The 144,179-nt window shown below is 42.5% G+C and overlaps 1 protein-coding gene across 1 annotated transcript; it reads left to right on the forward strand.

Annotated features, from left to right (window-relative positions):
* Window positions 1-751: 751 nt before the first annotated feature.
* Window positions 752-46,376, forward strand: LOC134577392 (paired box protein Pax-6-like). Its single transcript, XM_063436107.1, has 8 exons — window positions 752-907; window positions 17,354-17,546; window positions 34,431-34,589; window positions 43,517-43,599; window positions 44,083-44,233; window positions 44,365-44,462; window positions 45,816-45,963; window positions 46,264-46,376. Exons 2-8 carry the CDS (start codon window positions 17,432-17,434, stop codon window positions 46,347-46,349), a joined length of 840 nt encoding a protein of 279 aa, XP_063292177.1. The 5' UTR covers window positions 752-907; window positions 17,354-17,431; the 3' UTR covers window positions 46,350-46,376.
* The last annotated feature ends 97,803 nt before the right edge of the window (window positions 46,377-144,179 follow it).

Below are 144,179 nucleotides of genomic sequence, written 5' to 3' on the forward strand. Positions count from 1 at the left end.
TGACTCAGTGGAGATATTGAAATCGAAACAAAAGTATGATATTTATAACTGTATATAAGAAAAAAATCAAACAATGTTTGAAATGTTGTACCACTTGTCAAATCCCATGCCACCTTCCCAGTGTAAAACATGCTGTATGTAGTAATGTATACATGGTATAGATAAGTCATGTAAGAAGACGCCTTTGCCTGGTAGATCTAATGCTTTTTCTCTTGTAATTTCCATCTTTATGGGATTTGTATTACTAGTTTAGCAGACAAAAAGTGTTAAATCTTTTCTTTCTAATGCACAACATGAAAAAGCCTTGGAGGTGTTGAGAGGTGAAGCACTGGACCTTGTGTAGGTCCAACCCAGGTCATGTTCGCTATTATAATACAGGTAATTCTTCACCTCTTGCCCGTAACACTTTGCCCAATTCTGCCGCATGTCAAAAACAAACCCACTTTCCTCATTAAGCAGTAGTAGCCCATTTTGAACCCTGACTCAAGTTGACAGGCCCTGCCAGAAACCTTTGTAGCTCTCTCTTCAGCCAACAGACCATAACTGATAATCATAGACTGCTGTTTTCTTTCCTTCCTTTTCTCCTATCCCTATGTTACTCTAAATCTCTCCCCTCCCTTTCCCTATCCATTCCCCTGCCCTCTCCCTCCCCTCTGTCTCTCTCCCTCTATCTCCCACCCTTCCCCCAACCATTCTGTAGAATTAAGTTCAAACATGACATTAATGCTTAGTACAAATGTCACCACGAAGAACCATCCAGTTGGTTTTTCATAGCTTGCAGAACTTATTTATTCATTACGGCTTCAGAGTGGCACAGTCATTTGGAGCAGCTGCCAGCTGTGGGTGAAGACGACCCATATGCATACAGATCTACCCAGGTCTACCAGGAACTCTTGCCTCTGAAAAGGTGATACAACAAACCTTCATAACCCTTACTTCCTCCAGGGCTTCTAAATTAGGGCCACAGGGTTTATGGCTTGAGGGATATATTCTCCATTGAACAAACTGCCATAAATGCCAACATTTCACAAATTGTTCAATTTTTGGATAGTTTGCTCTGATAAGAATAATGTTAATAATTATCTTCTATATTTCTTTTGGCTCTATGATAAACTCCTTAAAATGGAAAGAACCCTTCTTTATTTACTGGAAGGGAGTTATTCTGCTTCCGAATACAGTTATGTATATTTTGTACTATGTTTGTGTAGAATACACTTGGGTGTTATTTCTCCAGAATCAGTATTTTTCCATAAATAATTGTTAGGGAACTTATAGTTTAGTTGATTTTAGTCCGCTTCTGAATAACAACTGTACATGAATCTTTTTATTGTGAAACATATTTTGGTTGTGGTCTGTTGCTAGGGGTCTTTAAAGTTTTTAGAATGAAACTATCCTTTTCTCTCTTCTATGTCCCTAGATTATATTTTTCAACATTTGGTTTTAACTTGCAAAGCAAAGTTCTACTAATGACAAGAAATTTGTTGTAGCACGAATGTTGCGTCACACACAGACAAATCACTTAAATAGAAACTGGCACATCGAGTCTTTGCTCAAGAGCTTTACCAAAAACTTTTGTTGTAGATGACGAGGTGAACCCAAAGGTCACTCAAGGCAGATATTTGATTTAAGCTCTTTTCTTTTGAGAGGCGCATGAAGCAATCGGTATTACTGCTCTACATTAGGCTACGAGACATTCCCAAGGCTGTCTTTTGGACCTGTATTTTGTAAAGTGGTCATCTTGCAGGTATTTTGGATCATTCACTGTGTAGTGTAGAGAATTTAGCAGAACATTCCCTACACAGTTTAGTGTAAAGAATTTAACAGAAGATTGAAAAATGTAGGTCAAAATGAATAAATTGGAACATTTCTCCAACATAGTTATTATGATCTAAAATTCTAAATTACATTGTCAATTCCTCTCAGTTCATAGTTTATTGAAACACCTTGTATATGATAGTATACTTTTTCAGTTATTTTTTATTGTTAATTTTGCAGAAAATTACAGTTAATAATTTATTTATGTTCAAACATAAATGGATACTTACAATTTATATCATGTTCCCATGTTTTTTTTCTCCCTAAATAGTGTTTTGTACAATTGTGCAATTATAAAAATGTTACTTCTGGGATTTAATTACACTTAGACATTCTCTAACTGATATGGTGTGGTGTACTAACAACTGACCTGTGAACTTTAGGCTGTAATAGCCTACATTAAAAATATCTCTAATTTAATTTAATTTAGAGATTTGTTTCTTTTAGAACTTGTTTGTACTTTGGCCCGAATTCTAGAGGCAATTGTCAACATGCTATTTAGGAGAAAAAAAAGACAGAATTTTCATTGGAAACATATTGTATTTTTGTAATTTGAGTTTGGAATGTGTTTAAAATGGAAAAAACGCACAGACCAAATTCTATGATTCTCAGAGAATCCATGTCATCCATGCCAATTAATGTCTGGTTCATAGGTCCTATATCAGTACGAGGTACTTGAATTATGCACTTGGCGTTAGTTTAGCAACCTATTCATCAACTGAACATCTGACCAGAGGCCGGTTCTTTACGAGTGATAAAATTATTGTGCTGAGTGTATGTAAATAATATTAAAAAAAAAAAAAAATGGAATCATTGAAATAACAATGCTGCAAATAGTAACCAGGAATTCCAGTTCCAATTTCTAAATAAGTCATTTTCTTAATTTGCTTAAGTTAACCGGTTAAACTAATTACATTAGGTTACATTTTGCATCACAATTTATTTAGACTCTGTATTGGGGAAGGGCTGTACTGCTCCAGTAAATAAATGATTGCAGGCTGTTGCCTAGATAAATATGATGTGCCTGCGTCTACTCACTAAATGATATGGGAGCCCATATTTGGGGAACAACTGCTTTGCCAAAGAGCTGCTGCAATATATTCTATTAGAATCTGTCTGTGTAAAAGTTAGGCAGAAAAACTGTCAGTACTCAAATAAAACTGTTGGTTTTTTTCTTTAAGAGCGGAAGCAGATAGGGGTATATGGTTAACATGTTTCAGACTGAGATTGCTTTCAAGCTAAGCAAATTAGTTCTAAAAATGACTTATTTAGAAATGAGAATTGTAATTCTTGGTTACCATTTGCAGCATTTGAAACTGTAGAGTTAAGGTCATGTTATTTCAATGATTCCTGTTTTTTTCATTATTGATGTTATTTACATACACTCATCACAATAATTAAAATGATTTTATGTAGCGCCTAGAGGTGCTTTGTAGTAAATGCAACTACAAGCAGAGGGCGCCAGAGTTAGACTAGCTTGGCACATTATCATAAAATATATATATATTTTATATTGTTTTTTGCACGTAAGTGGTGGGCAGCATGGGGGGAAAACATACACTGGGTTATTTCACTAAGCTAGCATTGTGGAATTGCAAATACTAAACTAAAGTAGCCACACAAACACAAAAAAAGTGAAATATGAGAATTTTATTAGTTTGCCTTTTACAAAAGTTTAAGATTTCGTCATCAAATCTCAAGAATTCCTTTTTTTGTCAATAACAAGTATGTTCACTCACTGAACAGTTTTAAAATGCAAACAGAATCTTCAAAATTAAATGAATTGATTTGGTAAAATTCTCTAAACATGCTATACTTTGATACATGCAACTTGTTTTGGACTATTTTGATCCGAATTCTGGAAATCAATTTTGAAATTCATTATCAGCTATTTAGTAAAAACAGAGCTTAGCATTTACACGAGGCACATCTACAAACCATATACTGTAATTTTCTCTAAGTACAAATTGTTCTCGTACTTACTATAAGAGTCATTCATTAAAGTGTGAATTTTTGGGAGGGAATTCATATTTCAAACTTCAGACTAAAATATCGGAATCGGACACATTTCTCCAGTCACCTGTTTTTGTTTGCGTGTCTGTGTGTATGAGTAATACTTAGTTTCTGTTGCTGATAAAAATGCTTTGAGGGAACACTGATGCGAGTAAGCATCACATTGAATGATTTCCCGAAGAATTTATTATCTACATAATACTTTGTCATAAGCTAGCCAGCAGGCCGAGACATTTAACGGACCACCGTCACCTCAAAACTAATTTTTTTTAAAAATAATAATTCTTTTCATCAAAAAATATTTTTTTTAAAATGAAGTTTATGTAAAAAAATTAGAAAACTACACTTTAGTATATGACAGGAGACAGGATCCTTCAGCCACATACATATACCTTGGGTCAGAGAGTGTTTTAAAAATGACAGTTAGTCTCTATGATCTTCCATGCTTAACTCCCTGCACAGAAGCAGGGAAAACCATAGAGACTAACTGTCAGTGTTCAAACACTGTCCTACCCAAGGTGCATACATATGGCTGAAGGATCCTGTCATATACTAACGGTAAGAACAAGTTTTATTCTCAAGGTTTTGTTTTTTTTTTACATATATATCTTTTCAATAAACCCATTTCCTGTCAAAACGTGATGAAATTATTATTATACCCGAAAAAATTGTTTTGGGGTGACAGCTGTCCTTTAAGTCAAAATATCTGAGTTGAAATGAAATTCCAACTTTGTAAACCAAAATATTAAGCGGTCAGCCTTCCCCTGAACAAACTAGAGTTCCTTAAGTATTATATTTAAGTAGCTACACATTGGAAAACTGTTTGTAATGACTGGGGCTGTTATGTTAATATAGACCAGGAGTAGGCAACCTTCGGCACACCAGATGTTGTGGACTACATCCACCAATAATGCTGACAAAGCATCATGGGAGGTATAGTCCAAAACATGAGTGCCAAAGGTTGCCTATGCCTGATATAGACTATCACTAGACCTAATGGGGATAATTGTTCATTAATCTCACAGAATGAAATGGAAGACCAATATTTTCGACATTCCAAACACTATTCGTTTTTATTTGTCTTAGTTTCTTGTTTATTCTTCAAATTATTTCCCCGGAGGATGCACGAGTAGGCACTGTCAAAGTGGGTGTGAGTGGGGCAAGATGTAGTGACAAGGAATGAAAGGAATGGTATAATGCAAAACTAAAACAAACACTAGAGCGAACAGGCTAACAGCTAACAAGACAACATAAAATATAAAATAAAAAAAAAGGTCAAAGGAAATTAAAAAGAAGAAAGTGCAGATAACAGAAAAGTGTTCCCAAAAAGGCTAAAGAGTGATGAACATTTATGTAGGAAGAGGTCTACCAAGGAAAGGGAAACACACCATATCACTGAAGAAGCTGCAAATTTTGCACCCCTGGAGGAATGAGCATTTTTTATGATGTTTTTTTTTTTTTTTTACATTATCTAATTTAATGCATCCTTAACCCCTTAATGACACAACTTCTGGAATAAAAGGGAATCATGACGGAATATATCCGTCGTCTGTCCTTAAGGGGTTAAAGTAACACTCTGGCCACCATAACAACTTAATTGGTTCACTGAAATAATGTTGTTATGGTTCGAGGAGGTCCCCGGGCGCTGGCTTAACTCAACGGGTAAAACTGTTTATTAATGGTGTAACCCATTGTGCTAAGCTGGCACTAAAGTGTTGAATCTGGTACCCAATGGCTCTGCCCAGCTATTTCAGTCACAGTCTGATGCTCAAGTCAGGAAGCCTTTGACCAAGAGCTGCTGATAGGCTAAAACAGACAGTTGACACTCTCAGCCAATGAGTAGCTCCCCATTTACTAAATTGCTTGGGAAACTTACATATTTCTCTAATTTTAACCCCTTGAGGTAGCCGGTGCCCGGAGACCTTCTTGCACTATAACAACGTAATTCTGATTCTGTTGTTATGGTGCCCGGAGTGTCTCTTTAAATCAAGTGATCTTTTGAAAATTGATGCACTGGTACTGCACTCATAATTGAAGAGCCATTGCAACAGCACTAGAATGAAGATCAGCATTTACCATCTGCTATTTAGACAGTTTCATTTTATAAGGGTACTAAAAACTGCCTATTAGAGTTCCGAAACACATTCATCTCTCTCTGGCTTGTATTTACTTGAAGTGACACTATAGTCACCAGAACAACTACAACTTAATGTAGTTGTTCTGGTGAGTACAATCATTGCCTTCAGGCATTTTAATATCAAACACTGACTTTTCAGAGAACAGGCAGTGCTTACATTGCCCCTAGGGACACCTCCAAGTGGTCACTCCTCAGATGGCCACTGGAGATGCTTCCTCAGGCAGCGCTGCACAGTAGGCAGCACTGCCATTCAGCGTCTCCACGCTGAATTTTCTTATAGAGATGCATTGATTCACTGCAACTCTATGAGGAGGTGCTGATTGGCCAAAACAGTGTTTGGCCCCGTCCCCTTGCCAATTTCAGCCAATCTAAGCTTTCCCCATCGGCAATTCTGATAATGTCACCAAGGGGCCCTGAAAAAAAAGTGATATTTAATTGCTTTTAAGGAGGGTAAACAGGGGAGAGGCAGCCACCTAAATGGTGGGTTTAACATTATAGAGTCAGAAATACATGGTTGTGTTCCTGACCCTATAGTTTTCCTTTAACACTAAAATGTCAGGAATGAAAGAATGCACTGCAAAATCAGTCACAGCTTGTTCACTAAATGTCTAATTGTTGGCCATTGTCCAATTTAAAAAATGTAGGCTAAAATATTTGACTTGGAAAAACATAGTTACTTTTCCACCCACAATTTGAAAGCTCCTGGCCAATTACTGACAATTCATTGTTTAGTGCACAATATTGAAAGTGTGATAATAAATATACAGTGGAATGTATTCTCAAAACTCAAAACTGTAGAGAATTCAAATCTAAATGGGCAAATTTTGACTAGAAGAGCTGATATGGAAACATATTCCAACTCTGCTAAATTTGGCTATTTTAGCCTGAGTTTCCGAGTTTTTATTTAATAATACGATAGACTTAAGTTTCATGTTCTGAAAAGTGGTGTAAAGATAGGAAAGTGGAATAGTCACCAATGGATGTGCCTGCTGGTTCCTCTGGTTTCCAAAAAGAGTTTCAAATTTAAAGGGTTAGTCCGAGCACAGTGACCACTTTAGTGAGTTGAAGTGGTCATGGAGTCTGGAGGTCATGGGGTTTGTGTTTGCTGTGTTTCACTTTCAAAAGTGGCACATATGGAAATGAACTCCTCTTCTGCTGGAGGTATAACTCCACCTTCGACAGCGTCACTGAAGTCATTAGCCAACCTTGAACTAGAGTTCTGGGCTGGCTAATTTAAATTCTGTAAAAAAAATGTTTTGCAAAGAATTGCATTTATTGGCCGACAGGGTTTGGCTAAAGATTGTCGATTATTGGCAAGAGAGTTGGACAGGAGCCTGGTGGAGACTAATAAAAGGAGGCAAATTCTTACTAAAAAGCTTGCCCCATTATCGGGAAATCGGACCAGGTTACTCCTCGCATCAGCGGGCTCTAGTGGTAATGAAGCTCGGAATAACCCACCAAGGACACAGTAGATAAACTGGAAGCATAGCTGACATAGAGAATTGTTCTCTAAATTTGAAATTCACTTCCAATTCACTTTGAATTCTCACCTTGTGAATTACCCTGTCAGTTTTCCGCTGTGTGAATTCAGGAGGTCGGGAGAAATGATTTAATCCTCTCTTCATGCCCCAAGTTTACTGCCTGCAGGCGCATATTCTAATTTTAGAATCTTAGGCTGATGCTGTACGGAGTGACAGCAAAATACGTGTCACATGGTCGCTATGTTACTTATTGTCACGCAGGACACATACATGGCTTACTATTCACAAATAGACACCGACTAGGTAAAGTCACAGACTACTGCAAATCAAAGCACTGACATTGTAGCTTTTATACAGAACAGTTTTTGAAATATTTTTATTACGGAATTTTCACTAATGTCATTTGTACCTTGTGATGCGAACTCTTCCCATCACTAATTTTTATCAGTTCAAATTTCATCTCTCCTGTGAGGATATTTCGATACTTACCATGCACTTAATTAAGTAATGCAGGGTTTATTAGAAATAGTTTTTTTTGCAAGAAGAGTTAATTAGAAGGTCTACACCACCTATACAATAAGCTACCTGCCAGGTAGGGTGTGAACTATTATTAAACCATTAGAGACCCTTGGTGGAATAATTTTGTTGTAATGAATCAATGGAATCTCCCACTCATTTGGGAAAATTGAAAAGGCAAATGTTTCCATTTAAACAAAAAGTTTGTTATATATGTCTTCAGGCTATAGATTGCATTTATACATTATATTCTATTTACCATAACTACATCACAAGACCGCAAAATATAGAGAAGGAAGATAGGCAGAGAAGGAGAGTGTAAAGCCGTAGTTTTCTTAGGGATCCAGAATTACAAGGACAGGCCCAGTCTGTACTTTGAACACTCTTTAAAAGGCATTGCAAGAAGTGTATTATATGTTGATAGAACACCCTACAATATATGTATAGACACCATAGGGGCGCACATAGGGTGTTCCGGTGGTGCCCAGGCACATCCTAATGAAACAGTAGTGCCAGCTTCAGCACAAATTGGCAGGGAGATCAAAAGATCTCCCTGACCGGTAATGCGACGCTTTTTAAAAATTGTGTATGGTCCAATTCATTATGATTGGGCCAGCCGTGAGCCGGCAAGGAAATCAAAATATCTCTCTGCCAGATCTTTAAAACTCCTTCCCTGGTGGTCTGTTGTACAGACGCACTCCCTTGCGGTTCCGGCACTATGTAAGGGAATCAGAAAGCAGGCACTGGCACTGGGTTTCCAAATCTGCTCTCTGATGTCATCACAGAGCGCCAGACTGGGAGAATCGCGGCTGCACCAGGACCCCATTTGACCACCAGGAAATCCACCAGCAGCCCACCAAACCACCAGGGACTCACAGGTTATTTTAGGACTGGACCTCTGATATTTTCTAACATAGCTTTTCACAAACAGGCAACTGATTCCCATTAAAGGTACACTCCGAGCGCCATAACAACTTCATCAAAGTAAAGTTGTGACGGTGTCAGGAATTCACCCGGCGCAGTCATACGGGTAAGTGTTAAACTGGATTTGAACGTTTTAACACTAAAGATGTGTCCCGAGGCACCAGTCTCTCCCTCTCCTCCTAAGCTCCAGGCTAATAATGAAGCATTAGTGCGAGAAGCGAGGAGGCAGCAGTGATTGTCTGAAATGATCTGTTGACGCTCTCAGCCTTTCACTGGCCATTCGCTGTAAGTAAATATACATTTCTTTACTCTCAATGGACATCCAGTGATGACATGTCTGAAAACATTTTAACACCTAAAGGTAAGACAGCGTTGATGACTCATTGAGAAGAAGTTGTTATGGTGATTAGAGAATTCCATTACTTAATTCAATCAGCTTAACTTGACATAGACAAGGATAACTGCACCTGTAACTTTAAACCCCCCAAACCCCTCAGCTTATCCTTACCCTATTATGATACCCCAACCTTAAATGCCCTTTAGCTTTACTCTTCCTTAGCAGTGTCAATTTTTCTTATACAAGGGACGTTCGATTAGCTGTCAACTACAGCTATATTGAAATTAATCTTAACATTGTCATGGGATTTGAAAATAGCTGGGATCCATTCGGTTAAGAACGATTTCAGTTTGAGAATACAGTCATCTCACAGAAAAATTATCGGCCAAACTAAAATTAATTGAGACAAATGAAATCGGATACATTTGCTAATACTCATTTGGTGCTTAGACTGGTGAGTTTAGGTGAGAGACCAATCCATTTGCAAAATTTACACCCAAATAAATAGTGCCGAAAATCTCTAAATTGGGTGCGTTCGAGAAATTTTCATCTCTGCTTTTTTTGTCTTAATTTTACAGGTGAATTGCTAATGTTCCAAAATGTACTGTTTAGTGAATAAACACCAGGATTAGCAAATAATCTCCCGAGAATGGCCTCTGTCTAATGTGTCTTTTGCTTTCAATAGCAAACTATACAGAACAATCCTATTACGATGGCTTTGTCACATTATATCAACAGCTTGCGAGTATCCAATCAAACAGGATAAGCACATGCAATGGATTTATGGGTGGGAGGGGTTAAATAATGCAGCGGACCATTTCTCGTTTCAAAAACATTGAATGAAAACATATTTGAGTTACCCCAGCGGTGAGACCATCAGAGTTATGTATTAAAGTGAGAAATGTGAAATTCAAATTTAAAACCAAAGAAGCCAAAACTTTGATGAAATGGAGACTTTTTCTAGTTTGGCCCCTTTGGCCTTAGAGTGTAACTCCAATGAGAAAACTGTGGTTTCACAAACGTAAAAACAAAACAAAAAAACCCTAAAACTTACCTCTGTTCCAGTGCTTCTATCTCCTCTGTTGACATCACTTCCCCATGCTGGAGGAGGAGGGATGTCATGGAGTCCAAGCAGAGGGGAGGACAAGGGTGGCATGGAAGAAGGGGGGTTTGTTCCCATTGGACACCTGTTGCCAACATGCTGTGCGTGTGGACGTCAGACGTCCACTCTATATAGCAAAACTGCCTCACTGTTTCATAAAGCTAAAGTTGTTTTGGTGACTATAGTGTACATTTAAAGGAACGCTATAGGCAACAAAACAACTTTAGCTTAATGACGCTGTTTTAATGTATAGATCATGCCCCGGCAGTCTCACTGCTCAATTCTCTGCCATATAGAAGTTCCGCTTTCTTTTTCCCCCAAATGTTTTTTTATTATATATAGATATTTTTTTTTTTTTTACCAATTGTGCCTGCTATGTCAGCAAGGGTACTGATGATCATTTTTGGCAGTTAAATGAGTTTTGTCGAGTTATTTAAACTTTTGCATCAACAAACAAATTGTAGACTGAAGGCACAAAGACTACTCAAGCAAGTATAATCCAAGGAAGTAGGTGCCCTCTTTTTAAGTATATTTCAGTAAATATTTATTTAACACAGTTGAGTTACCGTTTTGCCTTCAAGCAAGCTTTAGTCTATTGCTGTTATCTAACACTCTCTTAGCCGGAGAGGAAAAGAATTTGCCCAACACCAGATTTTTTTTTTTTTTTTAGAAACTCTCCTGTTGTTTAATTGGGTGTTTCATGTAGCTGTATACACTAATCAGCTTCCAGGGATTGCCCTGATCTAATGCATTGTAAATAAACATTGTATTCTGTGTGCTGGTGGGAACTGGTCCTACATTGGAACTAACAGTTTAACAAGTGGGATATTTATTGCTACAGATCCACTATAGTTGAAAAAAAGAAGGTCAGATTCTTTATCCAGAATCCTCTGATTTACAATTCTAGCTTGTGATGTTTAAGTTTATCATTATAACTGTGTAGGAACTGATACAAATAAATAGAAAAGGGGAAAGAGGTATCATACAGTGTGAGTAAATTGAGAGATCCATCTATTCCATATGGAGAGCAAGCCATGCTTCTTTGAGTTTTTTTTTCTGCTGATGGAAAGTGCATGAAATGCTGCCTGGTTCTATGTAGCATTCATATGCTGTAGAGGAAAACTAATTAATTATTCAGTACATTTAGAGTCCCTTCTTGTTTAATTTTATCATGCATTAACAAAGCAAGAAGACGTGATAGATGTCCAGGAAAGCATTCCCAGGTGGAGAACACTCAGATGTTAATATGGTGATTATATATCCAAGGTGGAGAACACTCAGGTGTTAATATGTTGATTAGATATATAAGGTGGAGAACACTCGGGTGTTAATATGGTGATTAGATATACAAGGTGGAGAACACTCGGTTGTTAATATGGTGATTAGATATACAAGGTGGAGAACACTCGGGTGTTAATATGATGATTAGATATCCCAGGTGGAGAACACTCGGGTGTTAATATGATGATTATATATCCAAGGTGGAGAACACTCAGGTGTTACTTAATATTATGATTAGATATACAAGGTGGAGAACACTTGGGTGTTAATATGGTAATTAGATATCCAAGGTGGAGAACACTCAGATGTTAATTAATATTGTGATTAGATATACAAGGTGGAGAACACTCGGGTGTTAATATGGTGATTAGATATCCAAAGTGGAGAACATTCAGGTGTTAATATGGTGATTAGATATCCCAGGTGGAGAACACTCGGGTGTTAATATGGTGATTAGATATCCAAGGTGGAGAACACTCAGATGTTACTTAATATTATGATTAGATATACAAGGTGGAGAACACTCAGGTGCTAATATGGTGATTAGATATCATAGGTGGAGAACACTCGGGTGTTAATATGGTGATTAGATATCCAAGGTGGAGAACACTCAGATGTTACTTAATATTATGATTAGATATACAAGGTGGAGAACACTCAGGTGTTAATATGGTAATTAGATATCCAAGGTGGAGAACACTCAGATGTTACTTAATATTATGATTAGATATACAAGGTGGAGAACACTCAGGTGTTAATATGGTGATTATATATACAAGGTGAGAACACTTGGGTGTTAATATGGTGATTAGATATCCAAGGTGGAGAACATTTAGATGTTAATTAATATTGTGGTTAGCTATACAAGGTGGAGAACACTCGGGTGTTAATATGGTGATTATATATATAAGGTGGAGAACATTCAGATGTTAATATGGTGATTAGATATCCAAGGTAGAGAACATTAAGATGTTAATATGGTGATTAGATATCCTAGGTGGAGAACACTTGGTGTTAATATGGTGATTAGCTATCCAAGGTGGAGAACACTCAGGTGGTTGATTAATATGGTGATTAGCTATACAAGGTGGAGAACACTCGGGTGTTAATATGGTGAGTAGATATACAAGGTGGAGAACACTCGGGTGTTAATATGGTGATTAGAAATCCAAAGTGGAGAACATTCAGCTGTTAATATGGTGATTAGATATCCCAGGTGGAGAACACTCGGGTGCTAATATGGTGATTAGATATCCAAGGTGGAGAACACTCAGATGTTACTTAATATTATGAGTAGATATACAAGGTGGAGAACACTCGGGTGTTAATATGGTAATTATATATCCACGGTGGAGAACACTCAGATGTTACTTAATATTATGATTAGATATACAAGGTGGAGAACACTCGGGTATTAATATGGTGATTAGATATACAAGGTGGAGAACACTTGGGTGTTAATATGGTGATTAGATGTCCAAGGTGGAGAACATTCAGATGTTAATTAATATTGTGGTTAGCTATACAAGGTGGAGAACACTCGGGTGTTAATATGGTGATTATATATATAAGGTGGAGAACATTCAGATGTTAATATGGTGATTAGATATCCAAGGTAGAGAACATTAAGATGTTAATATGGTGATTAGATATCCTAGGTGGAGAACACTTGGTGTTAATATGGTGATTAGCTATCCAAGGTGGAGAACACTCAGGTGGTTAATTAATATGGTGATTAGCTATACAAGGTGGAGCACACTCGGGTGTTAATATGGTGAGTAGATATCCAAGGTGGAGAACACTCGGGTGTTAATATGGTGATTAGATATCCAAGGTGGAGAACACTCGGGTGTTAATATGGTGATTAGATATCCAAGGTGGAGAACACTCGGGTGTTAATATGGTGATTAGCTATCCAAGGTGGAGAACACTCAGGTGGTTAATTAATATGGTGATTAGATATCCAAGGTGGAGAACACTCAGATGTTACTTAATATTATGATTAGATATACAAGGTGGAGAACACTCAGGTGTTAATATGGTGATTATATATACAAGGTGGAGAACACTTGGGTGTTAATATGGTGATTAGATATGCAAGGTGGAGAACATTTAGATGTTAATTAATATTGTGGTTAGCTATACAAGGTGGAGAACACTCGGGTGTTAATATGGTGATTATATATATAAGGTGGAGAACATTCAGATGTTAATATGGTGATGGTATCCAGGGTAGAGAAAATTAAGATGTTAATATGGTGATTAGATATCCTAGGTGGAGAACACTTGGTGTTAATATGGTGATTAGCTATCCAAGGTGGAGAACACTCAGGTGGTTGATTAATATGGTGATTAGCTATACAAGGTGGAGAACACTCGGGTGTTAATATGGTGATTAGAAATCCAAAGTGGAGAACATTCAGCTGTTAATATGGCGATTAGATATCCAAGGTGGAGAACACTCAGATGTTACTTAATATTATGATTAGATATACAAGGTGGAGAACACTCAGGTGTTAATATGGTGATTAGATATCCCAGGTGGAGAACACTCGGGTGTTAATATGGTGATTAGATATCCAAGGTGGAGAACACTCAGATGTTACTTAATATTATGAGTAGATATACAAGGTGGAGAACACTCGGGTGTTAATATGGTAATTAGATATCCACGGTGGAGAACACTCAGATGTTACTTAATATTATGATTAGATATACAAGGTGGAGAAAACTCGGGTATTAATATGGTGATTAGATATACAAGGTGGAGAACACTTGGGTGTTAATATGGTGATTAGATGTCCAAGGTGGAGAACATTCAGATGTTAATTAATATTGTGGTTAGCTATACAAGGTGGAGAACACTCGGGTGTTAATATGGTGATTATATATATAAGGTGGAGAACATTCAGATGTTAATATGGTGATTAGATATCCAAGGTAGAGAACATTAAGATGTTAATATGGTGATTAGATATCCTAGGTGGAGAACACTTGGTGTTAATATGGTGATTAGCTATCCAAGGTGGAGAACACTCAGGTGGTTAATTAATATGGTGATTAGCTATACAAGGTGGAGCACACTCAGGTGTTAATATGGTGAGTAGATATCCAAGGTGGAGAACACTTGGGTGTTAATATGGTGATTAGATATCCAAGGTGGAGAACACTCGGGTGTTAATATGGTGATTAGCTATCCAAGGTGGAGAACACTCAGGTGGTTAATTAATATGGTGATTAGCTATACAAGGTGGAGAACACTCGGGTGTTAATATGGTGATTAGATATCCAAGGTGGAGAACACTCGGGTGTTAATATGGTGACTAGGTATCCAAGGTGGAGATCGCCCCTCCATGTATAGGTACATGATATGGACAGAAGTATTGGGACACACTTCTTAATTATTGATTTCAGTTGTTCCAATAAGACCCATTGCCACAAGTGTATAAAATCAAGCACCTAGCCTTGCAGCACGAAGTCTGCATTTACAAACATTTGTAAAAAAAAGATAGGTCTGAAGAGCTCAGTGAATTCAAGGTGGTAACTGTGATAGAATGCCAATAAGTCAGTTCAAGAAATGTCATCCCTCCTAGATTTTCAACGATCAACTGTAAGTAGTATTATTGGAAAGTGGAAACATTTAGAAACAGCAGCCACGAAGCGGAAGACCATGTAAAGTTGCAGAGAGGGCTCACCAAGTGCTGAGGCGCATGATGCGTAAAAGTTACAAATGCTCTTCTTATTCAATAGCTGAAGAGTTGCAAACTTCCACTGACACTAATATCAGCATAAAAACTGTATGGTGGGAGTTTCATGGAATGTGTTTCCATGGCCGAGCAGCGGCATTCAAGCCTCCTATCACCAAGTACAATGCTAAGTGTCGTATCGAGTAGCATAAAGCATGCCACCATTGGACTCTGGAACAGTGGAAATGTGTTCTGTGGAGTTACGAATCATGCTTCTCTGTTTGACAGCCTGATGGGCTAATCTGGGTTTGGTGGATGCCAGGAAAGCGCTACCTACCTACATTGTGCCAACTGCAAAGTATGGTTGAGGAGGAGGGTTAATGGTATGGGGCTGTTTTTTAGGGGTTGGGCTAAGGTGTTCCCTTACTTTCAGTGAAGGAAAATCTTAATGCTTCAGCATACTAAAACAGTTTGGACAATGCTATTAGCTGTGCCCTCGTGCACAAAGGAAGGTCCATAAAGACATGGTTGGATGAGTTTGGTGTGGAAGAATTTGACTGGCCTGCACAGAGCCCTGACCTCAACCCCATCAACACCTTTAGAATGAACCAGAATGGAGATTACGAGCCAGGCCTCCTTGTCCAACACCAGTGCCTGACCTCTACCGAATGAATGGGCAAAAATTTTCACAGAAACACTCCAAAATCTTGTGCAAAGAAGAGTTCCCAGAAGAGTGGAAGCTATCAGATCTGCAAAAGGGTGACAAACTACATATTAATGTCTATGTATTTAGAATATGATGTTATAAAAGTCCATTTGGTATAATGGTGAGGTGTCTCAATACTTTTGGACATATAGTGAGTGTAACATGAGTATTATTTTGTACTTTTAATGTTTTGGAATTCAATAAAAAGAAGATTTGTGCTACAACACCTTTGGATTTTTCACGTATGTGGAGGGCAATGACTGGGATTTTTTAAACTTCTATTTGGGCACATCAGACATTCCTAGGTGGAGAACACTCTATGGTTATCTGGCATCCTTATATGGAGATCACCCTGGCTTAATAATTAATTAATTTATTATGATGGTGTTAATTACTGTAAGGGTTTTTAGTTGTGCTGAGAAGATCTGAGAAGATCTAAGGTGCACTGAGACGTCACATAGTGCAACAGGTAGCTTAATTCATGAACAAATGTAAACAAATCCACTTGGTAAGCCCAAACATGAATTAAACTTACCTTCTGAGCTAAACATCCTGCTTAGTAGGGGGGTAGTGTTCCCTCTCATGCTTGTAAGACGTCTAATGAGCTGCTGTTTGTCTCTTAAACTCCACAATACACCCACAAAAGATTCAGCTATGCTCCCCATCTCCCTTAATCTTAAGAGCATTCCTTCCATACTTACCTCTTCAAATTTGTTCCACTGACTACAAGCTAATAGCACCCACCTAATTTCACCCTCTGTATCATTAGGTATCTGACTGTCTTGGAACCTTACCTACAGTATCAATGTTCCCTGATTTTTCAGCTGTTCATGTAGTTTTTGCGGCTTGCCAGGAGAGCCCTTCCTCAGTATTAATAAGTTAGTAATGTCATTTGTCATTTAAAGCATTGTTGTAAACCCTGTATAGATTGCAGGGGGGGATTTAAGGTGGTGTTTTGTATGTAAATAATCTATTTCCACTGTACCACTTTGTTCAGACAGTTTTTTTGTTTAGGAGTTTAAATTACAAAACCAAGGGCTCTCGTTGGCACCCATAGACTGCCCCTCTATTTGACTCTTTGGAATTTACGTATGTTGCTGCCCATTTTTATTTATTTTTTGATATTAACTACACCGTGTTCTTTGATTTGTTACTTTCCATATACTCTTTGGAATTTACACTTACAAATGATCAATATCTATTCCATCCAACTTGGTTTGCGATAATAGTCTGACAGCATGGGGAGTAGGTTAGCCTAAATTATTTACCCAATTATTAGGCCTGCTTGCTCCAGTTAAAGAAATGTTTTGATTATACAATGACACATAGCTGACCTCAATTTTCTTTAAATTTAGGTTCTCAGAAGACACTTGAGTGAGATGTCCCACTGATGTACCAAGCCATCACCTGCTCTATGCACTGCAAGTTGGTCCATGGGGGCTGATGGCACTGATCAAAAGTTCAGAATGTTGAACATACAGAACAGTGCATGGGGTGGCAGGCAGGATTGGTACCAGGATAACCTAGTGACTGGGCCACCAAATCCAGGTATGTATGCATGATGTGGCAAAAACAAATTTACTGTAATCAAGGTACGTGCAAAGAGCATGCCAGATGTGTTTAAGTTTAAGTACACTGTAATACAGGGCTCATATGTTCACACTGCCACGTTTAAGTCCATACTGACACTACTCTTGTATGTACGTAGCGGGGAATGTGGTGCATCTAAGAGAAAATAACTTACCCGAATTCTCCCCCCAATAACAACAGACACCGAATATTGTATGAAACAGGCCACAGCATTTATTAAACATACAACTGTAGGACTCATCCGAACTTTATTAACCTTCAATTCAAATATAAATAAGCGCATAAATATATATATATATAAACCATAACTTAACATATAAATTACAACCTATTGCCCTACAGCCTTTAGCTTAAATAACCGTCCTTGCCAACGAACTTAACCAGGTGCCTATGCACCAAAACCTGCCCACTGGGCTCTCGCCTCCCCCCTCGTCCAAACCAAAATTCCCTTTTTCTTTAAATGCTCACCACCAGCCAGCTTTTAGCTCGGTGGGCACGTCCAAGTCGGTAACTGAAAAGTTTACCTTACAGAGCAGGGGAGGTTGAGACCCACCTTGTCCATCTCCTGACATTCCATCTGATACTCCCCAACCCTGTTGGCAAGGACACGCTCCCTGCTAGCTGTGACAGAAATAAAAACACAAAAAGAGGGTAGGTGGGAGGGAAGTTGTTTGCTGGCTAGAATCCCAAAAGGCACTGAGGTAAGATGATCCCTGCCCCACTACAAGCCCATAACCACTCCCCTAAACACATACAGCCAATCACCAGCACCATCCCCACACTCATACATGTGCCCTTGTCCGTTTAGCTGTGCTTACCCCCTGGGCCTAAAAGCTGTTATAGTTGAAGAGGAAGATTATCATTTATTTTTAACAAATGATGTTTAACATATTTATAAATGATCTTAAAATAAGCATTGAAAGTCCTGTTTCAGTGTTTGCAGATGACACAAAACTCTGTAAAGTAATACAATGTGAGCAAGATATTACTTTGCTGCAGAGGGATTTAGATAGACTGGGGGACTGGACACTCAAATAATGGCAGATGAAATTTAATGTAGAAAAATGCAAAGTTATACACTGAGGGGTAAAGATTTATACCCTAAATGGTAGTGCATTACGGATAACAACATACGAGAAGGATGTGGGAATTGTTATAGACAACAAACCAGAGGTGGATCCAGAATCTAATCTTGGGAGGGGCACTGGTAGATAATTTAAAGGAACAATCCAGAAACAATAACCACTACAGCTCTATGTAGTGGTTGTGGTGTCAGGGGTGCTGTGGTACCCTCCCAGAATAAGTAGTCAAACCAGTTTAGAACAGTTTGACAACTGGAGTCTGCTAGGATAGGGGCTGTTATGTGTGTGTGTGTGTTTGAGGTGCAGTGTGTGTGTGTGTGTGTGTGAAGGGTGCACTGTGTGTGAGGGGTGCAGTGTGTGTGTGTGAGGGGTGCAGCACTGTGTCTGAGGAGTGCAGTTTGTGTGTGTTTGAGGGGTGTAGTGTGTGTTTGTAAGGGGTACAGTGTGTGTGTGATGGGTGCACTGTGTCTAAGGGGTGCAGTTTGATTGTGTGAGGGATACAGTGTGTCTGTGTGTGTAAGGGGTGCAGTGTGTGTGAGGGATGCAGTGTGTGTGAGGCATACAGTGTGTGAGGCTGGCAATGTGTGAAGGGTGCAGTGTGTAGGGCAGTGTTTGTGTTCGGTTGTGTTTATGTGGGGCTGGCAATGTGTGTGTGAGTGGTGCAGTGTGTGTGTGTGAGGAGTGAAGTGTGTGTGTGTGTGTGAGGGGTGAGGAGTGAAGTGGGGTGTAGGGTGCATGGTGTTTGTGTGTGAGTGGTGCAGTGTGTAGGGTGCATTGAGGGGTGCAGAGTGTGTGAGGGATACAGTGTGTGTGAATGGTGCAGTGTGTGTGTGTGGAGGGGTACAGTTTGTGTGTGTGGAGGGGTGCAGTGTGTGTGAATGTCAGTGTATGTGTGTGTGTGTGTGTGAGGGGTGCACTGTGTCTGAGGAGTGCAGTTTGTGTGTGTGAGGGGTGCAGTGTGTGTGTGAGGGGTGCAGTGTGTGTGTGAGGGGTACGGTGTGTGTGTGAGGGGTACGGTGTGTGTGAGGGATCCAGTGTGTGTGAGGCATACAGTGTGTAGGACTGGCAATGTGTGTGTGAAGAGTGCAGTGTGTGGGGCAGTGTTTGTGTTGGGCTGGCAATGTGTGTGTGAGGGGTGTAGTGTGTATATGAGGGGTGCCTTGTGTGTGTAAGGGGTACAGTGTGTGGGGCATAGTGGGTGTGTGTGTGAGTGATATGACTGTGAAAGTTATTGTGTGTGGGAGTAAGGGGGCAGATTATTAAAAATATGTCACTTTTTTAAATTAATCTTTATATCCTTCTTACCTTTGCTCAGGGAGGGGGGATCTTTCTCAAGCCCTGGTGGTCCGGTGGAGAATCCCTGGTGGTTCTAACAGTGAGAGTGAACTCTTGCCTGCTGCTCTTGGGATCCGGAGCTTTGTCGTGGTAATCGTGGCAAGGCTCTCTGATTGCGAGAGGAGAACCTGGAGGCTGAGCTCCCGGGTCCTTTCTCCCTTCTCAGCCATCTGCCAGCAAAGTGCCTATGGGCCAGTGAGGGAGATCTCTGATCTCCCCTCCGGTTCTTGAAGGCACATAGCTGTCCAAGCGCCAGCCCTGCAAGGGAGAGCATCGTCTCTTTACTATTTTCTCGGTGGTGGAGGGGGACAATTTCCCCGTTACCATCCTGGATCCGCCACTGCAACAAACTAGGCAAAAATGTGCAATGTCAATCAGCAGTGGCTAAGGCCAGTACGGTACTGTCATGCATAAAAAAGGGCATTAATTCTCTGGATGAGAATATCTTTTTGCCTCTTTATAAATCACTGGTAAGACCACATCTTGAATATGCTGTGCAATTTTGGGCACCTGTTCTATAGAAGGATATTATGGCGCTAGAAACAGTGCAGAGATGGGCTACAAAATTAATAAAAGGAATGGTACATTTTAAATATGTAGAAAGGTTAATAAATGTAAACCTTAGGTTAGAAAAACGTTGCCTCAGAGGGGATTTGATAACATTATACAGTACAAACCATTGTGTGGAAATCTATTCACAAATCGGACTTTACATAGGACACGAGGTGATGTGTTTAGACTGGAAGAAAGAAGATTTAGTCTAAGGCAAAGGAAAGGTTTTTACCATAAGGACAATAAGGATGTGGAATTCTCTACCTGAAGAAGTGGTTTTATCAGAGTCTGTATAGATGTTTAAACAGCAATTAGATGCATACTTGCAAAAACCTAATATTCAAGGATATAATTTTTCAATGTAGGTTAATAGCTTCTCGATCCAAGGATTAATCTGTCTGCTATTCTGGGGTCAAGTAGGAATTTTTTTCCTAGTTTGTTGCAAAACTGGAAGTGCTTCAATTTTTTTTTTTGCCTTCTTTTGGATCAACAGCAAAAAACAAATGTTAGAAAGACTGAACTTGGTGGACACATGTCTCTTTTCAGCCTGTGTAACTTTGTAACTATGCACTATTATGAGATTTTAAAAATACGTTTTTTCCTTGCGTGATTTAAGGAACGACCCTTGTGGTAGCTGCATTGTCAATAATTTATAGCACCTTGTATTAAAAAAAATCCTCAATCCACATCCTAATAAAATGTGCTGTGCACACCTGTGAATGCAGTCTATTCTCTAGTCAAAGCACCGGAACACTAATGCAGGTAGTTATATAGGTGACAAATGACACATCTCAGTGACTAATGATAAATCAGACACTCCATTTACCTAACCTAGTTTATAAAGTGCCAACATATTTCACAGCCCTGAACAACAAGTAAACTAAAACATTTACGTAATTGATTTTAAAAAATAGGTTTGTGAGAATGAGAGTATCAGACGATTCTGCTAAAACAGACTATAAAGGAAGTGGTAAATAAGTATGCAAGGTGAATGAGCAATGTAACTTGGAGGAAAGACAATTAGTAGAGGGACAATACACATAACGTTATGAAGCACTGTAAATAATAATAGATGTCCTCATTATTGGTTTTATTTATCAAATTAACTACAGATGTTCATGTATACTTATAATCAATAATACGGAGAGATGAAAAGTCTCATCAAGTGAAATTACTTCGTAATTGTTCCTTTATTCCTACCAATCCAAAAACAAATTAGGAAATAAAGCTTTAGGTCAACCTCTAAGGACATGTTCATTTTGTGATCCCGCCCACATTAAACATATTTTTTTTTTTATTTGTGTCCATCTATTCAAATTCAAAGCAAGTTCTAAATGTTAGGCCAAAATCACAGAACTCAAAACAAGGTGAAATTGGAGACTTTTTATAGTTCAATACTTAGAAATTCCCTGTTAATTCCCAACAGTTCACAATGGTAGTAAATAACGCTGGTGGTGTAGTTTAGTTTTTATAAGGTTACGCTACCCGTAGGAAACAGAGTCTGGCACTTTTGTTGCTGTGAGGTGAGAATGAATAGGTGAGAATGGAGTACGACACCTTTTTTCTATTATAAGGCAAAGCTTTTTTGAAATGTGTGGATAGAAAACAAAGTCCAAACTAGAACATTTCCATTCTGGCATGCTAAGATTTTGGGAGAGGAAGGTAATGTCAGGAAACTGCTTAAGACTGAAGATGTGATCAAATAGAGTAAACACAATCTTTGTAAATCTTTTGAGTTTAAAGATTACCGTATATACTCGAGTATAAGTCGAGTTTTTCGGCACATTTTTTTGTGCTGAAAAACCCCAACTCGACTTATTCTCGAGTCAATGTCTGTAGTATGGCAATTTACATTGCCATAATACAGACAGGGGGCTGTGTAGGAGGGGGGCTGGCAGAGAGTGTTTACTTACCTCTCTTGCAGCTCCTGTCAGCTCCCTTCTCCTCCGCGCCGGTCCGGTCAGCTCCCCTGAGAGCCGCGGGGTCATAGCGCGGCTGTGAGACTTACACTGGGACTTGCAGAGGGAGCTGCACGGACCGGCGCGGAGGAGGAGGGAGCTGACAGGAGCTGCAGGAGAGGTAAGTGCTCTCTGCCAGCCCCCCTCCACTGAACTGCCAATGCCACTGGACCACCAGGGAGTGAGAGCCCCCCTCCCTGCCATGTATCAAGCAGGGAAGGGGGGACAAAAAAATGTAATATATAAATAATAATAATATAAAAAAAAAATTATTAAAATAATTAAAAAAAATAATAATAATAAAAATGCCCACCCCCCACCAAGGCTCTGCAACACATACACAAACACACACTGCACTCATACACACACACTTCACTCATACACACACACACACACACACACACACACACACTGCACTCACACACACACTGCACTCATACACACTGCATTCATACACACTCACACTGCATTCATACACACTGCATTCATACACACACACTGCACTCATATACACACACTGCCCTCATACATACACACTGCATTCATACACACACTGCATTCATACACACACTGCATTCATACACACACTGCAGTCATACACACATTGCACTCATACACACACTGCATTCATACACACACTGCACTTATACACACACACTGCATTCATACACACACACTGCACTCATACACACACACACTGCATTCATACACACACTGCATTCATTATATACACACACACTGTGAATAAATATTCAATCAATATAATTTTTTTAGGATCTAATTTTATTTAGAAATTTACCAGTAGCTGCTGCATTTCCCACCCTAGTCTTATACTCGAGTCAATAAGTTTTCCCATTTTTGGGGGGTAAAATTAGGGGCCTCGGCTTATATTCGGGTCGGCTTATACTCGAGTATATACGGTACTTATTTTTTTGGCTTATCATTTGTAGTTGCTCAGTAAATTTGTGTCTATTTTGCCTTTGTTTAATTCACTCCTTCAAAAACTGTTTGGCTCTTTGGTTGCTGCTGAAATTAAGTGATTCGATTTATTTAATATGACTTTAAAGGAACAGTATAGTGTCAGGAATACAAAAATGTCTAAAAGCTCTGTTTAGGTCCACTTGCCCCCCGTCAAAATGTTGATTTACTCACCTTTTTTCCCAGCGTTTTGCAGGTCTCCCCTGCCCCGCCTCCTTGGCTAAAATCATCAAATTTGATGATTTTAGCCAATCCAATGCTTTCCTATAGGAAAGCATTGAGAGGATATTCAGCATGCACAGCAAAAAGTCACGTTGCACCTGTAACTGCACCCCCAGGCATAAAGAGGGTTAACAGCCGTTTAGTCGATCTTCCCCTTCCAGAGATACAGGCACAGCTACTGTAGAACACCAAACTCCCGAACTGAATACAAGGGAATGCTCCAAACTCCCGAACTGCATACAAAATAGCACTCCAAACTCCCGAACTGGAACCTCACGAATATCTGCTAGCAGACGAATAGGAAAAGCCCCAAGCGGCTTACACTCCTAGCAATCAGTCTCTAACAGCATACAATAAATCCCCCCAAGAACGAGACAAGGCTCCGTGTTGAGGGTTAAGCAGTGGTCTGGTTTAATGTGGGCTACCTGCCCGGTATATATGCAGGTCTTCCACCTGGTAGACACTCCCCTAGGGGACCAGATGGAAGACTGGGACACAAATGGTAAAATTACCAATCACAGGCATACAGGGTTAAAACACATGTTGGTAAAAAGACAAAAATACACAATGTTGCAAATAATTAATAAAACATATACATTCTACCTATCCCCACATAGCTTAGATCTGAACGCACATTATTACCGAATGGCGCTCAGATCACATACAAACAGTTCAATCGCCATGGAGCCAAAGTCTTTCATAGTCTTTCGTTATACGAATAGGCTCCATGGCATGGCTATCTGGGGTGATGCTGTTCATACGGTTAAACTACCGAGTGAACAGGCATTCGGTTAAATGACCGAATGCAGAAGCAAGGAGGCTGACGGCTCAGCGGTGTTCGCGCAAATAAGCGTCCGTTTCCCGTTCCATAGTTTGGGCACTGAACACCGCTGCCCGTTCGGGACTTTAAATTCTTTATTTTTCTCAGCTCACAAAAGGGTACACCATTATTACGTGAAGCATATACAGTTTGAAGGCATCACTGAAACAGCTCTTTTAGATAGTAAATGATACAGCACAAGTTGCATGGTGTTGCGTGTGAGTGCGTCGGTGAGCTGAGGTGTTTTTTGTTTTGTAGTGTGAGCCTGATGGAGTGTCGTGTGAGTGGGATAGCCACGGGGTGTACGTCGTGGAAGTGGTGCAGGTGTTAGGTGTGTCCGTGGCAGGGTTGTTTGTCCCTTCCTTCTGGAATAGAGCTTGCAACCTGTGCGCCATGTAGAGTCAGGGAGGGGGGTGGGGGGAGATATTGTCAGATGTGTTGCCCTTAGATAAGTATGTGTCTGGACGGTATTTATAAGTCGTGCCATGTGTGCGCATATGAAGAGATCAGGCCCATTATACAGATCCCGGTCTAAGCGGTTCTGTATTGTTACTGTTCCGCTCTGTATCCCCTCTAGTCAGAGGTGTATATAGTATATGGAGGCAAGAGTGGTAGACAGTGGCATCAATACAACCATAACAACGAAACAATAACAACAATAAAATCTCATTAACGGATCATAACTAAATATCAATAAGCGTAAGTCTGGCTTACAGTCCTGGTCATTCGGGACTTTAAAATGGCTGCCGCCACGTGTTTGGCAAACGAACAAAGGCCACCCAGTATTCGTCAATTAAGCTGCGGTTAACCGCAGCTTCTGGGAGGTCAATTGATGGCACACTCCAGCTCCCAGGTGGTCCAGTCATTCGTGTGTTTGATCGGTACATTGAATTTACCGAACACCCTGGCAGAAAGGCACGAACAAGCCTTTCTGCAGGGGAAAATACCAGGTTTACCATAGGGCCATAGTCCAGAGGCAACAGGCGGGCAACCAGGCTCCTCCAATGCAATGCGGCGAGATTGGTCTCGTCACAGCGCCAATCAGCATCTCCTCATAGAGATGTATTGAATCAATGCATCTCTAGAAGGGACGTTCAGCTCCTCCTTGGTGATAGTGTCCTTAGCATAGTGTACCTAATAATGTGCTTGCACTACACTTTCTGGGAACAAACCTTGAACAGGATCCTAAAACAGGGTTTGTTTCAGCTTATTTGGGACAGCTGGGAGGCCTCGTACCTGGCTTAGATCAAAACTGCAGTTACTGGGTTGGTCTTCCTACATTACAATTACCCACCAGTTCAGAATAAAATGTTTGGACTTATAAGACACAGCACGGTTTTCCCCATAACTGTTTCAGTATTTGTTGGAGAGGTGAAAAGTTCTCGTGGCTTTATTCTACTTAAATTTTTGGAAATCAGGACAGGTCTGCAAACCATACAATGCTTGCAGGTTGTATTCTATGAAAGTATATCTCTCGGTCAATCAAAAAGTTTTCAAATGAATCTCGTTTTGATTTAAGAAAAGTTCACATGTTTTGTTATAATGAAAAAAAAAAACACAACACATAGGAGTTTATTCACAAAACACCAAATTGCAGAGATTTGAAAAATGAATCGGAAAAATGTTGTCATAACATAAAGACGATTTGGAAAAATTCTCCAACTATACATAGTCACAGATCCAAAGACAAGGAATACCAGAAGACCAGAAGATTGGACAAAGGAAAACTTTGGGCCAAACAGGACAGGGTTGACACAATTTACAACATGGAGCTCCTAACACCTGTGCTTTACGATAGGCAGGGCAGGATATCCCATTAGGAAGAGTATGCTTATAGACGCCTGACCACTGGAGAGCTCCAGTTTTCAGCACTCATAAGGTGCCTTTTGAGCTTAAATAGGCCGGTGGTAGAGATTAGTACCAGAAGCCATAGTCAGTGTACTCTGTAGTCCAGTCAGCCTTGATAGCACAATTGCAGGAGCAGTTATAGAGGGTGTAAAAGAGTAAAGCTCAGTGCTGTCCCAGCTCCTCCAGTGTCCTCCAGTGTCTGTGTGTAAGGCTGGACAGGAAGTAGGAGGGATCGCTTCCCATCTCCAGTTTCTGTGTGTGAGGCTGGACAGGAAGTAGAAGGGATCACTTCCCAGCTGCCCTCACTTCCCATCTTCCCACTATCAGCCTCTCACACAGGAAATGCCTTGCAGGAGAAGCATGGACGCTCTCAGTGATGCACTCTGTATATCATAGGGCAGCACTGAGCAATGCACACTGTATATTCACTCCTACAGCTCTAATATCTTCAATCTGCCTGGTTTACAGAAATATGAGAGGGTAAATACTTTGTAAATAACCCTTCAAACTCCAGTACTCACAGCTTACACTTAAAAATAAATCCTTTATCTTAATCCTTTGTTTAACTCCTCCAAAAATGAAACACCTCATGTACCCCAATACTAAATGTAACCAATCTCTATCCCTAAACTCAATAATCCTAAACAGTCTTTATACTACAACTTTAACCTCTCCCAAAATGTTAGACATCCTATGTAAATTAATTATGACATTAACCATTCTCTAACCTTAAAGGGACACTGTAGGCACTGTATCTTCATTTTATTCAAGTTGGTATAGTTCCTGTAGTACTTCCCCCCTCTCCTCCCCACCAAAACCCTTTAGATCACTAATTAGAGGGCTTGGAAGTGCGGCTTCAAGAAACACCACCAAGTCCTCTGGGTATGAGAGCCAGGAATCCTACTTCCCGGTTCTTATGCCACAACATACCGTGACATCACCTCCAGTATGACACAACCCTAGGAGGAGGAGGTGAGAAATTCATTCTAGTTTTATTTATTTTTCTTTTATAAGGGTGGGGGGGGGGGGGGGGGGGACCTAAAGGACAAGGGGCACCAGGGCTGTAGTGTGCAACAGTGTTAACTTAGAGGTTATCCTAATCTCTTCTAATGTTCTCTTTGACCCAGCATGCATTTACACAGCTGCATCACTATAATCACGGATTCAACACACAAAACATTAGAAATATAAAAAAATATACATATGCAGTTGTTAAATAATTATTTTTTAGATGTTTTGGACCTCTAATGTCCATTTAATTCATTATACTGATGTATCTGCTTTTTTGGATTGGGGAGTATAGGAAGCCTTAAAGGATCACTATAGGGTCAGGAACACAAACATGTAGTCCTGACCCTATAGTGTTAAAACCACCATCAAGCCCCCCTGGGCCCCTCATGCTTCTATAAATATAGTAAAAATCTTACTGTATTTAAGCCAGAAGCTATAACTCTGCATGCTGTTAGACTCAGAAAAACAAACAGTCTGCTGACATCATCAGAAGTGGTAGCCTGATCCAATCACAGTGCTTCCCCATAGGATTGGCTGAGACTGACAAAGAGGCAGAGCCAGCATGATTCAAACACAGCCCTGGCCAATCAGCATCTCCTCATAGAGATTAATTGAATCAATGAATCTCTATGAGGAAAGTTCAGTGTCTGCATGCAGAGGGAGGAGACACTGAATGTTTGGATGCATTTTAGGCAGCCATGACGCAGGAAGGATCTCTAACAGCCATCTAAGGAGTGGCCAGTGAAGTTATCACTAGGCTGTAATGTAAACACTGCATTTTCTCTTAAAAGACAGTGTTTACAGCAAAAAGCCTGAAGGTAATGATTCTACTCACCAGAACAAATTCAATAAGCTGTAGTTGTTCTGGTGACTATAGTGTCCCTTTAAAATGTTGTGCTTTCAGGCGCCTGATATGTAAATCGGAACTGGTGATAGGTCTGAAGAGTATTCTTTTTTTCTGGTTGCCCTTGTCTAGGGCTCTAGTATGAATATTGGAAAGTATTTGCCCCCCTCCCCCTCCCCTCCGTATTTGCCCCTATGGATAAAGATGGTGACTGCCCTTTTGCCAAGACTAGCTCAGTTGTCTATTGCCGGATCATTAATGAAAGACGATTCATGTTTATAACTAACTCTACAAAGAAAATTTGTTTCTCAGTTGACAGCCTACAGGGGTGTATTGACTAAACACTAATTTGTAGTAAAATGAAGATCAAATTGATACATTTAGGCAATAGTACACAAACTATGACTATAGCCAAGTTGGCAATTTGTCCAAATCAACTACTGTTGCCTAACCCATACAATCTGGCTTACAATTCACTGCATTTCAGTGTTTAGTGAATAAATCCCAAATGTAAGAGTGACATAAAATAACCAAATCACCCCTCTGAAAACCTTTATAGTTGTTTTATAACACTAACCGTAATAAAATGGTTTTAACAAGAACTCCACCGAGTTGACATTTTTATTTAGCATAAAGCAGGTTCATTTTAACATCTTTCTAAACCAAGATCTCCCAGCAAAACGTTTTTTTTTGTTCTCGATCTGTGAGTAAGTTTTCCTTTATATGTTTATCTTGTGGGTTTTCAGTCGGTAAGGGAGCTATGCAGTATGTGTTTTTATATAGGCGCTGTGGCAATGAATGCTGACCATAATATTAAGCATATAGATCACTGCTACACGTATACACTACTACGATGTGCAGCTTGTGGTTCTGGGAGGAAGTTGTGGGGCTGATTACTTTACTGCAAAGATGCACCATATCTAATTCTGCACAGTCTCTGCTCAATTTCTGTCTAAGAATTTTTTTTTTGCTTTTAACATCACACATTTACTGTCATTATTTTTTTTTTTTTTTTTTTTTACATTTGCACTAGTTCTAAAACGTGCTTTTATCTCTCCTGCAAAACACACCAGATGAACCTTGTTGTGGCTCATTACAGATATTACAGCAATTGTATCTTTGCTTTGCTTCAATGTGAACATGAGAGATAATTGTTGTTTTTTTTTTTTTTTTAAAGAGCTCTTGTTTGCAATTCAGAACATAACGGACAAAATTAATATTGTCAGGATGTAGTTAAACTGCTTTTCCTATATCTGTCCCTTGTATATACCCCAGTATTTTGCAGTCCTTAAATGGTATCGTAAGAAACACAGTCAACAAAAATCTAGGGAAATGTGGTCACTAGTAATGAAAATAAACAATAACTCTGCAGAAGTTGGATAACCACAATTCCCATTCCCAACATTCAAAGCCAGCCTAGAGGTGCGGATTTCTAAGATGTGTGTGTATGTGACTGCGTGTTTTGTGAATGTGCACCTGTCTATAATGAGTGTATGAGGCTGTATATAATGAGTGTAATAGAGCCTGTATTTTATCTGTGTTTATCTGTTTTTCAGTTCTTTTTACTTTGGCTTGTTTGTCACTATTCCTCTTTCTGTACTTGCCTTATCACGTTGCTGCTCTTCAGCAATCCTGACCTTGGCTAGTTCTAAATTTGCTTTGTCTGCTTGCAGGTATCTATCAACTAGATATAGGCAATTTGCATTAATCCCAGCCACCCTAAAGACTGGTAATACGCTCTGCCCTATCCTTACCTAATACTGTCTCAGGTTTCGTGTACTGGGTTCAATAAAAAGAGTGAAGTGTGTTTTAAATAAGAAATTAGAGTTAATTCTGACTATGTGTTTGACTTTGATTTATTTCCTCCTCTTCTGTAGGTTCTAATATGAGTATGATTTTGTGCTCATTCTTATATTAACCAAATATTTATTAACATTATAATTGATTGTGCTTTTGATTGATTGTGCTTTTTATATATCCATTTGTCCATCCATCCGATGCTAGGAAATCCAGTTCATATCATTCACACATAGGGTTAATCGTGACCATTTAAGATATGTCAGATATAAAACATGGATTACAGAAGTTGTATATTATTTAATTGACTTATCCAATGGCCAAATATAATTCACAGGTGAATATGAGGTGCTAATACAGTGGCCAATTCTGTAGGCTCTGCGAGATTCCAGCAGTCTTCCGAAGAGACCATTGGGTGCAAAGCATGACAGGAGAACACTTCGTAGTTACATAGTAATCTAGATTGAAAAAAAGTCTAAAACCCAGCAAGGTCAACCTTTAAAACCTATTCTTTTATGCTGTTGATCTAAAAGAAGGCAAAAAAAATGCCAATTGTAGCAATTTCCTAAATTTCACAAAAAATAAATAAATGAAAAATCCTTCTTGACTTCATAATGGCAATGAGATTTCTAATTTGATAAATAACCTGTCAATATATTTATTAATTATATCCTTGAATATAAAACATAGCCAAAATAGAAATATATATATATGTATAGAATCTGATAAGACAACCTCTCTAGGTAGAGAATTCTCCTGCAAAGAAACGAATACCGGTTCATTATGTGAACAATGTTACCCCAGATAGTTATGCCATGGAGTGCCATTCGGCAATAATGTGCGCTCAGATCTAACCTATCTGGGGATATGTTGAATGTATCTGTTTTGTGTAATATTTGCAACATTGTATATTTTTCTGTCTTTTTGGTAACATGTGCTTAACCAGGCTAGCGGTATTCCCGAGCGTGACTCGGGGTTAATTTTCGCTGCCAGAAGCGGTAACCCCGAGTCACGCTGGCAGCGGAGTCTCCTTACCTTCTCCTTGCGATCCAGCGATGTCCCCGCGCTGTGATTGCCGGTGAGAGCCCCGGCGGATGCCTCCATCTGACTTCCTGGTTCCGTCTCTGTGAGCCGCAGAGGCTCATGGGGGCGGAACTGGGCGGGTAATTCAAATGTTTCAAGCATAAAAATGACACACACACATAAAGTTAGGTGATACAGTGAAATCCTGTCAGATTACATTGTATCACCTCAGATTTGACACAGTATCACCTCAGATTTGAAATTTGATCATCCTACACTGCCCTGCCTGCCCTTTTTGATGTAATTTCTGCCCATAAAATACATTTTTTACCATGGAATCAAAGCGTCACTTTAGCATCTCCAAAGCGGGTTTGGATCAGATGAGTGACAGCGGCAGCGACACAGAGCCCCTCGCAGAATTGAGCGACTGCGATAGCGATTCGTGGCAAGATTCGTCATCCGACTCTGACAGTGACCAGAGAAGTGGCGACAGCGACGATTCTGCACCCGAGCTCAGTGATGTGCGCACTTGGTGCCTTATTGATTGTGGTATGGATGAGGTACCACCGCCAAGATTTCCGTTTACTGGATCACCTGGGATGAAGGTAGACGTTGAGCACAATGATCCTTTGGCATACCTAAAATTATTTCTCACAGATGACGTCATTGAAAAGATTGTCACGGAGACAAATCGCTACAACGAGCAGCAATCAGCTACTCTGCATAGCAAGTTTTCCAGGAACAGAAAATGGGAACCGGTATATTATTTATTAGATTATAATTCATGATTTTATGTTTCGAACTTTATCACATCTGAGAGTACTTTTGGTCAGGTTTAAGAAAGTAATTACTGGCCTACAATACATAACACCAAATTTCCATGCAAAAAAATGGTACCGCTTTTGGTACAAAATTCCTGACATAATCATACCGCCAGGGAGGTTAATGGAGTTTGCCTCTGTCCTTGGAGATAATTGGATTACTTCCCAATTATCTCCAGGACAGAGAGGAGGGATTATAATCAGTGGTGTATCCTGGTTTTGTGCTGCCCTAGGCAGGACAAAACTCAGGCACCCCCCTCCCCCCCACCCAACCCTTCCTCCCGCCCCACCTTCTAAATACACACACACACACACACACACACAGATTCACTGACAGATACGCATACATTAGTGAACAGAAACACACACACACAGTCAGACACACACACACACACTAACAGACACACTCACACTCACTAACAGACACACACAGTAACATACACACACACACACACACACACACACTAACAGACACACACACACACACACTAACACACACACAGTCAGACACACACACAGTCAGACACACACACAGTCAGACACACACTAGCATACACTCACTCACTAACAGACACACACATACACACTAACAGACACACACACACACACACTAACAGACACACACACACACACACTAACAGACACACACTCACTCACTAGCAGACATACATACACACACACACTCACATTAACACTTTTTAATTTTATTTACCCCCCCATCCTCCTTACCTTTGGGAATGCTGGGGGGGGGGTTCTCTATTTCCCTGGGGTTTAGTGGGGCTGCCGGTCGGGCTGCTGGGCTGGTTGCTGGGCGGGCGGCCGGCGAAGGAGCACTTCCTCTGAGCACTCTGCTCAGCTCCCTCACGCGCCGCAGAGTGAGGCTGGGAGCCAGAAAATGACGTCATATTCCGGCTCCCAGCCTCACTCTGCGGCGCGCGAGGGAGCTGAGCAGACAGCTCAGAAGAAGTGCTCCCTCGCCAGCCGCCCGCCAGCCCAGCATGTCTGTTAGCCGCAAGGCTTACAAGGCATACAAGGCATTTGCCCTGGGCATCTGGGGGCGGCTTTTTTTGAATAAAAAAAAATTATAAATTAAAAATAAATTAAATTGCACCTCATATTTAGGGTGTGGTCTTATCATTGATTTATAAAGAGGCAAATTTATATTTTGATCACTTAAATCAATAACTTTTTTTTATACAAGATAGCACTTTTACAACGGCATACTGACATTGCATACTGTTTCCTAGTTTGTTGCCTATCATTGTTCTCAAGTCCTTTTCATTTGATGTTCCCTATAACTCAGCCCCGTTTAAGGTATAAGTGGCTTCATGGAATCTTTATTCCAAAATGCAAGACTTTGCAATCATCTGTATTGAAGTTCATCTGCCACTTGCCTGTCCAGTCCCCAAATCCATTTGTGTGTTATTTGATGTTCAGAAAGTCACCTGTCTGTGTTTGCAGAGGACATAAAATTAGATGACCTAGTTTTGTGTCATCTGCAAACACATACAGGTGACTTTCAATGCCCACTTCAAGATAATTTACCTGGTCAAGATTGACCACAAATTGACCTACTTACCACTTTTGTCCAATTTGAACATTTTTCATTTACAACTACTCTCTGCACTCTGTTTTGAAGCCAGTGTTCTATCCAAGAACACACTTTTTCTGCTAAACCACCTGATTTTAGTTTTAGTTTCCATTGATAAGAAGTCAATGTGATTTTTTTTTGTTGCTGTTTGGTGGATGAGCGTGTTGGACTTGGAGTCCATAGGATCAGGAGTAATGAATGCTGCAAGTTTTTCCCCTGGTCTAAGTACTGCCTGGCATTCATCGGTCACAGGTCCGAGAATATACATATTTCTGTATAATGGTTGAGATTCTAAGTATGAAAACAATGGTCGTACTATTATATTGATTGTGACAGATGGGCATCTCCATCCAAGCATGAAGCTAGACCAATTATTCTGAAAGTACAGGTCACTAGAGCTTTGTATGGTCAGCAGCATCAACCGCTGATTGATGGGTTTCAACACCAAGACTGACTGCAACTCATAGCGTCCTGCTCTGTCCCAAATAAATCTGTGTCCATCACAGTATTCTAGTTAGCGGCACTGTGTTCCCTGCAGTCTGTGATAAGTATAGCCACTGTTTAACTAGCGGCCCTGCCAGTATGCAGGATTACATGTCAAGAAGCCGTGCCTGCCCGCAGCATGTTATGGCCACCAGGACTGGATGCCTACAGCTAAAGCAAACCTGTTTTCTTCATGCAATAGAGCTTGTGTGACTGTCACTAAGCAAGAGGGATAAATAAATGATTTCGACATTACCAACCCTCTCTAATTTCACATTTTCATAGCACCTAAGCCCTTTACCATCCTTATGTCTATTTTCCTTATTCAGAACTTGGACGGCTGTAAATTCTGTATCTTTGGATTATTCTTGCATTAACGTTGAACTCGGCAAGGTCCAGTTGTGAAGATCCTCTGCCTAAAAGTTATATTGCCAATTTATCACATACTCTTTTCTTGACACATTCTCTGTTCCACAGACAGTTGCCAACAGCTGGACAGTGCTCTAGACTCAGAGCATCAAACTGGTGGTACTAGTGATGACCTGGACGAGTCCCAGATCCGTCTGCAATTAAAGCGTAAACTCCAGAGAAATCGAACATCTTTTACACAGGAGCAGATTGAAGCTTTAGAGAAAGGTAAGCAATTTAAAGGATTCCCCAATATACAAGGTGAAACATATGTCATTATTAAAAGGTATTGTCAAATATATACCATACCTGTTTTCCACTAGTCCACATTTTTTTCCTTACTAAGGATACACAAAAAGACAATCTCTGTCACTGCACAATTGGGAATGTGATGCAAACACCTGCTGATACAATGAAAAATTTGATCCAAACACAAAAACAGCCTTAAAATAGTTATCCATCACAGCACACAAAGGGCTCACAGCCTGCGCCTCGCACCTCGAATTACAGCACAAAATACTATATCGCTGGTACTTGGTGCCTGACAAACTACACAAGATGTGGCCAGAGACCAGTAACTTATGCTGGAGGTGTAGAGGGGAGGTGGGCACTATGCTTCACATATGGTGGTCTTGCAGGAAACTTAAACTATTCTGGGACTCGGTATTACACCTACTCCAGACAATTCTACCCGCACCACGACTTGACAACCCTCAGACCTGTCTTCTGTTTATGTTACCAAGGGGCAACCCAAAACACATCAGGGTAATACTGTATAACACCTTAATATCGGCCAATTTTGTAATATCCAGGTTATGGAAGAAAACCCAAACCCCGTCAGTGGACAACCTTATTAAACAGGTAGACCAAGACTGGACTTATGAGTTAATGACTACAAAACAATTTGCCACGTGCACAGGCATTCAAGAAGTGGCGAAAGCTAAACACACACATTGAATAGGCCCGTTGACCGACTTCCCAATCTCGATCTTGTCGTTTAGCAACCATGTATACTGTTATGTAATGATTCATATCAGACTGTATGCAGCTAAAGGAAGATCTAGCTCACCATACCGAAACCTCTTTGAACTGTTGCAACACCGCTACACACTGAAAAATGCTGTAACGTGATGCTACGAGAATGTTCCCTTCACCCCATGTGTACCCCATTGTCCCCTCTTTCTTCCTTCTGTACTCCAATTACACTTATGATCTTGAAAAACAAATAAAATTCAAATTATATAAAAAAAAATAGTTATCCATTAGTTTTATGATACACAGAGGGACAAATTACTAAGTACAAGAAGTGAAAATTCAGAAAACGAGAGTTCAGGACTTCAATAATATTTAGATAAATTCACATACAGAAATATTATGCAGAGAAGAAGCAACATTTATGCCAAAGATTTTTCAGCCTTTATGAAAAACAAATCATTTCAGCAAAATTGTATATTCTCCAGAAATTTAAATAAAATAAAATAATTAAAATAAAAAAACCTTAAAAATAAATTTTATATATATATATACATTTTAAATATTAAAAATTAAGCAATTTTTAGTATTCCTTGGCAGGATAAACTTTTTTTCCTACAGTGAATCGAAGTGTACACTATTTTTTAAGGTTAAAAAAAAAAAAGGTAATCAGTCACGCAGATGTGACATCAGATTTGTACTGTTTTAAAAAGCATATACAATTTTTAACTACATGAGTAATTAATGAGTAATTAACATTTCATTTGACACAGAAGAAACAAGTCTAGATTTATTCATTTTAGTTACTTTATTTTTAGACCTAAAATCCATTCTCACAGGTAACCAAAAATAAAAGTCCCTGAAATAAATGAAGTACTGTGGTTTTACCATCTGCAAACACTAGACAAGAAAATCAACAGAAGTCAAGTGTAATTAACTTTTACAGCTCTGCCAACAGCTGGAGATCCAGCAAAGTGAAGCATTTTTAATAATTAACCTGTTTAAGAAAATAAAGCTGGAGTCTGTGACTAAAAAGATGTTCTAAGGTGGATTTTGCACTGATTTCCTTAATGCATTGGATGGTGCATTTAAAAATCAGCAGATCCGTGGGCTTTCATCCTCCTCTGATGATATCTGCTGTAATTATTGCATTGGCTGGATAAAGGTACAACATCTATTGCACGAAAACTACTACATTAAGTTGTAATTATTTCGCTGTTCCGAGTGTCGCTTTAACTAAGATGTCAATTTGAAACCCTTATTTAACGTGTCAAAATATTTACTGTAGGCACTATAACCATTTAATATCAATGAATTGGTTGTAGTGCCTGGAGTCCTCTGGTGCTGTCCTTCCATTCAGTGTTAAACCACTTTCAAGCAGTTTAACACTGAATGAGGGTCCCTGGCTTCCCACAGTCCCTCCCCACTGGAGATGTGGCTAAGGCAGATATTACACACTTCCTTCTAGAGATACCAATTCATACCTGCAGTGAGCACTGGGATAGGTTGGAAATGGTCAGCTGACACTGTCTGTCAGCCACTCACAGCCACCCATTGCTGCTGATGCTAATGCTGCCTCACTAGACTGAGCAGCAGAGGGGGGATGGGCTGTGGAGCACTCTCGTATATAGCATTATAGGATGGCGCCAGGGGAACCCAGACACTATACCTACTTCAATGCGGTGACGCAGATACAGTGCCTACAATGCAAAAACAACGTTTTCTTACTGAAAGCAACAGGCAGACTGCTCTTAAACTGTCTTGATGCTACCAGTTGGTGAAAATGAAATTGATTTAACAACAGGATTATTTAGCAAAGCATGAATTCAAAGAGAACTCAATTTATTTTTTTTAATTTTAGACCCCAGTAGCTGAAATGTAAAAATTATTTGTCAGCCATGTTTCCAGGTTAACTGTTTTGCCCTACAAATGTGTATTGACTTTACTTTGACTTCACTGTGAATTTCTAATACTGAAAGAGTTTGAGAGAAAACCAAACAAGTGTACACCTTACTGGCATCCTGAAGATATATTACTCTTTTTTTTTTTTATAGAAAGAAATGTGAATATCTGAGTAAATAAGTGAAATTTACCACAGATGTATAAATGTATGCCTGTTTTAATCACACATATTGGAGGAGCCAGTTTTAATTTTTTTAGGTTTTAATGCAAATACAATGTACACACAATGCTTACATACTTTCACTTTTAGACTAGATTCTCTGGATCAGGGTCAAAATTATTCTGCAATGCTACTTTCTAACCAGTATCAGTATTATTCTGATTAATCGATTATTGTTATTTTGTTTCCTGAAACCCTGGTATGTCTACATTTATGATTCTTAACCTTTTTATTGAGATGCACCCGGTATTAGATTGGCTACTCATTCTTCAATAAAATTAGCTGAGTGACCAATGTTTCAGCTAAAATAGAATATATATTATATAATTAATTCAGTAATTCGAATTTTGAAGGCTTCTCTATTATATGGGGACAGGTAGTGTTTCTACTATAATCACTTTATTGTGTGTAGTTGCATGTTGTCTGATCAATTTCATATCACTATGTCAACTATTGTGGAACCTCTAATATGTTACTAGGTTCCATGTTTTGGTACGGAACTAGAGGTTAAGAATGAATACCTTTGAGGACTGTGGTTAGAGATATGTTCTGAAATCTGCAGACTATGTTTGTGAAAAACTATCAAGAACAATTACAAAGAATTCTTAAATTAAAGTGGCTTTGTCATGTTATGGATACCTCGGCTGAACGCTAAGGGGAATGTCCTCCATACCACCTAACGCCCCCATTCCCAACCATTTATACAAAAAATGTGTGGTTTTGTGAAACACCATCTAATCTATATACATCAGTAGCAATGGCATAGAGTTTTAAAGATCTGCAATTAAAAAGAAATAATCTCAACACTACTTTTGAAAGCAATTTGGCCATCTCAATATATATATATATTTAATGTAATGGCTTGTACAGAGTCACTTTTAGCACTAGGTATGACAGGCGCACTTTACGAAAAAATAAATAGATTGTTTTAATACATGAATTAGGTTACTGAAATAGAAGTTACTACTATGATGCTGTAGCTTTTACAAATTTCATTATTTGTTTTATACTATCTGAAGCAAGTTATTTCCTTATGGTTTCCACGTGAGATTTCAGTAGGATCTCCACTCACGTTTTGGAACGTGCTGCCAAAAAGGCTTGGTGATTTCATATTGAGAGTGGGCGATGGCTGCAAACCTCAGGACTCAGTTGAGCGCAGCGTCTTGCCTGGGTGTCTTTTTACTGACATGCTGTGCACACACACACACACTCCTGGCAAAGGAAGGAACCTGCAGTGCATTAACTTGAAGAAACCGCACAGCACTCAAGGGAAACCTAGTTCTGTGAAACCAGCACTTCCTCCGATGAGCATAGTGAATGCTGGAAGCTACACTCTTACTCAGCAGGCAGCTAGCACAAGGTTACCTACCTTTTACTTACCATAACTGCAATGCCCATCATCCTAGTTAACATAGTGCTGTCACTAGGCAGCAGAGTAGGAGAGATTACCTACCTAGTGCAGCAGTTATTGGTGTCTAAGCTTTTACATAGATAAATTGACTAATTAGTGCTACATAATTTTATAGAGCATAACATTTTATCTATACATTGTGCTAACTGAATTGCAAGCAAATGCATAGATTGAAGAGAAAGGTCACGTAAAAATAGGCCTTTCTCTCACCTGCCAATCAATTCTTCTCAGTATCAACCTCTGAGCCAAACAACTGAGTACCAAGGAGGCAGCCCTCGTGTTCTCCATGCTTAGCAACCACAGTCAGCGATGTATTTACCACGAGGCTAACAAGGCATTTGCCTTGGGCAGCACTCTCCAGCAAAAAACGCTGCCCCCAACGCCCGGGCAGATGCCTTGTTAGCCTCGTTTAAGGGGCTAAAGAGGCACCCAGTTGGCCACTTTTGGGCCCCACTTAAAGCAGACGGCCAGTCGTATTGCAGTGATGCCAGGAGCTGGAATATGACAAGAAGATCACAGCTCCCTCACCGCTTACTTTGCGCACCCGCCCCTCCCTCTGCCTGCCTGCCTGCCCTCCAAGCTGACCGGGCAACAGCCAGCCTAGAAGCCCCACTTGACCCCATGTAAATAATGCACCCAGCTCTCCCAAAGGGAGGGAGGCATGGTAGATTTAAATTAAAATAATAAAAAGATAATAATTTGTGTGTGTTGGGGGAAAATGTGTGTGTGTGTATCAGTATCAATGTGTGTGTATGTCTGTGAGTGTGTGTCTGTGAGTGAGTGTTTGTGTCTGTCAGTGAATGTGTATGTGTGCCTATCAGTTAAAGGGACACTATAGTCACCAGAACAACTACAGCTTATTGAATTTGTTCTGGTGAGCAGAATCATTACCTTCTGGCTTTTTGCTGTAAACACAGCATTTTCAGAGAAAATGGCTACATTTACAACCTGGAATGCTGGCAAATAAGCCAGTGTGCCAGAATCATGGAAGAAGTGTGTCGTGCTGTGGAAGTGTCAAGCTGGGCAAATCAAACAAAGACAGTGGGCATAGGAGGTGCTGAGCAGGGGTTTAAGGAATAAGAAAAAATGCCATAGTGACAGACTCCTGATCTGGGGTAGGTTTGTCTGCTGAAGACACCGGTCTGTGTAAGTACTGCAAATATAGGAACTTTAAAGAGGAACTGCCCTCAAAAACACTATTGATTAAAAACACTTGATTAATTTACTGGGTGAGGTGTTTGTTGGAGCCAAGAATATATTCTGTGGTTGACATCATCATTCCGTGATGCTCCAGATGTGCTCATATGTGATCTGACATCTGGATCTAAAGTGCCAAATTAGAACATGTGCACTCAGGCATTCTATCTATAGTGTTCCATGCATGCATGCACCCCCACAGTGCTCTATTAATTTACATTACACACTTTGGCTGTTCAGGATAGCCTGATATACAATGAAAATAATTGAGTGAAACATCATTTATTTTCTATAAAAACGGTTGGTTACTTTCTGGTCTGGAGTGTCCCTTTAAAGAAAAAGAAGGTTTGCTGATAATTTTGTTATTGTCATACTCAGGTTTCAGACGTTTTCAGTTCCACAGTTACAGGACAGCAATTTCAAGTAAAAAAACGTGTTAACTGTAACACCTACTGGACCATATGCAAAGTATGCAATAAGCAGGATGTGAGTAGGACTGAATGGCTACTCAGACGTTAGATTAGGAAACATGTTTCTCATATTATTGATAAAATTACAAACAGGTTTACTCACTAATGTAAAATATCAGGAAAGTAAAATTACGAAGTAAATTTGAAATAGATAAACGGTCTGAAACAATTCTCAATGTCAGTTACATTTTCACTTTGTCTATTTTGGTATTTTGGAATGAGAAAATGAAGGGTCACAATGTAAGTTTTCAAACTCTAAGTACAGTTTCTGAGATGATAGTGATAGGGTCACAGGTGGGGATTCAGGGGGTGTGGCACCAGGGCATGCTACCCCCCAAGAAGTCAGGCCAGATGCCAGCATTGGGATAGGCAATACACTATCCATCACAAAACAAGGCTTTTTTTTAATTTTTATTTTTTTAAACTAAACCAGCTTCAGCATCTTCTTCTGAAGCAGCCTCTCCCCATGTATTCCTTCTCCCTAAGCTTCTCCCCATTGTGGCCAGCAAACATTCCAGGGTTAATGCCCAGAATCCCCTGCCTTTTTGCTGCACTAAACACTGCACCCAAGCTGTAACCAGCCACCCCGGTGAGAGCCACAGGAAGAGCCGGTTCACAGAGTCTACGTCACTCCCAGGTCATAGATAATAAGTGTGTGTCAGTGATTTATACTTGAGTATATGTGTGTCTGTGAGCTTGTGTGTAGTGACCTTGTCTCTTTGCGTGTATGTGTGACAGTGAGCATGTGTGTCTCTGTGATCTTGTGAAGTTATCGTCTGTAGTAAGTTTGTGTGTGTGTGTGTGTGTGTATGTATGTGTGTGTCAGTCAGCTTGTCCATGGTCTTGGTGAACTTGTGTGAGCTTGTGTGTAATGGATTTGTCTGTAGTCAAGTCCACATTTCAGGCACTCAAGCAACAGCTTGCTCTACCAAATCTGTTAATCATTGTTACCCTTTATCACCCTTTTTCAGTTGTGCATACCCTTAGTACATGGCAATGCTTGCATATATGTCAGAGACACCCAACCTAGCGCCCCCTGCTGTTGGACATTTCCCATAATTTTCTTCCAGCAATCTTTGATTTGTGGTCCAACAAGTGACCGAGGTTGGACATATTTTGGCCTGTTTTTGAGAGCTGGTGTTTCTGCAAATTCTGATGAATTCTTTCTTACTGCAAGTGCAATGCCAAATATGGTCCCTGGTTTTGCGGTGTCTTTTGCATCTCACCTTAAAGATATTTACACTGGGGAAATGAGAGTCGACGTCGGATGCAAAGTCACAAACACACAATACATGTGAAAGAGGAAATAAAAGTGTGGCACCTGTCGCATAAATTCTAATTTAACTTCCTTTCTCACTGTAAAACATCAGACATCTAGAAATGCTGCATATATCAAATATAAAGTAAGTCCCTTATCTGTTACTATAAAGTTCTTTTTACACTGACAAAAATCTAAGAAGTTATTTACTGTTCATTTTTCAACATAAATTGTGCCTATTAAAAACATACCATATAGTAAGTAGCACTGTTCTTTTCTTAGATATAACATGGAAGAATAGACGCTCAGAAACCAAGAGAGCCTGTTTGGAATCCAAACCACTGTAGTGATTTCTTTAATGCCCACTCAAATGCAGTAAGTAGTCTTCCAAGTACAGCTACTTAGGGCAAACAGTTAGTGTTGGTATAATGGACACCGCCAGTTTTGCAGAAGTTAAGGATTATCACCTCTAAGGTTTACACCAATGTTTCATTAGTGAATAGATAAGGAGATTGTTAGGTCCCAGGACCATTTGGCCCACTTGTAGTTAGTGGGAAGAACTTACTATGGTTTTTTTGAGAGAAATAAAGGTATTTTCTAATGAGCCTATAATTATATTTGATGTAGTGGGTTTATAGACTAAGCTGCCTAGATATTGGAAAAAAAATATTTCCCCTGCAAATATTGGTCATAGTTGCCAAATCCTCCTATACATTAGGACAGTGTCTTGAAGACAAACTTTGGGAACACATCATGGAGAAGATGGCTCTTTCCCTAGATCTGTTAGCAAAAGAGAAGTACAAACTTATTAGACTTATAATTATATGAGGAGAACACAAACCCATGAAACAAGCATCCTTTTTTTGACGATTGTTTATATGAGGAGACTACATTATCCGATCGACGTGCCATTCGCATTCATGTCCATCGGGAAGAAGCGCATTACTGTCCTCTTCTGCCTCTCTGATTGGTGCTTGTATTTGGACTTCCCAAACGCACTGCTTAAAAGGCGCTCCTCTACTTATACTAATATGATGCCTAGGGTCATTTCCAGATTCAGGCAGGCCACATCATAACTGCGACATCGTTTCTGCACTTTTTGGGGTCACAGGGTGACGTACACCAGTCAGAGTACACCTCAGTGTTTAGATAACGTTTTCAGCCCATAGTCTTTGCGCTGTCGTGGTTCCCTCTTGGCTGATCATATAGTGCGTTATATATTCCCTTATCTTCTAGTTATTCAATTTTGGCTTGTTTATTGACCTTCTTCACCTTTGTAATCCTAACCACTCTAATTCTTGTATTTCCGGTATTCTGATCGTGGCTAGTATTATATTTATGCTTTTTCTCTTTTTGTACGTTAAACCCAACCATTCTAAGGTCCGGTAATACAAACTTTCTGTCTTCCTATTTCTGACCTATAATATGTATGTTGGGTAGTGCAGCCGTGACAACTACAAAATCGCACTGTCAGAAAGCATGTGGTTTATCATATGGAAATTTTTGGGAGGACACTGTGGTTGGTGTTATGTCATACATTTAGGATAAATTTATCATAAGTTCATTTGTTCCTAGGACAGGAAGTTATTCTTTGAAACAGCCTCTGTCTCTCTCCAAAATGTAAGGTTGCATTTTCACAAATCTGTATTATCTACTGATGTGCAATTCACTACATAATAATGAGTAAGTTTGGCATGCAATAACAATGTATTCTTTTATTTTTAGAATTCGAGAGGACACACTACCCGGATGTTTTTGCAAGGGAGAGGCTAGCGGCTAAAATAGATCTCCCAGAAGCCAGAATTCAGGTATGTGTAATTTTAGTAAAAGTCCCAAGGTTACAGTGGTATAAAAAAATAATAATTTGGAAATAACTCCATATAAAGACAAATAACACAATAGGCATGCACAAAACAGCCTTACGTGGTTTAAATTGATATGACAATGTAAATTACTATGGCTTCTTCAATAATAGAGACACGTTGAAAATCGGTAGGATTTGAGTAATGTCCTCACTATCACAGGTATGGGACCTGTGATTATTTAAATTGTATTGAATTATAACCTCAGAACCACATCTAGCCTAACTATTGGAAACTATAATGTAAGATATATTGAATCATGGCTAGAGAACTGGAGTACCCAGATTTGGTATAATTGTGGTTCATTTTCGTTTTGAGAGATTGCAAACGTTAGGCAAAAACATTAGAATCTGTGACATTTGTAAATTCAATAATGCATGTTAGATATGTGCCCTTCCACATCTCCACACGTTGTATCTTACATTACAGGTGTGGTTTTCTAACCGGCGAGCCAAGTGGAGACGAGAGGAAAAATTACGCAATCAACGCCGCCAAGCTAGCAACACCTCCAGCCACCTCTCTATTAACAGTTCTTTTTCTGGCAGTATGTACCAGTCCATACCGCAACCCAGCAGCTCAGGTACGAAGCTGTCCTATACGAAGGAGCACTTTGTCAGAATCTCAAATACTATGGTCAATGCATTAACGGTACCTCTGGAGCAAAATCACAAAGTGCCTACTGAAACCAATTTATTTCCATTTGGTTTACAGGTTCTATGCTGGGCAGGAATGAGGCAGCTATAACAAACAGCTATGGATCCCTACCACCTCTCCCAAGCTTCACTATGCCGAACAACCTCCCAATCCAGGTTTGTAAAAAAAAAAAATTCTCTCTGAAAAAAAAGAAAGCAGGAATGGAATAATAATAGCTGGGTTTCTATACCATTTCTAATGAAGTAAAGACATGAAAGTCTGCAGGAGTCTTGGTAAATTAAACTATACTCTTGTTTCACTGTGGAAAACCAACTAGGTGATGGGTGGTCAATGATGGGCGTTGATTTGTCCATTCTGGTAATAATGTATATTATAAAAACACAACATAATTTTTAAACTGGAATCATTTCCATAGTATGAATCTTACTTTTCTAGCTTGATTTGTAGTTTAAATATTTAAATGAAATGATTTAATAATAATAAAAAATAATTCAAATGTAATAATTGAAACCAATACAGTGCATGCCTGAAGGAGGGATCTATTGTGTAATTCGACCTCAAGCAGCATCATAGGGGTGTCATCAGCAAGGCCAGAACTAGAGTTAATGTCAATTCTGTGCAACGTCTGGGCAACAGAATGACAGTCATTGGCTGACAGCAGTCAGCTGACATTCTCAGTCAATGTATGTCAACCCCTTCGGCATCCGGCTTATGCCGAGCTTAAGAAGCTGGAAGCACGCCACTGTATCACCTTGGAGCATTGGAGCTTAGCAGGGACCCAGGTCAATGGGGCAAACTGTTCCTAACCCATTTATCAAGGGGGCAAACCATTTATCAAGGGGGCAAACCATTGCTAAACCGTTTGCCCCATTATCTTGGCATAAAAAATCCTACAGTGGGCTAGAGTACAAAAAAATAAAATCATTGTATAGTAGATATACTCCCAATGAATGTGCATACATGCATTTAGTTATGCTTTTCAAATTCAAAGTGAATTTAAAGTGAATTTCAAATTTAAGGGCAGAGTAGCTGAACTGAAAGTACAGAATATGTCCATTTGGGCTATTTATCCTTACATTTTAAATTAACTAGGGATTTACTTTGAATTCTCACTATAGTGAATAACCCTGATAAAAACAGCTTGCAAAACCTGCTTTGCAAGCCCTCCCCTTCTAACCCCGCCCAGACTTTCTGTGGCTGTCCAATCACAGGCTTCCCAATGCAGCTCAATGAGAAGTCTTTGTATGGCAAGTGCTGTGTGCAATTTTCTGTCTTTTGAGTTTAGCTCCACTGAGCTAAACTGCCAAGAAGTAACATGACCAGTTGTCTGATTGACAGTCAGAGGGGTGTAACAAGGTTAATTTAGAAAAGTGCCACATTTTTGTAAAAAGAAAAAAGAGAACACACTCTTCACACACAAAGCATTTCAGCAAGTAAAAAGTGATTGAGGGGTCTGGGCACATTTCACACAAAGGCATTTACTAATATTTATATTTCTTTGTACACAGCCGGTAGCCAGTCAGACCTCCTCTTACTCTTGCATGATTCCATCAAGCTCTTCAGTGAGTGTTCGAAGTTACGATGCCTACACCCCTGTTCAACTACAGACTCATATGAATAATCAAAACCTTGGATCAGGCACCACCGGCTCCACAGGTATGTCTTGTTTCCAGACCAATGATGGCTGACTACAACACTTCAAATATTTCATAAGTAAATTTTTAATGTGATACTCAGCCAGTATTAGAGGACAGGGGGAGAGGAAAGGATGCAGGGCAGGAGAATGCAACAAATGAAGGATGTCTCTGAGGGATGGAGGTGGGAACGAAGATTAAGAAGGTAGAAGGGCTTAACTCATCTGACGTGGACATAGTTACGAGGAATCTGTACTCATATTGAATTTAGCCAAAAGGTTGCATCTAACCATGCAATTTATTCTCCTCTCTCCGATTGCAGGACTAATTTCTCCAGGAGTTTCTGTTCCTGTGCAAGTTCCAGGTGGAGACCCAGATCTCACTCAGTACTGGTCAAGGCTCCAGTAAGGGATGGAACACACCGATGAAAGACTCGCAATATATGGGATGCTATTTTTGATTACTCACAGCTATTTCACTTTGAAAAACCAAGAGACAATGTGGAGATCAGAAAAAAATGTGGACTTCACCTACAAACTACAGAGCCAATACCACATATTTGTTGTTGTTGTTGTTGTTTTTTTTATATACTCTTCTAAGCAGTGAGTCATGTATTTCTTCAAGACTTCTTAAGACTTAAAAAAAGAAATGGTGCAAAACACCAAACAAACAATTTGTATGTACCCCTAAGTCTGAATCGTGCTTTATAAGAATAGGTTGATGTATTATCATCTTTGAGTCAATGACAATCCTCAACCACTTTGAATACTGATTCAATATTGACTAACAGAAGACGTGGAATATTGATGTATGAAACTATAATCAGCGAGATAATTAAACAGCAAATCAAAGAAACAAATATTATCTTGATATATACTGTATTCTTGATACAGGGAAAAAAACAGATTCCAAGACATTTCCTTAACAACTAGGCTGACTGGTTGATACTCGTTTCCAATGATATTATCAGCTGGCATCAACCGACTAATATTTAACTATTCCATCTCTAAAAATAGTTATTCATTAAAAGTAGGGATATAACCTGGGCAAAATATAAATACGATTATAAACGATATAAACATCTACCATTCTTTTCTTCATGGGAGTTTCGAAACGCGTCCACGTGTGCCTGTAACAGAAAGGAAAACACAGATATATCTTGAACTTGGACTTGCATTTTAACTTTATTGCATAATATCTTGGATTGTTTAATTCTTCCATTGGAAAAAATATTCATAACTTATATATGTCATATCTTGCAAATAACGGCCTTCTCATTACAATGACTTTCATCTTATAAGCTACAATGTCCCCAGTGAAAAAACGTAGACCTCCTTCCTGCAATCTCCCAGATATCTTAATTTGAAGTACCGGCGACACACATGGGACAATCCAAGATTACAGCATCTTTTTCCGATGTTCTCTCGGTATAAGGCAAAGACAATGATGGTTTTATGAACAGAGAGTATATGTATCATTACTGGACTCCGCATTGTCCACACAATAATTTTGAATACTGCCCCATGCTTGGTCGCCATGGCTGTGCTCAACGGAATATTGATTTTTGGAGGAAAACTGGATATATGTAAACTACATTTTTGCTGATGTTGTGAGTTCTCAAGAGGTTGTTGGTCCCAACGCGATTGCATTTGTTATAGATTCAAAAAAATGGATACTGGAAAAAGTATTATTATTGTCTTGCTTCAATGCATGATATTTTAGAACACAAAAATGTTTTTATCAACATATTTATTTCTATTGTTGTGTTATCTTTATTCAAGAACAAACTAGCAGCAACATATGAACACAACCTTGTTTTTAATTTCTATGTACATAAACACCACTTTAAAGTCTCTGATTTGAGCATGAATACTGGGAATGATCGAATTATGTTGAAGAAGGAAGGGATAGGGTCGTTAGTTAATGCTAAGGTTGCTCTGACATCAGAATGCTCTGCTTTAAGATAATACATCTTTTCAGTTTTTAATATACTCAATAAAATTGAAATACATAGTTATAAGGAACCTAAATTTATATGTAGGCATTATCCCATACATAGTTTTTCAGGCTGTACACAATGGAATGCTGGAACCTTATATTATCATCCATGGATTTACAAAGATTCTGATTCTGATAGGCTGCAGTTCCTGGAATGATTTTACCAGTGATTGTATACCTCCCAAGTGTCCCTTTTCAAGAGGGACAGTCCCTATTTCAGTTCCAAATCTCGCTGTCCCTCTGTTGTAGGAGCTTAGCTCAACATTCTTAGTGTGGCTGAATTTGTAGCAGAGAGCCACAACACTGACAATCACAGTAATGGGACACTTTAACATAGTCAAAATGCCAACGATAACAAACTGACTGGTGTTTAAACTGATGGTTGCAATGAAATTGTCATGTGGCAGTGGAGCAGCCTTACCCTTCTAGTACACAAAGAGTTAAGATTTCTTGCTCAAACAGGAGAAAGCAATGTAAAATGTAGCCCTAACCATTAATTCCATGGGGACATTATACATGGTCAATCAAGAACTGACATGATTACATAAATCACAACTATCTAGCAAATTAGAGCTTACAGCTAGTGCATGTGGACTTACTTAGCTGATCGGCTATTTTGGGGTTCTTTTCTATTTTGTCAAATTTTTTGTTTCTCAATTTTCTTCTGATGTAATATATACCTTACTGTATCACTTACATGTCAATGTTAAACCTTATTTTCCCCAAAACGGATATTGTGAAATAATTGCGTGTTAGAAACAAACAAACAAACAAACTCTAAAGCACATGTTAAGGAAAATGTATACACTTTTAAACTTTAAAAAAACTAAAAAAAAAAAAAATTCGCGGAAAATGACATGAAAATTAGGCTGCACAAACACACACACACACACACACACACACACATATATATATATATATATATATATATATATATATATATAGACACAAGTCAGCATTTCACCTTTACATCTTTTGAAGAAAAAAAACCTGAACCTGTACTGGCCTACAACTCCTATGAATATTAGCCTACACTGTTTGTCGAACATGCATCTAGAACAGGGGTAGCATTGGGCCAAAAGAATATCTTGCTGTCCCTTGGCGTGCCGGTCCTATTTTTTAAAACTGAGGTGTGCATGTTGCACGTATTCTCCTTGTGTTATATATGGGTGCTATGAGTTGTTTTGCAGCGTTCTATTTGCACATATATTGGCTGTTATAGTGTACGTGTTCGTGAGTAGTTTGTGGTATTGTGAATAATACCTATGAATGTGGGCTGTGTATGGGGGCTGCTTGTGGAATTGTGTTGTGGATGATATGTCACATAGTGTTTGGTAGTGTGTATGTGTGGGGCTATTTGTGGCATTGCTTATTAGGCTGCTTTTGGGTTTGTGTGCATGAATGTGAATTGTCAGTGTTGCTGTGTTTGTGGGGACTTTGTGTGTGTTTGTTTGTGGGCTGTTTGTATTATTTGAATGAGGAGGAGGCTACTTCTGCAGCTCTGTCTATATGTAGTAGTGTGGGTGGCTTCGCTGGGGTCCAGTGGGGACTGTGGTGACCAGGTACAGGTCAAGGGCAGCACTGATTTACTCCAGTGCGGATTCTCATTCACAAGTGCTGGGAGGAAGTGATCTAAGATCTAAGATCACTTCCTCTAAATGCTGCAATGAGTTAATTAAGGATTGTCCATCAACACTTGCAATCACCTCTGGGTTTGCACTAGCAAATATCTGCTATCCAGGACTCCTGTTCGGCTCTGGCAGTCTTGAGTGCAGTGCAAAGGTAGCTTGAGTGCCACGAATGGCACACGTGCCATAGGTTGCTGACCCCTGATCTAGGAATGCATAGCTTTACCACTCTCCCACTTACAACTTGGCTTTACCATGGTTCATTTATTCACCAACACTTTTTTAACATTCTTAACTTGCCCGTAAAGTTTTCTGCATTTGTTTTTTTTTCTTTTACTCTCTTTTACTGCCCCCGCAAGAAAAGGGAGGGGGACATCAAGTCACTGACCCATCAGAAGCTTTGTCATTAATAACATTTCACTTCCATTTGAATTTGGGAAGCATACCCAGTTCCGCTGTAATCCCCTAAAAGTTACCTTAAAAATACAGGTACTTGGTTCCACCATATGGACATAGAGTGTTAAAGGGTGACTGACACCCAGGCTTCAAAATAAATATTGTTTACTTATCTTTATATTTCACAAATGTGCACTAGTAGTCTACACCTTTTTATCCTGCAAAATGGGTACCTCCATCTTACATCCCTGTCAATCAGTGTGTCTGTCAATCATTGTTATCATTTCTGTTCATTGCACCTGATGGGGAGCATAAAAATAATATAAAGATAAAAAATATACAGAGCAGAAGACAATTAAACAGTGTTTCTATACCCCCTCTACATTTGCAATTCTTGCCCTGCCTGAATGGATTATGATTCAATTTGTTAAATATTAATATAGAATTGTTTTTAAAAAAGTAGGTTAACCGGTCATTCCATCTCAAGTGGTCAATAAAAAATAAATTTAGGATGGTTTTAGCTCCTTGGAGATAAACATTTTACACATTCTTGTTTCTTAGTCTTAGAACTTGAGACCTAATATAATGATCTCTGAAAGTTAACCTTTTAAGGTCAATTGATAATAGAAAAAGCTTTAAGTCTTAAAAGGACACTAAAGTCACCTGAACAACTTTAGCTTAATGAAGCAGTTTTGGTGTATAGAACATGCCCCTGCAGCCTCACTGCTCAATCCTCTGCCATTTAGGAGTTAAATCCCTTTGTTTATGAACCCTAGTCACACCTCCCTGCATGTGACTTGCACAGCCTTCCATAAACACTTCCTGTAAAGAGAGCCCTATTTAGGCTTTCTTTATTGCAAGTTCTGTTTAATTAAGATTTTCTTATCCCCTGCTATGTTAATAGCTTGCTAGAATCTGCAAGAGCCTCCTGTATGTGATTAAAGTTAAATTTAGAGATTGAGATACAATTATTTAAGGTAAATTACATCTGTTTGAAAGTGAAACCAGTTTTTTTTCATGCAGGCTCTGTCAATCATAGCCAGGGGAGGTGTGGCTAGGGCTGCATAAACAGAAACAAAGTGATTTAACTCCTAAATGACAGTGAATTGAGCAGTGAAATTGCAGGGGAATGATCTATACACTAAAACTGCTTTATTTAGCTAAAGTAATTTAGGTGACTATAGTGTTCCTTTAATTACATAATTTACTACCATACAAGACTTATATCTGTGAAAATGTCAGATTTCTACCCAGAAGTGAGAGGAAGTGTTGAAAAAAGTATAACAGAAATCTGAAATCCAAAATGTTCAGTATGCACACCACTTAGGTACCCCCTAGCAAAAAATACTACTGAAGGTCGAAGCCTTTCCATTATATATTTGCCCTAAAAGTGGAGCTTTCAGTGTTCTTCAGCATTACATTCGTACTAAGTCTACGAAACAAGAATATGCAATATACTCACATGTACATATGCAATGTACCTTGTAACGTGCTCTAGAGATTAGTTTTGGTCCAAGTAGCTAGGACCACCCTGAGCTGAGATAGAGTGTTCTGTAAACATCTGTGCCATGACCAGGGGCGTATTAGCCGCGAGGCAAACAAGGCATTTGCCTTGGGCGGCATTTTCCAGGGGGCGGCAAAAAAAGCCGCCCCCAAATGCCCAAGGCAAATGTCTTGTTAGCCTTGCGGCTAACAGACATGCCGGCGGGCTGCTGGGCGATCGGGCGGCACTGCCTGGCGGCCGGGCGGCCGGCCGGCCGGGCGGCCGGCCGGCCGGCCGGCGAGGGAGCACTTCCCCTGAGCTGTCTGCTCAGCTCCCTCGCCAGCCGCAGAGTGAGGCTGGGAGGCGGAGCCGGAATATGACATCATATTCGGGCGCGCGAGGGAGCTGAGCAGACAGCTCAGGGGAAGTGCTCCCTCGCCGGCCGGCCGGCCGCCCGCCCGATCGATCGCCCAGCAGCCACTGGACCACCAGGGAGGAAGAGACACCCCCCTCCCCAGCATTCCCAAAGGTAAGGAGGCTGGGGGGGGGGGGGTGTTAAATAAAAAAAAATGTGTTACAAATAAATTTAAAAAAAAAAATGTGTTAAAAAAATAAATAAAAAAAATGTGTTAAAAATAAATAAAATAAAAATGTGTTAAAAAAAATAAAAAAAAATGTGTTAAAAAAAAAAAAAAAAATGTGTTAATGTGGGTGGGTGAGTGTGTGTCTGTTAGTGTGTGTCTGTGTCTGTTAGTGTGTGTGTCTGTTAGTGTGTGTGTGTGTCAGTGTTTGTGTCTGTTAGTGTGTGTGTCAGTGTGTGTGTCTGTTAGTGTTTGTGTCTGTTAGTGTGTGTGTGTGTCTGTTAGTGTGTGTGTGTCTGTTAGTGTGTGTCAGTGTGTATGTCTGTTAGTGTTTGTGTCTGTGTCTGTTAGTGTGTGTGTCTGTGTCTGTTAGTGTGTGTGTCAGTGTGTGTGTCTGTTAGTGTGTGTGTGTTTCTGTTAGCGAGTGTGTGTGTGTGTGTATTTAGAATGCGGGGCGGGGGGAAAGGTTGGGTGGGGGTGGCGCGGGGGGAGAGAGGGCGCCTGAGTTTTGTCCTGCCTAGGGCAGCACAAAACCAGGATACACCACTGGCCATGACACAAAGACAGCCACCGTGGTTAAGCCAAGTAAAACAAAGATTAAAAACTGGTAGTTTTGCAATACCAATACATAGAGGTAATCATCAAAAAAAACCTATGCTGGACAACGCGAGATGGATTAACCCTAGCACAGGTTATAGGTGATTTTTAATGTTTTATTCAATGGTGCAATTTCCAGTGAAATGACTCCTAACCGAAATTTATTAAGGTAGGTAAACATGCTAGCTCTAAATTGGGCTGATCTCCCTAACCTTCTTTAAAGGTGTAAAAAGACACGTAAAGTACTTCAGCTTGCGGAAATGCTTTATGTGTCTGGAGGTCATCTTTGTGACCGCTTACAAAAGTGCTGCTCTCAATAGAAATCGGCACTTTTCTATTTGGGGTCAGAAACACCTCCCTGACTGTATACTGAGCTAATGGAAGAGGCAGGCGTGCTATGCCTTCTCTACTATGGTTCACTGACAAGAATAGGAAAACCACATTTGTGTACGCATGCATGCTTAGGGCTCAAGCACAGAGGCTTCTCAATGAGAGCCTCTGATTGGTGCATTCCCCGGCACAGACTGAAAGTCTGTCTCAGGGAAAGAGGGGACTTGTAGAGAAGGCTGCAGACTGCAGCTGTTTTTCACATTTCCACAAAGAAAATTAATCTAATAAATTGCTAAAAAAATAAAAGAAAGAAAAAATGTTAATGTTTATTTAATGTTGTGATTATATGACATATATGCTGCCTTTTTAGCCTTGCAAACAAAAACAGTGATACTTCTGTTTACATTTTTCAGACTGAGTGGAGGACAGCCTGGCATGGGAGGAGGGACTGGGGGAGGGTAGGCTGGCTTCGAGGCGTGAGAATTTGGGCAAATAATTCCTCTTCCATCAGGTCAATGATCATTATAGAATTGCCGATTAAGATACCATTTAATGCAAATTGAAAGCTCCAACAATAATACGTGCAACATTTTATAAAATTAACTCTTATTAAAGCATAGCAGTGGACCCTAAGAAAACGAAATGCAACATTTTGATTGTAATTGTGAATCACAGGTTACATGTAATATACCATGAGAAACATAGTAATTATCACCTGACCTCCTGCCAGTCATCACAAACATGACATCAACAAGCATTGTGATATCAAGTAAAAGCAGAAGACATTTCAAAAATGATAAATCAAACACAACTTGATAGGTAGACACCAAAAGCAATGATGAATAACCACTAAAGTTGGATAATGAGACCAGATGTAACTACCATAACCACTGTGTCACTGTAGAGGGGTAGGGAAAATACAAAATAGCTGAAATAGTAATCTAGTAGGGGTTCTGTAGTACACATTAATATGGATATAATAATTGAGAAAATAAGTTACTAATATCCCACTTAGGGTTAAAATCCAAAAGATGTGTCAGTTATATAGTGTAGCCGACAGAGTGCTTACTATAAAAGATTTTATTAGCACATATACACTGTCAAAATAATACACATATATATAAAAGACAAATACATAAAATGTCCCAAGTAAAAAAGCAGATAATACCAGGTTTACAGTCTGAGGGTCCAATGCTGTTGATATCTCTCTCTCACCGGCCGGATAAAAGTGAGTCTGGACCTCCTCGTGTTGTGTCAACACTGGCTGTCAGCCGCGTGCGTTCCACTGCGGTTCTGGATGCGTTCCAATCTGCTTTCTCCTGCGCTCTGGCCTAAATCCCCATGCACATTTAAACAAACTGGAGCCTCCAGTTTGTTTAAATGTACATTGGGATTTAGGCCAGAGCGCAGGAGAAAGCAGATTGGATAAGCCTTCAGTTTGTTTAAATGTACATGGGGATTTAGGCCAGAGCGCAGGAGAAAGCAGATTGGAACGCATCCAGAACCGCAGTGGAACGCAAGCGGCTGGCAGCCAGTGTTGACACAACACGAGGCGGTCAAAACTCACAAAACTCATTTTATACAAAATAACCACTGGAAAAATGATTTACCTCAGCTTTTTTCAGCTCTGGTACATTTTTAGGTCTCCACAAATTTTAGCTTAGCGAATAAATTGTGAACAGTGTGAAATTAGTGGAACGTAGGATGGTAATGGCAGGGATGAAGTGTGGTGGTGTCTCTGGACATCTACTGTTACACTGGAACTGTTACTTCTTTGGAAGAAACAGTACTTTTTTCCTCCTACCCAGTAATTGCTACTGGGAGCTAGCGTCTAGAGGTAATTTAATAAATATGCATTACCTGGAAAAAAATAAATAACAACTAGTGAGATTTTTAATAGATTGACCTTGATTTCATATTTTGTAATAAGATTTTCAAACAAATTAATATTTGGATACAATTTAAATTTTGGTTAAACTTTAATTTTAATTTTTTTAATTTTTCAAAATAATAAATATCAAAAACGATATCAAAAATATAATAAAAATATCAATAGATTAAAAAAAAAAAGTATCAAAATATTTTTCAAAATATTAAATCACTTGGAAGGTTTATCCCAAAATATTAATATATTTAAGGCCATAAGTAGAGCCAATAACAAACTTTTAGTTACCAATTTGGTAGTAAAAGAAAAAAAAAAAAATCTTACATGGAGATAGTTTTGCTCAGACGCTGTTCTAGAACTCTTGAAAACTAAATTATAATAGTAATTTCTTTTTTTTTCTAATCTTCCACAGTTAAAAGATAAGATCTGGCACCTTACATTCTAAGCTTCTCAGAGTGTAAAATGACTTTTTATCTCGTGTTTTTTGCCTCCTGTTGAACACAAGTTTCAAATACGGTTTGTTTAGCATGTTCTTCCCTTTTGGTGTTGAGTACCAGTACCTAAGATCATGACCTGCCCTAAGTGTGTTCGAATCCAATTAAACGGTGCTCTATCTATAATGCTGTTTATTTCCTGCACTCTAACCACACATAGTAGGGTGTGTCAGGAGTGTGAAAGAAGAAACGAAACGCAGGTACAGAGGTGACGGAAACACTGCTCCCCTTGGTTAATCTGGTTGAGGGGCACTGTGATCTCCGGCTAATTACAACCACTCAGAGGGTGGGGGTCATATCATGTTCATTACAGTAGCTAACGTTGTATCACCTGGGAAAACTGCAGCTAGTAAAAAAATTATAATCATACATTTGGATATTTTTTTTAAAAAGGTTCAGCCGTTTTAAAGATTTAAAGATTCCCATTTTCTGGTGACTATAAATTGGTTGAGTACACTTTAGAGGTTAATTACATCCCCAAATCCTAATTTTAGCTTCCCCCGAACCAAATCCCCTTATTTTAAAACTGAGATCAGTGTTTCTATATAATCTGGAAAGATTTTAAATCTGCATTTTATGAGGGCTGATATTTCTTAATGCACTTTGTATCATCTCAGCAGAACCATTTCTGAGCAAACTAATTTTTGCTAGTTCTTCCAATTTCTGTTTTTTTTCTTCTTAATTTTGATTTGATTATTTTTATTAAGATGAACTGCCACATTGCTACTAGCTCTGTTTTTATGTTATTTTTTCTTTGGCAAAATTCTAACGTCTTTTTTTTTTTTTTTTTTTTCCTACTATTTAAAAGTGTGTCCATGAATTCTCACAGGGGTATTCGCTGAAATGAGAATTCTAAATGAATTCAAAACATCAGGGTTATTTAATTACGGTAAGTGAATTCAAGGTTAATTCAAGGTGAATTTCTATATTTAAGGTGAAAATAGCCAAACTGGAAAAATTATCTAAGTCAGCTATGCTTTCAGTTCGACTTCTCTGGCCTTAAATTTGAAATTCTCTTTGAATGCACTTTGAATTCACACTTCAGTAAATAACCCAGTCAGAATCTCTCATGGAAAATGATGCCCGAAACTCCTATGCACACACTGATCTGATAAATACCAACCGTGGGGGCATGCAGCACCCTAGTAATTGTTTTAATGACGTTTCTAATTAATCTACCTCTTATGCGTGTTTGTGTTCTTTGTTTCTTTTTTTAATTTATTTTGTAATATATTTTATTGAAATTTCATTTTTTTTCAGAAAGATAACATGTATACCTTGATGATCAGCCACATGGTAGTTAAAACAAATGATTAAACAACGTGCATAAGTAATACCATGTGCGGACAAACAAGGAGGAACATCTCGTATAAATGAAACGTATGGCCCCCTAGCGACTGTGTTCTTTGTTTCATAGATTCACTATCTTATCCATTCGTTGTGTTTCTTATACTGTATTTATTAGAAAAATCCTAAAACTCACTCAATGGTTAAATAATAACTCAAACACAACTGACAATTCATATCATCTTTAAAGGAACACTCCACACACAAACAACACTTCAGGTTGCTGTATGTGCTTGGAGTCTGTCATATTTGTGACAGTTTATAAAAGTGCAGATTTCAATAGAAACCGGCACTTTTATATTTGGAGGGGCGGGGGGCAAAACATGTCCCTGGCTGTCTCTCAGACTCTGTGGAGCTAACAGAAGTGGTAGTGGCGTGCTAAGCTAGAGTGCGCCTGCCTTCTCCCTTGTCAATGAGCTGTACCACACTGCTCCATGAGAAGCCTCTGATTGGTGTATTTCCTGGCCCCAGGGAAAGAGTGGAGGGCTTGCAGAGGCTGCAGACAATAGATCTGCAGTGTATTTCATATACTCCCTAAGACAGGATGCAGAAAAAAAATACATGCATGTTTTCTTTGAGAGTATATCTACTAAATTGCTAATATATATATTTTTTTCCAATGGAGTGTTCCTTTAAATATTATGTTTAAGGTATCATCTAGGCCAGGGGTAGGCAACCTTCGGCTCTACAGATGTTTTGGACTACATCTCCCATAATGCTTTTACAGCCATATTGCTGGCAAAGCATCAAGGGAGATGTAGTCCACAACATCTGTAGAGCCGAAGGTTGCCTACCCCTGATCTAGGCATACACACATTTGGCACAGAAATTGATTTGAAACTGAAAAACTTGAGATTAAATGTTCAATGTTAAGCCAAAACAATTTGGAGTTTTTTTCCGTGCCAGATATTGAACCAAATAGAGAAGCTGCCGACTGACTTAAATTGCGGGGGCTGGGGATGGCGGGATCGATCATGTTTTCATTGACACATATCCCCTCCAAAAGCTGATGGAGAATGCATGAACAGTGAAATCATGTTAAAAAGTAGAATTAATGTGCTGCTGTAAGGAAAGCCATACTTTAATTCAGAAAAAAAAAAAAATCACAGAGAACGCATTGATTAGTTCACCGATTTCCCTCTTGCAGCATATGAATGCTAGATACTGTAAGGCAGCACATTTCATGCACTGCACATGAGCACAATGACTTGATGTGTCCAGGAAAGACTAGCTGAAGTCTGGGTTTATGTGTTTGCAATATAAAGTAAGTCTATGACTGACAGCTTTGCTTTTGATGAGGTTCTGCATCAGTAGTAAACCTTCCCTCGCCAACAAACAAAATCTTGCAATTCCCTATCTATAGTAGGAAAATCTACTGTTGAAGGCAGTGAGTTAATATCTGGGATATAAAGATCCCTTACTCCCAAAGTTACAGCTCGCTACTGACACAATCCAACAACAGCTTGCTTGCACATATTGCAATAAAGAACATTTATTCAGTGTGGCAGCTTTGTATGGGATAAAAAGAAAATCTGGAAAATAAGTCTCGTGAACTAATGATGTGCTAAAAGTTCAATTTTAATACAAATTTGACACTTTTCTAAAATAACCTTGTTACACCCCCCCCCCCCCCCCCCCGGTTGTCAATTAGACAGCCGGGACCGCTACTTCCTGGTTTGATTAGCTCAGTGAAGCTAAACTCAAGAGGCAGCAAATGCCCGGAGCAACTGCCTTGCAAAGACTTCTCATTGAGCTGCATTGGGAAGTATTTGATTGGATAGCCAGAGAAAGCATGGGCGGGGTTAGAAGAGGAGAGTTTGCAAAGGCAGCAGACATTTGCAATTTTTGCAAGCTGTTTTTAGATATAACTCAAATGAAAAAAATGCATAATTAAATGCATGCAAGTTTTTATTTGGGCTATATCTACTAACCAGTGACTTTCATTTATTTTCAATTTGGACACTGGAGTGTCCCATTAATTTATTGAAGGTTGGATTTACGAACAAGAAAACTTAATTTATAATCAAATTCACCAACATTATATATTTGGTGAGTTCCACAAACAATAACATTTTGTCTTTAAAGTGGTTTTTAGACACTCCATGTTTTGGGGCACATCCCTTCTTTATGATAATGAACTACACATAGAAACTACTGACCTACAGTACATAGGATTCATATGATGCACGATGAAAACAAATCCACTACTCAAAAAGAATTACCAAAGAAACTGCTTTGTGTAAGTCATTGATTTTGCTCCTGCGGTGTTAAAACCTACTAGCACTATTTCTGTATTAATCACCAGAACAAAAAAGTGTTGTGCCCAGGAAAATACGATGGATTTTGCAACCCAATTAGCAGTGTAGCAGGCAGAAAGACACGACTACACAGTGAAGCAGTGGGTGTAGAACCCACAAGGAGTACTTCCGCTGAAATGCTCTTGGCATGTTCAAGCTCAATACATGATGGAAACCCCTCTTAGAACATATCTGTCACCTTCGGGGGTCTTTGCATATTTTGTAAAGATCTCCTGTAAGTGAATTTAAAGTGCAGAAATTGGAGCTGTTTTTGATGTCAAACATTTCTTGTCCAGCAACTGAGAATTATGAGTCATAGGATCATTGGTTAAGATAATTTATTGGGGGGCGTGGCCTGACTGCCGATGGAGTGAGACGCATCTCTGCACAGCTCCTAGGCCCCAACCTGTTAAACCCAGCATAATAGCGCTATAAACCGATTAAAATGGGGAGAACAAAGAAACCCCATGACGCTGATACCTCCGGGATGACACCGGCGAAACACAACCCTGGCCCGATGGACGGATTTTTACAGGCTTCCCAGGGCCCGCGGGGCCTCAACGGTACAGCCACGCCGGCGCCGTCTCCCCCGGCCTCCAGCATGGCACTATCAGGCAGAACCTCACCGACGGCCCCCACGCTGTCCCAGATATCAGCCGAGCTTGCCAATATCACCGCTAACATGCTTACCCGCAGAGATAAAGCCGACATGGTCGCGGAGCTGAAAGCGGTTATCCGGGAAGAGATCACGGCAGTCCGGAGGGACCTTACGGCCCTGGAGCAGCGTGTGGACAACTTGGAAGTTGATCGCCTGCAAAGCAACCAAACGATGCAGGCTGCAGAGCTGGCGACCGGGAGACAGGGAAACATCCTCCTGGACATCCGCCGCCAAGTCGAAGACCTGGACAATAGGGGACGCCGTAAGAACATCAGGATTAGAGGCCTCCCAGAAGCTGATGGGGAAAATCCGCACGAGGTTCTAACGGGCCTCTTCACCTACCTTCTGGGAGAATCTGCCCCTACTGACTTTGGCATAGAAAGGGCGCACAGGGCCTTGCGGGCCCCTAGAAGAGACGGCCTCCCACGGGATGTAATTTGCTCCCTGGACTCCTTCCCATTAAAAGAGGCAATAATGCAGGCCGCAAGGGCGCAACAACGGATAACTTACCTGGACTCACAGGTCTCCCTCTACCAAGACCTATCCACAATAACCCTGGATGCCCGTAGAGCACTCCGGCCATTAACCAGGCTTCTGCAGGAGCGGAGGATAAACTACAAGTGGGGGTTCCCCTTTAGCCTCCAGGCGAGAGTTGGCAACGTGTGGCACATCATCCGCTGGCCGAATGACGTTCCCCGCTTTCTTCAGACGGCAGGCCTGCCAGCTACACAGATTCCGAATTGGATCCTGGAAGGGCCCCCAGCCAGGGCCTCGGGCCCTTTGGAAGTGGCGCACAACCTCAGAGCAGGCCCTACCCCGACACCACGCAGAGGAGGCCCGGAGTCTCCAGAAGAATAATCAGATACAGTACCCGGCGGGTGGCCTGGACGCCCACTCCGATTGCCCCAGCGGAATGACATCTTGCCCCGGATGCCCTCCACGGGGCCCCCTTGCACCGGCATCTACCGCACGACGCCTTACCAGGGGTATGTACTTTCATCACCCTCCTACCAGGGGTATGTACTCTCATTGCACACACCTGTACTAGCTTGGGATAAAAGGGGGGGAACCACTTAGGTGGGGTGGAGGGTCAACCCAGGATATTGAATATGGGGGCGAAAGTACACCCAGGTAACCACCGATGCAGTTTACTAACATGAGGGCTCCCAGCCAGGTTGGGGGGGTTGGGCCCTTTTTGGGGATATGCAGGGGAGCACTGGATGGACTCATCTTATAACTATCGGACACATTGCGAATGGTGGTCCCCTGTAAACGACCACGATCGATGGACACCTGATGGACCACAGCCTGTTCCGGGGGGGAGGGCGGTGTGGGGGGTATCGGGGGGGGCATGGGAGGACGGGAGCGTAAAGGAGGGGGGTTACTAGGCCATATGCTGGAATACGGATCTGAATTGGTGGGATACTGTGCTGCACAATGTTTTTTCTTGTATTATATCATCGTTTAGACATGCTGAAGTTGATCATTATGTTTATGGGCCCACATGTTGGTTACGCAGCCACATAGAAAGCACGTTAGGGGTAGCTATGTTAGCTCGGATGCCAATCTGCGCACAAATGCCAACGGTCGAAGTCGCACCTTACTGCACACGTGGCTACAGTACGCACGTACTAAGCAACTGATGCGACGATGCACCTCCCCAATTTAATACGCTAGCCGAAGAAATCCGCATGGGCACGCTGATAGAAAGGCCCCTTAGCCATACATGTTAAAGTAGATCATTATGTTTATGGGCCCGCATGTTTGTTCCGAAGCCACATAGTAAACATGTTAGGGGTAGTTATGCACACACAGGTGCCAATCTGCACGCAAATACCAACGGTGCAAGTCGCACCTTGCTGCACACATGGCTGCCGTACGCACGCACAATACACCTGATGCGATAACATACCTCCCCAAACTAATACACGGGCCGGAGAAACCCGCGTGGGTATGCTAATAGAAAGGTCTCTTAGCCATGACACATAGGACTAGCCTGGAACACCTTACAACACCACACAGGATACACACTACACGGGCACAGGGACTCTGAATTGTGCTGACATAACGAACATCTCACAACCCCACAGATAACACACGAAGAGGGAGATCCGGACATAAGGGACGAAGGGAATATCCCCCACGCACACTCATGACAGGGCTCACGGAAGACTCTGGGGCTATACGGGGGACCGGGGGGGACAAGTTCTTGCCCCACTCTCCAGTTCACACATTTCACTGCGCTAAGCACATAGAAGCCAACATCAGGTTGGGAGCCATAGGAGACGGCAGACGTAGGAGAACATATAGACTGAATCACTCCATTGGTTACGACGGACTCGACCTCACTGAGACTGACCCATTTGTACATAATACCGGGGAACTAGGTAGGGCTGACCGCCAACCCATAGGATCCACAACAAACCGGTACAGGGTCGTTGTCACACTAACGAGAAACCCTCCTGCGGGACTGACAGGACACCGGACCGCCAACCCCTAGAACCCACTTCCCCGACAACTCTTATCCCAGTAACTTTCTGGTGCGGCGGCAGGTAGGACGTTCCCCGCCCCTTGCTTCTCCAGCGGAATGACCGCCGCACGTGAGTTTCTCCCAGCTCAACTGAAATATTGGTCCAATAATGTCCAGGGACTCAACACCCCGGAAAAACGGGCTCACCTGCGCCGCCGACTATGGCACGCCAAGACATCCATAGCCTTCCTCCAAGAAACCCACCTCAAAGGTGGGAACGCACCAAAACTGGAAAATCAACGCTTCCCACTAGGCTACTACGCGAACCATCCCGACGCAAAAAGGGCCGGAGTGGCAATTCTGTTCTCGCACACTGTCCCGTTCCAATGCACGCAAACTCAGGCAGACCCGAATGGGAGATATCTCTTCCTGAAAGGCACAATAGCTGATCATGTATACACCTTCGCCTGCCTCTATGGCCCGAACAGGAAACAACACTCGTTCCTTAGCCGAACGCTGGCCAAGCTGGAGAGGTTCAGGGAAGGCCTACTGATCATGGCGGGGGATCTAAACATGCCACTGGACCCATTACGGGATACGTCTAGAGGCCAAAGCTCGATCCCCTCGCACTGCCTGAGAGCAGCTCAACGTTCCCTACGTAGGCTGGGATTAGTGGACTGCTGGAGGGCGTTCCATCCTGAGGACCGAGACTACACCCATTATTCCTCTGTGCACTCGCACTATAGTCGCATTGACTATTTCTTTATGGCACAAGAGTACCTCAACCTGCTGATCGGTGCAGATATAGACATCATGGACCACTCGGACCATGCGCCGGTTCAGATTCGCACTCGCTCGCCTCTCTTTAAACCACGAGAGAGGCAGTGGAAGCTGAATGAATCTTTGCTAGGTGACTTGGAATTCACCACTGCGCTGTCCCAAACTTTGACCGATTATTTTGAAACGAACGTCAGCCCAGATATGCAACCCCTGACAATATGGGAAGCCCATAAGTGCGTGATACGGGGACACCTCATAACTGCGAGCACTAAACGCAAACGACAGAGGATGACGCGAATTGCCGATCTAACGGGCAGAATTGCCGATCTAGAACAGGCCCATAAGGTCTCCCTGGACGATTGCACCTACCTCCGTCTCACGGAGGCCCGTAGAGAGCTCAGGGATATCCTATCGCAGGGCTTGATTCACACGGCGAGGAAGTCGTCGAGGTATTTTTACGAACACTCGAATAAAAGTGGGAGACTACTGGCGAAGATGCTGCAAGACAAACGGAGAGCCCGACACATCCACAAGATACACACAAAAACCGGGAACGTTACACAGCTCCCGGAGGGTATTCTATCAGCCTTCCGCGAATACTACGTGGCATTATATGCCCAAACGCAGGCTAAAAAAGGGCAAGGGGAACAACTCCAGCGGACGCGGATAGCAGCATACTTAGAGGAACATGTCACACGCAAACTGACCCCAGAACAAACTGCCGTCTTGGAGCAACCCATGTCAATTGAGGAACTGGCGGGTGCACTGAAGGCGACTAAACCGCACAAAGCCCCTGGACCCGATGGTCTTCCAGTCTCCTACCTTCGGACGTTTAAAGACATCCTCCTGCCCAGACTCTTACAGGGACTCAACTCCATTCAAGACGGGGGATGTTTTCCTAAAGACTCCCTGAGGGCAACGATCGCGATCCTGCCGAAGGAAGGGAAAGACCCGACCAACTGCTCCAGCTACCGGCCGATTTCGTTGCTTAACGCGGACGTAAAACTTTTCGCCAAGGCCATGGCTGCCAGGGTGGCGCAGACACTCCCGGACTTGGTACACGCAGATCAAGTCGGATTCATCCCGGGGAGAGAAGCAAGGGACAATACCATCCGAGCCCTTAACATCATACACAGCGCGACAACAAGCAAGCGGGACATGGTGCTCCTCTCTACCGACGCTGAAAAGGCGTTTGATAGAGTGGACTGGCATTATATGGCCGCCACCCTGGACCACATGGGATTCGGGCCGCGCCTGCGAACTTGGGTTGCGGCGCTATACACCGCACCCTCAGCACGCATAAGGGTCAACGGAGTGTTGACAGATTCATTTGACATCAGCAACGGCACGAGGCAGGGGTGCCCTCTGTCCCCACTACTATTCGCCCTTACACTCGAACCCTTTCTGGAAGCAGTCCGGCAACACGGAGGGATCACGGGTCACCACATAGGGGGGAAGGAGCATAGAGTGGCGGCGTACGCTGACGATATGCTCTTCTTCCTAGAACAGCCGAGAATCTCAACACCGAATCTCCTGGAAGCATTCCGTATTTATGGCGAAATATCCAATTTGAAGCTCAACCTGGACAAATCTGAGGCTCTGCCTCTCACCGGGGACCAGGCGCTCAGACACCACCTCCAAACGCAATTCCCATTCAAAATATGCACCACCAAACTGCGCTATCTTGGCATCTGGCTGCCAGAAGACACAAAGGACATATACCAACTTAACTTTGCGCCCCTTTTGGCAGCCATACAACAAGATATCAAAAGATGGACGGCCCTTTACGTCTCGTGGTTTGGAAGGATAAATGCCGTAAAAATGAATGTCTTACCTCGCATTCTGTACCTCTTCCAGACATTGCCGACGGCAATCCCAAGGAGCTTTTTTCAATCGGTGTCGACCACCATACGTCAGTTTGTCTGGAACCACAAACCATCACGTGTAAGAAGGTCCACACTGGAACGCCCAAAAACCGAGGGGGGTTCGGGATTGCCGTCCATCGTTACATACTATCAAGCTACCCACCTCCATAGATTGGTCGACTGGCATGCCAGCCCGAGCACAAAGCAATGGGTTCACATTGAAGTACAACAGGCCGGAGGCAAGATCCCTGCCCAGTTATGGCTTGGCGACGCCACACTTGGGGAACTGCGCACAGGTAACCCAATGATAGATGCGACGTTGCGGGTTTGGTGCAGTGTGCGCTACAACAGAAACCTTACGACATCTCCCAACCCGCTTACGCCAATCACCAACAACCCGAAACTGGCAGGGGGGCTTAACCCGTCCGACCTGCGGAACCTAGGTGCACAAGACTGGGTATATATTAATCAGTGGTGTGTTGGACCGACTATGAAACCGATAGCGGAATTGTTAAATGACCGTAGACCTAGCGGGCTAGACGAATTCCGATACCACCAGGTTAAACACTACGTTACTTCAGTGGCGGGCAAACACCACCTACACCGCCCACTGTTCCACCTGGAGAAACTTTGTGCGGCAAGGCACCACCTTTCACATGGGGTCTCGACCTTGTACACATTGCTCCAACACAACGGAGACAAAATACCCCTAGGATTCACGGAAAAGTGGGAAAGAGATGCAGAGGTAGAACTCACGGAAGAAGACTGGGGTAAAATTTTCCAACTAACACACAAAGGGACTATCTGCACCAAATACCAAGAATGTAATTACAAAATCCTGACGCATTGGTACAGAACACCGGATGTTCTTCGCCATGTACATGATTCGATCTCGGGAGTCTGCTGGAGATGTGGCGCAGAGGAAGGGACAGGAATCCACATATGGTGGAAGTGCACGCACATCATCCCGTACTGGCGAATGGTACAAAGAACAATCAAAGACATCACGGGAACGGAGGTCCCCTTTCAGCCGTTACCTATGCTACTAAACCACACGACTACGCCGACAAAAGTATACAAGAAAGGTCTTGTTATACACTTGCTGACGGCGGCGAAAACGCTCATTCCAACGATGTGGAAGAGCCCGGCAGTGCCCACGTACCAACAATGGATAACCAGAGTGGAATCCATATATGACATGGAAATGATGACGGCATCCCTGCAAGGCCGCTCGGACAAATGCGCCCGGACGTGGTTCCCGTGGATGGACTATATTTCTAGGAGAGCAGCGGAGACCAACACGGAAGGGGACGGGGACACCAGTGCCGCCGCACGAGAGATCCCTACGGGTTGACTTGCACTCATTGACTACTACACCCGACTGACCTCACTTGTGACGGGACTCCCCCACGCCTCTCCTTATTCCCTCTTCCCTACCCAGGACAGTTTGACATAAGACGGACCATGACCATGGACAGGTGCTCGACAGGTGAAAAGAGGGTCGGACACAGTATAGACATCACCAGCGACTTCCACGACTAGTGAAGCTAGAAGGGATACATAAGACACCCTTAGAAAACACAACCACGCACTGACATAAGCTGGGACCCCTGACGAAGGGACTGCTCTGGTTCGACTACAACTAACGGAGACTGACAAGGGCTACCGGCACCCACACCATGATAGGAATGCGGACGCTGTGTCAGGATCGGGTCAGGGATCCAACACGCAGAGTACAAAGAGTAGCAGATACGTATACCGGTCCTTAGAATGGCCGGACTTAACGTAAAACTACGATAGAATGGTCAGAGACAAGCCGAGGTCGAGGGAACGAGAAGACAGGTAAGCGAGAGACAAGCCGGGTCAAGGATAACAGAAAGACAGGAGAGTAAATACCAAAGCCGGGTCAGAACCAAAAGGCAAGAGAATAACAGAGCACTGTGTGACTAGGCAGACTAGAACCACGACAGGGCAATGAGTAAATGAGAGAGCCACTGTTAAGTATCCTGGTTAGGGAGAGAAGACACGCCTCCGGCGAGTCCTGATTCGTCTCCAGAGATTTGAGTGACAGGACGTTCCGGGTTGGCGTCATGGCGTCGACCTCCGGTCCTCCTGCTATAAAAGGAAGTGACTCCCTCGCGGCCGGCGTTTGCAAGACCGGGTGAACCGCGAGGAACCGGGGAGACATGCCGTCCGGACGGATAAACTTCTAAGTCTCTACCTCTCTCAGAGGTAGAGGCTTCAGGTACCCTGACAGTACCCCCCCTCTCAGATACGCCCACCGGGCGGAAGGAGCCGGGGCGAGATGGAAAGCGGGAGTGAAATGCCCTGCGAAGGCGAGGAGCATGAACATCCTCTTGTGGTACCCAACTCCTCTCCTCAGGACCATAACCCTTCCAGTCAACCAAATATTGTACTCTCCCCCGGGAGACACGAGAATCAATAATGGAGTTAACCTCATACTCCTCCTGACCCTCCACCTGAACAGGGCGCGGAGGGGCGATTGTGGAGGAGAATCTGTTACAGATTAGAGGTTTCAGCAATGACACGTGAAAGGAGTTCGGGATGCGTAAAGTAGCTGGGAGAGCTAGACGATACGCCACTGGGTTAATTCGAGTCAAGATCCTGTAGGGACCAATATAACGAGGAGCGAATTTCATGGAAGGAACTTTAAGGCGAATATTCCTAGTACTCAACCAAACTCTATCGCCTGGAACGAAATTCGGAGCCGCCCTTCTACGTTTGTCAGCATGTTTCTTAACCAGCATAGAATTGTGTAGAAGAATCTGTCGAGTCTGATCCCACAACTTCCTCAAATTGGCCACATGGACATCAACCGACGGCACTCCTTGGGAAGGAGAAACCGAGGGAAGAATAGATGGATGAAAGCCATAGTTCATGAAGAAGGGGCTTGAATGCGTAGAGTCACAAACGAGATTGTTGTGCGCAAACTCCGCCCAAGGAATCAAACCGACCCAATCGTCCTGGTGTTCGGAAACAAAACAACGTAAGTACTGCTCAATCTTCTGGTTGGTTCGTTCGGCAGCTCCGTTAGACTGAGGATGATAGGCGGAAGAAAAATTCAATTTGATGCCTAATTGAGAACAGAATGATCTCCAAAAACGTGAAACAAATTGGGAGCCTCTATCAGAAGTGATCTCCGAAGGAATCCCATGCAAGCGAAAAATCTCTTTAGCAAATATCTCCGCCAATTCAGGAGAAGTCGGAAGTTTAGGCAAAGGTACGAAATGTGCCATCTTGGTAAACCTATCGACTACGGTGAGGATAACAGTGTGCCTTTTAGAAACAGGCAAATCCACAATAAAGTCCATTGCCACACAGGACCAAGGTTTATCAGGAATTTCCAGAGGTTGTAGAAGGCCACAAGGAAGCGAATGCGGTAGTTTAGTTTTAGTACAGACCTCACAAACTCCGATAAAATCCTTAATATCCTTCCGTAACGAAGGCCACCAGAAATCTTTGGAGATCAAAGAATACGTCTTGCGAACACCCGGATGACCAGCCACCTTACTCTCGTGAAGACACTGTAAGAGCTCCAGTTGGAGTTCAGGAGGAACGAAATGTCTGGAAGCAGGAGTCAGTCTAGGTGCCAGATGCTGCAAGCTCCTTATCTGCTCAAGTAGCGGAGAGTGGACTTTGAGAGTAGTGTTAGCGATAATGTTACACTTGGGTACTATAGAGGACAAAACCGGCTCAGATATGGCAGCAGGTTCATATTGGCGAGATAAGGCATCGGCCTTAGAATTCTTAGAACCTGGCCTATATGTGAGTACGTAGTTGAAGTGAGTGAGGAATATGGACCAACGAGCCTGTCTAGATGATAGTCGTTTAGCCTCTCCAATATAGGATACGTTTTTATGATCTGTCAAAATAGTAACAGGATGCAAAGTACCCTCCAATAAATGTCTCCACTCCTTTAAGGCCATTATAACCGCTAGGAGTTCCCTGTCACCAATGTCATATCTGCTTTCAGTACCTGACAATTTTTTGGAAAAGTATCCACAAGGATGTAATGGTTTATCTACACCCAACCTTTGGGACAGAACGGCACCTATACCTGTCTCAGAAGCGTCAACTTCGAGTAGGAAAGGTAGTGTAGTATCAGGGTGAACTAAAATTGGTGCAGAAGCAAACAGCTCCTTGAGTGTCTTAAAAGCCAGAAGTGCTTCAGTAGACCAATTCTTAGTCTCAGCCCCTTGTTTGGTCATATTGGTGATGGGAGCAATGATAGAGGAGTATCCCTTAATGAAACGTCTGTAGTAATTGGAGAAACCAATAAATCTCTGGATAGCCTTGAGACCCTTAGGTAAAGGCCAATCTAATATGGATTGGAGCTTCTCCGGATCCATTTCAAACCCCTCTCCAGAAATCACGTAACCAAGAAAGGTAGTTTGGGATTGGTCAAAGCTGCATTTCTCTAATTTGCAGTATAAGCCATGCTGAAGAAGTTTGTGTAAAACCCTTCTGACTTGTCCGTGGTGAGTTTCAATATCCCTGGAATGTATAAGTATATCATCAAGGTATACAATCACACAGTCATCTTGAAACTCCCTAAGAACCTCATTAATAAGGTCCTGAAATACCGCCGGGGCATTGCAGAGACCAAAAGGCATTACAGTATACTCATAGTGCCCATATCGAGTATTGAATGCAGTTTTCCACTCGTCTCCGTCGTGAATTCTCACCAAATTATAAGCACCTCTAAGGTCTAACTTAGTGAAAATCTTAGAACTTTTTAATCGATCAAAAAGCTCGGTGATCAAGGGAATCGGATATACATTTCTAATGGTTATCTTGTTAAGACCTCGGTAGTCAATGCAGGGTCTTAAAGAACCATCCTTCTTTTTAACAAAAAAAAATCCAGCCCCAGCAGGAGAGGAGGATCTTCTAATGAACCCCTTGTCTAGGTTTTCACGAATATACTCCTCTAGAACTAAGTTCTCATTCGTAGACAAAGGATATACATGACCCCTGGGGGGCATAGTACCAGAAAGTAAATTAATTTTGCAATCAAAAGGCCTATGTGGTGGTAAGGTATCAGCCTTTCCTTTGTCAAATACTGCCTTTAAATCTTGATACAAGGACGGTATCTGTACTTTGGTAGAGTCGGTAGCGTTATTAAGTGCGTTGACACTACAGAGAGGTGACACTTTCTTTAAACAATTCTCTTGACAATCCTGACCCCACGAAACTATTTCCCCTGATCTCCAATCTATAACGGGGTTATGTCTCTTAAGCCAGGAGTATCCCAGGACTATGGGAACAGAAGGAGATGAAATGAGTAGTAGGGATATTTCCTCCTTGTGTAGAATACCAGTAGTTAAGTTAAGAGGTGTGGTCTCCCGGAAAATCACAGGCTCAACTAAAGGTCTACCATCAATGGCCTCAACTGCCAAGGGTGTCTTCCTTAACTGGAATGGGATAGTGTGTTTGGTGAGAAACTTTTGGTCGATAAAACTCTCAGCAGCGCCGGAGTCTATCAATGCCATAGTCTCTAAGGTTCCCTTCTCCCAAGTTAAAGAGACCGGTAATAGGAGTCTATGTTCTTTGTAGTTATGAGTAGAGTACAAAATCGAAACACCCAAGGTCTGTCCTCTAGAGAAACTTAGGTGCGAGCGTTTCCCGGACGACTGGGACAGCTCAAACGTACATGACCTCTGGCTCCACAATACATACACAGTCCCTCCCTTCTCCTGTACTGTCTCTCCTCCTCTGACAGACGAGTAAGGCCTAACTGCATAGGTTCTGAAACCTGTGGAGTTTTGGTTTCAGAAATTTGAAATGATGGTGCTAGTCTAAAGGAAGATCCACCAGTTCTATCTCGAGTATTCTGCCTCTCCCTTAGACGTTCGTCAATACGAGAGATAAAGGAAATTAAGTCTTCCAGGTTCTCGGGAAGCTCTCTTGTCGCTACCTCATCAAGTATTACATCGGATAATCCATTTAAAAATACGTCTATATAGGCCTGTTCATTCCATTTTACTTCTGCCGCCAAAGACCTGAACTCTAGTGCGTAATCCACAAGTGTTTGGTTGTCTTGTCTAAGGCGCAACAGTAATCTGGCTGCATTGACCCTCCTGCCAGGGGGATCAAAAGTTCTTTTAAAAGCAGCTACAAAGGCATTATAGTTATAGACTAATGGATTATCATTCTCCCACAACGGATTAGCCCATCTCAGAGCTTTCTCAATGAGTAAGGTAATAATAAATCCCACTTTTGCCCTATCAGTAGGGTAGGAACGGGGCTGTAGCTCGAAATGGATACTGATCTGGTTCAAAAACCCACGACACCTCTCAGGAGAACCAGCATAACGTACAGGTGGGGTAACTCGGGAAGAAGCACCTACAGTAGCTACCTCTAGCCCTGAACCCACAGAAGAAGCAGACGTATTACGCATCTCCTCGGGTGGATTAATAGGACGTGATAGCAGCGCCTGTAGTGCTAGAGCCATCTGATCCATCCTATGATCCATGGCGTCAAACCTAGGATCAGGAGAACCAAGCTGACAATTTGTACCTGCAGGATCCATGGCCCTGTCGTAATGTCAGGATCGGGTCAGGGATCCAACACGCAGAGTACAAAGAGTAGCAGATACGTATACCGGTCCTTAGAATGGCCGGACTTAACGTAAAACTACGATAGAATGGTCAGAGACAAGCCGAGGTCGAGGGAACGAGAAGACAGGTAAGCGAGAGACAAGCCGGGGCAAGGATAACAGAAAGACAGGAGAGTAAATACCAAAGCCGGGTCAGAACCAAAAGGCAAGAGAATAACAGAGCACTGTGTGACTAGGCAGACTAGAACCACGACAGGGCAATGAGTAAATGAGAGAGCCACTGTTAAGTATCCTGGTTAGGGAGAGAAGACACGCCTCCGGCGAGTCCTGATTCGTCTCCAGAGATTTGAGTGACAGGACGTTCCGGGTTGGCGTCATGGCGTCGACCTCCGGTCCTCCTGCTATAAAAGGAAGTGACTCCCTCGCGGCCGGCGTTTGCAAGACCGGGTGAACCGCGAGGAACCGGGGAGACATGCCGTCCGGACGGATAAACTTCTAAGTCTCTACCTCTCTCAGAGGTAGAGGCTTCAGGTACCCTGACACGCTGGCAGAACAATGAGACATGGACAAACACCAGACACACACCCACAAACACCGCATGATACTGCCAAACGCCGCCAAACACGCCCCTTCCCACTATAACCCAGACACCTGATAGCAAACATACACGGACCTACACCGCACTTGCCACCCCGATATACTCTCTCGGATCAGGAAGGATGCTGGCAATCACTTGACCTACGACTGCAGGAGATTAGGTTGAGGACAACACGAACGTAGCCCACAAGGACAACCCACCTATCCCTGGATCCTGACTTCCCACATGCCTTAAAAAGTCAACCACGTTCACACTGCCATCGCCCATAACAATTAAAGACATTGAGGGAGATAGAGGAAGGGTTAGTAATGAACACCTATCGCTAAAACAGCAGGGAAACAAACGTGAACAGCCATGACACGACTTATGCTAGACAAGGGAAACAGACATCAAAACTATCCAATACTCCACACGATAGATGGGATCAGTAGTGAATACGCTCACGCAGAATGGGGGACACAATGACACCCACCCAGGTATGACACCCCCGCTGTTCCGCTCGCAACTTCAACTTGCAAATACGGGGACATACCAAATTAGACAAAACCCGCCTGCTTACCGAAGTACCTGCTCTTGTTCCCGTTCAGAGTTTTAGCTAGCACCCGCACGTAGTCTGAAGTGAAGTTTAACCGGGCTGTTGGGTAATGAAACTCCTACAGTACGAAACGTGGCTTAACTTAATTAAAATATAACGGTCAAGATAATGTAGATCCACCTAAGAGCCAGGTCGCCGGTCCCTGGGCCGGGAGGTCCCTATGTACGCCTATTCATGTTATGATATTGTATTACTGTCATACATATGTATCTCATTGCGGTTATCGTTAACCTTATCCGAACCAATGTCCCTGTTAGTGATTGTAACTGACTAATGTCGTAAATATGTACGCCTATTTGGAGACTAAAGTGATGTATTACCGTATTATTCACTGAGTTAAAAATGTTCACTTTACCAATACACTTGTATGATGAAAAATTACTAATAAAGAATGTCAAAAAAAAAAGATAATTTATTGCTGAATTGGAATCCAAAACGTAGCCTTGGGACTAAATAAGTATTTTTTGTTAGTTTCTAGAGGCATGAGAGTCCTCCAACAACCTTTCAGACCCATATAGGGGTCATTAGCCAGGAGACAGAGCATTATAATAAACACACCACAGGAAGGATCCTTTAAAACATGGAAATCAGGCAGAATTTAATGAAAATCACAAGCTCTTAAAGGAACACTCCAGACCCTCAAAGCACTTCAGCGTGCTGAAGTGCTTTATGTGTAAAGAGTGTGTCCTCTTATTATGTGTTACAAAGATGAAGATTGCAAATTGTCACTTTTATAAATTAACTTTGTTACATCCCCTGTCTGTCAATCAGGCAACCAGTCTTTTTACTTCCTGGTTTGTTTAGCTCAGTAGAGCAGCAACTGTCCAGAGCCCCTGCCTTGCAAAAACTTCATATTGAGATGTATAAGGACGTTTTTGATTAAACACCCACAGAAAGTCTGGGACTGGTTAGAAAAGGAGGACTTGCAAAGGCTTCAGACAATAGAAATGCTGGTTTAAAATATATACCCAATGAAAGAATGCATAATTAAATATGTATATGTTTTACATTATGAGTATATCTACCAAACAATATTTTTATTATTTTTGAGGGATTTCGGAAGTGGAGTGTCCTTTTAATAATATGAGGTCTTTCAAACGTGATAATTTTATAATTTTATAATTTTATTTTGTATGCTGATTTATTGTTCCTGCTCTCTATAACCTTGAATTGGATTTGTGCTGCCTATTTCTACACTGCCATCCAGTTCCACTGAGAGTGGAGATATGCCTACTACCTTTTTACGTCTGTAAGTGCTCCCAATAAATATCTTTTTGTATTTTTTATACATACTTCACCATGTATGGCTCTTTTTATCCGTCTCTTTAAGACATACTTCGTTATTTGATCTACTATCAAGATCTATACTTATATACCCCAGGGGGGTGAGAAGCCTGATTTGCATTTTCGTTTGTGAGTTTAACATCTAAACTTTACACTTTCACATTTAATCTTAACAATATTACGCTATTATATATATTTTTATCATTTCAGATTGTATTATATTCTCAAATTGAATATCTTATTCTGGATATATTCTCCAGGTTGTATTAATTACATGCTTATTTGAAGGTGTTTTCCACTCTTTTTCTCTGTTTTATCACTTTGGGTGTCTGTGAGGTTCACCTGGAACCCCTTCAATTAGGCAGATTGATAAACTTTAGTTGGTATACTACTGCTTTTTTCACTTTCAAACGTGATGCATTTGTCCACCCCTGTTTTCTATATGTAACGCTATGGGTCCAACCCCTATTGGATAAGTTTGAACATGTTAGTCGAAATCAAAATCCTTTAAATCCACACCTGAACAAATCTTTCCCTGGGATTTATTGGTGGAATTGGACAAATGTCACAACACAATGAGGATTCTCTGTTACCCAAAGCCAACCCTCTCCACTTAGTACGTTAGATGAAGTGCTGCCTTCCTTATTATTCTTTTAAATATATCTAAATGAAAGCAGGATTCAGCCATGATAAATCACTGTTGACCATTTTGACTTTGCTGAATCGACACAGGGCCACTCTTCATATCCATGCATATATTTTGGATGAATAACGAGGGTAATGAAACTTCCTCATATGATATCCCAAGATGAGAAGATGAATGTTTGATGCCTTTGGAAACCCCCTGTTTTTGTCAAACTGCTTGCACCCCTAGATTATTTGTACCATAATAACCATAACAGCAGAAATAAGCTGAGCATATCGGAATGTTCCTACTAATTTTTCCGCTTTTTGAACTTTCCTCCACAATTTCTCCTTGAAGAAAACCCTAATTGTACCTATATAAATAAAAAAATAAAAAAGTATAGGTGTGTATTTACGGTGAAATTAAAATGATACTGATCAGAAAACAACACAACAGATTAATTCCTGCATACAGCTGTTGACCCCAACCCACTTCCTTATACACCCCTTGAAATGTCAACTAATAATTCATTACGGTTATGTTGTGGTTAACTAGTGCAGGATGGGTGGAGAAGTAAAATATCAGCGTGGAAGACATGGCAAGGGTGTGTTTAAATGAACATGGTTCAGCCGTTATGTTGTAGGAACATGCATCGGCTCTGGACTAGTTAACAAGAAGCCCCTGACCACTGTTGACCTTTAACTCCCATGATGCCAAGTCTGCTGTTGATGACCTAAAACTCTAATGCCCAACCTGTTATAGCTCATCATTGTTCGGCATTCAGCACAAGAGCGGATGGAGGATGACTTGTTGACCTGCTCTTCCTTAGCTGCACATGGGAGACTGATGGACTGCAAAAAAGCAATAAAAGCATCCTTTAAGAGAATATTATTTAGCTTTCTGAAGCTGTAATACACCCTTTCTGGAACCAAAGGCTGCAGGGTCTCCTGGCAATAATGGGTTAAAGAGAATCTATATGTATTTACATTGTTCACTGCTCTTCCAAGCCCTTGTTTCCTTCCAGGCCTTGCTGAAAGGTCACATTCTCTATGTAAAAATAACCTCTCTCTCTTTCTCTCCCTTCCCTTCACCCATCCTGTACTCTGCCTCTGACACCGCAGTGGAGGGAGTTGGCACAGCGGAATGGGTGTTAGGCGACAGAAGCTGAATCCTGGCCCTAGGGCGTACAGCAGGGGGAGGTGGGAGCGGGGCACAGAGAGGAAGGATGTCAGAGACAATAAACATCACCTCGACATGCTAGGCTCGCCATCTAAGGCTGCCCTAATGTAGGTTTTAAAGACACAAACTCCAGTGTCCTTGCTAGAGATGCCAAAAGATTCCATTCACCACGATGACTGCATATTAAACCAAAGGGTCGTAGGTACCCTTCTTAGCATTGAGTGTCAGTAAATCACTGTATTATGATGGCAGAAGAACCGGATAGGAAGCAAATATATATATATATATATATATATATATAATTATTATTATCTGATTTCTGCTATTTTTTGGAAGTGGGTCAGTTGTAAATCTGCAACCGCTGCCAACATTACCATGGAAACTATCCGTAGCATTTAAAGATGATGATGGCGATCACGTCTTAACATATCAAAATGTATAATAACAGCAATTATTACATGGCTATTTTTAGATAGAAAGCCTGTGGAAATATTACATATATTATTGCTTTCTATCTATTGTTAATGCCTTAACTATTTTGAAGACGATAGATTAATATAAAAAGGGTTGGTAGTAGACAGGGCCGGACTGGCCCACCGGGATACCGGGAAATTTCCTGGTGGGCAGTGGCACCTGGGGCCAGGCACACAGCCCTAATAATTATCAAGCACAAGTCATTTAAATGATTTTCATCTCCGACTGTGCCAGCCTATGTCAGTCCGAGGGTAGTAAAGAGGGAGGAGCTCGGGGCTGCAGTGTACAGCAATTACATCTGCATGCCCCTCCCCCACACTTAAGCCCCACCTCCCAAACACAAGCCCCTCCCCCAAACGGAAGCTGCTGACCTCGCTGGAATGAAGAGGCCATACGTTGACACCTTCACCTACCATAGCCAGGTAAGCTTTGTGTGTGTGCTAGTGAGCTTCTGTGTGTGTGCATCTGCAAGTGAGTGAGTGAGCTTCTGTGTATTTGTGTGTGTGTGTGCGCATCTGCTAGTGAGTGAGTGAGCTTCTGTGTGTGCATCTGCTAGTGAGTGAGCTTGTGTGCCTGCTAGTGAGTGAGCTTCTGTGTGTGTGCGTCTGCTAGTGAGTGAGTTTCTGTGTGTGTGTGTGTGCTAGTTCATGAGCTTGTGTGTGTGTGTGTACCTTCTAGTGAGTGAGCTTGTGTGTCTGCTAGTGAGTGTGCTTGTATGTGTGTCAGTGAGCTTGTCTGTAGGGATCATGTGTGTGTGTTAGTGAGCATGTCTGTAGGGAGCATGAGTGTGTCTGAGCTTGTCTGTAGGGAACATGTGTGTGACCGTGAGCTTGTCTGTAGTGACCATGTGTGTGTCAGTGAGCTTGTCTCTAGTTAGCATATGTGTCAGTGATCTTGTCTGTAGTGAATCTGTGTGTTAGTGAGCTCTTCTGTAGGGAGCATGTGTGTGTCAATGGGCTTGTCTGTAGGGAGAGTGTTTGTGTGTCAGTGAGCTTGTCTGTAGTGAGCATGTGTCTGGGACTGTGAGATTGTCTGCAGTAAGCTTATGTGTGTAGCAGAGTTTGTCTGTACTAAATTTGTGTGTGTGTGTGTACAAGTAATCTTGTCTGGGTTTATCAATGAGATTGTCTGTGAGCCTGTGTATCAATGAGCTTGTGTCAGTAAGATTGTCTTACGTGTGAGTATGTTTTACTATATAAGTTAATTACCCTGAAAGGACTAATATTTTTAATTAGAAAAATAAATATACCAATAATATATATATATATATTTAATACAATGTTAAACAAAAATCTGCACACCAGTAAAGCCATAAGACTTGCTTTTCCCACAGAAATCACAAATCTGCAGTGATGTTACTACCGCAATTATTGAGGCCTCAATAAGCAAACCAGTAACCAACCTCATGCTGATGATTTGCATTAACAATGAAACAGCTGTCCATGACTGGTTTGCATCTTTTCAAAAGGTGAGATCCTGAGGAGGCAGGCTGAAAGCTAGCCGGATAAGAGGCATGTGTGGGTGTGGTGAGTGTAGGTGTAAAATGGGGGAGTGGTAAAGGAAATTGATAAGGGGCTGGACTATATAAATAGGCAGTCATTTTGCCTCCTGACTTCAGCCATCTCAAAAACATAACGGCTTGGTAACAGCTTCCCACCTACCCTCCCTTTGTTGATGTTTTGCTATATGTTACTAACTCTGTTCTCTTGTCACAGCTGGCGGGTATGGTCCTTGCCAATCCAGGTTGGAGGAAGAGTACAGGGGAAAGAAGGAAGGTTGGGTCTGGTCCCTCCCGTAACCTCTGGTAAATGTTTGGACATTTGGACCTGCCCACTGAGCCAAAAGGTCGGCCAGAGGTTAGCATAATGGTAAGTTAAGGCCAAGTTGGAGGCCAGGTGGTGTTTTGGACGAAGAGGGAGAGCAGGTGCCCAGGAGTACTCTGATTTGGTGATGGAATGGTTTGGCAAGGACAAGTCTGCGGTTAACATATACATATCATGTTGATATGGTTAATAATGTTATTTATTGGTTGAAAATAATATTTGTTAATTTATAAATAAAGCTGTCACCTGTTTTATACCACAAATATGTCTCAGGTTTTATTGGGGGGAAATTGGTTGGTAAAGAAGGTTGGTCGCACTACACAGTAACCACTACCTGCACACATGTTTTAAAGCTGTTGTATACAGCAAACACAGATTTAAAGGAATCCGTGTTTAAAATGGAATGAGGCAAAAATGTGATTCTTTGTTCAACTAATTGCATATACCCACCCAGAATCCTTTGCGGTAGTAACATCACTGCAAATTTGTGATTTCTGTGGGAAAAGCAAGTCTTATGGCTTGACTGGTGTGCAGATTTTTGTTTAACATTGTATTAACAATGCACAGACTTCAGGTGGAAGGGGTTTTCAATCACAATTTCCCCCCTCCATAACCTATATAGATATATATTTTTTTCCAGGGCTGCTTTGTATACCCAGTCCGGCCCTGGTAGCGGAGACTGAAGTAGATGGATTTAAGAGAGGCACAATGTGAGCAGAGGAATTTAAAGTGAGCATGTGAGGGACATGAGTGGGCAGTGACATCTTAATCAACAAGCAGTGATTATGTATAAATATGCTCTATGCAGATTTTATTAAGGATTTGCAAACAGTTGTTGATGTGTATACAATAATAAACCCATAAACTCAGAAAGCATGCCATTTTTGTGATTTTGAATACAATGATCATGTTTTGTATGGAAGGTCTACATCAGAAAACATCAAAGTAAATAAAGCTCCTCTTCTAGCATTTTCTTCTTTCAAGCTACAAACAACAAACAGTAAAGATAAACGTGTTGCGTAAGCTAACAGTCAACAATGGCAATGTAAAACACAAAAAAAGAATTCTTGTGAAATCTTCAAAACTTAAATTAAAACAATGGTTCCTCAGGAAAAACACTGGGAATCAAAAATCAAACTGAATTGATAGAAAAAAAAGAATCAAAAACCAAGATTAGCTAAAGAAATGGGTATGATAATTATGCAAAATCAACAGAGCGAAAAATACAATACACCATATGTATACAACACCTGAACGAAAGCAACATAAACATTACAACATCAAACTAAATACAAAGACAAACATACCCAACCTGGACCTGGATCTAAACACCAGCAAGGAAAGGGAAGAAAAGGGTGGGAAAATATTCACATCCTCTCATTAGTAACATGAAGATTATATGTACATTGAAGCAAGCATAATCTACAAATATTTTGCTGTTATACACTCTGCTAACAAAGCATAAGAGGCATGTAAAGAAGGATGGAAGAAGAATCATCTGAAGAAGACCGATAAGGAATCCAACTTAATATGTCTGGAGACAGAAAAGGTAATTCCGCCTGGAGAAAAGGAAAACGCGCCAAATTGGAAACGCATCGAAAAGAAACTTGACACAATAGGAGGGTGAACTTAGCCGACAGTTGTCGAAGAGACAAATAGACATTATCCGGCCAGTTATGTAACGAGACCCACATCCCAGGATGTAAAATAAATAGGAGCAGGAGATCTGAATGGAGCCACACCTGGTAAAGATCGTACATTTTTGGCTCAGGAAGCCACTGGACCGTGTAGTACGAATTTGTATGCAGAATGCCCCCGACCCACGCACCCGGACAAGATCGCTGTGACTCCGGTATTTGACGAGACAATGGTGGTGTTCATGTCCCGGACGGGAAGTGTATCGAAAGAGGGCTCAAAGCGACACAAGATAAGTTACTAGACCTACTAGGTCCACTAGGCAAGATACTGTACTTTGCAGACCTTGCAGTAGCCCAAGGCACTCAACTTGACCCAGGTGCTTTCCGTGAATGGGCCCAAAGGGGCATTTGCATGCTTGGCAACACTAATGCCGCATTATACACCGAAAGGTGCAGGGCTGCCCTCCTACGCATTGATACGAAATTGATGTATATGGCTTCCAAAGAATTGGGCCCAACTGCAAATGGCCTCCTATCTGGCAACTCAGTCATTGTTGAAATGAAAAGACACGTGCCATTATTCACGACCCTCAATAAAGCACAGTCATCCCTACGACAAGTGTTCAGCTCACAACCGGTGAGGGGTGTTTTTGGACGGGCCACCAGCCGCTTCTGGTCCACCAGTTCCAGACACAACCCACCATCATCCTCCTTCTACCCTCCCGATCGGTATCGGCCACTACTTCGGCTAGATGGGTACATGGCTTCTATCCTTAGCTACTGTTGAATCTTGTTTCGGAGCGCATTTGGTACGTAGTGCGGCTGAGGCATTTTCGTTGGGTGCTTCGCTTGCTGATATGCATTCAGCTGAGAGGTCACGTGAAGAAACATTCCGTGTTTTCTATTTTTGCCCTTCTTCTCATGCTTCTTTTGCTCTTCTTTCTTAAGCGTTAAAAATGCAAAATAGGAAGCCTCCTGTCATGAAGTAAAATTGTAGATTTTTCTAATGTAGTGTATCTATAATCTTTATAATGACAGGAGGTGAGTATTTGCCCTCCATATTCTTTCTTCTTCTGTCCAACCCATATATGTATCTTATTTTACTCACAGGGGTGTTATTGGGACTGTAATATGGTATATTGTGCTTATTGGGGATTGTTTTTCACCATAGTTAGACATTAGCTCAAATACTACTGGATGTCTCAGGGTGAGTTAGTATGTTATAATGGTTATTTATGATGAAATTACGCCATGGCTCTCACCATCTTTCCAGGGTGAAACCCATCTTACACAAAGTTGGTCGTTTTTCTTTGTTGTCCGCCAGTTTTTCCTTATAGGGATCGACTCTGATGGTTCCAAGTTCTTGTTTTCCGTTCTTACGTTTGGAGTTGACATTTCGCACCAAAGAAAGAGGAAGTGTGTGGGCGGACTTAGACTTATATACTCTTTGTCTCTTCATTCTGATTGGTTAATACTTTATATTGAGATTTTCTGCTGGAGTAAAAGTAAAGAAAGTTGATGCAAAATACTCACCTCCTGTCATTATTAAAATTAAGATTATAGGTCTTATTATTACAGGATTATAGGATTATAAAGCCACAATAACCCACAAAAAGCAGGAGGCAGTGCTATTGTGAAGCAACAAATAAAGAGGAAGTGGTGAGTTCTAGTAAAAAAAAAAAGACTTAACAAAATATGAAGCCCCCTGTCATGTGATAAAAAAAAAAAAACACAACCAGAGTAATTTACTAAAGTGAGAATTCAAAGTGATTTTAAAATTGAAGGCCAGAATATCCCAACTCAAAGCATAGTGGACTTACACAAATTTTCAGTTTCAGCTATTTGGACCTTAAATTTGAAATTCACTTTGAAGTCACCTTGAGAATGCAGACTAGCTCATTAGACTTTTTGAAGGGGGGGATATAAATAACTTGTTATGTAATATTAACTGTCCACCCCCTCACATGAAATGGTTGAGCCTATTAATGATGTAATAGTAGTTGCTGGAGGTGATGTCAGAATGGAGTCTGCTGATGTCACTGATGCAGCATAACATCTCCTCACATTGACAGCCTGGAACCTGGGAGACCAGCAGCACATGACCAGAGCTCGGATCAACGCTTTCACCCTGCAGACACAACTGGATGCTCACCTTCCCCAGGTTTTTTGGGAATCCAAGTAGCCTTAGTTTCAAATCAAGGGAGATTTATTCACAAAAACACGAATAATCGAGATTTAGGACACATTTCCTAACCTAATAGCAAAATAGCCAATTAGGAAAATATTTCCATCGAGATTATTTTGTTTTAAATATTGCAAATTTGGTTTTGAATTCAGCAGTTTTCATGGTATAGTGGATAAATCCCAGTTTCTTCAAAGGTTACAGACAACCTTCACATTCTGACTCTGAAGAAACTGGTAAGGTCATTTAACACACATTACCAATGACTGACACACATTGGCAGAACTGACCACATTTCTCACCATAAGGATAGTTCTGTTTCAACAGATCTGATGGTATCCCTTCTTTGGGCATCAATCGTGAGTAGGACAGTAAACGACTTATCTTATTCAAAATAATCACACATCGATTATAAGTGGTTTATAATTAGTGATATTTTAGTGAGATTTAGTGATAATTTGTGCTTATGAATATATATTCCCTTTACGGCTGAAGAATAGTGTCTCTCAAAGACAGTTAGGAATAAATCTATCCATTATTCATGGGGTTGTTTTAACTTCTCTAGATATACTCAGTCTGTGTTGGGCAATCAGGAAAATGCATACAATATTTTTAATGATCTGATAAATAACGAAAAATAATGGTTTAAACAAAATAGTTTACAGATTGAATGATTAAATAATTGAGGGATTTGTGTTCCCATCACCTAATAACATTTTGTGAATAGGCTTTTCATTTAGATAAAGTTGTTATGGTGCCTCATGGAGCCTTTAACACACTCAGTAAGAAATTGTATAAAATATTGTGTTTTGTGTTTTAAGTTTATCTTTTCAGCTTTGCAGACTTCACACCCCACTGGAAAAAAACCTGGGCTGGTCTGTAATTTTATAAATTAACACTATTGTTAACATGTTCTTAAACGGTTTGCCTCCTAACTCTGGGAGTGTGGCAGGGCACTCCTAGCACTATAATCACTACAGCGGTCTGCAGTGTTTATGGTACTTGTATTATTTGTTTAATGTACCTGATGTACTTCCTATATCAATGCTATCTGCATCATATAGAAAAAACTCTCTTTTTGGAATATAGGCTTTGTCTATTCGCGTAGGATATTATCATCTACCTATCAGAACTTTATCAATCCACTTGAAGACTACAAAAGTAAGTGATTAATCCTACTGTGCATTATTCTGCTTTATTTTAATATTTTGCAAAGTGACATTTGGCTTCCATGTTTCTTGGCTAGAAAAGAATAGTTTGATAGATCCTAATTACATATATAATGAAGTTGTTATGGTGACAGAAGGCCCCCGGGAACACTCTTACCTGAAGAGGTTCATCTGTTCATGTACAGTTTAAGCTCAAAGTTGCCTCCAGCTCTGTTCTCAACTTCCCCCCAGGGGGCATCCGGCTTTTGGAATTTTAGTTCCAGGAAGTACGGAGTGCCGCCGGGTAGGGGCGTGGCTGATTTGCTGAGAACTGTCAGCTGACGCTCTCAGCCAACCAGTGACACCCCATTCAAAAAACGGACTTGAAAAAGGTACTTTTCTTTTCAAGACAGTTTTGTGAATGTAGAGTCACTGATTGGCTGAGAGCATCAGCTGACCGCCATGAGCCGCGCCCGTGCCCGGCGGCACTCCACTCTGCCTGAAATTTCAGAAGCCGGATTTCGCCTGGGGGAGTTGGGGTCTGCGCTGGAGGCAACTTTGGGGTTAAATCGTTTGAGAACAGTTTAATCACTTGAAGTAAGAGTGCTCCCGAGGACCTCATGACATCATAATGTCTTTATTTAGATAAAGTTGTTATGGAACCTTAACTGTCCCTTTAGCACACTCAGTAAGAAATTGTATAAGATATTGTGTAAGATATTGTGTTTTGTGTTTTAAGTTTATCTTTGCAGCATTGCGGACATCACACCACACTGGAGAAAACCTAGACTGGTCTGTAATTTTATAAATTTAACACTATTGTTTACATGTTCTTAAACGGTTTGCTTCCTAACTCTGGGAGTGTGGCAGGGCACTCCTAGCACTATAATCACTACAGCGGTAGAACTTTATCAATCCACTTGAAGACTACAATACACTGCGTGCAGAATTATTAGGCAAATGAGTATTTTGACCACATCATCCTCTTTATGCATGTTGTCTTACTCCAAGCTGTATAGGCTTGAAAGCCTACTACCAATTAAGCATATTAGGTGATGTGCATCTCTGTAATGAGAAGGGGTGTGGTCTAATGACATCAACACCCTATATCAGGTGTGCATAATTATTAGGCAACCTCCTTTCCTTTGGCAAAATGGGTCAAAAGAAGGACTTGACAGGCTCAGAAAAGTTAAAAATAGTGAGATATCTTGCAGAGGGATGCAGCACTTTTAAAATTGCAAAGCTTCTGAAGCGTGATCATCGAACAATCAGGCGTTTCATTCAAAATAGTCAACAGGGTCGCAAGAAGCGTGTGGAGAAACCAAGGCGCAAAATAACTGCCCATGAACTGAGAAAAGTCAAGCGTGCAGCTGCCAAGATGCCACTTGCCACCAGTTTGGCCATATTTCAGAGCTGCAACATCACTGGAGTGCCCAAAAGCACAAGGTGTGCAATACTCAGAGACATGGCCAAGGTAAGAAAGGCTGAAAGACGACCACCACTGAACAAGACACACAAGCTGAAACGTAAAGACTGGGCCAAGAAATATCTCAAGACTGATTTTTCTAAGGTTTTATGGACTGATGAAATGAGAGTGAGTCTTGATGGACCAGATGGATGGATTGGTAAAGGGCAGAGAGCTCCAGTCCGACTCAGACGCCAGCAGGGTGGAGGTGGAGTACTGGTTTGGGCTGGTATCATCAAAGATGAGCTTGTGGGGCCTTTTCGGGTTGAGGATGGAGTCAAGCTCAACTCCCAGTTTCTGGAAGACACCTTCTTCAAGCAGTGGTACAGGAAGAAGTCTGCATCCTTCAAGAAAAACATGATTTTCATGCAGGACAATGCTCCATCACACGCGTCCAAGTACTCCACAGCGTGGCTGGCAGGAAAGGGTATAAAAGAAGAAAATCTAATGACATGGCCTCCTTGTTCACCTGATCTGAACCCCATTGAGAACCTGTGGTCCATCATCAAATGTGAGATTTACAAGGAGGGAAAACAGTACACCTCTCTGAACAGTGTCTGGCAGGCTGTGGTTGCTGCTGCACGCAATGTTGATGGTGAACAGATCAAAACACTGACAGAATCCATGGATGGCAGGCTTTTGAGTGTCCTTGCAAAGAAAGGTGGCTATATTGGTCTCTGATTTGTTTTTGTTTTGTTTTTGAATGTCAGAAATGTATATTTGTGAATGTTGAGATGTTATATTGGTTTCACTGGTAAAAATAAATAATTGAAATGGGTATATATTTGTTTTTTGTTAAGTTGCCTAATAATTATGCACAGTAATAGTCACCTGCACACACAGATATCCCCCTAAAATAGCTATAACTAAAAACAAACTAAAAACTACTTCCAAAAATATTCAGCTTTGATATTAATGAGTTTTTTGGGTTCATTGAGAACATGGTTGTTGTTCAATAATAAAATTAATCCTCAAAAATACAACTTGCCTAATAATTCTGCACTCCCTGTAGTAAGCCATTAATCCTACTGTGCATTATTCTGCTTTATTTTATTATTTTGCAAAGTGACATTTGGCTTCCATGTTTCTTGGCTAGAAAAGAATAGTTTGATAGATCCCAATTACATGGGCAATGAAGTTGTTATGGTGACAGAAGGCCTCCGGGAACACTCTTACCTGAAGAGGTTCATCCGTTCATGTACAGTTTAACCTCAAAGTAGCCTCCAGCTCTGTTCTCAACTGCCCCCAGGGGGCATCCGGCTTTTTAAATTTTAGTTTCAGGAAGTACGGAGTGCCGCCGGGTAGGGACAGGGCTGATTGGCTGAGAGCGGTCAGCTGATGCTCTCAGCCAACCAGTGACATCCCATTCAAAAAACTGGCTTGAAAAAGGTACTTTTCTTTTCAAGACAGTTTTGTGAACGGAGAGTCACTGATTGGCTGAGAGCATCAGCTGACCGCCATCAGCCGTGCCCGGCGGCACTCCACTCTGCCTGAAATTTCAGAAGCCGGATTTCACCTGGGGGGAGTTGGGGTCTGCGCTGGAGGCAACTTTGGGATTAAATCGTTTGAGAACAGTTTAATCCCTTGAAGTAAGAGTGCGCCCGAGGACCTCATGACATCATAATGTCTTTATTTAGATAAAGTTGTTATGATGCCTCGTGGAACCTTAACTGTCCCTTTAACACACTCAGTAAAATATTGTATAAGATAGTGTGCTTTGTGCTTTAAGTTTATCTTTTCAGCTTTGCGGACTTCACACCCCACTGGAGAAAACCTAGACTGGTCTGTAATTTTATAAATTAGCACTATTGTTAGCAAGTTCTTAAATGGTTTGATTTCTAACTAGTTTGATAGATCCCAATTACATGGGTGATGAAGTTGTTATGGTGACAGAAGGCCCTCGGGAACACTCTAACCTGAAGAGGTTCATCCGTTCTTGTACAGTTTAACCTCAAAGTTGCCTCCAGCTCTGTTCTCAACTGCCCCCATGGGGCATCCGGCTTTTAAAATGTTAGCATTTAGCTAGTACGGTGTACAGCCGGGCAGGGATGCGGCTGACTGGCTGAGAGTGGTCAGCTGACGCTCTCAGCCAACCAGTGACACTCAATTCAAAAAACTGTCTGGAAAAAAGGTACCTTTCTTTTCAAACTAGTTTTGTGAATGGAGAGTCACTGATTGGCTGAGAGCGTCAGCTGACCACCATCAGCCTTGCCCCTGCCTGGTGGCACTCCGCTCTTCTAGAAATTTCAGAAGCCGGATTTCGCCTGGGGGGAGTTGAAGTCTGCGCTGGAGCCAACTAAGGGGTTAAAACATTCGAGAACAGTTTAATCACTTTAAATAAGAGTGCGCCCGAGGACCTCATGACATTATATTAACTTTATTTACATAAAGTTGTTATGGTACCTCATAACCTTAACTGGCCCTTTAACACACTCAGTAAGATAATTGTGTACTGGGGCGGGCTGGGCCGGGGGGCAGGGAGGCAATTGCCCCCCAGGCCGCCCTAAAACGTTTGCAAAACGGCCGCTGCAGTGCTGTCCTGGGCGCCAGGAGGAGGGTGGGTGCCGCGCGGAGCAGGCTGATGGCCTGTTACAGGCAGCCCAGCAGGTGGTCAGCTGGCCACCTAGGGCGCCCCAGTAGCAAGGCAGAGTAGGCACCTGCTTGTCCCAGACGGCAGGTGCCTACTCTGCAGTAATATAACGGCCACGTGAGGAAGGAGGCAGGCGGCGAGGGAGCACTGCCTCGGCTGATGATCTTCCTGCTCCCTCGCGCGCCCTCTCTGGTGATGCCGGGAGCCGGAATATGACGTCATTCCGGCCCCGCATCACTAAATTGCGCGAGGGAGCAGAGAAGAGCAGGAAGTCACTGGACCCCGGGGAAAGGACCCAGAAGACTCCTAAAGGTAGGAGCAACAAGGCATTTGTGTGTGTGTGTGTCTGGAAGTGTGTGTGTGTGTCTGGAAGTGTGTGTGTGTGTGTCTGGAAGTGTGTGTGTGTGTGTCTGGAAGTGTGAGTGTGTGTGTGTGTGTGTGTGTGTGTGTAAGTGTGTGTGTGTCTGGAAGTGTGAGTGTGTGTCTGGAAGTGTGAGTGTGTGTCTGGAAGTGTGTGTGTCTGGAAGTGTGTGTGTCTGGAAGTGTGTGTGTCTGGAAGTATGTGTGTGTGTCTGGAAGTGTGAGTGTGTTTCTGGAAGTGTGAGTGTGTGTCTGGAAGTGTGTGTGTCTGGAAGTGTGTGTGTCTGGAAGTGTGTGTGTCTGGAAGTGTGTGTGTCTGGAAGTGTGAGTGTCTGGAAGTGTGAGTGTGTGTCTGGAAGTGTGAGTGTGTGTCTGGAAGTATGTGTGTGTGTCTGGAAGTATGTGTGTGTGTGTCTGGAAGTGTGAGTGTGTGTCTGGAAGTGTGAGTGTGTGTCTGGAAGTGTGAGTGTGTGTCTGGAAGTGTGTGTGTCTGGAAGTGTGTGTGTCTGGAAGTGTGAGTGTCTGGAAGTGTGAGTGTGTGTCTGGAAGTGTGAGTGTGTGTCTGGAAGTGTGTGTGTGTGTGTGTCTGGAAGTGTGAGTGTGTTTCTGGAAGTGTGAGTGTGTGTCTGGAAGTGTGTGCGTCTGGAAGTGTGTGTGTCTGGAAGTGTGAGTGTGTGTCTGTAAGTGTGAGTGTGTGTCTGGAAGTGTGTGTGTCTGTAAGTGTATGTGTCTGTAAGTGTGTGTAACGGAACGCAGTATATTAGTCCACGATATCCGTTGGTATCCTCAGGAAATCCACAGTCAAGACAGAAAGCACGACAATATTCCCCATCCTCCCAATAACCGGACGAAACACAGTTTGGGAGTCAACTAACTCGGTTTATTCACAGGCAGCATATTTATACAGTTCCCCATGCAAGGGGTTTCCAGACAGTAATTCCAGGGGATTTCTCCCACCATGCACTGTGACTTTCCCAACAGGCATTGCTGCACGAGAACGATACTCCCACTAAAATGGACGCTTAAGTGGATTATCTCCTCGTGCAGCAAAACCGACAATTGACATTAAAATACACAATTCACACAATATTCGGTACTTTATAATAATTGAACGTTCGGTAGATAGCTGGGGTCGGAGCGCACACTTTGTGAGAATACCGCTCTGATCCCAGCTGAATTGACCGAACGCCGCACATAATACAGTAAAACATTAAAGTGGGTTTAAAAGTACCGAATAAGTACGGGACATATAATGTACCGAACGCGGGACTCCCGAACGCTCTGAAAGTCCAGCGGTGTTCAATCATTGAGTAGCCGTTTTCCGTTCCAGGCTCTCGACGACCGAACACCGCTGCAGAGACAAAGGATCCAAGATGGCCGACCGCCGCATGGTCGGTAGCCGATCGGCGGCCACCTAGGAGAGCCTTGAAATACCGATTGCAACCGGGGTGCACTCGGTTACTTGGTGCCACACGACTGGTGAAGGTGTGGTCTACCTGGGGAGCCCACATTCGTATGGCGAACGGCTGTAACATAGCATTATCACAGGTAAAGACTTGCAGTATACATTCAGCCTATGGACAACCTACGATACATATAAGTCAGAAGTGGCTAGGTTTGCCACAATGCTCCCCCAGAACCAAGCCGGCATACACAGTCTGATCCCAACGGATCGGCTTGGGGATGTCCGGGGGAGTACTCACAGATCATTTTTCTAATTCCGTCTGTCTGGTTAACCCGTCGGCGTTACCGTTTTGTTTTCCTGGTCGGTAGTGGATGGTAAAGTCAAAGGGTTGCAGCGCCAAACTCCAGCGCAACAGCCGGGCATTGTCTCCAGATACACGGTTTAGCCACACCAACGGGTTGTGATCTGTGAGTAATGAAAAAGGTTGTCCATACAAATACGGCTGTAACTTTTTAAGGGCCCACACCACGGCCAGGCATTCTTTCTCAATGGCGGCGTAGCTTACTTCGCGGGGTAATAACTTGCGGCTTAAGTAGGCTACGGGATGTTCTCCGCCATCGGCTCCCACTTGGCTCAGCACTGCCCCCAATCCAAACATTGAAGCGTCTGTGTGGACAAGAAATCTTTTAGTTGGATCAGGAGCCATTAACACAGGAGCATTAGTTAGGGCGGTCTTGAGCTGTTGGAATGCCTGCTCACACTCTGGGGCCCAGACAACCAGTCGAGGAAGGTTCTTTTTGGTCAGGTCCGTCAGGGGTTTGGCCAGGGTACTGTAGTCGGGTACAAATTTCCTATAATACCCTGCAGTCCCTAGGAACGCTAGCACCTGGGTTTTGGTCCTGGGGGTAGGCCACTTGGCCACGGCCTCAATTTTGGCTGGCTCGTGTCTCTGCTGCCCACACCCTACTCGGTGTCCTAGATACTGCACCTCGGCCATCCCTATGTGGCACTTACTTGGTTTTAGCGTTAACCCAGCTCCCCCAATACGATCTAGGATCGCCCCTATATGTTGGAGGTGATCTTCCCAAGTCTGGCTGAAGATGGCTATGTCGTCCAGGTAGGCACAGGCATAGTCCTGGAAGCCGTCCAGTAGTCGATCTACCATCCGCTGAAAAGTAGCCGGAGCGTTTTTCATCCCGAAGGGCATGACCTTGAACTGGTACAGGCCAAACGGGGTGACAAACGCCGACTTGGGGATGGCATCATCGGCTAAAGGAATCTGCCAGTATCCCTTACATAAGTCAATGGTAGTGAGATACTGGCCCCGTGCCATCTTATCTAGCAGTTCGGCTATACGGGGCATCGGGTAGGCATCAGACACGGTCTTGTCATTCAGCCTCCGGTAGTCAACGCAGAATCGGGTCGTGCCGTCCTTTTTAGGCACCAGGACTACCGGCGATGCCCAGGGGCTATCTGAGGGTTCGATAACCCCTAACTGCAGCATTTCATCCAGCTCGGCCTTCATATGAGTCCGGACTGATTCCGGGACCCTATATGGTGCCTGTCGCATGGGTAGCTGTCCCGGGGTTTTAACTCGGTGGGTGGCCAGCGGAGTGTACCCAGGTAAATTAGAGAACGTAGCCCCTTTAGCTACGATCAGCGCCTGTATCTGGGCACGCTCGCGAGGGCTTAGCCGCTCCCCCAGTTGAACCCCCCGGGAGGGCTCTACCGGCTCTTCCTGTTCTAGCAGATCAGGTAGTGGCAAGTTCTCCTGATCTTCCATGGCGGAGGCACAGATTGCCGTCACCTCCTCTATCCGCTCGTGGTAGGGTTTGAGCATGTTGACGTGAAGCATGCGTCTCTTCCCTACCCCGGAGCAGGGGCCAATCACATAGGTAGTGTCGCATCGCTGCTCCACTACCTGGTATGGGCCTTGCCAGATGGCCTGCAGCTTATCTGTGCGGACAGGTTTTAAAATTAAAACCTTCTGCCCCACTTGAAAGCTGCGGTCCCTGGCTCCCCTATCGTACCATCGCCGCTGACGTTGTTGGGCCGCCTGGAGGTTGGTGTGTACAGCCTGGGTTAGCGCCTCCAGTCGGTCTCGGAACTCCAGTACATACGATACGATAGGGGTTTCGCTAGCGATACTCTCCCCCTCCCAGTGCTCCCTAATTAAGTTTAAAGGTCCCCGTACTCTTCTCCCGAACAGTAGTTCAAATGGGGAGAACCCGGTCGATTCTTGGGGAACCTCTTTATACGCAAAGAGCAGGTGAGGTAGAAACCTCTCCCAGTCTTTGTGGGTTTCCCCGAACGTCCGAAGCATCTGCTTCAGCGTCCCATTGAATCGTTCACATAGTCCATTGGACTGTGGGTGGTAGGCTGAATTGACTATGGGCTTAATGCCACACACCTTCCACATCTGTTGGGTAACCTCAGCAGTAAATTGGGTGCCCCGGTCAGATATTATCTCCTGGGGAAACCCTACTCGGGAAAATACTTTTATTAGAGCTTCCGCCACGGTTTCAGCGTGAATGTTAGAGAGGGCTACCGCTTCGGGATATCGGGTGGCGTAGTCCACCACGGTTAAAATGTATTTCTTCCCAGAGGGACTGGGTTTTGGCAGGGGCCCTACTATATCTACTGCTACCCTGCTGAAGGGCTCGGCGATAATGGGAAGGGGGCATAATTTGGCCTTGTGGCGATCCCCTCGTTTTCCTACTCTCTGGCAGACGTCGCAGGACGTGCAATATTGTCGTACATCCTGTGAGATTCCGGGCCAGAAAAACGCGTGCGTTAGGCGGTACCGGGTACGGGTCATCCCTAGGTGTCCTGACAAGGGGATATCGTGAGCAATTCTGAGCAGCTCCTGCCTATACTTCTGTGGTACCACTAGTTGTTTGTTAGTCAAAGTGACGGACCCCCCCACGTCCTTGGCCGTGATACGGTACAGTAACTCTTTTTCCCATGTGTAATGCTCCCCCTCTAGCCCGGCCTGGTCAGCTTGTGCCCGGTCCCTATAGACTTGTAGAGTGGGATCGGCCTGCACTTCGGTGATAAAGGTAGTCGGGGTATCCCAGGATATGGAAGTCGGGTGAGGGTCGTGGTCTCTTACCTGAGCCTCAGAGTGTATCGGTGTAGCCGTGGTGCGTGCCTGTTGCCGTGTGGTTACTGGATGGGCTTCCTGGTAGGGTGCCTGTGGAACAAAGGCAGAGGTCATCTGACCCAAATCATTCCCTAACACAACATCTGCTGGTAAATTCTGCATTAGTCCCACTTCTACTGTCCCCTCTCCCGCACCCCAGTTCAAATGTACTTTCGCCGTGGGTAGTCGGTATACAGCTCCCCCGGCTACCCGAACAGCCACAGATCCGCCGGTATGCGTGCCCTCTGAAACCAAATGGGGGGCTATCAGGGTTAAGGTAGCTCCCGAATCTCGCAGACCCTGCACTTCGTTTCCCTCAAGGGTTACCAGTTGTCGGTGATGTTGCCGGTTATCAGTGGCTCGGACCGACATGACTTCGTGTAATATGCCCAGAGGTTCCTCCGCCTGCACACTCCATAAATCCTGAGTGGCGGGGTCCCTCTGGTAATGGTGAGCAGCCGCCCTGGGTGCGGGGTTTGGACGGCCCTGATTCCAGGTGGGCATCTGCGATTCTGGGTGCATTCTCGGGCCATATGCCCCCATTGTTTACAGGAATGGCATTGGATGTTGGCCCGCCCGTTGTATCTGGAAGGTGGCGGTATCTGTCCTTGTGAGGGACGGAACGGGGCAGCGGTGGGCGCTAGAGGTGTTGTAGCGCTAGGTAGTCTTGGGGGTCGGGAGTAGCTTTTGGCTACGGGTCCCTGGGGCCTCCGGGCATCAAAGTGTTGATCGGCCAATCTAGCCGCTTCCGTTAGGGTAAGGGGTTTCCTGTCCCGTACCCATTCTTGCGTCTCCGGGGATAATCCATTAAAAAATTGTTCCAGCAACATCAGCTGGCGCAATTCCTCCATGGTGGTGGCGTTGCTGGCCTGGATCCACCCTTGGGAGGCCTGATCCAATTTGTGTGCCCATTCTGCGTGCGAATCTCGCTCTGGTTTGCGTAAGTGTCGGAACTTGCGCCGGTATGCCTCTGGGGTAATGGCATACCTCTCCAAGATTGCGCGTTTTACTTTGGCATAATCTTTGCTGTCCTCACTGGGTACAGCACGGTACGCTTCGGCTGCCCGACCTGCTAGTTTGCTTGCTAGCAGTTGCACCCATACAGACCGTTCTAGTTCATGCAGATCACACAGTCTTTCAAAGTCCTGCAAGTACCCGTCTATCTCGTCCTTTTCCTCGCAAAAAGCCCTGAAGGCCTGGTACGGGATCTTGGGCTTTACTGGGTTGTAGAGGGACCCTGTGTTTGACTCGGTTCGAGCCAGGGTGTGTTGCGGGCTGTGTGCCATAACATATTCCTGCACATTTGCCATTACCATATTTAACATGGCATCTGATATCGGTTGCGGCAAAAACGCTAGCCTGGTCCTCATTTCTCTTTCATAGAGCGTTTCCTCCATAACCACTGGGGGGGTAGCGCTGCGGGCTTGGTCTCCCTCCATCAGCTCGGCAATGATTGTCGCCTTGTTTTTGCTGCTGGCTACTTTCCCTCTGGCTTCCAGTAGTTCCTTTAACGTCTGTCGCTTCAGTATGGTATAATCAATCTCCATACGAATTGCCTTTGCTTTCCTCGTTCGGTAGTTCCAGTTACACGAACTCCGTTTTTCGGCTGTAAGGTTCGGATCCCGTCGCTTGCCACCAATTGTAACGGAACGCAGTATATTAGTCCACGATATCCGTAGGTATCCTCAGGAAATCCACAGTCAAGACAGAAAGCACGACAATATTCCCCATCCTCCCAATAACCAGACGAAACACAGTTTGGGAGTCAACTAACTCGGTTTATTCACAGGCAGCATATTTATACAGTTCCCCATGCAAGGGGTTTCCAGACAGTAATTCCAGGGGATTTCTCCCACCATGCACTGTGACTTTCCCAACAGGCATTGCTGCACGAGAACGATACTCCCACTAAAATGGACGCTTAAGTGGATTATCTCCTCGTGCAGCAAAACCGACAATTGACATTAAAATACACAATTCACACAATATTCGGTACTTTATAATAATTGAACGTTCGGTAGATAGCTGGGGTCGGAGCGCACACTTTGTGAGAATACCGCTCTGATCCCAGCTGAATTGACCGAACGCCGCACATAATACAGTAAAACATTAAAGTGGGTTTAAAAGTACCGAATAAGTACGGGACATATAATGTACCGAACGCGGGACTCCCGAACGCTCTGAAAGTCCAGCGGTGTTCAATCATTGAGTAGCCGTTTTCCGTTCCAGGCTCTCGACGACCGAACACCGCTGCAGAGACAAAGGATCCAAGATGGCCGACCGCCGCATGGTCGGTAGCCGATCGGCGGCCACCTAGGAGAGCCTTGAAATACCGAATGCAACCGGGGTGCACAAGGTTACTTGGTGCCACACGACTGGTGAAGGTGTGGTCTACCTGGGGAGCCCACATTCGTACGGCGAACGGCTGTAACATAGCATTATCACAGGTAAAGACTTGCAGTATACATTCAGCCTATGGACAACCTACGATACATATAAGTCAGAAGTGGCTAGGTTTGCCACAGTGTGTGTGTCTGGAAGTGTGTGTGTCTGGAAGTGTGTGTGTCTGGAAGTGTGTGTGTCTGGAAGTGTGTGTGTCTGGAAGTGTGAGTGCCTGGAAGTGTGAGTGTGTGTCTGGAAGTGTGAGTGTGTGTCTGGAAGTGTGAGTGTCTGGAAGTGTGAGTGTGTGTCTGGAAGTGTGAGTGTGTGTCTGGAAGTGTGTGTGTGTGTGTGTGTCTGGAAGTGTGTGTGTGTCTGGAAGTGTATGTGTGTCTGGAAGTGTGAGTGTGTGTCTGGAAGTGTGTTTGTCTGGAAGTGTGTGTGTCTGGAAGTGTGTGTGTCTGGAAGTGTGTGTGTCTGGAAGTGTGAGTGTGTGTCTGGAAGTATGCGTGTGTGTCTGGAAGTGTGAGTGTGTGTCTGGAAGTGTGAGTGTGTTTCTGGAAGTGTGAGTGTGTGTCTGGAAGTGTGAGTGTGTGTCTGGAAGTGTGTGTGTCTGGAAGTGTGTGTGTCTGGAAGTGTGTGTGTCTGGAAGTGTGTGTGTCTGGAAGTGTGAGTGTGTGTCTGGAAGTGTGAGTGTGTGTCTGGAAGTGTGAGTGTGTGTCTGGAAGTGTGAGTGTGTGTCTGGAAGTGTGTATGTGTGTGTCTGGAAGTGTGAGTGTGTGTCTGGAAGTGTGAGTGTGTGTCTGGAAGTGTGAGTGTGTGTCTGGAAGTGTGTGTGTCTGGAAGTGTGAGTGGGTTTCTGGAAGTGTGAGTGTGTGTCTGGAAGTGTGTGAGTCTGGAAGTGTGTGTGTGTCTGGAAGTGTGTGTGTGTCTGGAAATGTGTGTGTGTCTGGAAGTGTGAGTGTGTGTGTCTGGAAGTGTGTGTGTATGTGTGTGTCTGGAAGTGTGTGTGTGTCTGGAAGTGTATGTGTGTCTGGAAGTGTGAGTGTGTGTCTGGAAGTGTGTGTGTCTGGAAGTGTGTGTGTCTGGAAGTGTGTGGGTCTGGAAGTGTGTGTGTGTGTGTGGAAGTGTGTGTGTGTGTGTGTCTGGAAGTGTGTGTGTATGTGTGTGTCTGGAAGTGTGTGTGTGTCTGGAAAAGTGTGTGTGTCTGGAAGTGTGTGTGTCTGGAAGTGTGTGTGTCTGGAAGTGTGAGTGTCTGGAAGTGTGAGTGTGTGTCTGGAAGTGTGAGTGTGTTTCTGGAAGTGTGAGTGTGTGTCTGGAAGTGTGAGTGTGTGTCTGGAAGTGTGAGTGTGTGTCTGGAAGTGTGTGTGTCTGGAAGTGTGTGTGTCTGGAAGTGTGAGTGGCTGGAAGTGTGAGTGTGTGTCTGGAAGTGTGAGTGTGTGTCTGGAAGTGTGAGTGTGTGTCTGGAAGTGTGGGTGTGTGTCTGGAAGTGTGTGTGTGTGTGTGTGTGTGTCTGGAAGTGTGAGTGTGTGTCTGGAAGTGTGTGCGTCTGGAAGTGTGTGTGTCTGGAAGTGTGTGTGTCTGGAAGTGTGAGTGTCTGGAAGTGTGAGTGTCTGGAAGTGTGAGTGTGTCTGGAAGTGTGAGTGTGTCTGGAAGTGTGAGTGTGTGTCTGGAAGTGTGAGTGTGTGTCTGGAAGTGTGAGTGTCTGGAAATGTGAGTGTGTGTCTGGAAGTGTGAGTGTGTGTCTGGAAGTGTGTGTGTCTGGAAGTGTGTGTGTGTGTCTGGAAGTGTGAGTGTGTGTGTGTCTGGAAGTGTGAGTGTGTGTGTCTGGAAGTGTGTGTGTGGCTTTTAAAATGTTAGCATTTAGCTAGTACGGTGTACAGCCGGGCAGGGATGCGGCTGACTGGCTGAGAGTGGTCAGCTGACGCTCTCAGCCAACCAGTGACACTCAATTCAAAAAACTGTCTGGAAAAAAGGTACCTTTCTTTTCAAACTAGTTTTGTGAATGGAGAGTCACTGATTGGCTGAGAGCGTCAGCTGACCACCATCAGCCTTGCCCCTGCCTGGTGGCACTCCGCTCTTCTAGAAATTTCAGAAGCCGGATTTCGCCTGGGGGGAGTTGAAGTCTGCGCTGGAGCCAACTAAGGGGTTAAAACATTCGAGAACAGTTTAATCACTTTAAATAAGAGTGCGCCCGAGGACCTCAAGACATTATATTAACTTTATTTACATAAAGTTGTTATGGTACCTCATAACCTTAACTGGCCCTTTAACACACTCAGTAAGATAATTGTGTACTGGGGCGGGCTGGGCCGGGGGGCAGGGAGGCAATTGCCCCCCAGGCCGCCCTAAAACGTTTGCAAAACGGCCGCTGCAGTGCTGTCCTGGGCGCCAGGAGGAGGGTGGGTGCCGCGCGGAGCAGGCTGATGGCCTGTTACAGGCAGCCCAGCAGGTGGTCAGCTGGCCACCTAGGGCGCCCCAGTAGCAAGGCAGAGTAGGCACCTGCTTGTCCCAGACGGCAGGTGCCTACTCTGCAGTAATATAACGGCCACGTGAGGAAGGAGGCAGGCGGCGAGGGAGCACTGCCTCGGCTGATGATCTTCCTGCTCCCTCTCGCGCCCTCTCTGGTGATGCCGGGAGCCGGAATATGACGTCATTCCGGCCCCGCATCACTAAATTGCGCGAGGGAGCAGAGAAGAGCAGGAAGTCACTGGACCCCGGGGAAAGGACCCAGAAGACTCCTAAAGGTAGGAGCAACAAGGCATTTGTGTGTGTGTGTGTCTGGAAGTGTGTGTGTGTGTCTGGAAGTGTGTGTGTGTGTCTGGAAGTGTGTGTGTGTGTGTGTCTGGAAGTGTGTGTGTGTGTGTGTGTGTCTGGAAGTGTGAGTGTGTGTGTGTGTGTGTGTGGAAGTGTGTGTGTGTCTGGAAGTGTATGTGTGTCTGGAAGTGTGAGTGTGTGTCTGGAAGTGTGTGTGTCTGGAAGTGTGTGTGTCTGGAAGTGTGTGTGTCTGGAAGTGTGTGTGTCTGGAAGTATGTGTGTGTGTCTGGAAGTGTGAGTGTGTTTCTGGAAGTGTGAGTGTGTGTCTGGAAGTGTGTGTGTCTGGAAGTGTGTGTGTCTGGAAGTGTGTGTGTCTGGAAGTGTGAGTGTCTGGAAGTGTGAGTGTGTGTCTGGAAGTGTGAGTGTGTGTCTGGAAGTGTGAGTGTGTGTCTGGAAGTGTGAGTGTGTGTCTGGAAGTGTGTGTGTCTGGAAGTGTGTGTGTGTGGAAGTGTGTGTGTCTGGAAGTGTGTGTGTCTGGAAGTGTGAGTGTCTGGAAGTGTGAGTGTGTTTCTGGAAGTGTGAGTGTGTGTATGGAAGTGTGTGTGTGTCTGGAAGTGTGTGTGTGTCTGGAAGTGTGTGTGTGTGTCTGGAAGTGTGAGTGTGTGTGTCTGGAAGTGTGAGTGTGTGTGTCTGGCAGTGTGTTTGTGTGTGTGTGTGTGTCTGGAAGTGTGTGTGTGTGTGTGTCTGGAAGTGTATGTGTGTCTGGAAGTGTGAGTGTGTGTCTGGAAGTGTGTGTGTCTGGAAGTGTGTGTGTCTGGAAGTGTGAGTGTGTGTCTGGAAGTATGTGTGTGTGTCTGGAAGTATGTGTGTGTGTGTCTGGAAGTGTGAGTGTGTGTCTGGAAGCGTGAGTGTGTGTCTGGAAGTGTGAGTGTGTGTCTGGAAGTGTGTGTGTCTGGAAGTGTGTGTGTCTGGAAGTGTGTGTGTCTGGAAGTGTGTGTGTCTGGAAGTGTGAGTGTGTGTCTGGAAGTGTGAGTGTGTGTCTGTGTGTCTGGAAGTGTGAGTGTGTTTCTGGAAGTGTGAGTGTGTGTCTGGAAGTGTGTGCGTCTGGAAGTGTGTGTGTCTGGAAGTGTGAGTGTGTGTCTGTAAGTGTGAGTGTGTGTCTGGAAGTGTGTGTGTCTGGAAGTGTGAGTGTCTGGAAGTGTGAGTGTGTGTCTGGAAGTGTGAGTGTGTTTCTGGAAGTGTGAGTGTGTGTCTGGAAGTGTGAGTGTGTGTCTGGAAGTGTGAGTGTGTGTCTGGAAGTGTGTGTGTGTCTGGAAGTGTGTGTGTCTGGAAGTGTGTGTGTCTGGAAGTGTGAGTGGCTGGAAGTGTGAGTGTGTGTCTGGAAGTGTGAGTGTGTGTCTGGAAGTGTGTGTGTGTGTGTGTGTCTGGAAGTGTGAGTGTGTGTCTGGAAGTGTGAGTGTGTGTCTGGAAGTGTGTGCGTCTGGAAGTGTGTGTGTCTGGAAGTGTGTGTGTCTGGAAGTGTGAGTGTCTGGAAGTGTGAGTGTCTGGAAGTGTGAGTGTGTCTGGAAGTGTGAGTGTGTCTGGAAGTGTGAGTGTGTGTCTGGAAGTGTGAGTGTGTGTCTGGAAGTGTGAGTGTCTGGAAATGTGAGTGTGTGTCTGGAAGTGTGAGTGTGTGTCTGGAAGTGTGTGTGTGTGTGTGTGTGTCTGGAAGTGTGAGTGTGTGTGTGTCTGGAAGTGTGAGTGTGTGTGTCTGGAAGTGTGTGTGTGGCTTTTAAAATGTTAGCATTTAGCTAGTACGGTGTACAGCCGGGCAGGGATGCGGCTGACTGGCTGAGAGTGGTCAGCTGACGCTCTCAGCCAACCAGTGACACTCAATTCAAAAAACTGTCTGGAAAAAAGGTACCTTTCTTTTCAAACTAGTTTTGTGAATGGAGAGTCACTGATTGGCTGAGAGCGTCAGCTGACCACCATCAGCCTTGCCCCTGCCTGGTGGCACTCCGCTCTTCTAGAAATTTCAGAAGCCGGATTTCGCCTGGGGGGAGTTGAAGTCTGCGCTGGAGCCAACTAAGGGGTTAAAACATTCGAGAACAGTTTAATCACTTTAAATAAGAGTGCGCCCGAGGACCTCAAGACATTATATTAACTTTATTTACATAAAGTTGTTATGGTACCTCATAACCTTAACTGGCCCTTTAACACACTCAGTAAGATAATTGTGTACTGGGGCGGGCTGGGCCGGGGGGCAGGGAGGCAATTGGTAAGTGTGTGTGTCTGGAAGTGTGTGTGTCTGGAAGTGTGTGTGTCTGGAAGTGTGAGTGTCTGGAAGTGTGAGTGTGTGTCTGGAAGTGTGAGTGTGTGTCTGGAAGTGTGAGTGTGTGTCTGGAAGTGTGTGTGTGTGTGTGTCTGGAAGTGTGTGTGTGTGTCTGGAAGTGTTTGTGTCTCTGGAAGTGTTTGTGTCTCTGGAAGTGTGAGTGTGTGTCTGGAAGTGTGTGTGTCTGGAAGTGTGTGTGTCTGGAAGTGTGTGTGTCTGGAAGTGTGTGTGTCTGGAAGTGTGTGTGTCTGGAAGTGTGTGTGTCTGGAAGTGTGAGTGTGTGTCTGGAAGTATGTGTGTGTGTCTGGAAGTGTGAGTGTGTGTCTGGAAGTGTGAGTGTGTTTCTGGAAGTGTGAGTGTGTGTCTGGAAGTGTGAGTGTGTGTCTGGAAGTGTGAGTGTGTGTCTGGAAGTGTGTGTCTGGAAGTGTGTGTGTCTGAAAGTGTGTGTGTCTGGAAGTGTGTGTGTCTGGAAGTGTGAGTGTCTGGAAGTGTGAGTGTGTGTCTGGAAGTGTGAGTGTGTGTCTGGAAGTGTGAGTGTGTGTCTGGAAGTGTGAGTGTGTGTCTGGAAGTGTGTATGTGTGTGTCTGGAAGTGTGAGTGTGTGTCTGGAAGTGTGAGTGTGTGTCTGGAAGTGTGTGTGTCTGGAAGTGTGTGTGTCTGGAAGTGTGAGTGTGTTTCTGGAAGTGTGAGTGTGTGTCTGGAAGTGTGTGAGTCTGGAAGTGTGTGTGTGTCTGGAAATGTGTGTGTGTCTGGAAGTGTGTGTGTGTCTGGAAATGTGTGTGTGTGTCTGGAAGTGTGAGTGTGTGTGTCTGGAAGTGTGTGTGTATGTGTGTGTCTGGAAGTGTGTGTGTGTCTGGAAGTGTGAGTGTGTGTCTGGAAGTGTGTGTGTCTGGAAGTGTGTGTGTCTGGAAGTGTGTGGGTCTGGAAGTGTGTGTGTGTGTGTCTGGAAGTGTGAGTGTGTGTCTGGAAGTGTGAGTGTGTGTCTGGAAGTGTGAGTGTGTTTCTGGAAGTGTGAGTGTGTGTCTGGAAGTGTGAGTGTGTGTCTGGAAGTGTGTGTGTCTGGAAGTGTGTGTGTCTGGAAGTGTGTGTGTCTGGAAGTGTGAGTGTCTGGAAGTGTGAGTGTGTGTCTGGAAGTGTGAGTGTGTGTCTGGAAGTGTGTGTGTGTGTCTGGAAGTGTGAGTGTGTGTCTGGAAGTGTGTGCATCTGGAAGTGTGTGTGTCTGGAAGTGTGTGTGTCTGGAAGTGTGTGTGTCTGGAAGTGTGTGTGTCTGGAAGTGTGTGTGTCTGGAAGTGTGAGTGTGTGTCTGGAAGTGTGAGTGTGTGTCTGGAAGTGTGAGTGTCTGGAAATGTGAGTGTGTGTCTGGAAGTGTGAGTGTGTGTCTGGAAGTGTGTGTGTGTGTGTGTGTGTGTGTGTCTGGAAGTGTGTGTGTGTGTCTGGAAGTGTGTGTGTGTGTCTGGAAGTGTGAGTGTGTGTGTCTGGAAGTGTGAGTGTGTGTGTCTGGAAGTGTGTGTGTGTGTGTGTCTGGAAGTGTGTGTGTGTGTGTGTCTGGAAGTGTGTGTGTGTGTGTGTGTGTCTGGAAGTGTGTGTGTGTCTGGAAGGGTATGTGCGTCTGGAAGTGTGAGTGTGTGTCTGGAAGTGTGTGTGTCTGGAAGTGTGTGTCTGGAAGTGTGTGTGTCTGGAAGTGAGTGTGTCTGGAAGTGTGAGTGTGTGTCTGGAAGTGTGAGTGTGTGTCTGGAAGTGTGAGTGTGTGTCTGGAAGTGTGTGTGTGTGTTTCTGGAAGTGTGTGTGTGTGTGTGTTTCTGGAAGTGTGAGTGTGTTTCTGGAAGTGTGAGTGTGTGTCTGGAAGTGTGTGTGTCTGGAAGTGTGTGTGTCTGGAAGTGTGTGCGTCTGGAAGTGTGTGTGTCTGGAAGTGTGAGTGTGTGTCTGGAAGTGTGAGTGTGTGTCTGGAAGTGTGTGTGTGTGTGTGTCTGGAAGTGTGAGTGTGTGTCTGGAAGTGTGAGTGTCTGGAAATGTGAGTGTGTGTCTGGAAGTGTGAGTGTGTGTCTGGAAGTGTGTGTGTGTGTGTGTGTCTGGAAGTATGTGTGTGTGTCTGGAAGTGTGTGTGTGTGTCTGGAAGTGTGAGTGTGTGTCTGGAAGTGTGTGTGTGTGTCTGGAAGTGTGTGTGTGTGTGTGTGTGTACAGCCGGGCAGGGATGCGGCTGACTGGCTGAGAGTGGTCAGCTGACGCTCTCAGCCAACCAGTGACACTCAATTCAAAAAACTGTCTGGAAAAAAGGTACCTTTCTTTTCAAACTAGTTTTGTGAATGGAGAGTCACTGATTGGCTGAGAGCGTCAGCTGACCACCATCAGCCTTGCCCCTGCCTGGTGGCACTCCGCTCTTCTAGAAATTTCAGAAGCCGGATTTCGCCTGGGGGGAGTTGAAGTCTGCGCTGGAGCCAACTAAGGGGTTAAAACATTCGAGAACAGTTTAATCACTTTAAATAAGAGTGCGCCCGAGGACCTCAAGACATTATATTAACTTTATTTACATAAAGTTGTTATGGTACCTCATAACCTTAACTGGCCCTTTAACACACTCAGTAAGATAATTGTGTACTGGGGCGGGCTGGGCCGGGGGGCAGGGAGGCAATTGCCCCCCAGGCCGCCCTAAAACGTTTGCAAAACGGCCGCTGCAGTGCTGTCCTGGGCGCCAGGAGGAGGGTGGGTGCCGCGCGGAGCAGGCTGATGGCCTGTTACAGGCAGCCCAGCAGGTGGTCAGCTGGCCACCTAGGGCGCCCCAGTAGCAAGGCAGAGTAGGCACCTGCTTGTCCCAGACGGCAGGTGCCTACTCTGCAGTAATATAACGGCCACGTGAGGAAGGAGGCAGGCGGCGAGGGAGCACTGCCTCGGCTGATGATCTTCCTGCTCCCTCGCGCGCCCTCTCTGGTGATGCCGGGAGCCGGAATATGACGTCATTCCGGCCCCGCATCACTAAATTGCGCGAGGGAGCAGAGAAGAGCAGGAAGTCACTGGACCCCGGGGAAAGGACCCAGAAGACTCCTAAAGGTAGGAGCAACAAGACATTTGTGTGTGTGTGTGTCTGGAAGTGTGTGTGTGTGTCTGGAAGTGTGTGTGTGTGTCTGGAAGTGTGTGTGTGTGTGTGTCTGGAAGTGTGTGTGTGTGTGTGTGTGTGTCTGGAAGTGTGAGTGTGTGTGTGTGTGTGTGTGTGTGGAAGTGTGTGTGTGTCTGGAAGTGTATGTGTGTCTGGAAGTGTGAGTGTGTGTCTGGAAGTGTGTGTGTCTGGAAGTGTGTGTGTCTGGAAGTGTGTGTGTCTGGAAGTGTGTGTGTCTGGAAGTATGTGTGTGTGTCTGGAAGTGTGAGTGTGTTTCTGGAAGTGTGAGTGTGTGTCTGGAAGTGTGTGTGTCTGGAAGTGTGTGTGTCTGGAAGTGTGTGTGTCTGGAAGTGTGAGTGTCTGGAAGTGTGAGTGTGTGTCTGGAAGTGTGAGTGTGTGTCTGGAAGTGTGAGTGTGTGTCTGGCAGTGTGAGTGTGTGTCTGGAAGTGTGTGTGTCTGGAAGTGTGTGTGTGTGGAAGTGTGTGTGTCTGGAAGTGTGTGTGTCTGGAAGTGTGAGTGTCTGGAAGTGTGAGTGTGTTTCTGGAAGTGTGAGTGTGTGTATGGAAGTGTGTGTGTGTCTGGAAGTGTGTGTGTGTCTGGAAGTGTGTGTGTGTGTCTGGAAGTGTGAGTGTGTGTGTCTGGAAGTGTGAGTGTGTGTGTCTGGCAGTGTGTTTGTGTGTGTGTGTGTGTCTGGAAGTGTGTGTGTGTGTGTGTCTGGAAGTGTATGTGTGTCTGGAAGTGTGAGTGTGTGTCTGGAAGTGTGTGTGTCTGGAAGTGTGTGTGTCTGGAAGTGTGTGTGTCTGGAAGTGTGAGTGTGTGTCTGGAAGTATGTGTGTGTGTCTGGAAGTATGTGTGTGTGTGTCTGGAAGTGTGAGTGTGTGTCTGGAAGCGTGAGTGTGTGTCTGGAAGTGTGAGTGTGTGTCTGGAAGTGTGTGTGTCTGGAAGTGTGTGTGTCTGGAAGTGTGTGTGTCTGGAAGTGTGTGTGTCTGGAAGTGTGAGTGTGTGTCTGGAAGTGTGAGTGTGTGTCTGTGTGTCTGGAAGTGTGAGTGTGTTTCTGGAAGTGTGAGTGTGCGTCTGGAAGTGTGTGCGTCTGGAAGTGTGTGTGTCTGGAAGTGTGAGTGTGTGTCTGTAAGTGTGAGTGTGTGTCTGGAAGTGTGTGTGTCTGGAAGTGTGAGTGTCTGGAAGTGTGAGTGTGTGTCTGGAAGTGTGAGTGTGTTTCTGGAAGTGTGAGTGTGTGTCTGGAAGTGTGAGTGTGTGTCTGGAAGTGTGAGTGTGTGTCTGGAAGTGTGTGTGTGTCTGGAAGTGTGTGTGTCTGGAAGTGTGTGTGTCTGGAAGTGTGAGTGGCTGGAAGTGTGAGTGTGTGTCTGGAAGTGTGAGTGTGTGTCTGGAAGTGTGTGTGTGTGTGTGTGTGTCTGGAAGTGTGAGTGTGTGTCTGGAAGTGTGAGTGTGTGTCTGGAAGTGTGTGCGTCTGGAAGTGTGTGTGTCTGGAAGTGTGTGTGTCTGGAAGTGTGAGTGTCTGGAAGTGTGAGTGTCTGGAAGTGTGAGTGTGTCTGGAAGTGTGAGTGTGTCTGGAAGTGTGAGTGTGTGTCTGGAAGTGTGAGTGTGTGTCTGGAAGTGTGAGTGTCTGGAAATGTGAGTGTGTGTCTGGAAGTGTGAGTGTGTGTCTGGAAGTGTGTGTGTGTGTGTGTCTGGAAGTGTGAGTGTGTGTGTGTCTGGAAGTGTGAGTGTGTGTGTCTGGAAGTGTGTGTGTGGCTTTTAAAATGTTAGCATTTAGCTAGTACGGTGTACAGCCGGGCAGGGATGCGGCTGACTGGCTGAGAGTGGTCAGCTGACGCTCTCAGCCAACCAGTGACACTCAATTCAAAAAACTGTCTGGAAAAAAGGTACCTTTCTTTTCAAACTAGTTTTGTGAATGGAGAGTCACTGATTGGCTGAGAGCGTCAGCTGACCACCATCAGCCTTGCCCCTGCCTGGTGGCACTCCGCTCTTCTAGAAATTTCAGAAGCCGGATTTCGCCTGGGGGGAGTTGAAGTCTGCGCTGGAGCCAACTAAGGGGTTAAAACATTCGAGAACAGTTTAATCACTTTAAATAAGAGTGCGCCCGAGGACCTCAAGACATTATATTAACTTTATTTACATAAAGTTGTTATGGTACCTCATAACCTTAACTGGCCCTTTAACACACTCAGTAAGATAATTGTGTACTGGGGCGGGCTGGGCCGGGGGGCAGGGAGGCAATTGGTAAGTGTGTGTGTCTGGAAGTGTGTGTGTCTGGAAGTGTGTGTGTCTGGAAGTGTGAGTGTCTGGAAGTGTGAGTGTGTGTCTGGAAGTGTGAGTGTGTGTCTGGAAGTGTGAGTGTGTGTCTGGAAGTGTGTGTGTGTGTGTGTGTGTGTCTGGAAGTGTGTGTGTGTGTCTGGAAGTGTTTGTGTCTCTGGAAGTGTTTGTGTCTCTGGAAGTGTGAGTGTGTGTCTGGAAGTGTGTGTGTCTGGAAGTGTGTGTGTCTGGAAGTGTGTGTGTCTGGAAGTGTGTGTGTCTGGAAGTGTGTGTGTCTGGAAGTGTGTGTGTCTGGAAGTGTGAGTGTGTGTCTGGAAGTATGTGTGTGTGTCTGGAAGTGTGAGTGTGTGTCTGGAAGTGTGAGTGTGTTTCTGGAAGTGTGAGTGTGTGTCTGGAAGTGTGAGTGTGTGTCTGGAAGTGTGAGTGTGTGTCTGGAAGTGTGAGTGTGTGTCTGGAAGTGTGAGTGTGTGTCTGGAAGTGTGTGTCTGGAAGTGTGTGTGTCTGAAAGTGTGTGTGTCTGGAAGTGTGTGTGTCTGGAAGTGTGTGTGTCTGGAAGTGTGAGTGTCTGGAAGTGTGAGTGTGTGTCTGGAAGTGTGAGTGTGTGTCTGGAAGTGTGAGTGTGTGTCTGGAAGTGTGTGTGTCTGGAAGTGTGTGTGTCTGGAAGTGTGAGTGTGTTTCTGGAAGTGTGAGTGTGTGTCTGGAAGTGTGAGTGTGTTTCTGGAAGTGTGAGTGTGTGTCTGGAAGTGTGAGTGTGTGTCTGGAAGTGTGAGTGTGTGTCTGGAAGTGTGAGTGTGTGTCTGGAAGTGTGAGTGTGTGTCTGGAAGTGTGTGTCTGGAAGTGTGTGTGTCTGAAAGTGTGTGTGTCTGGAAGTGTGTGTGTCTGGAAGTGTGTGTGTCTGGAAGTGTGAGTGTCTGGAAGTGTGAGTGTGTGTCTGGAAGTGTGAGTGTGTGTCTGGAAGTGTGAGTGTGTGTCTGGAAGTGTGTGTGTCTGGAAGTGTGTGTGTCTGGAAGTGTGAGTGTGTTTCTGGAAGTGTGAGTGTGTGTCTGGAAGTGTGTGAGTCTGGAAGTGTGTGTGTGTCTGGAAATGTGTGTGTGTCTGGAAGTGTGTGTGTGTCTGGAAATGTGTGTGTGTGTCTGGAAGTGTGAGTGTGTGTGTCTGGAAGTGTGTGTGTGTGTATGTGTGTGTCTGGAAGTGTGTGTGTGTCTGGAAGTGTGAGTGTGTGTCTGGAAGTGTGTGTGTCTGGAAGTGTGTGTGTCTGGAAGTGTGTGTGTGTGTCTGGAAGTGTGTGTGTGTGTCTGGAAGTGTGAGTGTGTGTCTGGAAGTGTGAGTGTGTGTCTGGAAGTGTGAGTGTGTTTCTGGAAGTGTGAGTGTGTGTCTGGAAGTGTGAGTGTGTGTCTGGAAGTGTGTGTGTCTGGAAGTGTGTGTGTCTGGAAGTGTGAGTGTCTGGAAGTGTGAGTGTGTGTCTGGAAGTGTGAGTGTGTGTCTGGAAGTGTGTGTGTGTGTCTGGAAGTGTGAGTGTGTGTCTGGAAGTGTGTGCATCTGGAAGTGTGTGTGTCTGGAAGTGTGTGTGTCTGGAAGTGTGTGTGTCTGGAAGTGTGTGTGTCTGGAAGTGTGTGTGTCTGGAAGTGTGTGTGTCTGGAAGTGTGTGTGTCTGGAAGTGTGTGTGTCTGGAAGTGTGAGTGTGTGTCTGGAAGTGTGAGTGTGTGTCTGGAAGTGTGAGTGTGTGTCTGGAAGTGTGTGTGTGTGTGTGTGTCTGGAAGTGTGAGTGTGTGTCTGGAAGTGTGAGTGTGTGTCTGGAAGTGTGTGCGTCTGGAAGTGTGTGTGTGTCTGGAAGTGTGTGTGTCTGGAAGTGTGAGTGTCTGGAAGTGTGAGTGTCTGGAAGTGTGAGTGTGTCTGGAAGTGTGAGTGTGTCTGGAAGTGTGAGTGTGTGTCTGGAAGTGTGAGTGTGTGTCTGGAAGTGTGAGTGTCTGGAAATGTGAGTGTGTGTCTGGAAGTGTGAGTGTGTGTCTGGAAGTGTGTGTGTGTGTGTGTCTGGAAGTGTGAGTGTGTGTGTGTCTGGAAGTGTGAGTGTGTGTGTCTGGAAGTGTGTGTGTGGCTTTTAAAATGTTAGCATTTAGCTAGTACGGTGTACAGCCGGGCAGGGATGCGGCTGACTGGCTGAGAGTGGTCAGCTGACGCTCTCAGCCAACCAGTGACACTCAATTCAAAAAACTGTCTGGAAAAAAGGTACCTTTCTTTTCAAACTAGTTTTGTGAATGGAGAGTCACTGATTGGCTGAGAGCGTCAGCTGACCACCATCAGCCTTGCCCCTGCCTGGTGGCACTCCGCTCTTCTAGAAATTTCAGAAGCCGGATTTCGCCTGGGGGGAGTTGAAGTCTGCGCTGGAGCCAACTAAGGGGTTAAAACATTCGAGAACAGTTTAATCACTTTAAATAAGAGTGCGCCCGAGGACCTCAAGACATTATATTAACTTTATTTACATAAAGTTGTTATGGTACCTCATAACCTTAACTGGCCCTTTAACACACTCAGTAAGATAATTGTGTACTGGGGCGGGCTGGGCCGGGGGGCAGGGAGGCAATTGGTAAGTGTGTGTGTCTGGAAGTGTGTGTGTCTGGAAGTGTGTGTGTCTGGAAGTGTGAGTGTCTGGAAGTGTGAGTGTGTGTCTGGAAGTGTGAGTGTGTGTCTGGAAGTGTGAGTGTGTGTCTGGAAGTGTGTGTGTGTGTGTGTGTGTGTGTCTGGAAGTGTGTGTGTGTGTCTGGAAGTGTTTGTGTCTCTGGAAGTGTTTGTGTCTCTGGAAGTGTGAGTGTGTGTCTGGAAGTGTGTGTGTCTGGAAGTGTGTGTGTCTGGAAGTGTGTGTGTCTGGAAGTGTGTGTGTCTGGAAGTGTGTGTGTCTGGAAGTGTGAGTGTGTGTCTGGAAGTATGTGTGTGTGTCTGGAAGTGTGAGTGTGTGTCTGGAAGTGTGAGTGTGTTTCTGGAAGTGTGAGTGTGTGTCTGGAAGTGTGAGTGTGTGTCTGGAAGTGTGAGTGTGTGTCTGGAAGTGTGAGTGTGTGTCTGGAAGTGTGTGTCTGGAAGTGTGTGTGTCTGAAAGTGTGTGTGTCTGGAAGTGTGTGTGTCTGGAAGTGTGAGTGTCTGGAAGTGTGAGTGTGTGTCTGGAAGTGTGAGTGTGTGTCTGGAAGTGTGAGTGTGTGTCTGGAAGTGTGAGTGTGTGTCTGGAAGTGTGTATGTGTGTGTCTGGAAGTGTGAGTGTGTGTCTGGAAGTGTGAGTGTGTGTCTGGAAGTGTGTGTGTCTGGAAGTGTGTGTGTCTGGAAGTGTGAGTGTGTTTCTGGAAGTGTGAGTGTGTGTCTGGAAGTGTGTGAGTCTGGAAGTGTGTGTGTGTCTGGAAATGTGTGTGTGTCTGGAAGTGTGTGTGTGTCTGGAAATGTGTGTGTGTGTCTGGAAGTGTGAGTGTGTGTGTCTGGAAGTGTGTGTGTGTGTATGTGTGTGTCTGGAAGTGTGTGTGTGTCTGGAAGTGTGAGTGTGTGTCTGGAAGTGTGTGTGTCTGGAAGTGTGTGTGTCTGGAAGTGTGTGGGTCTGGAAGTGTGTGTGTGTGTCTGGAAGTGTGTGTGTGTGTGTGTCTGGAAGTGTGAGTGTGTGTCTGGAAGTGTGAGTGTGTGTCTGGAAGTGTGAGTGTGTTTCTGGAAGTGTGAGTGTGTGTCTGGAAGTGTGAGTGTGTGTCTGGAAGTGTGTGTGTCTGGAAGTGTGTGTGTCTGGAAGTGTGAGTGTCTGGAAGTGTGAGTGTGTGTCTGGAAGTGTGAGTGTGTGTCTGGAAGTGTGTGTGTGTGTCTGGAAGTGTGAGTGTGTGTCTGGAAGTGTGTGCATCTGGAAGTGTGTGTGTCTGGAAGTGTGTGTGTCTGGAAGTGTGTGTGTCTGGAAGTGTGTGTGTCTGGAAGTGTGTGTGTCTGGAAGTGTGTGTGTCTGGAAGTGTGTGTGTCTGGAAGTGTGTGTGTCTGGAAGTGTGTGTGTCTGGAAGTGTGAGTGTGTGTCTGGAAGTGTGAGTGTGTGTCTGGAAGTGTGAGTGTGTGTCTGGAAGTGTGAGTGTCTGGAAATGTGAGTGTGTGTCTGGAAGTGTGAGTGTGTGTCTGGAAGTGTGTGTGTGTGTGTGTGTGTGTGTCTGGAAGTGTGTGTGTGTGTCTGGAAGTGTGAGTGTGTGTGTCTGGAAGTGTGTGTGTGTGTCTGGAAGTGTGTGTGTGTGTGTGTCTGGAAGTGTGTGTGTGTGTGTGTGTGTGTCTGGAAGTGTGTGTGTGTCTGGAAGGGTATGTGCGTCTGGAAGTGTGACTGTGTGTCTGGAAGTGTGTGTGTCTGGAAGTGTGTGTCTGGAAGTGTGTGTGTCTGGAAGTGAGTGTGTCTGGAAGTGTGAGTGTGTGTCTGGAAGTGTGAGTGTGTGTCTGGAAGTGTGAGTGTGTGTCTGGAAGTGTGTGTGTGTGTTTCTGGAAGTGTGTGTGTGTGTGTGTTTCTGGAAGTGTGAGTGTGTTTCTGGAAGTGTGAGTGTTTGTCTGGAAGTGTGTGTGTCTGGAAGTGTGTGTGTCTGGAAGTGTGTGCGTCTGGAAGTGTGTGTGTCTGGAAGTGTGAGTGTGTGTCTGGAAGTGTGAGTGTGTGTCTGGAAGTGTGTGTGTGTGTGTGTCTGGAAGTGTGAGTGTGTGTCTGGAAGTGTGAGTGTCTGGAAATGTGAGTGTGTGTCTGGAAGTGTGAGTGTGTGTCTGGAAGTGTGTGTGTGTGTGTGTGTGTCTGGAAGTATGTGTGTGTGTCTGGAAGTGTGTGTGTGTGTCTGGAAGTGTGAGTGTGTGTGTCTGGAAGTGTGAGTGTGTGTGTCTGGAAGTGTGTGTGTGTGTGTGTGTGTCTGGAAGTGTGTGTGTGTGTGTCTGGAAGTGTGTGTGTGTGTGTGTGTGTGTGTCTGGAAGTGTGTGTGTGTGTGTGTGTGTTTGGAAGTGTGTGTGTGTGTGTCTGGAAGTGTATGTGTGTCTGGAAGTGTGAGTGTGTGTCTGGAAGTGTGTGTCTGGAAGTGTGTGTCTGGAAGTGTGTGTGTCTGGAAGTGTGTGTGTCTGGAAGTGTGTGTGTCTGGAAGTGTGAGTGTGTGTCTGGAAGTATGTGTGTGTGTCTGGAAGTATGTGTGTGTGTCTGGAAGTGTGAGTGTGTGTCTGGAAGTGTGAGTGTGTGTCTGGAAGTGTGTGTGTCTGGAAGTGTGTGTGTCTGGAAGTGTGTGTTTCTGGAAGTGTGTGTTTCTGGAAGTGTGTGTGTCTGGAAGTGTGTGTGTCTGGAAGTGTGAGTGTGTGTCTGGAAGTGTGAGTGTGTGTCTGGAAGTGTGTGTGTGTGTGTGTGTGTGTGTGTGTGTGTGTCTGGAAGTGTGAGTGTGTGTCTGGAAGTGTGTGTGTTTGGAAGTGTGTGTGTCTGGAAGTGTGTGTGTCTGGAAGTGTGTGTGTCTTGAAGTGTGTGTGTGTGTGTCTGGAAGTGCGTGTGTGTGTCTGGAAGTGTGTGTGTGTGTCTGGAAGTGTATGTGTGTGTGTTTGGAAGTGTGTGTGTGTCTGGAAGTGTGTGTGTGTGTCTGGAAAAGTGAGTGTGTGTCTGGAAGTGTGTGTGTGTGTCTGGAAGTGTGTGTGTCTGGACGTGTGTGTGTCTGGAAGTGTGAGTGTGTGTCTGGAAGTGTGAGTGCCTTTGTTGCCATGACAACAAAGGCCGGTGGCCAACACAGCTTACAAGTTTAGGACACCAGCACATTGAAGGGACACTCCAGGCACCCAGACCCATTCTGCCCATTGGAGTGGTCTGGGTGCCAACTCCCACTACCCTTAACCCTGCAACTGTAAATATTGCAGTTTTCATAAACTGCAATAAGTACATTGCAGGGTTAACTCCTCCTCCAGTGGCTGTCTACTAGAGGAGGAGTTCTACATCCTGGTTTATAGCACATGTTTTGTGAGGACCTCCAGCGTCGCTAAAATCCCCATAGGAAAGCAATGAAAGTATTTTCAATGCTTTCCTATGGAGAGGTCTCACCCGCCGGGGGCCGCGCATGCGCAACCGGTCTCCCCTGCCGGATGACGTCACAGGGGGAGGAGCGTGGGTGGACCCTAAACCAGTGCAGAAGGACATCGGCGCTGGTCTCAGGTATGTCACTGAAGGGGTTCTATCCCCTTCAGCAACATGGGATGGGGGTGGGAGGGAGAGGGGACCTGCAGTGCCAGGAAGCCGATTTGTTTTCCTGGCACTGGAGTGTCCCTTTAATTTAAATGATTCCCTAGTGGTCCACTGGTGCACACCAGCAGTAGGTGCCTTAGATCATATGCTCTCCCTCGTGGTTCCGGATCTCAGTTAGTGAGTCAGAGCACAGGCTCAGAGATTCTCAGCCTGCTCTCTAACAACATTGAAAGTCGGAGCCGCAAAGGAGTGGGTATGGAAAAGAGCTACTGATTAGCATAACATCAATATCCGTTATAAAACCAGGAAAAGGTGGGCATGGATGGTGAGCTGATTCGGGGGTGCAATGGGCCACTTGACTGGATTTGCCCCCCAGGCCTGAGGCTGCCAGCCCTCCCCTGGTTGTGTAAGATATTGTGTTTTGTGTTTTAAGTTTATCTTTGCAGCATTGCGGACATCACACCCCACTGGAGAAAGCCTAGACTGGTCTGTAATTTTATAAATTAGCACTATTGTTAACATGTTCTTAAATGGTTTGATTTCTAACTCTGGGAGTGTGGCAAGGCACTCCTAGCACTATAATCACTACAGCGGTCTGCAGTGTTTATGGTACTTGCATTGTTTGTTTAATGTACCTGATGTACTTCCTATATCAATGCTATCTGCATCATATAGGAAAAACTCTCTTTTTGGAATATTTGCTTTGTCTATTCCCGTAGGATATTATCCACTACCTATCAGAACTTTATCAATCCACTTGAAGACTACAATAGTAAGCCATTAATCCTACTGTGCATTATTCTGCTTTATTTTATTATTTTGCAAAGTGACATTTGGCTTCCATGTTTCTTGGCTACAAAAATAATCGTTTGATAGATCTCAATTATATGGACAGTGAAGTTGTTATGGTGCCAAGAGGCCCGAGCACACTCTTACCTGAAGAGATTAATCCGTTCTTGTACAGTTTAACCGCAAAGTTGCCTCCCGCTCTGTTATCAGCTTCCCCCAGGGGGCATCCAGCTTTTGGAATTTCAGTTTCAGGAAGTACGGAGTGCCTCTGGACAGGGGCGTGGCTGACTGGCTGAGAGCGGTCAGATGATGCTCTCAGCAAACCAGTGGCTTTTCATTCACAAAACTGGCTTGAAATTAGGTCATTTTCTTTCCAAGCCAGCGTTGTGAATGAAAAGTCACTGATTGGCTGAGAGCGTCAGCCTACCGCCCGCAGCCGTGCCCCTGCCAGACGGCACTCCGCTCTTCCTAAATCTGAAATTGATACGCCCGGGGGACGTTGAGATCCACTCTGGAGGCAACTTTTAGGTTAAACCGTCCGAGAACAGTTTTACCCCTTGAAGTAAGAGTGCGCCAAGGACCTCATGACATTATAATACCTTAATTTAGATAAAGTTGTTCTGGTGCCTCACGGTGCCTTAACTTACTCAATCTTTAATACAGTCAGTAAGATATTGTGTAAGATATTGTGTTTTGTGTTTTCATTTTATCTTTTCAGCTTTGCGGACTTCACACCACACTAGAGAAAACCTAGACTGGTCTGTAATTTTATAAATTAGCACTATTGTTAACATGTTCTTAAACGGTTTGACTCCTAACTCTGGGAGTGTGGCAGGGCACTCCTAGCACTATAATCACTACAGCGGTCTGCAGTGTTTATGGTACTTGTATTATTTCTTTAATTAACCTGATGTTCTTCCTATATCAATGCTATCTGCATCATATAGGAAAAACTCTCTTTTTGGAATATTTGCTTTGTCTATTCCCGCAGGATATTATCATCCACCTATCAGAACTTTATCAATCCACTTGAAGACTACAAAAGTAAGTGATTAATCCTACTGTGCATTATTCTGCTTTATTTTATTATTTTGCATAGTGACATTTGGCTTCCATGTTTCTTTGGCACAAAAATAGTGGTTTGATAAATTATTTAATATTCATAAAATATTTTACCAGGAAAGATACATTGAGATTTCTCTTGTTTTCAAGTATGTCCTGGGTCCACAAAACATTGCATTGATACAATAGGGTACAATAAAATACAAAAATAATATTAATACACAATATATACAAAATTTAACATAGAACAGGTAAGAAATATATAAATCCTGATTATATGGAAGGTGTGTTACTGATTTATTGATATCCTTGCATGTTTAATATCTCCTCAAAGGAACAGTCCAATTTACTAAGTATCTTTACATTACAATTCTGTTGTGTTGACAAGATCTGTTTACAAGGACAACACGGCCGAGCAGTTCTAAGTAAACCTCTGTATCATTGCTATCTACTGTATATAGGAATGATCCCCCTTTTGTTGGATATGTTTGTCTGTTTCCCTTAAAGGATAACTATAGTGTCAGGAAAACAAATCGGTTTTCCTGACACTATAGTGCCTTGAGGGTGCCCCCACCCTCAGGGTCCCCCTTCAGTTACCCACCTTCTTCCACCGCCGGGCTCCCTTATCTCTCTTCCCCCGCCGACGTCAGCGGAGTGGAATGCGCATGCGCGGCAGTGCCGCACGCGCATTCAAAGTGTCCATAGGAAAGCATTTTTCAATGCTTTCCTATGGACGCTCTGCGTGATGGAGCCAGCCAGTAGAGGCTGGCTTAACCCCAAATGTAAACATAGCAGTAGGGGCGTTTTAGCCGTGAGGAAAACAAGGCATTTGCCTTGGGCGGCATTTTCCAGGGGGCGGCAAAAAAAGCCGCCCCCAAATGCCCAGGGCAAATGCCTTGTTAGCCTTGCGGCTAACTGACATGCTGGGCTGGCGGGCTGGCGGGCTGGCGGGGGAGCACTTTCCCCTGAGCTCTCTGCTCAGCTCCCTCGCGCGCTGCCCGCAGAGTGAGGCTGGGAGCCGAAATATGACGTCAGAGACCTCAGGGGAAAGTGCTCCCTCGCCAGCCGCCCACGCCGCCCTGCAGCCACTGGACCACCAGGGAATGGGAGAAACCCCCCCCCCCCCCCCAGCATTCCCAAAGGTATAGAGGCTGGGGGGGGGGGGTTAAATAAAAAGAGAAGTGAGTATTAGTGTAAGTGTGTGTGTGTGAATGTGTGTGTGTGTGTGTCTGTTAGTGTGTGTGTCTGACTGTGTGTGTCTGTTAGTGTGTTTGTGTCTGTTAGTGTGTTTGTGTCTGTTAGTGTGTGTGTGTCTGTTAGTGTGTGTGTCTGACTATGTGTGTCTGTTAGTGTGTGTGTGTCTGTTAGTGTGTGTCTGACTGTGTGTGTGTGTGTCTGACTGTGTGTGTGTGTGTCTGTTAGTGTGTGTCTTTTAGTGTGTGTGTCTGTTAGTGTGTGTGTGTGTGTCTGACTGTGTGTGTGTCTGTTAGTGTGTGTGTGTGTCTGTTTGTGTGTGTGTGTCTGTCTGTTAGTGTGTGTGTCTGTTAGTGTGTGTGTCTGTTAGTGTGTGTGTCTGACTGTGTGTGTGTGTGTGTCTGACTGTGTGTGTGTGTGTCTGTTAGTGTGTGTGTGTGTCTGTTAGCGAGTGTGTGTGTGTGTGTCTGTTAGCTAGTGTATGCGTATCTGTCAGTGAATGTGTGTGTATTTAGAAGGCGGGGAAGGGTTGGGTGGGGGTGGCGCGCGCGGGGGGTGGGGGGGTCTGAGCTTGTCCTGCCTAGGGCAGCACAAAACCAAGATACACCACTGCATATGTTTACAGCAGGCAGGGTTAACCCTAGAGGGACCTGGCACCCAAGCCACTTCATTGAGCTGAAGTGGTCTGGGTGACTATAGTGTCTCTTTAAGATATTGTCAACTATTTGTTAGAACAGTATCAATCCATCACTCCTAAAAGGAATACTAGCAAAGTAGCATGAAATATTATGCTTTATTTAAGCTATTCTTTTGTAAAGTGACATGCATAGCTAAATCCCAATTATCTTAACGGTGTGTTGCTAATTTACTAAGCATCTCTCCGTCACATTTCTGTTGTGTTATTTTCTTAAAGGTATATACTTTCCTAAGCACATAACAGGAGACAAGCAAGCCAATCTGTTTTGTGGATCACTATCTGACAAAGTAAATGTGACTATGAAAAACACAATATGCGTACACACACATTACACATATATGTTAATTTTCTCAGGATGTGGTTTTAAGGAAGGAATATTGACTGAACAGCTTCATATCTCTTGCAAGAGAACTCAGATCCACCATCTGAAGATACCATTCCAAGAAAAAGCATTTGCAGAGCGTTAACTACCAACTCCAAATTTAATTGTTCCTTCACCATATAACCCTTAGCCCTCTGTATCAGGGGTAGTCAACCTTTTAATACCTACCGCCCACTTTTGTATCTTTGTTAATGGTAACATTTCCTTACCACCCACCAGTGTCGCAATAATAAATTTTATAGCGCAAGTGCTTTTTTTTTTTCTTTCTTAGAAAGGAGTTTTTTTAAAAATATGTACTTAAATGTATCTATTTTTCCCCTTTTTTTCTATTTTCTATTCTACTTTTTTCTGTGTGTCTGTGAGGTGCTGTGTGTGTGAAGGGTGCTGTGTGTGTATGTGTGTGTGAAGGGTGCTGTGTGTGTGATAAGGGCAGTGCGTGTGTGAAAAGGGCAGTGTGCGTGTGAGGGGGCAGTGTGTGTAAGGGAGCAGTTTGTGTGTGTGCCTTGGTCCACGGCCATCAAAGCCCACTTGGTGTTTTCTGCAGAATCCACTACCGGCCACCTGAAAACCCAAAACACCCACTAGTGGGCGGAAGGGACCAGGTTGACTACCCTTGCTCTATATCATAAAAACGTTTTAATGCCTAGAGGGAAGGGCAGTCCTTTAAGCCATGGTTCCCCAGAGGTTTCCCCCACAGGGGGTTTTTCCTCTCCTCCGTGCTTGAGGATGACTTTTTATGAGTGCAGAGGTGCTTTTCAGTTGACCTCTTTTGAGGGTTATTTGAAAATTTAAGACTTCATTTTGATTGATTTTTAAAGTAATTCTTAATTTGAAAGAAAAAGTATTTTTATAATAAATTTTTAATTAACTTCAAATGAATGTTGTCTGTTACAAATGCTTAATGAATTTATTAATTGCATCATATAATTTATATGCTTACCTTTTTGCTACTGAAATTCTTTCATTTAGAACCTATCCGTATATATAAAGGACTTCTTTGAGGAAAAACTCATTTAAATGCACATAAAACAATATCAGGATTGGAGGATTATTACCTAACCCCAAATTGTAGTTAACTGAAATCTAAATTACAAAAATGGAAAATAATAATAAACCCCTTAAATGTTATGTAGAAAGTACCATATTTTTTGCTCCATAAGACGCACCTCACCATAAGACGCACCTAGTTTTTAGAGGAAGAAACCCAGAAAAAAAATATTCTGAACAAACTGTCCCATAGTGTTTCTTACTATGGGACAGTTTGTTCAGAATATTTTTTTTCTCCCCTGTCCCATAGTGTCCCCCCCTCCCATAGTCTTCATCCCCCCCCCTCCCCATAGTCTTCATCCCCCCCCTCCCCATAGTCTTCATCCCCCCCCCATAGTCTTCATCCCCCCCTCCCCATAGTCTTCACCCCCCCTCCCCATAGTCTTCATCCCCATAGTCTTCATCCCCCTCCCCATAGTCTTCACCCCCCCTCCCCATAGTCTTCATCCCCATAGTCTTCATCCCCCTCCCCATAGTCTTCATCCCCCCCTCCCCATAGTCTCCATCCCCCCGCTCCCCATAGTCTCCTCTTCTCTCCCATATTCTCCTCTCCCATATTCTCCTCTCCCCCTCCCCTTGTCCCATAATTACTTACCTGTCTTGTAGCGTTGGCCGGCAGCACAGGGCGCACCGCGGTACTGGAACTTCAATTTCAGGTTCCGGTTTCCGGCGGGACTGAAAGGAAGTGTGCACACTGAGCTGAGTGCGCACTTCCTTTCAGTCCCGCTTGAAACCGGAACCTGAAATTGAAGTTCCAGTACCGCGGTGCGCCCTGTGCTGCCGGCCAACGCTACAAGACAGGTAAGTAAAGCTTCATATTCGCTCCATAAGACGCACAGACATTTCCCCTCACTTTTGAGGGGGAAAAAGTGCGTCTTATGGAGCGAAAAATACGGTATCTATCAACATAATTAATTATCCCCCAAATGTGTCATAAATGGCATGAAGATAAAATTCCTGAGTGCAAATTAAGGTGACAATGCTTCCCAAAGAAGCACGAATAATTAAAGCCCCCCATTTATTAAACAAATAAATAAATAAACCTATTCAAACATAGTTTAGATATTTAAGATAACCACATTAGTCAAACCTCGTACCATAATACAAAGCTCCCAGTTCTTTATTTTTAAACGAGATTTGTGATGAAGGGTCATGTCAAGTTATTTTGTTGTGGGACCTCAATACTGTTATGTACAGTGGTGTGCTAGACGATTGCTTCTTTCAATTAGATCTTAAGAAAGAACAGAACTGAACTGATCTCTTTCCAAAGGTACACTTAAATGTAGTACTTTTCATACAGCGACGTTCAATAATCTGCTATATTTGATTATGTTAGTGGGTTAGATGGTTTGCACCCCAAAGTATTGATGTTTGAGATCCAGTGTTATTTAGGGCTTTGAGCTTATTAGGCATAGAGTACAAAAAATATGAAGCCACACATCTGTACAATCTGAGCAGTTTAGTCAGTACAATTAGTACAGGCGCAGACAAACACACAGTGGTCATGTTTAGTAGTCATACAACATTCTAGCGCAAACATTAAAAGAGGAAAGTTTAAGGTTAGTATGGTGTCAGGGCAGGTATTGAGGATATTGAGGAACAAAATCTGCAAATTCCCTAGTGTCAAGTTAAAACATAATTTTTTTTTTTTTAAACCAATTTGCTATGACGAAAGATGTTACAGCATATCTGCAGTCTGGATCGCTGGGGTTAACCTCATAAGCCTGTAAAACGCCAAAAACGGGAAGTGGGTTTAAACAGGCCCGACTGATTAGGAACAGGTGGGTGTTAAAATAGACTGACAGTAGTTTTAAAAATGTCCTTCATTGTAGACACTTCGGAAAAAGCTGTGACTACCTAAATTCAGTATCACACGGAACTATTTATGGGTAGAATTGTCTTTCAGTATGCCCAGTAATGAAATATCAAATTGTTATAGCTCGTTGGATCCTCTGAACTTGAAATATAGCCAATTGAAGATGTCAAAGGGAACATCTCACCATATTACCTGGCACATTTGGATGATGGCAATATGAAGGCAAAAAATTCACTGAAAACCATACTCCTTTGTTCGCAACACAAGGCATGCAAGATTTGGGTTTCTGAATTGTGTATTCGCTTGAATCAAATGGGAGAGCAGGTAAAGAGAGAGCCCAAACTCACACCTGCATCCAAAGTGTATAGCTTTTCTTGTTTCATCTGTGTGCTCTGTTTTGACCAAGATAAGTGCTGGCATAGCATCATAAAATAATCGAGTGTAGACAGCCAAGGTCTTAACTATATACAAAATCCTCGGTTTCATATCATTATCAGAGCCAACTTCATGGAAGTCGTAAACCACCAGCAAAGCACAATAAACCATCGGTAGTCCACCCAACCGCATAGAGAAGCTTCCAACATATTTTCTACAAATATTCCTTGGAATACAGCTTGACATAGAAAATAGTTGTGTTTATATTATTTAAACAAAAACCATGGCACAGCAATCCAGGGGAGCCCAAGACCACACACAAATATAAGAGCCGCGAAAAGCAGGCTGAGTGCTGGAATACCAGGAGTCCAGAATGTATAAATCTTATGGTTCTGAATTTAACTACAATACAATAACTCTCTCTTTAAAAGACACTGTAGATACTACTACACTTTAATTTCACTGAATTGGTTATAGTCTTGGAGTCCCCTGAAATGTCCCTCCTTTTGGTGTTAAACCATTTGTGACACTCAAAAGGAGTCCCTGGCCACCCACAGTCCGGCCCCTACTGGCGGTTTGACTAACACAGAGATTACACACTTCCTTCTAACCATATAAACTCATACCAACAGTGGGCCCTCTGATAGGCTAAAAGCAGTAAAACCTGGCACTCTCTGCCAATCACAGCCAACCATTGCAGCTCAGGCTTATACTTCCTCATTGGCCCAGGCAGCACAGAGGAGATGGGTTTCTGGGGACTCTCGTTTAGCAGTAAGTATGGTTTAACACTGAATGGAAGGACAGCGCTAGGGGACTCAAGACATTTTAACCAATGGAATGAGATGTAGCAGGTACTGTGTCCTGAGTGTGCATTTAATTTAAGGTAGGATGCCCAATAGGAAAATCTCCAGATATGCTACAACTATAACATTGAGGATGCTCCAACGATTCCAAGGCTGGCAAAGTATCAAGGGAACTTAAGTTCTACATCTCGAAATCTACCTTTCAGGCACAACTGATGTAAGGGATCTGATAAGGTTAAATAAAATATTTCCATCTTGCCTTGTTCCAAGGGTAGGTTCACTTGTTGATCTACCTAACATCTTACAGTTTACATTGCTGTACGGTGGAAGTACAGTGACGGTAGTATTTAAGGTTCTTTTCTGGTAGCTCTCTCAAAACGAGTTAGCTCCCTTACCAGCAGTCCTGTTCTTAAAGACACTATTCTCTGGTGGTACATACTGCTCAGTTAGCATTGGCATGGCTCTAGAGAGCTGCTTATTAAAAGGACACTGTTACTGTATTGGTTATGGTTCCTTTAGTGTTCCTTTAAAGTCTAGGTTGCAATGACTGCATGGATTTTCATTGGCCCTGCAAGGAAACAAAATAAAATATCTCTTGGCTTTTTTTCAGTTCTCACGTTCGCTGAGTACTGTATTATCAAATAAACAAAGAAATAACAAGAGTCTCAAAATTAAGATAGCAAACCTATGCAGGGAAGCATAAACAAGTTAGAACAAATAGGAAAACAAAAAGACAGAATTAAAGAAATATCCTCGGGCTATGGAAACATGGTCAAAGAGAGAGTTTGAAGATAGAAAACCTGGAAAGAATGACAGAAGACCATAAAGGTGAGGAACAGAAACTCCCCTGGACCCTCACCAGCCTTGACGGTACCCAATATAAATCTAAATTATTCTGTTTGAACGTGAATGGTAATTCCAACAAGTTTCCCTTGGATCATTTTAATCATCTGGTTCATTAGAGTATTTTATAAATAAGTAACCAATGGATGCACATCATTTCGGTCGATTTTATGTGTCTGCAGGGCTAACCATCAGAATTGTCTGGGCCCTTTACAAATCCGATGTTTAGGTTCCGCAACACACACAGGCTACCGGACAGAGACACACTCACAGAAACACTCCGACACATGCTTGCAGATTGAGATACACACATAAATGCACATCAATATGCATTTCAGACAATTGCAGGATACACACCCAGATATACTCTCACAGACGCACACATGGATACACAGGTACAGCTACAGGCTGCAAGCCACACACTCTTAAATACAAACATGGAAAAATACACATTGCTGTACACAGACATACCAGTACTAAACACACACTCTGCCAACCCAACACACACATACACACTGCAACACGAACATACTGCACTCTGATACGCACTCACTTAGCTATACATATATACATTGCTAAACACATACACCACTACCTGCACACAGTTACCCACATCATTATTGATATTTTATTAAGCCACACTCCTTTTTAGTTACCATATTGCAGCTGGATGGTAACACCCCTGTGATCCAGTGGGGATCAGACTGATAAAGGACTGCAGGTTGTTCTTCTCAAATCCTGCGCGACTTCTAAACACCATGGAAGGAAATGATCACTTCCTCCCAGAATTGCTGCACAGGGTTGAATTGGGAGCTTGGGTAGGGATAACCAGGAAACAATTCTGAATCGTATTAAACTTTCGATCTCTACTTTATTGCTTAACATAGTGTCAGGGCCCACAAAACAGGTAGAGCAGGGATGAGCGAAAAATTATACATCTGATATAAGGTCAGATGGGAGTTAAGGCCCTAGTGATTTGTAATAGAATGAAAGAAAAAAATATCTAAGAATAACCAAGTGTTGGTAAATGACAAGAGAAATAAAAAATATGAGCATCTTTCACAATTATGGCATTCAAATAAAAAAATAGCCATTTAATGTCTTTTGCAATCCTTGAGCAATAGGAATTAGAAGTTATATAGAATTTGCACTATAATTAACAACAATCTAATATCAGTTATATCTCGTCATGCAAAATGTTCCCTTATACTGAATCATGTTCACTTACAGCATCGATGAGTTTACTACTGTATCTTTATAAAACATACGTATATAAGTACCCTGCACCCTTTATGGTTCTCCCTTGCACCCATCCCTCTGTCTCCCTATAAACGCCCCCTCTCCCTTTCTCTCTCTTGCTTCTGCACACAGCAATGCCCCAGAGCGCGAGGAAGCTGTCAGTGTGAACTGTAGCGCGGTCACCTCGAATCAGGGCACTGGAGCGAACAGGAGAAACACTAATTGCCAAGGCTGTGGGGAGGGTTCAAGGAGAAGGGAGGGAGTGATGGCATGGGGGGTAGAACTATAGCCTCAGGTTATAAGTTTCAGACATTAATGCAGTCATATAATGCCATCCCACACACAGCCGAGTTTACAGTGCCGTGATTCTTACAACCTAATGACAGTGGAAGGCAATGATAGAGGTAGATTGCCGGGCCCAGAGTGAGACATCTAAATCTCCTCATTAGACGACACAGATTGCAAGCGTTAGAACAGTATTCACCAAATATAGGGAATGGGGGGAGAGTGAAGGTGGATATGGACTTGGAATTTAGTGAATACATTTTTTTTTTATTTTTTTTTTAAATAAACAGACACTTCTGCAAAACATCTAAGGGATTTATACGAACAAACTAAAAAACAACATATACTGGGGATAAACCAATTCACATTTTGTGAATTATAAGAAGAGTTTTATCATTAAATGCTTCAATAAGTCATTAGAACAAAGGCCACACTATAGACAGTAAAAAAAATGCAAGTTAGGAAGGTGCACAGGACTTTGCAGAGGGAAGAAGGCAGCAAAAATTCTGCAGAGGTGCCTTAGAAAGCACATGGTTTTATAAGGGGGAAGGAGTGGGCAAAAGTTTATTCAAGTAGGTGGAATGGTGCATATTGTTGTGTTGGAGGTTCTGTTAATGGAAGGTGGGAGTATATGTCCTACAAGGGGAAAAGAGGGAGCGCACGATTCTACAAAGGTGAACGCGATTCTACCATGGTAAAGGACACGGTTCTATGTGGGTGAAGGATTGAGCACACTGTTAGGGAGCACAAGGATCACCAGGAGTGAAGGATGGAGAACAAAGGTAATTAGGGACGAAGGAGAGAGCACATGGTTCTACAGTGGGGATGAGGGTGCACACATTTCTACCGAGTTGCAAGAGGAAACACACAATTCTATAGCATGGATGGAGTGAGCAAATAGTTCCCTTGGAGGGAGGACAAGGTTCAGCAGGCATGAAGGAGGGAGCACAAGGTCATTAGGGGTAAAGGAGGAAGTACATGGATCTTTGGGCAGTAGTGGAGGGAGTTTGAGGTTATTTTGAGGAGGGAAGACAGGGAACTTTGAGGATGAAAAAGGGAGGACAAGGTACTTCGGGGCAAAAGGAAGGAGGACACGGTACTTTGAGGGTGAAGGATGGAGGACAAGGTACTTTGAGGTTGAAGGACAGAAGACAAGGCTCTTTGATGATGAAGGAGGGAGTACAAGGTTCTTTGGAGGAGCAAGGACAAGGTACTTTGGGGCGAATTATGGAGGACAAGGTACTTTGAGGTGGAAGGAAGGAAGACAAGGTTCTTTGATGATGAAGGAGGGAGTACAGGGTTCTTTGGAGGAGCAAGGACAAGGTACTTTGGGGCTAATGATGGAGGACAAGATTATTTGAGGATGGAGGAGGGAGAAGAAAAAGGTACTTTGGGGCAGAAGGACGAAGGCAAGGTTCTTTGATGATGAAGGAGGAAATGCAAGGTTCTTTGGAGGAGCGAGGACAAGGTACTTTAGGGCGAATAATGAAGGACAAGATTTTTTGAGGATGGAGGAAGGAGAACAAGGTACTTTGGGGCAGAAGGAAGAAGGACGAGATTCTTTGAGGATGAAGGAGGGAGTGTAGTGCAAGGTTCTTTGGGGGAGGGAGGGGAAGAAGGAGCACCTGATTCTACAGGGGATTGATGATTACCAACTTTCTGCAGTATGGATTGAGGAAGCACAAGGTTCTCCCACTGGAAATGAGTGGAACAGTGACAAATCTCAACCTCCATAGCTCTGGCAAAATTAGTAGGAATATTCGTTTTATCAAAACGATCTGGGAAGAAGTAAAAACTATTGTAAACAAAATCATAAAATGTGAAGTAACAATACAGATGTCTGTCTCTAACTCGTTGGTAAATAGTATTCCAACAATGTAACAACGTGTGCACTAGCTGACAACAAGATTGAGATAAATTATATGATTATAATCATAATAATACCAGCACCTGCATACAATATTATAAAATATTGAAGTGTACAATAATACTGCATTAAGGGCACACCCAACAGGCCAATGAGAACTAAACTTGGCACCCCATGTCTGTTTCCATTCATCTTCATTTCCCACGATGCTCAGCTAAGCTGGAGGATCCAGTAATCTTCTAAAGTAAACTCAGATGCTCCCCTACATTAAAAGAATGAAGGCTCCTGTATTTCCATACATACATGTTTTTAGTTCTCTATTACTGTAAAGGGACAAGACACAATGAAGCAAACTCTTACCATAAAGGAATAATTGTTCTGCCATGCTCAATGAATTAAACAAAAAATCTTCCTACCTACCCTCGTAAAGTAAAATAGTTCCATTACTCTTCAACAGTAGGGGATCAAAATGTTCTAGTGTTTTCCTGCAGTAATAAAGAAAAAAAAAAGAAATAAGATATAAAGGTTGCATGGCCTCATAGAGATAAGCAATGAAGAATGGCATTTTAAAAAAAAAATGTAAATTCAAATTCCAACACATGTAGCTAAATACACACTCTCCTTTTTAAAAGGAAATTGTCACTTATCAGGATTTTCTCATCTCAGCTCCCTGCCAATCATTGTTAGAAACTCTATCCATTGCACCGGGCAGTCTGTGTAGGGAAAGCATAAGAAGAAGAGAAACTAATCAATGTTTCTATTTATCCTTTTCATTTGCAATGTTTGTCCCAGCTTTGCCTCGACGATTGGATTAGGAGGTCTAAAACTTAAATATAAATTTAAAAGAAAATGAGGCATCTCATGAAAAGAAGGTTAACATAAGTTATAGGTGTTTAACCCCTTAAGGACACATAACATGTGTGAAGTGTCATGATTCCCTTTTATTCCAGAAGTCTGGTCCTTAAGGGGTTAACGGTGCACATTCTAGACAAGTGACAGGTCCCCTTTAACTTTAAATGCAACTATTGCATCAAAGTCTAACTTTATTGATCGTGGGTTATTGTGCGAAATAAACAGTCAGGATGAAATGGTCACATGCAACAAACTATACAAGGTTTGCATTAGTAGAACTCAACTGACATTTGCTTAATCATTCAATGAAAGGTGTAGTGTAAGATTGTTTTCTTATGCAAGTGATATAAACATATTTTAAACAAAATATAGTATATTTTTACCACCCCACCTAATGCTAAACAAAGAAACAGGAGGCCACACCCTATAACCCACAAGTATCAACCTTAGTGTCCCGGAAAGGTGCAGTCTAACAGTGAAAACATTTTCACTTTGTGCCCCTTGATGAACTACTGTAGTGATTAGCAAGAGTATCAGCAGTTTCACAAATCAATGTCACTCATAGGTGTCAACCGTTCAGCCCTATTTATCTAAGTATGCTACAACCTAATGATTGCTATACTGATCGTTGATGTATCAAAAATGTTTATGCAATATGCATGATAAACATTTTCTACATTTTAGCAAATTAAGGTTTAATAGTTTTCGGTAAGATTTTTAAGTGATTTAATATTCTTGGATAAACTTTTTAAATTATAATTTTTTTTTTAAATATTAAAATATATATAAAAAAAATGATATTCTCTATAAAAATTCTGACCTAAATCCGAATGACAAAAGTAAAAATAGTCACACTTTCCTAATTTCGTCTCAATTTTACCATTTGGATTTAATTTACCCAGGATGTACTTGAAAACGAGAGAAATCTCGATGTATCTTTCCTGGTAAAATATTTTATAAATAAATAAATACCAACGGCTGGTGTTTAGTAAATAGCACTGTTATCGTTCCCTAGTTATACAGCCTAGCATAAAATGTATTTCCTTGTGACGCCTTAATCACCTTGGAGTTTAATAATTCTTTTTTAGTGTTGATAATGGGATCATAAATCAAAAACCTCCTGCGTACCACAAATTAGTGTTCATCATAAGTTTAATTGATGCAATCTTTTGCAGCCAAGCGTAGAGTGTGAAGCTAACAGAGATTTATATGTAGCTACCCACATTTTTCGTATCTCATATAAGGTAGTAGAACAGAGGTTTGAAAAGTAAGGGGGTAATGTTTAAAAATGAATAAAAGTAATCTAAAAAAATGCTGACTATTTTTATACACAATCTGCTACAAAATGACTCAAAAGTAATAGACTTTTTATTTCTGTTTTACTACAGCTGGTGTACAAGGATGTCTTTCAGGCTGGACTTTTTATATATAAGCACAGACATAAATTGTGTAACCATTACAATACTTTTCTCACAGAAATACTCTTTTTTAGCATCCTATATTTCTAAATGTCGTACTAAATATCATGCGTTAACTACCAGATTTGGTGGAACCACTTCAGTTTGGCTATAATACTCCAGAGTCTTGGTTCTCTGGGAAACCAGAAGCAATTATATAAAATTGTTCTACTGTGTGTTTATTAGAACGGGCTTGGGTAACTGCAGGACATTTTAGAATGCAGGGGTAGATAATCAATGACTTGGAATGCCCTCTCGAAATGTTCCGAGATACTTTCCTGCCTGTGGATCAGCTCTTGTGTGCTCGACCAACAAACCTTATTTTGAAGTCATGGTGGCCCCGTGTCCTGGTTTGCAAAGTTCACACACATATCTGTTTTGCCAAGGTTGATAACCACTTTTATGGGAAATATTCTTGTGTTTTTTTAATTTATTATGCAATGACCAGTCTGGGGAGCTCTGACTTCAAACATTTCACATCAAAAAGCCAAAAATAAAAAAGCAAGCAGGAAATTGTTTGTATGTTGTGATAGGAACTTTCCAGGGTGGGGAGGGATATCCTCTTCTGAATAACACAAGAATCCGCAGGAATCCTCTCCTCGGAGGTCTCAGAAATTAGAGAACTCAAGAATCGTATTACTAGAAGGTTTGAGGAAACAGTCCTTTTAAAGTGTAACTGTCACTTCTTAGGTGTTTTTAATATTATTATCATTATTATTATTCACCTCGTATATTTAGCATATACGTATTTGTGAAGCATGAATGTAGACAACCAAACCTCTTATCATGCAAATGGGTGCCTCCATCTTAGCTCCCGGGTAATCTTCACTATAAGCTCTAACCTTTACACCTGGCCATCACTTGCAATGTGTGTCCTGGCTATGTCTGTACTAAACTGGACTGTAATGCCATTTGCTAAATCTTTAAAATAAATGTAAAAAGGAAACAAAAATTACTTGAAAACTGTTAAAAAAAAAAAAAAAATTGGGGTGATTTTGCTTGTGATAAACTTAACACTGGACAGGTACTCACCATAAAATATATCTAGATTTACACTTTCATATTTTAAAGGGAAACAGACACAGCAGACTAAGTTTTCTTCACACAAATATACAGGGACATTATCGGCACCAAAACAGCCCTTTAATGCAGGTGCTGTAACTAACACAACCTGAATGAAAAAAAAATTGTTTCAGATCTTACTTAGTTTAGAACATCTTGTCTCCTGCTTTGTTATTTGAATGTTAATGACATACCTGAGGAACCTGCTGGCTGTATCGGGCTATTAACGGAGCATGATATAAAAAAATTCTAAATGAAACAAACTGTGCAATAAAGGAAGTGTAAACATGAAATCTCTCTTTAAAGGGACACTATAGTCACCTGAACAACTACAGCTTAATGTAGTTGTTCAGGTGAGATCTATAGCTCCCTGCAGGCAATCTAATGTAAACACTGTATTTTTAGAGAAAATACAATGTTTACATTGATTGATAGGAATACCTCCAGTGGCCGTCACTCAGACGGCCACCAGAGGGACTTCCTATCATGTAGGGCCCTAAAAAGGCCCTGTACACGTCAGACATATTAAAATACATCTGACGTGTGCAGGAGAGAGAAGGCATTGTGTGCGCGCCTTCTCTCTCCAGCCTGTCAGAGAGGAGAGGGGGCGGGCAAAGACCGCGAGCTGAGCTGTCAGTCAGCTCAGCTCGCGGCCGCACACACCGCGCATGCGCGGTAGTGCGCTCAGGACTTCATTCATGCCGCCCTATGAAGTATGTGTGCATGTGCGGCAAAGCCGCGCATGCGCACAAGGGAGCAATGATGCTTTCAAATGGAAGCGTCTGATTGCTCCCTGCTCGCGCCCGCCTATTTCGTAATTTTGACGAAATAGGGGGCGCGGCTTCACGAGGCTCCTGGCGCTGGAACCAGGTGAGTAAAAAGGCTTGGCTGGAGAGTCCCTTTAAAGGAAATGTGAAGGGAGAATGTGTAGGTTACATGCAGGGCTAGCACTGCATACACTCCTGCATAGCAGAGGATTGAGCAGTGAGACTGCTGTGACATGGTCTATACACCAAAGCTTCTTCATTCAGCTGAAGTTGTTTTCAATAACACTATAGCATTAGGAATACAAATATGTATTCTTAACGCTATAGTTTTAAACAACGACTTAGGCTCCCCTCCCCCCATGCCTGTGGGGATTTGAAAGGTGAGATTTACTTACCATTCAGCCCTCTCCACGCTGGTCTCCGTCTTGCGACTCCTCCTCCTCCTCAGTGTAGATGATCTCAGCCAATCCAATATAAGACCCTGTGTCTCTTGCACCCTCATATCTCTCATTCTTGACTTGCTGAAGCTGAACTTGTCATCCACATGTTTTATGGAAAACCGTGTCAATTTAAGATATAGAACTGTGTCACTTTAAGATGTAGAACTGTGTCACTTTAAGATGTAGACATGCAGCCTCCCCCAAAAGAACTGTTCTCTTCATATGCTCTAAGGATGAAGGGGTTGTGATAGGGAATATCAGATGATGAGGATTTTATCTCATGTATAATAAAATACCATATCAAACCACCATCATATTAACTGACCTCTCGTGAATATATTTCATTTACATTTGTGGAAGTAAACACATTTCTGCTTAGTTTAATATTATTACACACAAAGGCGATGAATCATTCTTTTCCCTACAACTGAAGTATATTATGTGTACTGTTTGTGCAGCAATATATCCATTTACATAATAAGATGAAATAACAAATTCACTAGAAAGCAGCATAAAAAGGTGAACAATGACGTTTTAGATCTGTATAAAATAAATTCACTGCCGCGAACAGCGTGGATTTACTGTGGATTTTGTATTATATCGATAATGCATTAGAAAAATACGTATGCAGAAAAAAAAAAAAAAAATTTAAACTGAGCAGGAGATCATTAGATTTTTAAAGCAGCATACACTTGCACTCCAATTCTCCTCCAATGAAAAATATAAAAATATGTACTAAGGCGTGTGAATAATAATAATAAAATATAAAATATGTAATCAGGTGTAAAAAATAATAATATTTTTTTAAAAAAAGTTGGTTGATTGTCCTGCATTATATTTCACTGAGTGCACTTTTGCACTAGGGGCAAAGTTTATTTTTATAGTTTTTTTTTTTTTTTTTTTAAGTATGCAAAATCCTCTGTAGCTATAATATAAATGACCCTATTTTGGAGAATATGATGGACATGTAACCTAGAAAAAAAAAAAAAAAAAGAGAAATATTAAGTATAATATGCAATCTATACTATGTGTTAGAGAAATCACCCAGGTATAATCAAAATGTAATTATTGGATACATGAACGAGCTCTAGTGAACCCTAGAATTGCATATAACCTATTAATAAAAAAAAATGCTTATTGTGCAGCATGCCAGATTCAAGATTGCAATCAATTTATCACTATATATTATAGGATTGTATAACACCTAACTTTGAATGTCTCATATCTCACCTAACTATTAAAAACATTATTTTGACCACAAACAGCAGTAAGTAAAACATTGTGGGTTTCTAGCAAAGTCAAACCGCAAAGCACATAGAACACAAGGCATTTATCTTGCCTTGCCTCAGTTACTTCCAATAGGAAAATTCCTGTGAGCTCCTTCCTGTTCATCTTGGCACACAACGACTGGGCAAGTGCAACTGCCCAACTGTTCGGTTCAGATCCCAACTCTTATTTAACACTTAACAAGGGAGCGTCTTTCGTTGCCAGTCACAGCATAGATGTATGATGCAATATGCTTTTACAGAATCATTTTCTGTTTTAAATAGGCAATGTCTCTGTTGAAGACAATTCACAAGTGGATTTCACATTTTAGTCAAAATCTTCTGAGTTATCATATATGGGTTACGTTCCCAACGATATTGGAGTAGGGGAGCATATAAATAAATAAAATTAGCTTTAATAACCCCTCAGCTTAGAATTCTATGTGTTGTCTTGCTCATAAATGCTTCAGACTTGAGAAAGGGAGGTTCTCCCGAAAAATTATTTGAGTCCAATAAAAAAGGTATTACAAGATACAAATTTTAACAGTTTTTTTACATCTACATCACTGGACTAATACACTACAATCTCTACATATATATATATATATATATATTTACAATTTAGTAGATACACTCCCAATGAAAATATAAATGCATTTAATTATGTTTTTTTTTTTATTGGAGGTATATATATATAACAGCTAGCAAAAGCTGTAGATCTCTTGTCTGCAGCCTTCATGAGTCCTTTGTTCCGTAACTGGCCCAGACTTTCTGTGGCTGTCCAATCACAGACTTCTCAATACAGGTCAATGACAAGTGTTCGTAAGGCAAGGGCTCTGGGCAATAGCCTGACTCATGACAGTAGCTCCACTAAGTAACCAGGAAGTAACAGGATGGGTTGTATGATTGACAGCTAGGTGGGTGTAACAAGTTAATTTATAAAGGTACAAAATTGAGCCTTGCGCTCAAACTCCGACTACTCCTGGGTGGCAGCAATGACTATAGTACTCATCAGCCCCAATACATAGAATACAAAAAAGCTACCTATGGACTATTCCAAATCCCTATGCACATTTAAATAACCGGAGGGTTTTGCAACATTGACATAAACCTATAAAACAAGCCATAAAAAGAATTGTAGTCAATAGCTTTATATATTCTTTGTGAAATATGCTCAACCATCAGAGATGCGTCTGGAAATGTTCAAAATCTTTTGCCTGGGGTATTCCATCTTTGCTTCATATATATCTCAAGTGTGTGGAAACATTGTCAGGTCCATAAGAGGTCTCTTTTTATAGAATACTGAAGAAGTGACATGCCGCAGTATCTTAAAGCAGCACACTCACTTTTATTAAAGATTGGAATGAAATTGTCCCATCTCATTGCATTGGCCAAAGACTGAACATTAAAAGATGACACAGTTCGAAGGTATTTCGTTTTCTCAAGCTCTTTTTGTGTGTGTTAAGGCATTGTGTTCATGAATAAATTCCACTTTGTCTAAAATAAAGTTGGAATTCTTTGATGCCCTACTGGTCTCCTTGGAACAAAGAGGTTCGTACAAAGGTCTCACCATCCCAACTAAGAATCTCACCGACAGAGCCAACCCAGAAGAATTTGACGCTACATTCCGTTTGTGGACTTTGTCATTCTAACATGCACCCAAATCTCACACTGATGCAGCAAATAATGAACGAGACAATGTATTAAAAAGGTCAAGATATTTATACATTTTGTGTTTTTTGTTTTTGTTTATGTTTTCTTAAATTATTGTGTTTTTCCGAGTGGCTCAGTGAAGTTTGTGGCTTTTCAAACAGTGAATAAAACTACTATGACCTGCAAAATACACAAAACTGAAACTTCACCTTGGTGAGTAACTGTAACCATCAACATAGAACCACATTCTTTCAGGGTGAGACATAACACAACAGAAGCAACATAAAAAATATAATTGGACAAGGGTCAGTGTCCAATGCCTATACAATACATTACTAGCACTTTTACACACCCGGAGACAGAGAGCCCCCACCTTTCTTCTCCACAATACCTCTCTCTTCCTGTTTACGCACTGAAATATTTAATTGTTCAAGTAAACATCTGGCTTTTTTTTGCCACTAATGAACTCACTTCCTTCTGCACATACTTCCTGTACAGCAGGAAGCCCTTGAATTATCGCTTCCTGCCATCTCTGCCTCTCTGCTTCCTGATTGGTCACTGGGTTCCCTTAGATAGCCTAGGGAGGGATCCAGTGTGTTTTTATTTGGAGGTATTCAAGAGGTTGCTATACATATACAGATAGCAGGCTTCCAGTGCTGGCTTTTACCTTATTGTATATCATCCAAGGTAATAATAACTGTTTTTCTTGTTAATCTGCTTTACCTATGTGATAAATTATAGTTATTGGCATTTATTTATTTTGACTATGTTATAACTGATAGGTATTCTTACTTATCTGCTTAGCCTTAGTAATAAATTACAGTTATATTATTTATCTGCTTTTTAGATGTGAGAGATGATAGTTATTCCTTTGTATCTGCTTTGCATGTGTGATAAATTATAGTTATTACTATCTATCTGCTTTGCCTATATGATCAATGATATTATTTACAGTGTCGGCTGGTGGAGTTTAAAGATGCTGTGGCACTGCCCCTACTGGCTTGTTGAGCTGTATCCAATTAACCCCACGGGATGCCATCCCCTGGTCAAAACCAACTTTATGTCTGTTAATAAATAAAGGGGAGAAAGGCAACTGCAGAAATAATCATGATAGACACATGTTTTTTTTTTCTAACACACACCTATCAGTAGCCCTTACAATGCAAATATATTTTATTTTTCTTTTGCAACAAAAAAATGAGGGGTGGGGGTGCCACCCAACCTGCCCCTACCACCGGCCCCTATTGCCCAGCCATCAGTGGTTGTCATAAATGATAGTTATTGTTTTATATCTGCTTTGCCAATGTAAAAAATGATTGTCATTTATCTGATAGACAGACACGTATATAATGAATAATACCATTAAGTATATTCCATAGAACATTTTTACTTTGCATTCTTAAGCAGCAGTATTACTGAAACCACACACACACACATATATATATATATATATATATATATATATATATATATATATATATATAAGGTTCCAAAATGCTTCTCAGTTAATGCATCCAGACAGAGGTTATGATTAGTTATTTAGGAGCAAAGTTCTAATTGGGGAGCAATCACCATGGCAACCAACAGAATACTCCTGACGTACTCTCCAACTGTACAGCCATAGAAAGTGCCATAGTTAATGCCAAACAGTTGCGGGACAAAGGGGCCATTACTATGGAAAACAAAAGAATATCTTTCAATAGTGGGCACTATACCCCCAAATAGCACACTGTAAACTCTAATAACTACAGTCCGAAGTGTCTTTTATTTTTTTATATTGAAACTTTGGTGTTGTATTGCCTTTTATTGTAATAGAAAACATTACCTATTTTTCAGTCAGTTATTTATTTGACCCTTAACGCTTTGAATTCCAACAGTAGTGGAATGAGTGATGAGACAGAAGTTGATTTCTCATTCAGCCAGTTGAAGAATTTATCTTTAGTCTTTACTCGGAATTGAAGGCTCTGAGTTTTTTTTTTTATTCAGTGTAATTTAACAGTGATAACGAGAGTATGTTATAAAATTAGGCAATATTAATATGCATTTCTGACCTCACACACTGCTCAGTAAGGGCTACAACACCTATCATGCACAGTGAACCATAGTATACAAAGATGGATGCCAAAAGGTACCTATCCCAAAAAATAGCACGTACTCTTATTATCAAACAATTCCAATTGTATATCTATTTAGGAATACTGTCATTTCTACATAAAACTGCCAAGTGTATCTATTTACATAATAATGTATATTTTTTAAGTAATACTCTATTCCGTTGCATGTTTTCTTACTGTTAAAGTGGAACGATTAAACCTTTTCAAATAACATGTACAAATCAAATCTGTGAAATCTAGATTATTTTTGGCATTATTGAGGTTTAAGTAAAAAAAAAAAAACCAAAAAAAAAAACCTATTTACATTAGTAAAAATAAAAATCGCGATTTTTCAAAGGCAAAAACCATCTGCCTTGTGGAGTACAAATATTATCCAACTTATCAAATTATTTACCTCCAAATATACCCTATGAATGCAGTCAGGGTATACCATCTTCTCTTTAGGGCTAAGTGTTCTTATCTTAGAAACAAAGATCCAACGTTTCAACACCAATTTTGAAAGTGGTCATACCGACCGATTTTAAAAATACATCCTGAAGGGTTTCGTTGTTTTTAATACAGTCAAGTAGCATGCTTTTCCCATATGTGTCCCTAATGAATGTGAAATATGTTTGCTTTAACAATAGTGAACCAACTGTTCATCAGTAACAGGCATGTTCTATGTCCTTTGAATTGCAAGCTCCTGCTCTGTGCTGGACCACCTTACCTTTAGCAAGAAAGATTGATGAGCTAATTCTTTGACTGTTAACGTTTACCACGTTAGTAACTCTCTGTTCTCTGAACATCAAAACAATGAGTAGATTATTTCTCTAAAGACAGGTTGGTCGGTGATGTCAGAGAGTGAATCACAGACGGATAACAGATCTGTTATATGAACAAACTGATCAAACCAGATGTTACGTTTCCTACACCGGATGTGATACAGTTTTATACCATTTATATAATTCAATTATGCGAAAACATTTTTAAGAATAATTATGAAGTGTTTTTTTAAATATTTTGTAACATAGAGTATAATATTAATTTGTATCAAGGATGGTCAGAATCCACCTCCTTAGCTTTTTGTAGAACTAAGATGCTCATCGGGCTTTGGCAGAATTGTCTTTAGAATAAAAAAGGATCATGGAAGGTGTAATTCATCTAGGGATCTTCCTTTTGGGCATCACTGCCATATATATTATCTGGTGATTTGAGAAGGGCTGCCAAGTTCACTGTGTGGATTTTGTTTCTGAATCGACAAAATCCTTCTATTTTTTTACAGAAAATCAATAAGCAATATTAGTTCATCAAGTTGTAACAAACACAAGAAATATAAAGAATACGCTCCATAATTTCAGAATATTTTTTTTTTAATGCAGACATTTCTACTTACCTGAAAATAAATTAAATAAATGCAAAGCTTTGTTTAAAGCCACAGTGTCCCTTCCAGGGGTCTTTGTATATTTTGCAAAGATCTCATAAAAGTGACATCCCTGTTCTGCTGAGTGGAAGCCGGCAGGGGTGGTTAAGTGAAAAGTAGGTATACTTACCTGAAGCGCTCCATTGTAGTTGCTGCCTCGTTCATTCATTAGCTCTCTGGGGATGAAAAGCCAGGAGCTGAAGAAAGAAGGAAACGGCAGCCACAGGGGAGAGCTTCAGGTAAGTATACCTACCTTTCACTTCATCTACCAGGAGCTCACGTCATTGGTGTACTCTAACACCTGTGCTAGAGTACAATATAGAAATCTATGGACTCTCTCATGGGACCCTGAGATTCTCCACATACCAACTCGTGTGATTTATTTTTTAGCAGCTATTGTTAATTACAGCTGTAGGAACTGAAATAAACTTAATGGCAGAAGCACCACCTTCTGTGAACTTTTGCCAGCCTGAATTTTCCACATAATTTGTATTTCTCTCGTTTTCAAGTATGTCCTGGGTCCACAAATACATTGCATTGAATAGGGTACAATAAAATGCAAAAACAACCCTTACATTGTCTTGTGATATCAGGTCATAGGAGTATGTCAGAAAGATGTAATCTTCATATTAAATATTTATACATTTAAATTAGTCACTTTAAAGATGGACTCCTCATTCAGGAGTTAATAGCATGTTGTAATCCCTCTCGAAACACGTTAGCCATTATTTGTGGTTTTTATTAAAAACAATGAAAACATAATAATTATTATTTGATTTGAATTTAACAGAGAAAGAGGAACTGCCACTGGTACATAAGTGATAGTTCCTCTTTAAAGGTAAATAAAAAAATATATATATATATTTCCTTAAAGTGTATCATTGCGGTTTTGTAGTGACATTAAGCTTCATTTTAAAGAGACATTCTAAGTATAATATGCAACCCTTTTTTTGGCTGCTGTCCTAAAAACAGTTTGACATATCATCGATTACACAGCATTCACAGCTTTCGAGAGACAGCACATTATCCCAGCAACAGCATCAAGTCCAGACTCAGGGTTCAGAGAGAGCCCCAGTTTTGTAAAACTACTTTAAAAGGGCTTCACATTAAATGGGGGATGACTTTAAAGGACCCCTTGCACCAATACGCTGGACTGCACTAGTTATGGTCCCTATAACGTTCCTTTTAGTCTTTTATCTTTCCAAGTTGTGATACACACTGACGTAACCACTTTATAGCTGATCTGCTTGAAGGTGTGAGCAGAGAGCATCAATGCATGACCCAGCGGAATCAGCAGAGGATATCTGGGTGGCAATCAAGCTGTCTCAATGCTACTACAGAGTGAGTTCTGTGGTTTTCTTTTATATACTTCCTCTTAATAATTTTTTTCTTTAAAATAATATAATTATCAAACTCAAAAAAAAAGTACCAATAAAATATCTGGAGCATATAAACTTAATCCTTTCATTTATCCACATAAGAAGAATGTATACATGCAATTACATCATATAACAGTTAGCAGTTTATTTTTTTTGTTGTATCAACAATAGATGGCAACAGTTTTTTTTAAAACTGAATCCATATGTTGCATCTATTTAAGGAGTCTCTCAATCAAGAGAAGTTAAGGGAACACTATTGTTTCAGGAACACAAACATGTATTCCTGACCCTGTAGTGTATAAAACACTATCTAGCCCCCTTCCTTGCCCCCCTAAATATTACCTTTCTTCAAGTCTGCTGGTACTGGCTCGGCCCCTGATCTGCCTCCTTGTCTAACATCGTCAGAATGATGATGTCAGCCAATCACAATGCCCTCTCCCCATAGAAAAGCATTGGATTGGCTGAGATGGTCAATTCTGATGATTTCAGTCAATGAGGCAGGCCAGGGGGCAGAGCCAAACACCACACTAACCAATCAGCATCTCCTCATACAGATGCATTAAATCAATGCATCTCTATGAGGAAAATTCAGGTGCCTCCATGCAGAGGGTAGAGACACTGAATGTCAGCAGCACTACCCCAGGAAGCACCTCTAGTAGCCATCTGAGGAGTGACCACTGGAGGTGTCTCTAAGCCAGGGATTCCCAATTAATTTTTCCTGTGGATGCCTTTGACATAGTGTATCAACATTGTGGAACCCCCAAATCTCCCCCACCCGCACGAAAAAAAAATTGCGCCTTTTTTTGTATGTGTCGTGTGTGTCTGTGTGTCAAGGTGTGTGTATCTGTGTTTGTATGTGCCAGTGTGTGTCTCAATGTGTATCTGTGTGTTTGTATGTATCTGACACACAAATAAACACACACACTCAGATACACACTGACACACACTCAGATGCACACAGTGACACACACACACACACATAGATAAACATAGTGACTAATACACACTGGCACATACATACACTCAGATACACACATTGACACATACACACACTGACACACTCAGATACACACACTGACATACACAGGCACATACACACACAGTGACACATGCACAAACCTTGACACACAGATACACACACTGACACACTCAAACACACATACTCTTTGACAGACACACATACACTCTCAATGACAAACACACATACTCTTTGACAGACACACACTCTCATTGACAAACACACATACTCTTTGACAGACACACATACACTCTCACTGACAAACACACATACAAACACATATACACTCTCACTGACAAGCACACATGCATACTCACACACTCACTGACAAGCACACATACACCCTCACTGACAAACACACATATAGTCTTTCATTTTCACAGACACACAAACGCATACAAACACACATACAATTTATTATTTTTTATTTTTTTTTAATTTTACTCCACCCAACATCCCTACCTTTGGGAGCGCTTGCATGGAGTCTCTATGTCTTTGTGGTCCAGTGGGGCTGCTGGGCTGAGCGTGCAGTCCCTGGGGTCCAGTGGGGCTGTTGGGCTGAGCGTGCAGTCCCTGGGGTCCAGTGGGGCTGCTGAGCGGCTGGCGTGCAGGCAGCAAGGAAGCAGTAATCTCCCTGCTCAGCTCATTCACGTGCCTCTTAGTAATGCCGGAGCCCCATCATATTCCTGTGTTTACTACAAAAACCTGCACGGACTGACTATACTCACCAGAACAACTACATTAGGCTATAGTTGCTCAGGTGACTATAGTGTCCCTTTAAAATCTGGAAGCAGCAAGGTGAATTGTTAGTGTAGGAGCTTATTTCTGTATGTTTGTAGAAGTGGATGTCTGTCTATTATTTTGGCAGCCTGTATACCAATAAAGGAGAAAGAAAATTGCATGTTTTCAACTTGCAAATGTTTTCAACAAAATGTGAGTTTCTCTTTATGCTTTCATTAACAGCAACATTTTGTTATTTAGTTTCTCTTCAGAAGAACAGGATACAAAAATCTTTTCTACTGATCTGAAAATAAATTAAATAAATGCAAAGCTTCGTTTAAAGCCACCCTGTCCCTTTCAGGGGTCTTTGTATATTTTGCAAAGATCTCATAAAAGTGACATCCCTGTTCTGCTGAGTGGAAGCCGGCAGGGGTGGTTAAGTGAAAAGTAGGTATACTTACCTGAAGCGCTCCATTGTAGTTGCTGCCTCATTCATTCATTAGCTCTCTGGGGATGAAAAGCCAGGAGCTGAAGAAAGAAGGAAACGGCAGCCACGAGGGGCATATTCATAGGGGCACTCTAAGCACCATAACAACTACAGCCATTCCACAGTTAAGAGACAAAACATTGTCAAACCTTTACATGTGTCCCCTGGGTATCCACAGCCTAGCCTCTCTTCGCCAAAGCAGAAATCCCCCTTCAGCTTCAGAAATATCATTGTTTTAGAACTTTAGGACACTCTCAAACAATTATTTCCTTCCAAACCTGGACAGAACCAATATCTCTAATTAAAAATCAGAACTTCCTCTTTTTTGTTATTTGTGAAAAGGGACCAGACCACAGGCACCAGTGGGACCCAGCTGGACGTGAAATTGTTCACGCATGGTTTAACTCTTAACAGTTGGGAAGATACCTAGAGGTTCCTGGCATCATAACCATTACAGGCAGCATGATGCAGTGGTTTTTAGGGTTTATGTATTTGATTTAAAATAATACAAATATAGGAATCTATTGCTTTTACATAATACATGACATCATCAAGCAACACATAACTATTTAAGTAATTGTAAGTCATATATTCTATCAATTAATAATTTCCTCTATGCATTGAGAGGTATAGGATTGGCCAGTTGGGCACATGTACGACTTGTCCACAATTAGAAGCTTCTGACTGGACAACGTTCAGCACAGATATGAAATCTGTTCTGAACAAAAAGGGAAAGAGATGTGTAAGAGCTGCAGATATGAGTTCATTGTTAGTGCAGGGAGGTATCATCAGCTTCAGGTAAAGCTAGGGTCATGTCTTTTGACCGCAAAAAATAAGAAGGTCTAACTGCGAGAAAAAAAAAATTCTATCTCCTTTTAGTGATTTATTCCCACTAAATGGGGATGTCTGCATGACAATCTGAAGCAGGCGTGTTCTGGACTGGATATAAAATAGCATACACCCAAAAAAGGTACCGTATATGTAGGATTTTCTAAGCTAAGGGCACTCCTTAGAAAACAAATAAACAAACAAAACACAGAATATTTAAAGGGCAATGAATTAATAATAATTTAACAAACCACTATTCTGTAGATTATCATGGGACTTTAAGGCCGTCAGATGTGACGAGTTACCTGCTGAGTCCCCTGTTTTACAACATTTTTGATTCATCTGTTAATCTAAATTTGCGGTGAGAGTTCTCTATTGACAAGTATGTCAGCATGAATCAAATAAGTAACATTTCAGAGCGCTAGTTTCAGAACACTAGATTACATAACACAAGTACATGAATGCAGACACTTTTGATGTGCAGTAATTAGGGTGTATTTGGGGCTGGCTGTTTTTAACTTTTATGCTAGAAAACAAACCTATATCTGCAAATGTTTTTTGGAGTCATGATATGCCTAAAAATCTGGTCAAAGCAAGTTCTATGCAAATTCTAGGGTTTTGGAAGCAGCACTGGAACTCATTGAAACAAATTATTGATATTTTTATCATTTGGAATAAAGTAACATTCAAAAGATTATTCCAAACAGAAATATAGGACAAATACCATGGGTCAGTGAGGCCTCAATCTCAATGAGTTAAAGTTTGAAAAGAAGAAATATGGATATGTATACTAAGGAGTGTATTTACTACAGAGTTGTGGGCAGGGAACAAGTTTGACAAGCACTTTCACAATTTAGACCAACATACTGAATTGTTCTGGAAACGTTTTTCCAATATTACTATTGTGTCATCTCACACAGATCCCAAATTAGTGAGGGATATTCACGAAAATGGGAATTGTCACTCACTTCTCACTTTGAATTCGCAAAGGTTCCCCAACATTTCACACTTTAGTGAATAACTCTTACTGAATACGACTTTAAATTGCGCATAATACGTCTCAAAACCATTGAATCGTTGGCTAAATGCTAAGGGGAAGTGAAGGGTAAGAAAGAATGAAAGAAATAACAAATTAAGAAATGATTAGAATTGCTAATGTTAAAATACTCAAGCTGTAAAGAGGCTCCAATCCATATAAAACTACAATTTGCTACTTTTCTATCAGTTTTACATAATTGTTGTCTAAACAGTTGTAAAAACTATTTAATTTGCTGCTAGCTACAAACAGCAGAAGACACAGTCCAAGATTTTTGAGAGTAACCCTACACAGAAGTGGTTTTTACTTCCCTTGGCATTTTGGTCAGTCCAATAGTGTATTGTTCTGTCTGCTTATTAAAATCAATGTGACCATCATGACCGCAGCAATCCTACTGATTGATCGGACCACTGCCTTTGTACTGTTAGAGGACATGACATGGTTAGATGTTCCTGCCTTTCAGCTTCTGTTAGCTCTCCTGAGCTAAGTCCTAGTACAGCTAGTTCATTGACTGAGAGCATCAGCTGATTGCTTCTAAAACAGTTTGTCCATATACAGCAGCCTTGGTAACGTTAACGCAAAGTATCCTTATCTAGCTTCTTTTTGTATATTATTTAATGTGTTATTTACATAATGCATTAAAATTGGGATCACTTCTAGCCACGAGTGTTTCTTTAAAGAGAGAAGTGTATCCGCGAGCATTAATACATCACATTTAAATATATCATGTCACCCAAAATTTCACATGTGTTAAATCCCTGATAATTTTCACTTTAATGAATAACTCTGAAATAATGCAATAACAAGCTATGTTTGTGGGATGTGAATCATGTGGCCATCTTTCGCATTTAGTGCATCAGATGAATTAAATGCCCTGCCCGGCTGCGTTATACATCAGTTACACAGATTAACAATTAAATATATTTAATTTAAATTGTATTGTTGGTTTGTCTTCATTATGAAGTGGACTGATAATTTACAATGCCAGTTAAACTGTATTTAGTATATGAATCAAGGACATTGTGCTGCATGTAGATTACGGAGGAATTTTGTGTTAGACAGTACTGTATAACTCTTGATTAGAGCTGAGTAACATCCCACGTATAATTCTTTACCCTTTGTGCTACTCCCTTCCTTGGCATTGAGATGGTTAATCCAAGACAGACTGACCATTATAGGAGTTGCAGTAAAATCTTAGCAGGATACCACTTAAAGCTCTAGATTCAGCAATGTGCTGCATCACCCACTGGCCAGTAGTGGTATTTATTTGAAATAAATGTGATCAGTATATTGTACATCACTAGCATATAGGTTGGCACACATTCTTCTTAAAAAAAGTCCTTTGTGCAGCCATGGAAGATCAACAACAGGAGCAGAATGTTAAATGCCCCGGACTGAAGATTGTGGGCCAATCACATTGAAATTAGTACATGGTACATTTATCAAAGTATTCTAAAATCCTTGTGTATAAAGCTGAGCTGTCATTTGTATTTTTCAATTTGCATGATACGTTTTTCAAATGATTGTAAAATGCTTTTTACCATTCCTATGTAAGCTGATCATTGGCCAATGTCAAGCACCACAAAAGTAACATGTAGTAAACTTAAATAGAAAACAGAGGAATTAACATTCTATTATTGATACTTATTACTTCCATGAAGACACGTCCTTAAGGTCTAGTAATCCCACATTTAAAAAACTGTAACTTGAAAATGAGACAATTGAAAAGAAAAAAACTCCCAAAAAAACATTTTTTGTAGGAAAGGTTACGGGGGGAAATGTTTTGCTCTTTGTTAAAAGTGATACCCAATTACAGTCAAATAGCTTTACCATGCACACCTCAGTGAATGTCAAGAAAGGGTAAACGCTATGATACATACTAATCAGCCTAGCGCTGGTAATTATGGGAGCAGATGATATGCTCTCCAGCTGTTTGTACTAAAGTTAAGCAATTATTTAATAATCTAAGGTTGTCGAAGACTGAGATACGAGCTGGATCGCTTTCTCCTTGCCTCTCCCACTTTAGATTGTAATGATCAGTGTTTTGCAAGTTGTCAGAATAAAAAAAAACAATATACTTTCCCAAAGATAACACTATACAGTCCATTGTTGCTTCATAACTACACTATATTAATATATCTATTACACTTACATATAGATATTTGTATATTATACAGGTAGGCTGCTTATGCGCTGCAGCTGGTAGAGCATCATGGGATATGTAGTCAGCAGCATCTAGGATGGCACATACAGTCTCCCCTACTATATAGCACTAATGAAGAAGATGTAAAAAAAAAACCTTTTAATGGCTTTTAGTCCCAAAGAAGAGTGCTGATGACAAGTTGCATGTATAAATAATGTTGGGCCTAATAAATAATTTCACCACTCCCACTTCTTATCCATATTTATGAAAGGCATTAGCAGTCACTGGTTATTAACCTATGTTTTGATTTTTCTTTTCCTGACAGATCTGTGACACACAGCCACATCTGCAAGTTCAGTTCCACGTAGCCATGCTTCCTCTCTCCCAACCCTTGTACCAGAGTGATATCAGGAGCTCTGGTACAGAGGATGGCTGAAAGGAAGCAATGGACAGGCCAACCGGTCCGTCTTGGAAGATCCTGCTGTTTTCTGACTAAACAAGTGGGTGTTGGTGATATCTGCCTTGGAAAATCAGAGCCAAAGGAACAGAGTTGGAGAAAATGTTTAATTTGACCATGTTATACATTTTTTTTTGTCAATCTTTCTTTTATTAAAGGCATGAAAGATGGGGTACAGAAGAGAAAATGGGGGAAATGTTCAAGTGATTTTACAGTATAGGGTTGATACATCAATCAGTAAGATGAGGTTACATTTCCAGAATAGCGATGCCTTAGTTTTAAAAAATTTTCGTTGTTAAACATCAATCTGATAACTACACGCTATGGATCAGAAGATCCGGTCGGTAACTCGTTAAATTATGAAAGTCAGGCAATTAGTAACACATGGATAGAACGTTAGCCCACAATTAAGAGCAATACAGGAGTGAAATTAGATGCAGACACAAGGTAAGGGACGATAACAACCTCGCTTGGAGTGTGTTAGCATGGCTACAAGATTAAACATATTAACATAAACAGTAGTTTAGGCATTGGGTACGTGGGTAGTTACTTTTTACTCCGTAAGATGCAAGCTGTGAAAATACAGTTATAGTAGGTGAACATACAGTGCTCCCATGTCAGTGAGAAAATCAACATTCAATATATAGTGGCTATGAGCGGCAACATAAAACGTATATTAGAAGTGAGCTTGAGAGCAAATCATGCATACACAGAGTAGTGATACTGTATAAAACCAGCATTAAAATCATGGACATTAAAGTCACTAGCTTAGCAGGGACAGCACTGATCCATGATCTGCATTCAGTCAGCCAATTCCCAAGTCTAAGAAACCGAGACCTGGAACATGGGGGTTCAGTAAGGTGCCATTGCCAGTGGATGGAAGACCGACAGTAGGTGGATGCCCATGACCTGAGCACGTAAGGAAGGCCGTGTGGCTGCCCATCCTCCCATCCGATCATGCAGCTGTGGGTTAAAGAAGCACTCAGGAAGAAGTGGATTCGGTAGCAGTTGATCAGTCCTGGGTTCAGATCAGAGCCTTCATCCTACTCCCAAGCACGGAAACTGGAAAGTATTGTCCAAGGTGAGAGCCGGGCTATGGCTCCGTGTAACAGCTCTCTCGCCCCCGACCCCGTGAAGGGTCCGAGTTGTAAATCCATCCTCCATTGTGTAGATCGCTTTGTAGGGAGCTCGGGAGTCAGGGAGTCCCGTGTGGTGGGTGGCAGAGAGGGAGCGATGAGTGGGCTCACCCTGGCTCAGGCGTGAGGGGTAGATAGCGCTCGAGGGGTTTGTCGCTTTTTCCCGCCAGCTCCTTTTGCGGTACGCATGATTTGGGTCTTTGGCTGCTGGGACCACTGAGTGAGGGGTAGTTTGGGCCTTGTCTGGCGGCTTTTGTACATGCTTTTCGGTTTTCAAGGGGCCCGGCGCTGGTTCTCGCCTTGTTGAGCTTCGGGTCTGGTGCAGACTGGAGGCCGCCCTGGTGCTGCGAGGGGGGTTCCACTGTAGGGTGCGTCGGGTGGTCGGGCGTATCCACGCCGCCACCTCTCTCATCGCCTGCCTGTAGGGTTGCCTCCGGGCTTTGAGTAATGCCCAGAAATAGTTGCGTAGCCGGTCAATGCAGGCCCTTGTGTGCTTAGGTGGGGTAACAATTGCATGCTGGAACTCGGGTCTCGTCCGCGCCGCCATCTTGGCTGGGCCCACGAGGTCCCGCTGGATTGAGGGTTGTGTCGCTCGGTCAGGTGTGCTTGTGGGGGTGATCGACCCCTGCGAGGACCGGGATGACCCCCGCCGGTCCAGAGGGGGGGGTAGCAGGGCTGCGATGGGCTTCCGTTTAGGAGCTTGACCCGCACCAGGAGATCGGCCGCCTCTCCCGGTCCTCAGGCTCG

The sequence above is a fragment of the Pelobates fuscus genome, chromosome 11 (assembly GCF_036172605.1).
Source record: "Pelobates fuscus isolate aPelFus1 chromosome 11, aPelFus1.pri, whole genome shotgun sequence".
NCBI classification, from domain to species: Eukaryota; Metazoa; Chordata; class Amphibia; order Anura; family Pelobatidae; genus Pelobates; species Pelobates fuscus.

Coding starts and splice junctions, on each gene's coding strand:
- LOC134577392 (XM_063436107.1), top strand. CDS start 17,432: ATGGGGGCTGATGGCACTGATCAAAAGTTCAGAATGTTGAACATACAG. Junction 34,590..43,516: donor GATTGAAGCTTTAGAGAAAG/GTAAGCAATTTA, acceptor TTTTATTTTTAG/AATTCGAGAGGACACACTAC. Junction 45,964..46,263: donor AGGCACCACCGGCTCCACAG/GTATGTCTTGTT, acceptor CTCCGATTGCAG/GACTAATTTCTCCAGGAGTT.